Raw genomic sequence first — 144,179 nt, 5'->3', positions numbered from 1 at the left:
GACAAAGGCAGAGAGATTATAAACGAAGATTATTACATAAGAAGACATCCATTCAGCTTAACAAATGATATTTTGGTTTCATACTTAACAAACAATGTTATCATTTCTCAAGAGAACAGTGTCTGGAAAAACACTGTTTGAAGAAACATGCCATCAGAGGGAAATTCTGCCTATAACTTTCAAAAAATAGTGACTTAACTCAAGGTAGAAAACAGATTCTACTTTAGCTTAAATCAGAATATTCCACTTTTTGCAGTCATAACTACTTGTATCACTAGTAGAGCAACTTTTATTTTTACAATGAGATTTACCATCATCCTCAGTATTCATTCTGGTCACAAAATCTCTCCAAGGGGAAACCAATACACATCTCAACTTCTTTTTCCTTAAAGAGATAAAGTTATCCAATTCTCAGAGAAAGTCTCGACAGCAGTGATCTCAGAGGACTTCTCTCCTACATCATAAATGAGGAAACTGCTTAAATATTTTCTTGTAATACCTGAAACTATTTTGTACTACCAAGTAAGAACTACCAAGGTTTCCAACCAAGGGTTAGAGTGGCTGCTACTCCATAACATAATAGCAGCCTTCTCCCTGCAGAGCATGCTACACTGCAGTACTGTGCAATTCCATTTACCTGAAGCTTTGCGGTCTCAGGAGACTCTGGCAAACAAGGAAAAAGATAAGTTCTAGAGCATGTATCAGGAAAAAAAAAGAAAAAAAAAAAGCCCAAACACTTTCTAACAATTTCTGTGGTGTATTTACCACAAAGCCATACACTCCAATTCTAGTTGTTTTCTTCAGAGTAAGTGGCTTGGAGGCTCATAAATATATTCCCCAATACAGTGTTGCCTTAGACTATCAGTAGAACATGGCAGAAACTGCATTTCAGAAAAGCTGAGTTATTTAGAACACTTATCTGAAACAACTTTGAATTTTAGAGCTGAAGATGTTTTGTCCTTAAGAAATAACTATCATGCTTGTATGAATCCATCTATTTTCTACTTCCCAGGAACACTGCTGGCAAATGGTCTGGAGCACTGAGGAGCAGCTGAGGGAAATGGGGCCGTTTAGCCTGAAGGAGGCTGACGGGAGACCTTATCACTCTCTACAACTACCTGAAAGGAGGTTGCAGTGAGGTGGGTGTTGGTTTGTTCTCCCAAGTAACAAGTGATAGGACAAGAGGAAACTGCCTCAAGTTACACCATGCAAGGTTTAAACATAAGGAAATGTCACTTCATCCAAAAGGTTGTCAAGTATTGGAACTGGCTGTCCAGAGAAGTGCTGCAGTCACCATCCCGGGAGGTTTCTAAAAGAGGTGTCAGTGTGGAGTCTAGGGAAATATGTTAGTGGTGAACTTGGCAGTGTTAGGTTTACAACAGGACTTAGTGACTTTAAAGGTCTTTTCCAACCTAAACGATTCTGTGATTCTGTCACCCAGCAGAAAGAAATCGCCACCCAGCAGGCTGTCCCCGCTGTCTCCTAGGCTGCTCTGTCATTACAGCTCGCTCAAGGACTCAGATGGTCCCCAAAAAGCTGCCCGGTATTTAGCTGTCATATACTCAGCACTACTTTATACGTAAGAAATTGTAACCAGACAAGGGCCACGCGAAGGAGCCAAGGTGCTCACAAACAGCATGTTCAGAAGCACAAGAGCGAGCCCCGGCTCTCTGCAGCCACACAGATCGGCACAGAATAACTCGAGGACCGCATTCGAAAGTCCGCGCGCTGCTGCACCAATCAGGGCCAACCTGCCTCATCACGTCGCACCGAGCGAGGCCTGGAACGTTTAAACTGTCAACGCGCACCGTAGCAACTAACTGTCCGCGAGCGTACAGTTGGCGGCGGCGTTACCGGCGAGCTGGACGCATCCTCTCGTCTCTCCGCGTTCGCACCTTGTTCGCGCCTCCTTCGCGCCTCGCCTGCACCTCGCCAGCGCTTCACCACCATCCTTCTACTTCTGCTCTCCGCCCCTGGGCGCCAGTGCGCATGTCCCGACAGGGAGACCGCGCTGGGAGGAAGAGGAGGCGGAGCGAGACCCGGCAGCGGGGCTCGTATTCCTCCGCCTCCCGCTCCCCGCCTCGCACCCTCCCTCGGGTGGCCACTTATAACTTCTTCACCCCCTGCTTCCGACTTCCTGGAAGCTGCCCCCGGTACATTAGGTACCTCAGCTCACTCCGCTGCCGCGACCACGGCAAATACTTCTGCTACTGCAGGAACAAGAAAGTGAGCCTGTGGTGGCGGTGGCGGTACCGCCGCTGGTTCTGGTTCCCACCTCCCCCCGTCTTTGCCGTCTGCCCAAGGCCGGCGGCGGGGCGACCCCCGACTCCGGTTCCCCCGCCGCTTCCGACTCCATCCCTGCCACCACCCCTGCCACCACCTCTGACACCACCCCTGCCACCACCTCTGACACCACCCCTGCCACCACCTCTGACACCACGTCTGCCACCACCTTTACCACCACGTCTGCCACCACGTCTGCCACCACCTCTGCCACCACCTCTGACACCAACTGAGCTTCCTTCCACGGTGTTGCTGCCCTTCAGATGGCTCAGGTAGGTGGGCTCTGGCGGGCGGGCGGGACTCCGCGGGTCCTCACGCCGGGGGTACGGGGGTGCTCCCCGCGGGCCGCCCCGGCGCGGTGCAGGCGATGCGGGTCCCTCGTCCCTCGGCGGCGGGGCCGGGCCCCCCCGCCCCGTCCGGCGTGGCGGCTCCTCAGCCCGGCGGCCGCCGCGTCTTTTGTGTCCGGTGGCTGCATCGGAGGAAGAGGGGACGGGGGAGGGAATTAAGGCGGAATTAAGGCGCTGTGGGCGCTCGACAGCGGCTCCCTCTTTGTGTCCGCCTCGCTGCTTGGCGTTCCGGCCTCCTGGGTAAGCGCCTGGAGCGGTCCGCTTCTCCACCCTGAGCGGCCGCGGTGACCCCGTACACACGCACACACACGAGCGCGGTTTCGCTATGAGTTTTTATATTTTTGTTTTAATATCGATCTTTCTTCGAAAAGCGGCCGTTGAGGCGACTAACGGTTGCTCTCGGCGCGCGCCAGGGTCTCCCTTGCTAAGCTTGAGGGGGCGGGGGGCGGGGACAGCAGGGGGCGTCAGTCCCCGCCCCTCCGGCGTTTAGCGCGGGGGCGGGCCGCGGGTTTCCGCGGGAGTCAAAGGCGCCGGGTTAAATGGGCTCCTCTTCTTCAGGTCGGGAGGTCCCAACGCTTACTCCGAGGGTAAGGCTGGCGGCGGAGCCGAGACCTTTTCTTTCCTTCCCCAGAAAGGGCGAGGGCTGGGTCAAACTACCCGCTTGCGCGGTCTGCGCTTGTGAAAGGGCGCGGGAGCCGGCGGCCAGAGCGGCTGTCGGAGGTGACTGGCCGGTGACGCGGCGTTTTCGGGCTGCGATTTCGGCTCCCCCTAGAAGGACAGGGTGGCCGGAGCTGGTCGCCGGGCCGGGCGTGGAGCTGACGGCACGGCCCCTGACGCCGCTGCCCTCCGCCGGGCGGAAGCAAGAGCCCGGCCCACGTGACCGGCGCGGCGGCGGGGTGCCCTCTGGCGGCAGGCGCGCTCGGCGCGGGCAGGGGCGACCCCCGGGACGCGTTCATAGCCGGGAAAAGAGCGGCTTCTTAAGCGTCGGATAACAATGGCTTGACCTTTCAGTTAGCGGCCTGCGTCCCGAGTAGTGGATGAACGTAGTTAAAACCAGCATTGGCGTCTAAAGCTAGATTTAGTAAGTGGATCACCAGAGGAAGTCCGCTGAGGCTGGCAATAGCAGCGTGTTTGACGCCAAAAGCGTCATCGGGCACCGGCACGGGCTGCCCAGGGAGGTGGTTGAGTCAGCATCCCGGAAGGTATTTCAAGTACAGGTAGATGGAGGGCTCAGGGGTATGATTTAGTAGTGGACAGGTTTGCTTGGACTCGGTGTTCTCAAAGGTCTTTTCCAGCCTAGGGATTCTGTGATTCTATGATAGCATTTTGAGCTCACCTGCTTCATAAAAAGGGCAGAGGTGCGGTCTGTAGTTCTGTTTACGTAGTCATAGGCCTAAAACGGATTAAAAAACTTCTTAGGGTTCTTTGGATGAGTCACGGTTTCTTCTGGCCGTCTGTGACTGTGAAACTGTATCAGAGTCAGCGTGGAGCTGTTTTGTAGCTCTGAAAGAAAACTATACCTGGAGGGTGTTAGAAAGGCGTAAGATAATACAGCAGTGTGTACCCTGAAAATGAGGTCCTGTGACCATAAGCAGGCAAGCAGATGAGTTTTGCTTGTTTACTTTCTCCTGCTCTTGTTTTACTTTGAACGCAGAAATTCAGTTTAAGTAGACAAAGGTAGCTGTTAATTGCAATTGTCATACCAGTGGAACATAAGTTGATTATTTGCAGCATGGATTTTCTTAGCTAAAATAAGTGTTTCTCTGTAAACTGTACTGAATTTCTTTTCAGCAGTTTTGACTTCCCCCACGCATCAGCAGTCAGAGATCTCTTACTGTGTCTGTTGCTGATTTGGAAGACAGCAGTGTAGAGACTACACTAAAATGTCTCCAGGTGCTTCAACTAAGTTTAAATTTTGGGAAGACAAGTGCAATATTCTTACATGTCCTCAATTTGTAGCAAATCGGTTGATTACAGTGCGCCAGTTTTATCACCCTTGGGAATCAAGGATTTGATTGCCGTTCATTTTTTCTGACCTTGCTTTGCAGAGGTTAACCAGCAGTGAAGGTGAAGTATTTTTATTCCTAACTTCTGCATTTCATTGCAGAGAATTAGCATTGTCTGCCCTCGGGAGGCTCAGAAGTCTTACTATAACTTTATTAAGACAAAGGATTTAACTGGATTTTTTTAAAACAAGTGTGTAGGCTGTGTAATAGCACTTATTCAACAGTTTAAAGTTGTTAATTTTGTTTCTTTTGGAAGAGTAAGACCTGGTCTAAGTTTATATCAGACATGCACTTCCAAGTCTCAGTTGAAGGGCCACTTGTACACGTGTTGTTGCCAGTTAATACTTGGTATCAGTTTTCATACACAATATGAGCAGGGTTCATGGCCTTGTTTTGGAAACTTCCTCTGAAGATAGGAGTACAGACTCCAAATGACTGCTTGCAATGCTTATGGGATTTTTTTTTTGTTCTATTTGACAAACGTATGGTGAAAGCAGGTACTGCTAATAGTGGAATTAGCATCAAAATTATGCAAGATCAACATTACTAAAGAAGTGGGGTTCTCCTCCTGGATCAGAGGAAAAAATCAGCTATGTTGTTTGCCAGAACTGTTTAGTAGATATGAATTTGGTCTTCCTTGTCACGCATATCCCTGTTAGAGCTCAGAGGTTTGTAGTTAAGGACTTTTTTGGCTGTCAAATTGTGCGAGTTATGACCAAATTCATACAGCTCAGTGCCCAACAAGTACACTATTTCTTAGTATGATGGTTCTTTTTCTTCTCTTAAAAGATTTATAGCTATGTTACTTAGCAATACAATTGCAGTATTGAATGGTATATTAACATCCATATAGCCCTCTTTAAGAATGCCTTTATCACTTAGGAGGCAGGGTGAGCAGACATACTTCTAGTTCTAAAGCCTTGTAATTGATTTTGGTGGCATGCCAGCTCCTAATGGAGTTCTTTGTTTTATTTACAGAGCCATGATTGAAGAGGCAAAACAGACCTCAGGGCCTATGCTGTGTAGTACTGGATGTGGATTTTATGGAAATCCTAGGACAAATGGGATGTGTTCTGTTTGCTACAAAGAGCATCTTCAGTGGCATCAGAGTAATGGTAGAAACAGCACCATGGGTAAGAGTGTGTGGCTTTTTCTTTCCTTCTTTCTTTATTTTTTTTTTTACTTCTTTTAAAATAAAACTTACAGAGAATGACAGGAAATCCCATAACATTTTTTCAGGAGAATTTCTGAATGCTGTGTTCTTAAACAATGAATATCGAAGAGTATACTACTTTAAATTACAGTAAACATAAAAATACATTTCTGTGTAATGTGTTCTGGTCTGCTTGGCTTTCAGCCATAACTTACTTTCCCACTTGACCTTCTCTGTTAATGTATTCTTACCCAATCCCTATATTTTGATTGTTAACAGTATAGGCTGTCTTTAAATTGTAATTAATATGCAGCAGAAGTGAAGGTTGTAGGCAGGCGATTCATAGTTTTTTAAGAGACTATTTCACAACATGTATTCTGCAGTTTGTTTGCGACTAACATGTCAAATTCTTGATATAGGAGCAGCCAGTGGTTCAAATGGTCTTACCTCAGAGTCTTCATCTATACAAAGAGCAGTCACTAGCTTAAACAACTGTGAAGATGTCGCTGGTGACACATCTGGACAAACAAGGTAAGTTGCAAGTATTACTTTGAATGAACTATGAGTGTCCATCAAGTTGAAGCACTGCATCAGTCCTGCACTACTGCAGTGAGTTTCTCCAGGCATAAAACGGTCTGTATTCTTGGTAGTGCTTTATGAATCTGTGTAAGTGAGAACTCATGAAAATACTTGGTGTTGGAATGCTGTCTGTAAAAGGATGGTGTTGATTTATCTAGAGACATATTTGCTACAGGTTTGCCTGTCTTCTGGGGAAATTATGATGGAGGAAAAATTGTGTTTTGAAGGTGGCAGAAGCAGGGGTCAGGAATGTTTGTTAGTAGCAATTGAACAGGTAGTCTATTGATGGGTCTGGACAACTTTAAGCTTTTGTTACAAATGCAAAACTAATGTGTTTCACTGTACTTAAACAGAAATGTGCCTGTTGCCGTTTTGCCTGTAATGCAGCAAATGACAGAACTGAACATTGCAAGAGAGGAGACAGTAACACCAAAGCCAGAGATTGAGCCAGGTATGTTTACAGAGTAACACTGGGTACAACTAATGACTTAGTGGAATCTGGCAGCTTGTTTACTTTCTAAGTAGGCATCTCCTGTTGTGGTGATGGTCTTGAGCAACTCTTGAGGTGATTGTTAAGGGTGTTTTTTGTGTCCTTTCTCAGAATCAAGAAAAAGGTGTAGTGCCATGATAGAGCTTTAAGAAGCATGTTTGAGGTTAGCGAAGAAAATTGACACCTGCATGGGTAGTTTTGGCTCCTAAACCTTCACTTTTGAAAGTAAGGACTCTAAAATTGCGTTTGAACAAGGGAGTACACATTGAAGTCAAAATGTTGAGATTTCTGTGTATTATGTAGCAGTACAATTCCTGCTGACTCATAGCAGTCAAAATGGCTTGCTGCATTTAGAGAATGGACTTGTTAATAAATTCCATTCTACAGAGGAGTGGGGCTGTGAGGGAAGCAAATAGTGGTTTAAAACACTAACAAAAGCTGTTTAGGGTTCTTGAACTAGTTGGGTAATGAGTAAATATATGCAAAGCATTATTCCTCAGGTGTAGTGTACTTGCAGCCTTAATTGCAGGGTGTGTGTTGTCAATTTAAAAGCTTTTTTCTTGTACTGGAAGGTTTTAGCTGTAGTAGTTAAGCATTAAAATGTAAAATATTTATTGGAGAAGGTAATGGGGGCAGCTTTCTTACCTGCAACTAGTGAGTGACTGAACACTTATCTATTTATTTAAGTGGACATTGTAACGCACTTGTTACATACATGTACATATCAACGCTTTTTTATGTAACTTAATTTTTTACATTATTATTTTTATGGGATTTTAGTTCTGAAACCCTGTTAAAACAGTTCATGTTTAGTAAGAAGTCGGTTCTCTCAAGCTGAAGATAAAATTAATTTTTTCAATTTTGAAGCCAGATGTAAATCAGAAGATGCTACTCAGCACCGTATTAAAGTGATTTCTATCTAGATATATCTTTACCAGCTAAGAGTGCTCTGGCACGTGGTATTTAATTTCTCAGTATTTGTACTTACTGCTTGCAGCAAGTCATGCTGAGTCAAGATTCTGGGACATGAACTAAAGTACACTTACAACATATATTTGGGGCTTCGTTATATAAAGACTGAGAAGAGATTTTTCGAAGGATAAACTTCCTGTAACAGATGTAATCTGAAGAGCCCTTTTGGTTGTATCTTAGAAATAATCTAGTCTTTGCTGCAATATTTATGAACTAATCTTGCCTTGTTACAAACTCTTACCTGAAATATGGCAGGCCATAGGTGACTTTACTCCTATTAGAACTACTAATAGGGATTTGTCATTTTGTTGGGTGTAAAGGACAGTCTTCAGTTACTGTTGACATTTTACCTGGTTTTCAGGTACTGTGGATCAGCTGTACGACAGGTAGTGTCACACAGGACTCTGTTAGCGAGAACAGGGGAAGAACTCCAAAAGCAGCTTAAGATACTTAGCTATTGTTTTAACCTCACAAGTAAAAAAACTGTCACAGGCTTTTGTAGAGATCACTGGAAAAACTACTAGAGAACCTAAATATGTCTCAAAGACTTGTGGAACAAAACTGCCTTCATGAGTACATACCTGTAACTTCGTGAGACAGCCTCAGCTGCTGTGTTACAGTTCAGCATGAATCACAGACAACGCAGCATAATGTCCTTAAATGCTATTCTTGAGGTTTATTGGACACCTAAAATACACAGAGTGTTGGCTGTGTTTCGTGGTACATTGATCTCTTGTCTCACAGGCAAGAGAAATTGCCCTAGAGTTTATAGAAATTCCTGCCATGTCTGGACTAGTTGCATTTTTCTTCTCTTCCTTTTTCCGGTATCATCCAATGTGTTTTTCCTCTCAAGGAGGAACTGAAACAATGGTAAATATAGTTTACATCGCCTCGTAACAACAAAGCTAGTACTTTCTATGAGGTGCAATTCTTGAAGATAATGACACAGTCATGGAATCGCTAATGAAAACAGTCTTAAGCACTGACCCTAGCAACTGAATTTCATAACCGTCTTATCAGATACTAATAGATCTTGCCTTCCGTTTAATGTCTTCAACAGTATGAAGTAGCATTCTCTCTAGGGAATGAAATTTTGGATATTTCCCTTACAAGCGAGAAAGTTAAAAATGGTCAGCTGTTCTTTTTCCTGCAGTCCGTAGCATAATATTTTATTTGTATGCTTTTGCAATTAAAGCAACTGACTTGAGAGGGTAGTGAAGCTGAAAACAATGAAGCCTAACAGGTTTATTTTTCTTGGTTTTTGTTGTTGTGTTGTAATTTCTTAGTTTGTTTACTTGTTTATTTGCAAGTTTGTAAATTGAATGGTGGGATGTGTTCAGTGCATTGTGTGCCTGAATGACTTCTAAGTCAGACAAATCTGACTGCCTTTATGTCCAAACTCAAATTCATGAGTGGGCACTATTTACAGAACACTTTGTAGCATTTTGATAACCTTTTACACTTCTAAAGGATTGACTTCTAGTACAGTCTTGAAGAAAATCAGTTTATGTCCAAAGTATTTTAGAAATGTGATTCACAGTTGGTTTGATTTTTTTTGTTTGTTTGGGTTTTTTTCCTGTACTGAGTTGCAGGAGTTAAATGCAAAACTTTGTGAACTCCTCCTTTCATTGTGTCATGCTGTCAGAGCAATGTATCTATCAGGTTGGTGAGGCAGAGGAGAATCCTTCCTTTAAGAAGCTTGAAGGGTTTCTAGCAGATGCTCAAATGGCAATAAAAGATCTGCACGAGAATGAATTGCATTGTAACAGCTAAAAATAAGCTGTTTTGAAAACAAGTATGTTTAAACAATCAGTACAGCGTATTTTTGGCATTTCCTTGTGCTTTTGTAGGTTATTACCTCACTGGACAATGAGACTCCAGTCAGGTCTATCAGTGTTTTCAGATGTGTACTAGAACCCTTTTAGTGGGGGAGGGATTTTTGGTTGCTTGGTTGTTTCTAAACCGAGTAATAACTCTGGTTTAGGGGGGAATGTGATTAGCTATCATTTTGTGAAGCCACAGCTATAAACTAGTACTGCTTTTCAGGAAAGTGAACCAGAAATTTGAACTTAGCTATGGTCTGTAGAAGTCCATCCATCTTGTAGCTTACCCTTTCTGTTCCCAAGTTAATTGGCTTCAGAAGACACTTGTCTCTTGGCTTTCTACCAAGCTGGTATGATTAGCGTTATTTTACAACTGTCTTGCGTTCAGGTTGTGATGCTTGTTGTGGGTTATCCTCACCTATATTGCAGATAAAACACACTGGTTCTATCTGTGATGTGCACATTGTGTTGCAGATAATATTGTAAGTTGCTGAGTAGACAACTAGCTTATGAGAACTAGCTTATGATGGTAACTACATGATTTTTTTTAATTTTGAGTGGTAGCATTGTGAGTTAATACTTCGGGGTCTGAGATTTGTTCTCCAGTAACCTTTCTACCTGTAGGTTGATTAGCTGTCATGTATGACACGTGCCTAACTTCTCTTATCAGTGGCCTTGCTGTTCCCATATGCCTTTTGTAAAGATGCATCTTCAGACAACAGGTGAAGGAAATTTTCCAAAATTCATGGCACAATGCCTGTTGTTGTGTGGGTTTTTTCAGGCACTTCTCCAGTATTTGGTTTATATTAGTCTTCATTAGCAGATCCTAGCAGATCAGCGACAGTCTTCCTTGTACATCATGTTAATGCATCTTGCAGTGCCTATGGATAATAATTTAAGGATAACATAATAGTTAATAAAGACCTGTCTAGATCTGAAGAATCTTTACCTCAAAGTTTTTTGGCCTTGTAGTAAGAGAACTCATCTGGTAAAATTCAAGTGAAGTAAACCTGATCAGTTTGAGCCTAAGGTTGGGAAAGGAAATGACCAAGGTGATGGAGAGGGCTACGTGCCAACAGGAACTTAGTTACTATGTGATAAAAGCTGTTATAGGTGTGAGGGGATTGCTTCATCTGAACAGTGTTACTGAGGAAGCAGGTTTGCAGGTACTAATAACAACTGTTTTCAAACTTTGAGTATTTGTTCAGTTGTTCATTCCGTGGTGATCACGTAGAGCACTTTGGTTGATAACACTGTGATTTCAGGCATAAGTTTAATTTAATGTATTGAGTACTGGAATTTTACTCAGCCAGTTGGATTTGGCTTCTTGTGCCAACAAGTAGTTGTCAGGATAGTATGTGATGAATTTATATTGGCTCCATATATCATGGCAAAACAGCTATAATTTACAGTACTTTTCATCTAAGCCACAGGTTGATGAGAGATGATTTTTGTTCTGAGCTTTAAGTAAGGGACAGGGTAGTCAGCTTTGCCTCTGTCCTAGCCATTACTCAGAAGCACGTTTATGGAAATCTAACACGATAAAAGCTCATTATCAGTCTTAACTCTGCTGGTGTAAAAGAACAGGAGACTCCTTTATTCCTGGAGAATAATTAATAGACCATTTTTCATTTGGATTTAGAGGGCTGTGTCTCATTTTGTCTTGGGACCTTTTAGAGTTCACTACTGCATATTATGTACTGCTTTTCCTTCTTGGTATATGTTTGAGTTGTGAGGGAAGGATCCTGTTCAGCAGCATTTGCAGGAAATGTGCCTTCTACAGTTCCTTAGTATCATTTTAATCACTTTCCAGTTCCAGGTGTGCTAGTTCCACAGTTTCTTTATGTAAAAGACCAAGAATACCTGTAGTAGTTTGTAACATTTTCTGTCAGGTGGTTTTATTCACAGTGACTTTGCTTTGTGGTAGAATTATCTACTTAGGATTTCTTTTGCCTTGGTGATTCCTGGGAAGCTGCTGTTTCCACTTTTGCTTCCTTGTTGGCATGATAGGCAGTGATAAAGGTTTATCATCCTTGTTTTCATTTTCCCTTAGTAGATCTTTTGAGTGACTGCAGGTTACTATTGATTTGCCCCTTATACCTTGTCTTTTGTACCTATCTGAAGCTGTGTGTATGCTCTTTTGAAGCTGCCCCCGGCTACTCAAATACCACATTGCAAAGCATGTGAGCATTTCTGGTTGCCCTTTTTCATCTGCAGATGAACTGAGGATTGTATTTGTTTGCCCGGGTGATCAGTATTTTCTAGATAAAGAATAATTTTTTTTTTCTCAAAAACCCAAAATCATCAGCAGCAATTACTCCAAAAAGTTCCAATAGCAGCAGCAATGATAACACTAGTGCTGCAATAGTTTTCTTATCTCCCAGACTTGGCAAAATGACACCGACACTAAACTTCCCAAATGTTTTTGAAAAATACCTATGCGAGTTAACAAATAATAATGGTAGTCTATGGCCTTAGTTGCTTGTTAGGACTGCTGCCATAATGTATAGAAAATATTAGCAACGGTTGTTCTACTGCATGAACTTTTTTTGCTATGAGCACTGAAAATTCCCTATTATCTTTGAGAGCTTGTCACTTCTAAATCTTGTTTAGAGCATGAAGTTCTGACTGGGGGCTGTCTTACTGTACAGTGAGTTGTGAGTCTTTCTTGGTTTTAGTGGTAATAGCAAGCTGGTTTCCAGAATGCCTGTGAATGTGGTAATGCAAACACAATTTTAAAAAACAGGCATGAAGTGTAAAGTTGGAAAAATGTCAATGTAACTGTTTCTTTACGTCTGTAAAGAAGTCCACCTTTCATGGAATAAAAAGCTTACTGATCCAAAAGAATCTCTACTAACATCCTATGTGCATGAGGTTGCTTACAAATAAGTCCTTAAAGTACGTGTACTCCATTTATTCTGGAATGCATTTTGTAGTTTGTTGGGTTTTAGAACAATAGATGTCATCATACAGCTGGGGTTGTTCAGGGAAACTGTACTGGGAGCAGGTGTTAAAGTTGTGTACAGTAACACCTCTCTCAGCTTTCCTCTGTTTCAGCTTAGATATGAAGAGTATATTTAAAAAAATTATTTGATTCAAAAATATACTTTTTAAACAAAATTTACAGATTCATAAAAACACACAAAAGGACAAATTTTTGTCCTTCAGTGAACTTCACAAAAACTTGTCACCTTTTAATTAAGGTGTTCATTTGAAAAATTACTCATTTTGACTATGCCTGCTTGAACACTAATGCTAAATACACTACATAAATACTGATACTCAGTGTAAATACCGCACTTCATTCTTTAAGCTATTGAAAGGTGTTGAAAACACGAGGGCTCTTTTGAACTTCATGTGGTTTATAGCTGTGTTTTGTAACTTACAATATCAGCGACTTGCTGTCTGCTGTATTGGTGAACTGGATTAGGCACCCAACTTCACAAGTTTAGTGGCAGAGTAATCCCATACTATGATAGTAACACATTACTGAATTTGTTTCTAAAATACATTCCTAATAATTTTATTCTCTACAGGTATTCCCCTCTGTTCAGCAAATTTAGCTGTGATTAAATTGTTATTGGTTTAGATTAAATGTTACTAGATCGTATGGTTTTTTAAAAAAAATAAATGTGTGCATTTCTGGAGTGCTTCCCAAGCCCTTAACACCTGCATAAATGTAACAAATAAGTGTCTTATTTTCTAGCTGGTGGAATTGTGAGGAAGATCTTTTTGGCTTGTGTAAAGCCAGTACCTAAGAATCCCTATCTGTTTTACACTTTCATAGACTAGCTTATGTAGTACTTTAGACAACAAACATCAGGGTCTTCTCAGGGGCAGTTAATCCTTAAGGAATACATGTATGCTACTCAATAGCTAGTGAAGTCAGGAAAAAGAAGTTTATCCTTTATTTCTTTTGTTTGCTTTAACAGTTGGCACTCAACCATCCCCATCAGTTTCTCAACCTAATACTTCTCAGAGTGAGGAAAGAGCTCCTGAACTGCCCAAACCAAAGAAGAACAGATGTTTCATATGCAGAAAGAAGCTTGGCCTTTTAGGTATGTAAACACTTTGTCAGTTTTGAACAGATGTGTATCATTAGTTGCCACATGCTAGATTAAACTTAATGAAATACCCATACCATTAAATTAACTTGCTTATTCAGAATCTAAATGACTTAGTTCAACTATTCATTTTTCTTACTCTCTATGTCAGAGTTGATGAACATAGCCCCATTGTAGTGACTAAACTCTTAATTTACAGCTTAAATAAATACCAAGAGCTTCTTAGTAACGTTTCTTTTTTTCTCTATGCAGGAATTGAATGCAGATGTGGAAACGTATTTTGCGGAATACACCGTTATTCTGACAGACACAGCTGCCCATATGATTACAAGGCAGAGGCAGCAGAAAAAATCAGGAGAGAGAATCCAGTTGTGGTGGCTGAAAAAATCCAGAAACTATAGATCACCCCCCTAAATATAGATCACCCCCCTAAATATAGATCACCCCACTTGTTAAAAGACTGTCTACTGTTCATTTTTACTATATTCTAGGAGAACACAAAAGAGCAGGTGCATGGCCATTTTCCTTTGTTCTCAAAAGTTTTACTTTTAGTCTTGTCTGGTTTAATGATATTTCAGAATGTTTGTTACAGGCAGCATTGGATAGATACAGCCCTTGAAAATATGTCCTCCCCAGAATATAATTGGATGGTCAGAAACATGCAAACGTGCACAGGAATGCACATGCAAAAAGGACAGACTCTAGTTTACATGTGTATAGATGTATACTATCTGCATGTTTGCAGGAGATCTGCCTTTTGCGATGTGTTTGAGACGTATACTCCTTGACTGGTGTTGTGTATCCATTTTGGAGAAGCTGGCAGTCTACTTCTGTCATTTAAAATCTCATTCTAATTTTAGTTTCTACCATTCATTGCTTTCCAGCAGAATGTAAGCTACGTAGATGGATCTGCTCTCCCAGACGGCAGTGGACAGGTGTTAGTAAGATAGGTGTTAGCAAAATCTTAACAAATATAAAAATCTTAACAAATATAACATCAAAAGTCTAAATTTAAAATATAAAATCTAAAAAGTGTAAACAATAGTTTCATAGTAACAAACATAAGACACACTTGGGTAAATGGTAACTTGGAGGTAACTGGATGTAACGCTAACCAATTACATTCTTAAAGCAGTTGCTGGCGTTCTACAAACATAATGTTAACCTTTTCTAGCCAGCTCTTAACAAACGACACAAGCTTACTCAATATACAGGGTCCAAAAATCAATGCCAATATGATTATTATGATCAGCCCTATCAAAGCAGATATCAGGGTGGTCAGCCATGGTGAATGGTTAAACCATGATTCAAACCAATTTTGTTGTGCCTCTCGTTCCCTTTTTTGTTTTTCCAATCCCTCTTGCAATTTGGCCATAGCATCCCTCACTGCTCCGGTGTGGTCCGCATATGCACAACACTCTTCCCTTAGTGCAGTGCACACTCCCCCTTGCTGTAAGAACATCAAGTCTAACCCTCTTCAATTTTGCAGCACTACTTCAGATAGTGATCGAATTGATTGTTCTAATGCAGTGATTGATTGCTCAATTCTGGCCAGGTCCTCGTCTACTGCTACCCTCAAGGCACTAAATTCTTTATTCTGTTGCACCAAGGATGCCACCCCTGTACCTACTCCCGCACCTCCTATAATCACTAGAATAGCTACTGTCAGTGCTGTAAAGGATTCTCGTATGATCCACCTAAACAGCTGATAGAGATGGCACTCTGATCCAATCTGTCTTATAGTAACAAGCCCTAAAATCAAATTACACAAAGGCAGAGCAGCCCCTCCCCATAGAGGCTGCATCGCCATTGTTTGGATTCCGCTGGTGTGGAACTCCCAGGTGCAGAAAGGATGCTTGTTGACTTGTCGTCCTCTCCTGCCACTGGGGCATTCGGGTTACAAGGGCATCTGATAATCCAGTCCTGTGGACAAAAACTCTGAACAAAAACCATCGAAGAGTCCCTCAACCGAGGGCAGTTTGCTACAACGTGGCCCGCCTGGCCGCATGTAAAACATGCCATCACGTTGGCTATTGTGGTGCGAACAGCCATCTGGATCGGGGCTAGATGCTCTTCCTTCGTGACATGCTTAATCATGTCTGTGATACTTGACCCCACCGGCAGTGACCGCAGAATTTCTTTGGTTGCTGAATTACACTGTTGACGCATTCTGCTACGACTGGGCCTTCTGCTTTCGCGGGTAAGGTCGAAGAGTCAACCGCTGCCTGGAGACAGTCCACGAATTGTGTAAAACTCTCACTTTCATTTTGGTTTATTGTGGACCATGGCGACGGTTTGGCAATAACTCTAGAGGCTGTGCAAATAGCTTCTCTGGCCGCACGGGTAGTTGCCATAACTTCATGGGCCCGCAGGCCCTGGGCTTGCGCCTGAGGGCTAATCATTGTTGGGTCTGTTCCCATGAGCCGCTGCAGGCTGGAGCCGTGCAGTGGGTGATCTGCCCCAACTGCTTGGGCCAGTTGCTTCACACAGTTGTTTCACATGCTTCACATTCTTGTTTAAAAACAATCATCCCTGCCCCGTCAAAAATTAATTTACAAGTTTGTTTTATATCAAACGGGAGCATGTCGTCTCCCCCGAAAACACTGTCTATAAGGGTGGAAACCATGGCAGAATTAAGCCCTTTATCCGCAATTGCTTTAACAATCGCTTGTATATCCTTAGGGTTTACTGGCGAGTGGACCCTCTGTCCCCCGTCCGTCACCCGGACCGGGAACGCTAGCGCGGCCGATGGGGCCCAATCGGCACATGCTATCTTTATTTTCCGCCAATCCGTGAGAGGGATTTGTCCTCCTCTCGGCTTTTCTTTAATTCGAAGGGGGATATTTCGGCTTTTAACTCTATCCACCCCCACTTCCTCCTCCTCTGAATTTGAGTCGGTTGTGAACCACCCGCCCCGACTAGCGTCTCAGCCGGCGTCCGAACTCGACCGACCGGTTACTTCCGGGCCCCGATCTCTTTTTGTTGGGCTCCGGCCCCGCCCTCTTCCCTTGCGGGCGGGGCCGCTCCCTCCCCCTGGGCTCGCCCCGCCTTCTGCTCGGAAGCAGGCGGACGCTCTGATTGGCTCTCCGCCCCTCGCTCGCACCACCCTTCTCTTTCTCGTTCTCCTCCCCTTCACACTCGCGCGCGTTATTCAATTCTAGCACTTCCTCCCTGTCCCGCCGGGAACATTCTCCCCCCCGCCCTTCCCCTTCCCGCTCGGCGCCATCTTCGGGCGCATAAGGTGGCGGTTTCGCCGAGACTTCCTCGGGCTCCGGTTTCCCAGCGGCGCCCCTGGCCTCCTCGGCCAACCCACCCCAGAAGGATTCCGCTCGTTTCTGTCCCTCCGTAAGCGGGTCGGGGTTTGGGGACTGGGGGGACGTATCACCCTCTCGCAAATATTTAGACTCAGCATAATCATCACCACCTGGGGGGTGCAGAGTCTGCGTGGCTGCCCCGACCCCTAATTTCGGGGTGGCCAGCAAACAGTCCCTTGCTGCCCTCCAGGTCTCCTGCTCCTGCATGGCCCCCTGCAGGGCCTGTACGACTTTCCCCCACGACTTAAGGTTTTTCCCACAACCCGAGGACATCGCCTCCTCGGCCAACGCTCTGGTGCATTTATCCCACACCTCGGGGTGGAGAATATCCACCGGCTGACCCCAATCTGTAAAAGCCTGCGAGAATAAAATCTTTAGGCTTACAATCTGTACCCCACTGCCTGTGTAATTGCGATACGACCTTCACAAGGGCTTCCATCCTCCTTGATGATCCTCCCCGCCGGGCTGGTCCTGCCGCTCCGGCCGCCGTTCACCCGATTCCAGGGGACTTCCCGATTCCCGGAGTTCCTTCCCGACCCCCGGGTTTCGGCACCACTTGTTGCCTTTGGAGGCGTGGCGACCAACCCCAGGTCGCTCGGTCCATCAGCTCACAGACACCAATGTGGTGGATGGCAAATGGCGTTTGTTGATAGGTAGTATAGCCTTATATAGCTTGGGTGTAAAATGTCACTTCCGTCCGCTTACATCATGAGCTAAATGCTATTGGCTAGCCGGAGGGGGTCCTGTCTTTCTGTACAGCGCGAGATCTTCCGACCGCCAGGCCTTAGCTACCTACAGGCACTGCTCCTGAATTTCTAATTTTCATTGCATTGTTCAGTCTCAATTTTTACTTCATTATTAAAAATGTTCAGATTTTTGCTTCTCACTTTGTTGTTCTGAGTTATTAGATATTCAGATATGTATAGGTAGTTCATATTTATGTATTTTGCATAGTCATGCTACCCAGCATCTATGTTATATTGTTATTATGTAAATAATAAAAATTGTGTACAGAAAGAAAGACTTCCTTTGATTGTTCGTTGGTTTTAGTTATTGCTGTAATCAGAAGGCGACCTTGTAGAGGTTGAGGTGCAAAGTTAGTACTAAGTTCTTACCAATGTCGTGTTTATGCTTAAGCCTGCTTGTGTCCTTATTTCTTGTTTAGATACACCAACTTTTTTTAAGATAACTTGTTTAAGCAGCTGGGATACACATAACTACCTGATGGACTAACTAAAATGCCAGCAAACAACAGCATGCTAAAGCAAGCAAAGGAAAGCATTAGCAATGAATTTTAAAGGCTTCTTTCATTTGTCTCCAAAACATCTTTCCAGGGCATCTGTTACAATAGAGCCTGATATAGCCAGTACACTGACTACACCATTCTATCCACATCTTTACCAGCAGACCTGGGTAGGATTATTGTCAGGTTTGGTATCTCCCATTGAGAAGGAGAAGGACAGAGTACACAGCACATTGTCTTGGAGGAAGACATCTTCATTGTGTAAAAGTTGTTTAAATCGGGAATGGGTAATACGCATCCCACCAGTCAGCTGGTACTCGTGCAGTAGGTTACTATTGCAGCCACTGTATATACCTCCAGTTAGGGGACACACTCATGATCTGGGACTTCATTTTCCAGGATTAGTTTTATGATTTAATCACGAAACTGCTTTAAAGCATCAAGATTACCATTTTTCTACCTTTTCGTATTAATCACGTACTCCACTGCAGCATAAATATTTTTTCTCCTTCTTGCTTTTGAATTTAAGAATGCCCTGTAATTTAATATTTGAGGAAAAAGTGTCTAGGTTTGATACTGTCATGGCCAGAGTGTTTCAGGATGGGTAATAGTATTGATTCTGGTAGTTTGAGTGCCTCTGTATTCACTGGCTACTTTTTCAGCTGAGCAAAGGCTGTACTTGGGAAGGCTTGTTGAAATAATTGATACCAGCAGATCTGTGGAGGAGAGCATGGAATGAAAAATCCCTCACTGTTCTGTAAAATCATAAACTACCTGCCTTTTTGAGTCTATACTCAAAAGTAAGTCTGCAAATTCCCCTGAGCTTTGCTCTCACCATCATTTATATAGTGTCTATAATAATTCAGAAACCTTAATTCTCTTGAGGCTCACTGAACACTCAAAAGAGGGGAAGGTTGTTTAAAAAGAGCAGGTATTGAGAAAGGGTGGAAGGAAGAGCACTTAAACTTATGTGCAAACACTGTGCTACATCTTCCTTGGCCAAAAGTGAGAATGTAGGTGCAGAGTCTTCCATACTCCACTGACCGGCTTGAAGACTGGTATGTATTCCTAAAATACATGGTTGAATCCCAGAGCAATTCCTGTCACAGACAGTTTTAATACAGTGGCATTAAAGGTATTTGAGAAAGAGTCCTTCTTTTATTGTGTCTAAACACAAGGCATTCTTAAAGATGCTGTTGTTTGCTCTTTTAAAGTGACAAATAGTTAGGAGTAGTGTATCTGTGTTCCAAGAAAGAAACATAGTTGTTTCACTTGACATGTATCCTCATTTAGCATGTGGCTATTAAACTGAGAAGTTCTTAACTCATACATGAACACACCATTATAGGAATAGTCTTCACTTGTCCTGAACAAGTTTACCAGATGATGGGGACTTCTCTTTTAGTTAAGGAATAAAATGAACATACAAACAAATAAGTAAATGGGAGCAGCTAGGTGACTAAAAACTGTTTGGTAGTCTTAAATCTGATAAATATTTGCCCAGCTAGTGTCATAGCTGTGCCATACAACGATGCACAAGATTCTGTGCAAACTAAGTGACAGCTGTTACTGTTAAAACTGAAATTTGGAGAATTATGATCTTCCTGTGGTGTTTCCAATCTGTTGCTGTAAGGCTGATGAGCTGCCAGGTGACTTGGATGGTTGTGGTGCATAAGGATGCCATGGGGTGGAGAAGCCGTAACTTCTATCTGGCACCCAGCCACGTTAAGTAGCAAGGATTCAGTAAGAAAAAGGAACTGTACTCTCTGTGTAGGTGTGTGATTTTTAAGTTTGTTTTATTAAGTTTCTCAGCCAGCCGAACAATGCATTTTCTCACCAATTACCTATTAATGCAGTTAAATGCTCGGGAAATTTGATGGACTGTGCTTTGATTCAGGAGATAAAGGGCTCTGGCAGTACATCTGGAAGTATGGACTTAATAAATGAGAAACCCAAATAGCTAACTGAGGTAAACAGTTCAAAAACCTGAGATATAAAAATAATCAGTGGCTACCTGCAGATACATTAAAACTCGTTAAAATGTGAGAACAGGAGCAAAGTTCTATCTAAGTGCAGTGAGGATTAGTTATCACCACAGTGATGTAAGTATCTAACAGAAGAGGGTTTTAAATGTTATTTCACAGCCCTGAATTACTCCTTAATCTACTATAAACACTCCAACAGAATGTGCTTCAGTCCTTGAACTGCCCACTGCAGGATTAACTTAGTGATGGCCAAAGAAGAAATAATTTTTAAAAAGTTGATTATTGAAATGACTAGAGTCATGGCTTCTTGAATAAGCTGTGCCTCATTCTCACCTTTTGTACTACTAGATGATGGTAAGGTGTGGATGACTTTTTTTTATGACAGTTTCATTTTACAGAATCAGAGAATCACAGAATAGTCTAGGTTGGAGAAGACCTTTAAGATAATCATTGATTCCAACTGTAAATCTAACACTGCCATGTCCACCACTAAACAATGTCCCTAAGTGCCACATCTACACATCATTTAAATGCCTCCAGGGATGTGAACTCAACCACTTCCACAGGCAGCCTGTTCCAATGACAACCCTTTCAGTAATGTAATATTTCCTACTATCCAGTCTAAACTTTACCTGGCAAGACCTGGGGCCTTTTCCTCTCATCTTGACAGTTATTATTTGGGAGACGTACATGTGCTTCACTACAACACTCTTTCATGTAATTATAGAAGGCAATAAGGCCTCCTTTTCTCCAGACTAAACAATCACAGCTCCCTCAGGTGCTCCTCCTAACACTTATGCTCCAGACCCTTCACCAACTGTGTTTCTCTCCTGTAAGGTCATGGCCAGTACAGTAGCAATGTTGGAAGCTGGGTTTCTTATATAATCGTTACTCTGGCTCAGACTGCTTTTAAATGAGATACCTAATTTCTAAACATCCTTGTAGCCCTGGTTTTTATTTTCTGTATCTACAATCAGTTCACAGGATTCACCTCCAAGTAGCAATAAGCCTTGTTATAAAGAAATAGAAAAATGGTATCTACTTGCAATCTGAATTCAAGCATGCAGGGTAGACTATATTGTGTAATTGGTCAAGACAGGTTAAGTCTTGCACTTGACCTTGCCTATCTGGGCACCTGAGAGGTTTGTAGGGTAAAGTACCTACCTCTGCAGGTGTTTCACAGTGAAGTTAGCCACAGTCTGTGCCAAGTGATGACATTTCCAGAGCCCCGCTCTTCCAGGTTCACATGACAATGCTCATATAGCTAAATTACAACCATTGCGGCACAATGCTGTTTTTAATATATACAGAGGTGACAACATTTCTCAATTACATTAGTATGACTGTGGAACAAGTTCTTACTTTGGGGTTTTATCGTGGTGTTTGGGTTTTTTTTAGTTGTTTTGCATGTTTTGAGTTTTTTTAGATATATACAGGGAGTTGTGTGCATATTGAGGGATTTTGTATATAAAGTTCAGTCGCCTTTTTCAGTATTCTTCTAGTTAACATTCATCCTCAAAGAATTCAACAGAACATAAGCCTGATGTTTGCAATGTCGTATGTTGTGGTTATAAAATGACCCTCTCGGTGTAAGATGAGCTCAAATGTCAGCATAACATGACCTTCCTTGGCGACAGACCAGGGCTTAATGTTTGCTTAATGTACCACCAAGGCTGTGTTGCTCCTGAGAAGTACTTAAGTCCAAGGAAAGTGTTCGAGTCGCTGACTACATAGTAGTTAAATGTACTTACCTAATTGGACTTAAGACATCTTAGCTGCCTGCCACTGCACTTTCTAAGCTAAAACTACTTTAATTCAGCTGTAACTGAATTGGGTTTGCTCTCCTCTATATCCATAGCCATCCAGCCTCATCATGATTTTTTCTGCTGTTAAGGAAAAATCCACAGTTTTAAAATGCTTTGTTAATGGGTTTTGTTAGTTTTTTGATGTTGTTTTGATAGGGCTGTGAGCACTGTTAGTGGTAAATCACTTCTAACATGTTCTCCTTGGTTCATGTGTTTCCAAGTTCTTCCTATGCTTCTTCCAATGGTACAATAATGAAATCAATGTAAATGGAGGTAACATGACATAACGGATAAATTGAAGTGATGATTCAGTATGGGGCTCTGCTCACAGCATAACTTATATCTCAGTCCTTTTGTGCAGTATCTGAAAGATGTCATTAAGTTAGCCAGGAGTATTTGAAGATCTTTATTTGGACTTCTTTTTATTGGTTGATTTTATTTTCAGATTTCATTGACAGTGGTCTTAATACACAGTTAATGTATTTTGTTTTCTGAAAGCATTTTGGTGGAGATGTTTATTCATCTTTTGGTGTATTTTTTTTGTGAGAGAGATGTTAGAAGCACAAGCTACTACATGGCAAACATATGCATAGATAAATGCTCCCTACAGCTCAGACCTTTCATCTGCAGAGACTTACAGTGCCCCTCTAATATTTTTGCTTGTTTGGTGATTCTACAATACATCAAGACAGTGTTAAGTCCCACTGTGCATCTTCACTTCTAATATCACTGAGAGTATAGCACAGACCTGAAGAAATCAAAATTAATTGTTTCTCATTCCTGTTTATCTACTGTTTGCCTTTTATATTGATATTGCTTAAAACCCACACTATCTGCCTTATTTGCTGACGAGGGTTTGCTGTGAGCAGACAGCATTTGTACCATAGATTTAAAGTTTACTTTAACAGGTCAGTGAGAAGGTGCGCACGTGATTAATATGCCCTGAATTCCCAAGGGAGACTGTGAAACACCTTGGGCATACGACCATTAGACTTTGATAATGCTTCTGGAAGATCAGGCCAGACTACGTTTAAACAGGATTATTCTAAAGTAGATTTTCCTTAGTTGCATGGGGTTTATGAGGGGAAAGTAGGTTTATCATCCTGGAAAAATCTAGATTCCTTTCAGTTTCATTACAGTCTTCGGAGTGAGTATGAGATAGTTCCTTTGATTGATATACCGGCCTCACCTGATGAATGATATCCCTACAGATTTGTGTATTTCTGCGGAAGCTCACTTTCTGGCTGACATTGTAGGACCCAAGACTTAGATGTTATGCTGCCAGTTCAATCACCACAGCAGCTCATGGGAAGTTCACCAAGTACTGGATTTAGTACAAGGAGGATGCAGGGGCAGGCAGGATAGTTGAGAATGCCACACAGGATTTGCATGGGCTGCTAATGGATTTAAGTTTTGACCTTGGTGCCAAGACAAATTGGCAAATAGCTTCAAGCCTATAGTAGTGATATTGAGATTGGCATTTGCCATCATGGCTTTAAGGTTGGATACCTGAGTCTGAGCCCTTAAGCTATAGGCTTCGGAAATGCATTTACATGTGACTTAAGGTGGTGTTTTTGCTGACATTAGTAATTTAATCTGTTGCATGTAAGCACCTGACAATAATTAAAGGATCTAGATTGGGAACAGATCACTGGCTCCTCAGTAATATTTTATAGGCCAGAGTTTGGAAATCATATCATGCTAGGAAATAGCCTCAAGTTACAGGTTAATTTACTCAGGATTTCACATAAGCAGAGGTTGTTCTGTTTAGTAGTTTGTCATCTAGTTAGGGTGAATCTCAGGTCAGCACAGAGTAACTCATCAGTGTTGCCCAGCCTTCAGTAAATAGAGGCATTTAACACTTATCTGCAAATAGCTACTAGAGACCAAATGTTAATACCAGTGAATAATACCATCAGGACTTTTACAGCCCTTTTCCTCTTTGTTTTACTGAGCCTTTCAGATGGTGGGTAAGGGTGCTGTCCCCAATGAACAGAGGTGAGGATGACACGTGGAAAAGGGGTCACAAAGGACATAGAACTGGGGCCTAGGCTCCAGCTGAGCCATAGTACCAGGCTATTGCCACCAGCTACTTGACTCTCCTACAGCCGTAGTTTTTCACCCCCCCAACCTTAACATAAGCAATTACTCCCTGATTTGTTTTTATCAGTAGTCCAAGCTAAAAAGCCACATTTTAATGAACAATACCAGAGATCACAGCAAGGGTAGGTAAGTTATGCTGCCAGGAGCAGAGGCATAGCATCTGGGGATACCAAATCCATCTTTCAATGAGAGAAGACTGGGAAGGTGCAACAGCCTTTTGGCTAGGACCTGAGCAGGCACTACACAAGCCACACCTCCGTCACATTGTTCAAAACACGCAAAACCAGATGAAGCCTATAGGTAACCATTTCTGCTTTTACCTTACAGCAAACACTGCCTCAAAATATCTATGTACTCCAGTATACTTCTACAGAGGCTAAAATCTACACACCACCACACTTGGTCTTCCATCAGGCTATTGGAAATCTTCAATTCCTGGCATTTCATTTCAGGAAACAGGTGGGTCACACACACAGCCAAAAAATAAAAGCAGCAAAAGGGAGGAATATCCTTACACTTCTGCTACCAGGCCTTGGAAACTTCTTAACTGCTTAACTAACTCTCGCAGCAGCTTCAGGTTGCCTTTGTTTTCCTCTTTGCTTCCCCCTCTGCCTTCCTCTTTGCTTTCCTGCCCCTTCTCCTCCTTGTACCTCTTAAACAGTGTGAATAAAACCTATCTGTGATTTTCTTGAAGCTGTTCACATAATTTGAAAAGCTTGGGGGTTGGGAATTCTTTTTTAACTAATCATGGTAAAAGGTTGTGTCAAGAGCATAACTTTGCAGATCTTACTATTACTGGAGAAAGGAAATTAATATATGCACAGCCAGCTTCTGAGTAGAAGTAGTATGCTGGTTTGCACTACAAATACAGGGCTACTTTAAAAAATGCTGACACAAGAATGTCACTATTGACTGCAAGTTCTAAATAGGCAGGATAACTTCCACTTTTTTTTCTGCTAACTATGCCTTTCTTAGAGCATGCTTTTCTAGCATCATTTAAGTTACTGACTTCTGTTTATTTCTTTAACCAAATACAATTTAGTTTGGTGGAATATGGGCAAAAGGATTGCATGAAATTATGTTTTCCCAGACTTGGTTGTTGTATTTCTACAAACACACCTCATTGGTGCACAGCTCTGTTCTAGATGAGAAATGGATCTGGAAATCTCTCTCTCTTGGTCTCCCACCTGAGTTGCCCAAGTGCGGTCTGTAGAGAAGCTAAGCATACAGCCACAGCTGTGTATAGCTTTTTTGTTTCCTAGTTCAAAGAAAGAGCTATTCTCGCCCCACAAAAGTAGTAACACAACTAACTCAGAAGTCTGATTCAGCTAAAATAACCTGTGGCTAACCATGGGCTTCCCTGTTCTTGGGTCCCCAATTACATGTCCAAAAGTGATTGCTGGGTATGTCACAGCTCTTCACAAAAACAGCTGGAAAGAAAGTCCAGTAGGCTCTACCAGCTGCAGGTTGAATTGCCATCCCAGCTGCCACCTCTCTTGAAAGCCCAGTTGAGGCTGCCTGTGCCTCCTTCCTCAGCGTGGGGCTGGCTGGTAGGGCTGTGGCAGTTGTAGCCACATCTGCTGAAGTGAGAACTCTGGCCTGTCCTGTCCCATCCTGGCAATGCCTCCTGCAGCCACAGACACAGTGAATCAGCATCTGAATAACAGCCTTTTTTTTCCTCCCCCCTGTGTATTGACAAGGAATTTCAGTATAAGGAAATTGCACTTAGAACGAAAGTCAAATAAAAGAAACTTAACTGGCATCTTAAGATTTGCCTTTTGCAAGGGTACAAGCTAAGGACAAAGCTATTTGTTTAGTTAAAGAAAACATCAGGCACATCAGTTAGTCCCTGAACAAGGTTTCAGGGCCAAGTAAATATTTTGAGCAGTCCAGCTAGTCTTTCATGGGTTCTGCCAAAGACAGAAAATGCAACAGTGCCATGCTGATTTTCTTGCTCTCTGGTATAAAAGGGTGGATAAGTCTTTTTAGAGCACTGAAGTGATTTTTACATAGTAGTTCTTAGTAATATCTAGGACTTCAGTTTTGTAATCTTCTTCCACAAGAGAAAGCCAGCTGAAATTTTGATGGTCTTTGAGAATGTTTGGGTTGCGTGATAATCTTATTTAGAGAACAAGTTACAAACTTATCCTTGCTGCATACTAATAGAATGTATTTCATCCATCTGTTCCACATTTGTCACCACAATATCTGAATGCTTTCTTCTTTGTCCTTGGAGGACAATTTCTTGTGCTTGGAGGATTTCTTTTAAGACTAGATTTTATGTAAGTAAGGACCAGTGAAGAGAAAGGAAGTCTCCTCTTCTTTCTCTCCTCTCTTTCTACGCTCTGGCATACAGCTGCAGCTGTGTCCTTCAGAGCGCTTATCATCCCACGCTTTGTACAGGGAGGAAGAAAACATGGACACTTGATACTGTTAATCAGACTTGGATGAAGATAATGACGTTAGCAGTGCAATATTTTGTCTAAAGTCTGGTCAACCCTGAATCTGATGTTGTCCTTCAGCAATGCCCAACTCAACATGTCCATCAGCCTTGGCACAGAGATCCCACGCATTTCCATGGTGACAGGTAAATCTCAAGCTGTTTTGCCCTTTCACAACATGTACAAAATGTTCTACTGCTTCCAGGTCTATGAAATGGTCTGTTTTGTTTGGGGAATGTGTAGGAGTAACTGTTACTCTATGTTTTCTGTGAAACCAACCCAGTCTACTTCATGTGTAATTTGCTTGTCCATTCCTAAGCTTTCTCTGTTGAAACAAATAGCAAAATAAATGCACGGAAAAAAAACCTTTTTACAAATCCAAGTCAAAATAATAAGAAGCACAAAACATTCCAGCTTTTCCTTGAAACTGGCATTAAGGACAGTGACGCTAATGGAAAAGGTGACACTATATGATTTACTGCAACTTGCAGTCCAGGAAGCAGGGATGTGTCAAGGTAGTCAGTCTGAAACAAACAGAAATGATTGTGCTATCCAACACATAAAAAACAGGTACAACCCACAGTCACTGGATGTTACATCAAGCAAAAATATGGAAGTTTCAGAGAGGGATTAGACAAACCAAGGAGCTAAACCAAACATCCTCACTGCAAAGTTGTTTTTAAATGTCTTTGATTTGTTGGTTGAAAACAGGGCAGAGTCTAAAGGGGAAGGTTCCTGCTGTGTCTTGCTATCCTGCTGCAGGTCCAAGTCTATCAGTCCTACAAGAAATAGGACAGCTGTACCAGATAAACCTTTGGTCTGACCTAACTCCGTCCCTTTTACAACCATGCATAAGGAAGAGTACTCTTATCCCTGCAGAAGGATGGAAATGCCAAGCAGTGGCTAATGTGCCATTGAGGACATACCCTCTCTCCACATGAAGAACATAACACTGTCAGTAGCTCAGGGGTTCCTGACCCCATTCCATTTTGCTACAGTTTTTCTCCAATTTCATTATTTTCAATAAATGAGAAAGGGGTGTGATTTTTTTTAGTACGAAGATGGGTTATCTGTAGAGTGGCTGAAGTCCTCTGTGGATTCATGGAAGACATATTGTGTAGGAGCAAGAGTTGTTCAAGCTACCTTGATGCCTAGTTGGTTCCACAACAGCCTAATATTCCTGCAGCTCTTACTGTGCGTGTCTTCAACAGCTTAAAACTGCATCTATTTTCTTCTCACCCAGCAGCATATCTCTTTGTGGGAAAAGGTTACCAAACCAATTCCAGGCACTTAAAGTAAATCACATTTTTGCAGGAAAGACTTAGAAAATCATGGAGAGGGTCAGCTCCAAGCACAAGCACATGGGACGCTACTGCTACACGTACTGTAGGGGTGCTCTGCCACAAAGCCTGGCACAGGTGCTGCAGCCACACATGTATGATGGTGGTCGCGACCCACACACTTACGGGTTCAGCATACGTTTCATGTTTTCACAGGCTGTAGCTTTCAATATTGCAGCCTGTGTAGCATCTGCTCTTTGGACAATAGCCATCAGGTAACTCCAGAGGTCCTAGCTGGTCCATATTACTGGGCTTTGGTGTTGTTGTAATAGTGGTTTTAATCTAAGTTCAATTTTCATGGCCTAAACACCAAGGAACTGAGTGTTCCTTTGAGCAGGCTGTCCCCTCTTCTCCAGCTCAGATCTCACCACTGCAGGAAGGCTGGAGAACTGTTCAAATACGACCTACAACTGTCACGATAGTGTAGTACCTAAGACTGTCATACCTTTATCTACCCCGGCTTTCAGCTATTACTCCATCTATCTGTATGGGTCAGATTTTCAACAGAAGATCTATACGCTGCTCTGGGTGACACACTATACTTCAAAGGCGTGGAGATGCCTTTGATGGCACAATACTGTGAGGGTGCATTAACCAGGGTGTTAGGAAGGCTGCACATGCCCTGGCAGCCCAGCTTTGAGGTTTCTGCAGGGTAAGGGGCAGAGGGGCAGTGCAAGGGATTGGAGGAGATCAGCATTAGGCAGGTATCACAGACTACTTATTCCATGCCACTCCCACCCCAGGCTGCTGATCCAAAACGCCTCTGTAAGATATAGCCTTGGAAATACAGTAGGGAAAAGCAAGAGGAAAAGGCTTTTTTTCTTCCATTTTTTTCCTCTCTCACTCTTATTTCAGTATTTGTTTTGCTCTTGCTTTCCTCTCTTATTTTCTTCCCTTCCCTTTTCCCCTGCAACTCCTCAAAGGGCTTTACAAAGCAGGAGTACCAACCATTTTTTTATAGAGAGTTAAAAACTGAAGCACAGGAGTTTACGAAGGTTGCTCATGCTATGTCCCACCTCAAACTGCCTCACCTTGCCTCAGTCCCACATCAGCACCTACAGCCAGATGTGACAGCTACTATAAGGAAGCAACAGCATCCAAACCAGGCAGAGATGCCGCCAAGAGCTGTCTGTGCACATGAACTGCTTTGAGATGGCTTTTGTATTAGAAGAAGTGCAAACATAGTGATTTCAATTTAATCTTATTCTTGACAGTTTGAGATGGTGTTGAGGTGAGGATGCCTGAAATGGCATTGAAACGCAGAAGCCCTAGTGATGAGGCCACCAGCCTGGAAGTACAGGAAATTGTGCTCAGCTCCCTTGTTGTCTGACATGCCTCCAGTAAGAGTTTAGGCTGCTCATGGAGGCTGGTTGAGCGCTGAGGTGTCCAAGCAACCTCCAGAACTGTTAGCACAGAGGTCAGCACAGCACCACAGCTAAGAGAATAATAATACACCAAGATGGTGACTGCTTAGCATGTGTGTGATGTCATGCTGCTCATCTACTGTGCCTAGAACAACTCTAGCCCCCGTCACTCCAACATATTCTCTGTGTGTCCTGGCTTTCACTGAGACTTCCAGCCTCACAGCTGGGTTCATGATGAATGCACAGCTTCATGGGATGCCTTAGCAACCCTTATCTCAGCGCCTGGAGAGGCCAGAGAAGAAGAGAGTAACAGCTAATTTCTTTATAGGTTTAGGCTTAAAAAAAATTTCAGCTGCTCTTTCTGTAACAGTAACTTCTGCAGACAGTTCAAACTCTTCTCTTTTCCCTCAATTATCAATTGGTATTTGTGAATCTTCCTATGACAATGCTGGAAATGACCCCAACATTTGCAGCCCCTCCACTGAGGTAGGAAGTATCACTCAGTGCTGGCTGGTATGTGCTGCAAGATTGCACTGGTCTCATTTGGCACATCTGTTTGGTGTTTCACAAGCCATAAAACCACAACAAGCATGATTCCTTAAAAATAAAAGCTCAGGGAACAATTTTTGGCAGCACTGAAGTTAATACAAAGAGCATTAGCACTGCCCACAGCTAGCTAGAATTTATATTCTGTATAAATTATCAGACAACTTGGTTTCTTACAGCTACGAACCTTTGGCAGTGTGCGGGAGGTTGAGATTTGTTTAGGCAAAGGCCAAGAATAAAGTTTAGCTACCATTGTAATATTTCCACGTTCCAAGAGGAAAAATACCTTTTACCTTTTGAAATGGTATCTCTAGGACAAAATGTGAAATGAAGAGGCACCACTCATATTTCATCTGGATTTCATGGCATATCTGATGATATTTTGGGATTAATTCCTAAAGGACTATTTTAATTGGAATGCCATCACAAACTCATTACTTTGGAAGGAAGACAGCTAATTGCAGAGTACAAACATAGGGCAAGCAACCTTCATTTTAACTACGCGCTCAACTCATGAACTGTAAACCTATTAAGCTGTTATAAACAGTTCAGCACCTGATCCTAAATCAAGAGTCTTTTTATTCTTTTTAATAACCACAGGAGGAGACTAACAAAAATTACACTGGTAATGCGCTCATGATTATGCAATAGCTTTTTTCTAAGACTTCTTCTGTGTTCACTTGTGCACACTGTGTCTGTATCAACTCAATGTAGCGGAACAGGTAGTTGAAGCCTGACATTTATTGGCAATAGACTCAAAGGCTCTCAAATTCTCAAACTGGCCTGTAAAACCTCTATATCATAACAACTCTGCTCACAGCTGGGGTTTATAATGCTTTAAATAACTAAGTCTCAGCATAGTACTCTAGCAAAAGCTCACAGAAGTATTTCTCAATGCTACTTTCCAAAATAAAATGTTAAGTATCAGAATTCTTATGGTGAAAGCCTAAATGGTCCCTTCTATTAAGAACAGCAGTCTACAAAGAAGTTCTTTTCATTTGTTTTTTCTCAGTAGTTTGCATGACCTTTGCTGATAAGTTGACTGATGAAAATATGGAACAGCTGTATTTCTTGCACACATAATTTTGCATAAGTTGATAAAAACTTGTACATAATTCTCATAACTTCAGCATACAATTCCTCAGTATGTAATAGTGGCTCTCCTATGGGGGGCTGTTTAGTTTCTTTTAAGGAAACCCATTTCTGGTGAAGCTGCTTGGAGTGAGGACATTTATGTGCCTAAGATTTAAAAAGTAAGAAAGTGAAGAAAAACACATAAAAGGATATGTGACCGTGCTTGCTGCCAAGTATAAGAAGAAAGCATATCAGAATAGTCTACTTAGGCACAAAATAATGAAAAGATTACTGAAGCACTGCTTTTGACTTATTAAGCTAGAAAATCTAGTAATAACGATGCATTAAAAGCTGTTAAGAGTTTTGAATCTGGGAAAAGGTTCCCCTAAAATAGCATGCTAAGCAAAAGCAAACTTTGCAAACCCCTATGATGTGTGTGCCCACGTTCCCCAGAGAACAGGAAAAATCTGTGCATTTCCACCACTTTGCTGTGTATTACGGTCTTCACTGTAAATCTTCATTATTCAGCTTGCTACCTTTCTCTCCCAGGCCCAAAGTCAAACACAGAAGGAGATGAAGGTTAGTGCAAACACAAGGCCTCTTTATTTTGTTTGAACAGTACACGGGTTCCCATTTAGCATGACGAAAACCAAGCAGAAAAGTGGAAATTACAATACCTTTTTCCTAAACATTGCTCTTCCTTAAAACTGCATGAGTATAACAGGAAGGATAAATTCACAACATTAACTCCAGTTAGCCATTTTCACAAAAGAACCAAAGCCTATGCACAACAGGCAACGAGCTGACAAAATCAAGAACCAGAATCAGAAAAGCTTACTGCAATGAGGTGTAAGATCCCCTTTGGGAAAAGAAGACTTGTTTTGAAGCAAGGGCTGCAATCTTCCTCAACTAAGAAATATGTGCAACTGAGCAAAATCTGTCAAAGGAACACACAACCAAGCTCCAAAGCCACAGGGCCAGATAGAACACAGAGATCGAAGCCTTCAGTTGTCACTATCACTCATACCTTCTACTGAAGGCTTATCTCCAAGAAGTAGAGGGGTTTTTTTACCTAAATGTGCCTAGGAACACTTGGCTAAGCAAAGTCTCTGAAGATGTAAGTGCAGACTAAGGTAAAACAATTTTATGTTTTTATCAGCTCACAGGTTATGTCCTGGTTTTGGTTGGGTTTAATCATTACCAGCTTAAATCATTAAGCCTTTAAATCATTGAGCCTAAGAGCTGTACAAACAACATAGTATCTATCTGATGGGACAAATCATTTGAGTTGTAGTATTAAGTAGGCAGGTGTTAAGAATGCCTTTTAGCCTTGTTCTTCTTCAAACTCTATTCATTCAGCACTGTTATTTTCAAATAAAACCAAGTGCATGAGAAACTACAAACTAAAGCCAGAGTTAAAAAGACTACACGCTTTTGAGTCCTGACTAGGGGAGAAAGCGTGAGCCTAGGCATGACTATTGCATTCACTTCTACAGAAGTGAATGCCTTTGCACAAGCCACAGGGGACCTCATTTGTTGGAGCACACACTGATTCAGGACATTTTCCAAGAAAGGATTTCCAATGAAATTTCAAGGAAACTGCCCTCCAAAATCATTGTTCAGCCTTTCAAGAAAAACCAACAGTTCTGTTAACCTTACTCAACAGATTGTTGTTGATGTTGCTGATGTCCTTTTTGCCTCCCAAGAATTGTTTTGATTGCTGTTGTTATTGGTTTTTGAAGAGAGAGACATGAAGATATCATTTGATGGCTTCTCTGTTGAGAGAAGCACAAATTGTTGCACATGTAGCTTAAAACCATCCCCCCAGTTTTAAGCCAAAGTTCCTAGTACCTAGAAGTTCACTACTAGGTAAAATATATGTTTATGTAATTTTAAAAGTGCTGTGCTCTCTACAATGTGCTAATCTGATTTTTAAACCAGCTTATTTCCAGTTACTTCAGTCACACCAGATGAGCTCGTCTGGTCCTCAGGAAGAATCCTGAATGCCCCAAACATCATCCCTTGTCATGTGCTTGGTGGTGCAGTGGTGACTGAGTCCGACACAGGAAGACAAACATCTGGTGTGACTAAACTTAACCAATGCCAAATGTTTCATAGGACACGTGGAATTAAAGCATAATGTGGTGTTGCATTAGATTTCTTATGCAGTTGTTACAGATAATCATGAGGCAGAGGTTGAGAAGTTGAAAAGTGTTATATAATTATTCTGTTATTTGCTACAACTATTTGGACTTGTATTATTAAGCATGTAAGTTACTACTTTGCAAATCTGCTCAGTTTTTGGGCCTCAGTAACTTTCAGAAGGAATGAGGTCTGTGATTTAACAGAACATTGCCTGAAAACATATCTTCATTTCTGAGTGTTTCCTACTAAAAGTTCATTGACATATTATCTAGCTTTTATGAGTTCCTTTGATCCAGCTTCTTTCTACTTTGCATTATTTTCTACTCTGCTAGTACCCTTTTCAAATCTCTTCTCAAATTCTTTTTTCTTTCCAATCCTTTCTCAAACTTTTAAAATCCCTTGTTTGTTTTTTTAAAATACCTTCTATTTGCACATCACCATTTTAGAGATGAGTTGACAACTGCTACACACAGGGCTTCAGATAAGGCAGCACAGTTTATTCATATAAATCAAGTAAAAAGCTGCTTGTCTTATCATTTGTTATGGATTATTCATTGAAATGCTTAGAACAATATTTTTAAACAGCTTGTCCAAGCAATGTCATTAATATATTTTCCTTTTAAGCTGGGATATTGTTCAGAAGGACTCAGGCTTTGTATTTTTCAAGACTTATGCATACTATTAAAGTGTGTAGTCAGGAATACATTCTTCTTTGCTCAGTGGAACAGTAGATATTTAGCAAGAATTATCACCTTTTGCTAATCTCCATTGCATAACCATGATCAAAATTAAAAAAAAAATCTATTTCTCTGTATTTTTAAATTAAAACATTATTATTCATGTCAGCTTTCATAAAACCATTACAACTTTTTCTTTCATGAGTGTATAATCAGGCACAAACTTTTGAACCGGGTCATATTAATGTTTCTTTTTCTAACACGAAGTCCACCTACAATACTGAAAATGTTCAGTACAGTGAACAAATACACTGTTTTGTTTCTTAAAAGCTTTCTAATTGCACAAAAAGCACAGAATAAATACAAACTCTAGGCCAGGGCAACATTTTAAAGTGCAGAGCTCCACTTACCACACATGACTAATTCAAATAACACTGCGTAATGCATGGGCAATAATAACTGGCATTTCATTAATAATCAAAACTCAAAGTGACACAATGAGATCAACATTTAACAGTAATTCCAATACATTCCATCTATAATTAGTAAGTGCTCATCTGAACATAAAACACATTAAGCATATTGTCCCAACAAGCAAGTTTTCCATGAACTACCCCTTTTGAATTTGTCTGAAAGGTGTGCCGACATTAAACAGAAAGACATATCCACAATCTGGCAAGAGAACTTATCAAGAATGATACCTGGAAAGAGTAGCATGTACATTTTTCCAGAGGTTTTATCTTGTAAGTAGTGCTATGTCAGTTTATACTGACTGAAAATTGCCCCTTCTTTTCTTCCTCTTCCTCATCCCCTCTTAGTGTTTGGCTGCCTAATTTTTACTTTCTTTATTTGTTTGGGGGTTTTTTGGAAGAGAGAGGAAGAGGGAAAGAGGTAGCTTTGTATTCAGCTATTAAGTTCTGGTACAATGAGGACAGAGGAGAATAGTCCAAGTCCTAGCCCCCATAAGCATTTCAGTTTGAGACAGCAGTGCTGTTCTGAAGTGAATTATCAACCATCCTCCCTTATTGAACCTTGTTTCAGTGCACAGGGTGGTTTCGGTACATAAGGATTTAAGTTTATTTTAGAGAAAACTACACTGGAGGCTCAGATGCATGCCAAATATACGCCAGCCTTTAAAATAGACATTAAGAGGCTGAACCAGTTATGCGGCCTGCTTCAAATGGCCTGTGCAGTGGAGACATTTATCCAAGGAAAATGACCATGTGTAGTCTTAAGCTGCACATAGTGTAGATGTACGAGTCTCAGCAGTAATTGCTCTCATCTACTGATCCTCTCCTACTGCACCAAGTATCTTGGCAATTCATACATGATTAAAGAGTCCCAAGGATCATAACTTCACAGTGGGATCCTCAGTTACTTTCCCAAAAATTGTTCAGAGGAGTTTGGCTACCACATCCTTTGTATATCCTAGAACTTTAAAATTTCTGCGCAAGCCATTGTCCACTGAACCAGATTTTGGTACCACCTCAGAGAGGACCCCACTTCAACATTTTTTTCCTGGCGTTATGGTTTTCCTCCATTTGATTCTATTTAAGATGGTGCTGTTGAAAGTACCTCCCAGTTCATTTGTTATTCCTCCACTGGCTTCCTCTCACACCAAATTCAGGCTTCCTTCCTTTACCTTCTTTCCTTCCTAAGCACCTCAGCATTCAGTGTAATGCTTTCCATCTTGATCCTTGCTCCTCCAGCTACTGGGCATTGCAGGGTTGTGCAGGCAGCACACAGCACTATCTGCACATAGAGCTCCTCCTCCAGCTAAGATTCCTTAAATAAAGCTGATTATCCATCTCTAAGTTTGGGTAGTGTCTAGGTAGAAGACACCAGTAAAGCTATAATTAAAAGGCTGAGTTCCTGCTTTGTGCCTGAATTTAACAAGCATCAAACTGCTCATGACACAGCCAATATTCAGATACAAAGCTCACTAGCAGCAGTGAGGGAGTCCTATGGAGGCTCTTTATAACTGAGTCATTAGTGTAGTCTTGAACTTGTTAAATGTTTTTTGTATTCTCAGTTTGCAAATAAGCAACTGCTCCTCCCCTGCAAATCTTTTTAAAAGAAATGCTGAATACTGTTCTTAACAGCACTACAAAATTGTGGGAGAACAATGAAGTCAGAGACACTTAAGGCTACACTACAATAAAAGCGTTGGTTTAATTCATAGCTCTGAAAGTGAAGAAGTAGGGCACAAACATATATCATACACAAAGCTGTATAATCTTTCTCTGCCCCGGGACACATTCTTGCAGGAAAGCTAAAGCTGAAAAACATGCAACTCCCTAAAAATAGTTTGAAACAGAAACCGGGTGGATTAAAATATGTGTCTCACACATCTTTGGTTTTGGAAGGTGAAGTTTGGTCAATTAAGTTCATGTCAAAATTCATGAGGAAAAATGCTCCCTGAATCAGGAAACCAAATTAAAGAGCTAAAGACTGTATTTGCCAAGCAAGTGTGCTACTGTGTAGGTGATTGGGAAACAGGAAAATTCAAATTACTAAGAAAACGTCCTGATGGAATGTGGAAATATTAATCCTTAAATCTTTATTTCTAAGGCCTTAGCAATCATTGAACATAATGGATATGAAGGTGGTATCTTCACAAGCACAAAGCACAGTGCAGTGCTCTGTGAAGGCACCTGAGCTAGTTCTCAGCAAGCAAGCCACATAGCCCCACTTGGGTAGTGTCTGTAAGCGAATATCCCCTTCTGTTCAGTGGGGCTACTTGGCTTTGGCATTAAAAAAAACCAACCAAACAAACAAAAAAAACCACCGAAAAGTCTCTAATGCTTTCAGCGTCCAAGGTAGCTTTTACACTTCCACTTCAACCATAACAGTATGTAAGCTCTGAAAATGCTTTTAAAACCAGAAAGTTATCAATTACATTGGGTCAAGCACTCTCTCAGAAGTAGACATGAAGTGAGACTTTGGTGCAGCGACTTCCCTTGTTTTGTGACTAGAGGGAAGTCTTGTGCTTTTATATTATGAGGCAGTGATAAAACATGAAACAAAGTTTACTGACATCAAAGGAGTTAGAAGCAGTCCTTAAAATCATATTCAACATGTTTATAATCACTCAATATAATATTGTCTCTATTGACACTGAAATTAAAGCTTACATTCTTTGTGTTCCAAAAACATAATAAAGAAACAAGAAGCAACCCCCTCCTCTAACTAATCTCAAAAAAAAAAAAAAATCTCTGATAAAAAGTAGGAAAATAGGCTTTTTAAGACAGGAAGTTGCATAGATTTTCAAAACAAAAAGGACACATTTTTTTTTATCTGGAATTGCACAGGGCTGGAATTATGACTGGCATGTTGAATTACACAAAAGAGACTATTAAAGTTGAGCTGCTTTTACCAGCGACAATTTCCACCTCAAGGAAAAGGTGGTAATGGCCAGAAATAGCCCATTTCTCTTGTAATTTTCAAACTCACTCACTTCCCTTACAGAAAGGAGAAGGGGCATTGTATCATCCTGTCTGAACACTCAGGAGCAAATAAGCTTGGGAAGCAGAAGTCTAAACCAGATGAAGCAATCCCTCTAGCCCAGAAAAACCTCTTCATTTGTTTGCCGCTGAGTAGCCTGCTTATATGCCTAAGTGCCTCCTTCTAATTTAACATGTTTCATTCAGCTTTCACTCAGCTGACATTAATGCAACGCAGTAGGTGCAGACCACTTCTAGACTTAGGGAATAAAATCTGCAGAAATGCAAATTTATCTGACAGTATCACAGAATAATCCAGCTTTTCCACTGTCCCAGTCTGTGTCACTGTGAAAAATGTTCCGTTTCTTATTTGGTTCTTCCACCAGCTCATTTCTCTCTGACTATGAATGACAAATCTGAACTCTTAGATAATAAGGACCCTTATTTATTTATAAATACACACTTATCTAATTTCTTTAAAAAAAATAATGTTTTAAATGAAACAATTACTTTTTAAAAAAATAAACTACTAAAGAAATGTGAAAAACAATCTAAATGCCCCAAAATGTCACTGATTTTTCTGTCCTTGGTGATAATATTATGGGAATTGCGTGCTTTCAAATAAACTTACTAGCACTGGCTTTTTTAAAATTCAGATCCATTATAGACAATGAAAGTCTCATTGCTCTTCGTAATGCTTCTTACGCTATTATTAAAAGGAACAGTAGATGTCCTCTTTAATTAATTAAATTTAATTATTTAACAAATTCCTTATCAATGCACACATGCTATTTTTAGGGAGAAATCTAAATACCCACTTCCTCTAAAATGGTGACAAGTTTGGTAAAGTAATTCTTGAGCAATCTAACAAAATTTTTAGAACATTAAACAAAAATGAGGTGTTATTCCTGATCAGGCACTGTGTTTTATCCACTTTTTCCAAATCAGATGCAGAATGATCAGTAGAGTATCTTGCAACAGGGAAATGCATTTATACTGAACTTGAAAAAGGAACCACTTGCTTTCCAGCCACATACACTTCAGAAATATTCCGATCATCACCTGAAAAATCATGGTCAAAATAGAAATTTGCACATATATCTATGCACTGATTTCATTAATAAAAGCTATGCAATCCACAAAATCAGTTTTGGAATACGTAATTTGCAGTGACCATTTCCTAGGAATGAGAAAGCTTGGAGAGAATTAGTCAGGTGTACTACAAAGATCAACAGATGTTTAAACTACTTACACTTTCTTGAGTAAATAAACCTAGCATAAATACACCCATGTCAGGGGTTTTCTATGTACTTAGTAGATTCAAACCCTGAAAATATTATATATCTGTACAGAAAATACATTGTTGTGCAGTATCTCAACTACCTCAGGTACCAGGCAGCAGTCAAGCTGGTTTGCCTCAACCAACTTCTCAAAAAGGGAAACGCCTAATTAGAAAATGACACAAACATGGCCAGAGTTGACACCAGTTACTTCTACATAACAACATAATAGACAGTGCCGCTCTTGGTCCAGACAATGCCCTACAAAGAATACCTGTTTTCTTAGGGGTCGGGATTGTTTGGGTTGTGTTTTGTTTGTTTTAAAGGCCATCTTTTTTGTTTGGGAATAAAGGAAACAGTTGCAACTGGTCTGCAGAAGTTGGTCTAAGGTGAGCTGGCTCTGAACTGGTGATCAGCATGTCAGTGTTACTTTACTGTGAAATATGATTTACTTCATACTGTAGCTAAGGATAAATGTGGTGATAAATCAGACAAACTTGGTGCATCTGATCATGTTAAACTGACTCTTTAACTATGTCCCAAAGAACGGAAGTTAAGCCACTTCATTCTTAGTCAGCATTTATAAATAAATATACATTAATGTATATTTACATATAAATAATACATTTAAAAATGTAAATATACATTAATGTATATTTACTACATGTAGATAAAATCTATAGTGGTCTATTAATGTTGATATACAATGTAAAAAATCTATTTAACAATTGTAGACAAATATATATTTAATTATGCGTAAATAATTATATATGCGTAATTATAATATGCGTAAAAATTAATATCATTAACCTCCACGTTAACTTAGATATTTTTTGATGTATGAAACAACAATAGAATTTTGTGGGGGCTGAGAATCAGAACATACCTAGATAGAGAAACTTCTGGAGAGTGTCCTGTAAAGAAATGGGAGAAAGCAAAATTCAGAAAGTTGTATCTGCTATCCCAGATCATAGTTATTTGAAGCTTGAAAGAATCTTCCCAAGTATTCCTACAAACAGTAAAATCAAAACTTAATTTGCATGTTTTCTCATAAGTAACTTCCAGTAAGGAGACCGGAAGAAAACACTGCACAAGTTTGACAGCATAAACAAATATATGTCTAAAACACAATACTTCCCCACCGTCTTTTTTAGAGTTCACAAATACACTTACGTACTGAAAATGTGACAAAATTGTTTTCGCTAACATAGACAAAAAAGGTTTAACTTAAACTGGAAAATAATTTATTTTTCAGAATTATTTGAATTAGGAAGATTTACAGTTTAAATAATTTAATCCAACCTAGATTACTGTGGCTGAAACAGATTAAGGAACAACTATCCGGCCACTTATGCCCATATTTCTAAGTAAATAGAGACATTCAGAATAGAGATGGCAATGTACTGTATGAGAAAGTGTACCCATTGCGTAATGCCAATACTGCTTATATGTTTGCATGAAAACTGCGGCTTCACCTCAAATTAGTAATTTTGAGTTCATGCTTAAATTCCCAATAGCAGTGCAGTCAAGGTAACGCAGCCTTCGTCTGGGAACAGGTTGCCTTTTTTTTTTTTGAGTTTGAACTCAAAATGTTTATTAAAACTAAACTGCTTTTTCTTGCTTGCCATTTGTCGCTGCAAACAACTGACTTAAATTGTCAGCTTGGGCTCATAAGATATATATTAAGAAATGTTACATGCATTTTTGCTCATGGGGATACGGGCTGTCGCTGAGGACAGCAGGATTCTAAAGAAAGCTCTAACCACTGGTCCTCTTGGATTGAAATACAGACAGCAGTGGTGTAGTGCACCTGACTCCTATTATTGGAATAACTCCCAAGAGTCTTATTCTGGCTATATCACGGACCTTCCCCACATTATTTCTGGTCAGTATTTTAATCATTAATCCCATTCTGATTACCTCAAAATTATCAGCAGAGAACAAGTCAAATGGGCTGTCTGAAGCCTTTGTGTTGATAAGCAGTGCATCAAATTCTTTGCCGACCTCAAAGTTTCCAATTACATCATCTAGACCTAGAGCTGCAGAAGAAAATAAGCTCACAAACAGTTCTTCAATGCATGACTCTTTCCACCATGTGCTGCACCTGGCAGCTTATTTGAGACATTCATAGAAAAAACAATAAGGATTTAGATTATTACAAAGAAAAATATGAAAGGAAATTCAACAGTAAGTACGTCAGCATCTGAGCTCTTAAACAACATCCCAAGAAAAACGTATAATTGGTGAATTTCAAAAAGCATCTGTTAAAGGAAGAGAGATCTGAAAAACAATTTGAACCTCTGTTTCAATTTTTGTTCTTTGAATATTCTCCATTTTCTGTCACTGCAATCCTGATGTATAGGCTACTAACTGTTTAAAGTTGAATAATAATCATTTACATTTCAAAAACATTAAAGCTTCAAAAAGGGCAATGAAATTAAGTCATAGAAAACAAAAAGTATTTAATAATACTCACCTTGCAAAGGCAATGTTAGATTTAATTCTTCAAACCGTTTAAGCAACTTTGTCAGGTACTATAGACATATTACAATAGTACTATATAATATTAATTATAATACGATAATGAAAGAGGTGTACTGAAGTGATAACTAAGAGTAATTAGCAAAAGCAAGCAACAGAATGGTATGGAAATTAAAAATCATAGCTATATCTGAAGATCTTCAACTTACCTGTAAGGCTTGTCTTGTGATCTCTTATTTACGTTACAACCTCAGGTTCTTAGGTTTGCAAGCACTGAAAATCTAATTTTATCTTCAGTGACTGGGTGCTTGCAAGTTCTTACATCACCTTGGATATTATTTAGGGTAATTTTAAGTGATACAAAGCATCCATGTTTTAAGTCACCTTTTGTAAATAAAAGGTTAAACTAAGTTATCAAAGGGGATAACACCTGCAAATCATTTGTCCATTTGTTTTCAGATTGATTCTGTTTGGCAAAGGAACTCCAGCCTTCAGAGAAGTTTGTGAGTGGCAGGACATTCACAATACCTCAAAGGTGTTAAAACTCCTCCAAATGGTGAAATGCTTTGACCACCTACCAGTCTACCAGTTTCAACTAAAATGATCTTGTATTCCTTCAGGTTTGTGAGTAGATTGCAATTTTTAGATTAAACACAAGAGGGTGACAAGGGTTTAGGAGTCTCAGCAAAGCAAATTATTGAAACAAAGAATCACTCATATAAATTTCTGCAAACTGTACTTGTCCAGGCTACTGAAAGGTTGTATGAGTAATTTATATTTTACCTTTGGAAGTGACTCAATAAGGATAAACATCTCAAAATCAACACATAAGATAAAAATATTACTAAGTAAACATAAGAATCCAGATTTTTAAACACAAGAGTAGCTGGGAAGGGAAACTACGTATGAGTTTGGGCTTTTTGTTTTCCTTTTCACATCTTAGCTAAGCTATTCTCACCTTTCATGAGAACAGTATGTATTAAGGGGGAAAAAATTGGGTTTTGTACTCTGACCATTGTCTCTTCTCTCTGTTTCCACATCATGTCCTTCACATAGAGTCTTGAGAAATCCTGTTTGTTGACAGAGAAGAAATGTTTCCTAATGTCTAATTTGAACTTCTCCTGGCAGAACTTGAAGCCATTTTGTCTCGTCCTACCACCTATCACTTAAGAGAACAGACCAACACCCATCTCTCCTACAACCTCCTTTCAGCTAGTTGGAGACAGTGATAAGGTCTCCCCTCAGCCTCCTTTTCTCTAGGCTAAACAAGGCAGCTCACTCAGCTGCTCCTCATAAGACCTGCTCTCCAGCCCCTTCACCAGCTTTGTTGCGCTTCTCTGGACACGCTCCAGAGCCTCAACATCCTTCTTGTGGTGAGTGGCCCAGAACTGAACACAGGATTCGAAGTGCACCCTCACCAGTGCCAAGTACAGGAGCACAATCACTTCCCTGGTCCTGCCAGCCATGCTGTTTCTGATACAAGCCAAGATGCCATTGGCCCTCTTGGCCACCTGGACACACTGCTGGCTCACATTCAATCAGCTGTCAACAAACACCCCCAGGATCCCCTGCCAGGCATTTTCCAGCCACTCTTCCCCTAGTTTGTAGCACTGCACAGGGTTGTTGTGTTCCCAGTGCAGAACTCAGACCTTGGCCTTGTCAAACCTCATCCTGTTGGCAATCCAGTCTGTTCAGATCACTTTGTAGAGTTTCCCTACCCTCAAGTAGATCAACAACTCCTCTAAGCTTAGAACCTTTCGCCAACTTACTAAGGGTACATTCAAATGCCTCATCTAGGTCATTGACAAAGATATTGAACAGGACTGGACCCAGCACTGAGCCCTGAGGGACACCACTTGTGTCTGGCCTCCAGATGGATTTAGCTCCATTTACCACAACTTTTTGGGTCCAGCCATCCAGTCAGTTTTTTTACCAACAGGGTGCACCTGTCCAGGCCAGTGGCAGCCAGTTTCTCAAGCAAAATACTGTCAGAAACACTGTTAAAGGCTTTACTAAAGTCCAGGTACACTATATCAACAGCATTTCCTTCATCCGTAAAGTGGGTAACCTTGTCATAGAAGGAGATCAGGTTAGTTTGACAGGAACTGCCTTTCACAAACCCATGCTGACTGGGCCTGATCATCCAGTTGTCTTGCATGTGCTGTGTGATAGCACTCAAGAAGACCTGACCCGTGACCACCCCTGGCACTGAGGTCAGGCTGACAGGCCTATAGTTCCCTGGATCCTTCCTCCAAGCCCTTTTGTAAATGGGCATGACATTTTCCAACCTCCAGTGAAGTGGAATTTTCCCAGTCAGCCGGGACTGCTGGTAGATGGTTAAAATGGGTTTGGTGAGCACCTTCACCAGCGTCCTTAACACCCTTGGGTGGATCCCATCAGGCCCCATAGACTTGTGAATGTCTAATTGGCTGAGCAGATCTCTAACTGTTTCCTCTTGGATCACTAGAGCTTGGTTCTGCTTTTACTCCCTGTCTACTGGCTCAGGAGGCTGAGTACCCAGAGAACATCTGACCTTACTATTAAAGACTGAGGCAAAGAGGGCATTAAGTACGTCAGCCTTATCCTCATCCCTTCTCTCTATAGTTCCCCCTGCACTCAGTAAAGGATGAAGATTCTCCTTGGTCCTCCTTTTGTTGTTGATATATTCATAGGAACATTTTTTATGATCGTTCACAGAATTGGCCAAGTTAATTACTTCATCCTCACAGTCCTCCTGAGATGCCTGCCCCATCTTCCAAAGATCATTTACTTTCCTCTTTTAACCAAGATTCACCCAGCCCTCTCTCCTCAGCCAAGCTGGTTTTCTTCCCTGCCAGCTCACTTTTCAGCACAAAGGGACTGCTTGCTCTTACACCACCAGGATTACCTTCTTAAAGAGCATTCAGCCTTTTGGGCTCCTTTGCCCTTTAGAATGCCCCCCAGGGAACTTTATCAACCAGCCTCCTAAACAGTCCAAAGTCTGCCCTCCAGAAGTCCAAGATGGCCATTCTGCTGACCCTGCACCTTGCTTCTCCTAGAACAGTGAACTCTACCATCTTGTGACTGCTGTGCCACAGGCCTCCTCCAGCAGCCAATTTGCTGTTTGGTGAATCACATAAGTTCTGCTAAAACTTTGCTAACTGTATAAATCAGTTTGTGCATATTGATCACAACAAAGCATGCCAGTAAACCTGAATAATGGAATAACCATCAAATGTATTCTGCGTGTGCTATTGTGTCTTAAATAACAATGGTTCAAATCTTATCTAAACGTTGCACTTTTCTTTGACTGAGGAGCAATTTGCACCATGTTTTGATTTGCTGGAAAGACTATGACAAAAGTGCCTCATTGAGACCTCAAAAAGCAAACAAAATTAGAAACTGATGACAAACGGAACACATGATTTTACAATAATTGCATATTGCATAACTTTTCCCGCAAGTGCTGGTTGCTGAGAAAACACCATCTTTCCAGTTGGTCCAATAAGCATGCAAGTAGTAATGACTAAGAAGTGTACGGATCTTTGCTGTGAAAATGTACAACCCTGAAAAGTCATTAAGAATCTGTTATAAACTCTCAACATCAATAAGAATGCTTTTCTGTAATGAGCTTCATATGGATAGGAGAGACTGAAGGACATCTTTGCCCAGCAGATACCATTTTAGACTTCAAAAAGAGCTGTAGTTCTCTGTGTACAACCTTAAAAAATTTCTTCTTACCTTGGCTTCCTCCTAGAGTGGCTAGCTGAAAAGCTTCTCCAAGCGTTAGTCCTTTCTCATTCACTTTATTGATCTGAAGGCAATTAGATGCCATCATTGTTTTCCTGATAGCATCAAGCATAGAAGCTGAATATCCACCAGCAACATCTAGAAGGGATCAGATTCTTAGTAAAAAGGTTTGAGACTAAGTCTCTGGGTTAAATTTCTGTGTGTTTTAATTAAATGTTACAAAGTGGCAAATGTGGTAAACACGAAAAGTTAGACTGCAAAGTGCTGTCTCTGAATGTATAACACTTAATAAAGGTCCTGTCACATACAAAGTCAGGTAACTGGAACACAACACAGAACAAGAGAAACCTGAAAATTTGTTGTACAAGCCCTGTTTGCTCTCATCACAAGAATAAAACTTTCTTCATTCATTGATGGTTTTCTTTTTAAATTCTTCTAGACCAGCTTTAGATTCCAGCACACTACACTTCACTATTTTAGATGCAGTGGGAAAAAAACGTCAGGTCCATAACTTGGAGACATGCTGACATTTATATCTGAACAAGTAAGCATGTTTTTATATCTCCCAATGGTTTCCAAAAGAAATGTTTTTTACAGCAGACTACTAACCTGTGCCAAGGCCAACCTTCACGTTGTGTTTCAGGACATTTTGCACATTTAAAACACCACTGCGCAACCTGAATTGGAAGAAGAAATGCGTTCTGTGTGATACATGGAGAGGAAGTTCAGGAAGAGCAGTTTTATAACAAAGGCTCTTAGAATGTGTGTAACAGGTTGGATTTATTAAACTGAGAGTACTTGTGTTCATACACCTGAATGATGAGGTTTAATTACTAAAAATAAAGACAATTTTTCTCAGCTAAAAACTCTCATAGTTTTATATTTATCTGCTTAAAATAAGCTCTCAATATACCCGGGAATAAAATCCAAATATGCTGTAAAGTATAATACAAAAGATGGGAGGTTATTTCATGAGCTCCAGTAAGTCATCAGAAACAACATATTATGTTAAAGACAAAAGGACAAAATTCAGTACAGCATCCAGGCAGGTTCCCATGCAGTATCTCATTTCTTCTTAATAGAAAGAAGCGTATATTGCCCCATTGCCGATTCCCATTTCCCCAAATATATGCATACTCTGATACTTTGAGAGGAAGGGAGATGGCCTAAATCTGCCATTGATAGAACAGCCAAAAGAAATAAAGTTGAAAAGAAGAAATATTTTTATTTATGTGTATATATATAACTAAATATCAAAAATATATATGACTACACTGAAAGATCACAAATCAGCTGACAGCATAACTTGAAGAAGTGGAGCATGAAAGATCATGACCCTTTTCACAGAAAGGGTCATTGGGCACTGGCAGAGGCTGCCCAGGGAGGTGGCTGAGTCACCATCCCTGGAGGTATTTAAAAGAGGGGTAGATGAGGTGCTCAAGGGCATGGTTTAGCGTTTGATAGAAATGGTTGGACTCGATGATCCTGGGGTTCTTTTCCAGCCCAGTAATTCTGTGATTTTGTGATGGCAGGCTGGATTCAGGATATCATGTCAATAACAGCTTCATTTAATAGTACAACATTCTTTTTTTTTGCCTTTTGTTTTTATAACTTACGAAAAATTAGAATTGGGGCAATGTGATATTGCAGCTCCACGAAGACTAAAAAGTTTCAGCTCTTCTTCAGAAAGGTAACAGGCATGAGCCATCACTGTCTAAAGAAAAAGAGAATAAAAAATTTACTCAATATTGCACTTATTGTGCCTGTGATTTTTGCTGCATCACTTCTAATAGCCAAAAGGACACTTGTTGCCACCAAGGGTAACTTCTTGAATGAAGCTGTTGAAATCAACTGGGGAGAAACTCTCATTAACTTCAGCATGCCTAACACATCACTCCCTCATTTTTTCTGTTATTGTTGTGAGAAGATAGGGCACTAACTCTTGCAGTGACTAAGAGCTTCAAGGAACAAAAGCAAGATTCTCCCATTGCAATAGCACTGTAGTACCCTTATGACTTATATTTTGTAGCTACCACAGAGATTAAGTACTGTAGCTATAAGTATGTAAGATACAAGGGAAGACGTACGTGCTTTTAGCACGTTTCCTGCCATCTCTCTAAAGGTTTGCACCAGGTATATACATTTGGAATATTCTTTAATCAAAATAATATAATTTTAATGCAGCTGATTAATGCTTTTCTTTCTTGGCTCATAGCTGACTTTAAAATTAAACTCACAAGCACACACACAACACACAGACATATAGGATAGTATAATTTAATAGGACGTAAACCAGTTGTTCCAGAACAAATCTACTTAGAATTACCTCGTATGTCAAATGCCCACTCAAAGAGAAGAGCAAGAGCTCTGTTAGGTCTAGGAATCTGCTGATAAAAATTGGAACAGCACAGCAACTGTTTCCATTGAGCATCTCCTAATAGCACTGTACCCTTGCCATCTCTACTCATCAAGCTCAGAAGTATCTGAAAACATAGTGAGAGCAGCCCCATCTTAAACTAAGGACCTACTTATCGTAGCTGCTAGATGATATCTCTGCTGATCTGTAATTCTTTTAAAAAGAAGGAAATATTTCAGCCACAGCTCTGAAAAACATACTTCTAAAATGTTTTAAAAAATGATTTGGGGTCTTAGTTCCGGTGACTGGGGATCGAGGAAACATCTTTGTATTTTATGTTTGTATTTAATAGAACACTTGCAATACAACCAGTGGCCTAGTGCCAAAAAGCACTGGTAACCTTGATTTTCAGTGACTATTTTCAGCACAGTGCATATAAAATTCTGATAGAATTAAGACTTATGTTTTTGTAGCACTAATATTCCCTTTAGTATCCTGACACAACAAATCAGCTGTGCAAAAGCAAGAAAAGTTAGTACTGTGTACATACTTAAATAGTCTATATTGATTTCTGAAGTAAAAGGAACTGCAAATATGCAATTTACAGGGGTACATTTTCAAAGATAGAGATGGGAATTCAACAGCTAATTCCCAAGGAGTTCCCAGCTGCCTTTTCTGCCTCTGGAAATTCTTTCCTAAAATTTTATATCAATTTTAGTGATGGTTAAGCACTCTGACTTTAGTTAGGTTGTTCATATTCACACTTGCATGGGAAAGAGTGCACCTAATAAGGTTTGCCCTGGCTCTCCAACCTGTATTTAGTGTGGGCTGGTATCAGATCTGCTTACACTTATGCCACCAGCATAAAGCTTTGAAGAATTTTAACTCTTCAGGCCACTGTACCTCTCAATACTTTGTAAAATCAGGTAATGACGTGAGAGTGCTTTTGGATAGCTGGAACAGTGAAGTGTACTTGTCTGTATGTGAGGTTCACACAGAGAACAGAATAGAACAAGATTTTTTCTATAGGAAACTGTCAAAAAATGAAGTTGGCCCTACCATAACACCACAGAAATAATCTTCAGGCAGAACCAGTGCGCAATAACACTGTAAGAAGAACTTGGCACTGCCCAAGAATTATGAGTTCCTACAATACCAGCTCTAATTAGCCTCTGTCTGACTCTACTGCTCCAATTCTCTTTGGAGCTCTCAGAAAATGGATGAGGGAGCATGAAATATCTCTACTGTTAATCTCCCCTAATATGCTCAGGAAAAGTATGGTTTTGACTAAAGTTCCAGTACCTTGATGGACACCTATGCAACAAAGAACATAAAACTAATTTGCTTTACCCCAAATGTCATTGACCTTGATAAAACAGTACAAACACTTCAGGTGACTGTAGTTAACTATCATATACTCTACATGGATAAATCTAAACTATGCTACAGATTTTTTTTTATCCAGCTACCTTGCTGGTAAGCAGCTTATTTTTATCATACAATTCAGTGTAATTCTGGTAGGCAGGAAACATGTTCTCCACACGTTTGAGTTCTTCTTCATTCTCACTTACGTGACTCTGCAATAAAAAAATATATAGCAGTGAGTGCTTTGACTGGAATTAAACCTTACATTACAACCTTCCTGAGCAAGCTACTGGTGCTAAACGTATAATGACAGAAACATGTATTTGTTTCCCTTTTCATTAGAGAGATTCCTGGGACCCAAAAGAGAAGAATCATTTCTTCCTTTAGAAGTGACAGGAGATGTTGTGCCTGGGTAGTTCACCTCAGTAGTCTGGTGACATAACAGTCCACTTGGAATTTGGTAGATGTTAAAATAAAACAAATGACTGTGAGGTAGAAGAGAGAATCACCCAAACAGAAAGTGGATCAGAGCAGCACATAGGTGTCTGGTCCATGTATCTTCAGATGGGCTGATTAAGGTCTGGTCTCAGATAAAAATCTGATCCTTCTGTACTCCCACTGGAGCACATATTTTCAGAACATCCACTTTGTAGTGACAAAAAAAGTCCTAATGTAGGATAGCTTTAAAATAATATATGCTTGGAACTTTTTCACACACAGAAGCTTTATCATACTGATGTTAACCATGTCAAATAAGATATAAAGATAAGTAATAATTTTATCTGCTGAAATCCACTCTACAGAGACATCAGAAGGCTTAGAGACAGTCATAACAATTTTGTACTAGGGAGAGCAGCCTTCAGCAACTGAAGGATTGCTCTTACCTACAATACTGGATGCCGGTCTCCTAGTGACTGTGCATGTGCTAGGGCTTGCTGAATTGTGCGTCCTTCCAGCTACGAGCCTTCTCATTTCCTGTGTAGGTCACAGTGTTCTTGCAGAGCATCATTAATAATTTCAGAGGAATTTAAAGGATGCAGTCCAAGGTAAATATGTAGTTTAAGTGTTTTGTTGAAATTATGAGAAGTCCCTGATCTGTATCCTATCTATCCAAACTATTTGAATTGTATACAGAGCTCTTAGAGCTTACCTGCACATGAAGGTCACGAGCCTGTGCCAAATCGCCAAGTGCACACAGCAAATCCTCTGTGCAGGAAGGGCCAAAGCGAGGGGTTATTACAGGCTGTACCCTTGGATACTGAAAACATTAAAAAGACATGCTTGGGAATCTACATTTTACATGTCAATAACCATAATTAAGACAAGCTTTTACACAGCAACTACGTTTTGTCTCCAAGGCTTAGTGCTTACTGTATCCTTGCCAACTCAAATAAAACTGCATAGTAGTTTCCTAATTTTTATTAGAAATTTGATCACAGAAATAGAGTATCAAAGTTTTTCCCTGAAAACAGTTTTAATGAACCTTAAAGAAGTAATTTTCATTAGAACTCTTTCATCAAGTCACTGAGATTTTACCACACTCCACATATGCATTTCATATTTGTTTGCAGTCCAGTAAGCATTATGAAAAATAAGTCAGATGAATGAGCAGACATTTTTCTGAGTTCTGCTTCTGTGAATATCAAACATGTAATGATGCAAAACTGCAGAGTCCGCTGTGCTCTGGCTCCGTGAAACTGAATTTACACAGCTACAACTCCATTACTCAACAACTGATTGATGATAACTCAGATTGATGATAACTGCCTGCTATGTAGAAAGATGCATATTGATTTGTCACGCAGTTTGCCAGTAGGATTTCATATATTCACACACCATCTTCTGAATACAGAAGGGAATACAAAGAAGAAATCAACTTACTTTCTTTTCCAGTAGTTCTTTAACAAATCTGAAAAATATTAGACAAAAAAACTGTTATAAGTTTGTCATGTGTGTTATAAACTATGAAAAATAAAGAAAATATTTACTTAGACCCTATTAAGCTTTTCAGACATAGGTTAAGTTTTTACAGAAAGCTGTGCCAGATTTTCTGATTAAATAAAAAGAAGCAACACAATGAAATCAGGACAGTTACACCCAATTATGCTCCCTGTGAATTTGATCCTGAATATTCAGAATTTCTCTCATTTGCAATAATTAACATTGGCATGTGGTAATTACTCTGAGTTCTCACTGAAAACCAAACACATGTTATATTAAATTAATTGAAAACATAATTATAACTTACAGCTGTAACATCAGAGAAAAAAACCCACTTATATTAATCTGGCCATGAATTTAAATTACAGCTTTAAATATAGCCTATTATTTAAAATCCTATTTTTAAGAGATGCTGCAGAATTTCATACCTCACTTACAGTAGTTGCATATGTCCTCATTCACTTAAAATTTTCTGGAAATGCTCCTATTAATGTTAGTGTATAGATTATCTATATATAGATTATCTACCTTATGGAAAATACAGTAGAGATTTACTTAGTTTCATAAACAAAAGAAGCTGCCTCAGGGGCTTCTACAAAAAACCCCAAGCAGTCAACACGGCTTATACAGATGCATACATAAAACTTTCTCTCACTTTGCAGGGAAGAAATTCTTTGAAAACTCATATTCACAGTTTATGCAAATAATTTCCAAAAGCTAGTCTGAGATGGATTATGGACAGGATATCTGCAAATTATTGTCATAGTTTCTATTCAGAAAAAACTATAATTTTGGTCACAACATCGAATAAAATTTCTCAAATGTCTTCAGATGGAAAAGAGAATAATGCTAGAGGCTGCATTCACAACACTGAAGCTGGTACTGGATAAACATCTGGAAGCAAGAGACCTAAGCTAAACTTCTGCAATGACCAAAGCAGTTTGATCCCACCATTGTCTGTGAGAACCAAAATGCAATGCGAATTAGGTATCATCTGTCTGTCTCTCCTCTACAGAGACACCTGATAATAATAATTAATTAAATATTCACTGGAGCCAAAGCTGTAATGCAAATATAATTTTCAGGTGATAATCCAAAACCTCCAGGTGGTCGTCTTCATTCTTTTTCATATTCTCTGAAAAGCATCAACACTGTTGCAAAACTGAAATACTTTTCTCACAATACCCTACACTTTGTGGGCACTTTGCTGGCTTCCGTACGTCTCCACGAGGGAAGAAATTCAGGTTCAAACCAGTGTTTTCTGTAGCAGAAAAACAGATTTGAACATGGTTCCTCCTCTTCTCAAGTGACTACAACTATTAGGAACATATACAACATACTAGATCTCAGATCCCTTACATTTTATTCAACTGTCTTTGCAGGAGAAGGGTAGATTCAAATTCTTGACTTGCACTTATGTCTAATATGTGAAGCACTTGGAACTGCATATTACTTCCATGCACACAATATAAATGCTTCCACAGGTTAACTGTAAAGAACTGGAATCAGTGTAACTCATTATCTGACAGTGTGACAGATCCCATTTCTTAAATTCTGCCCTGTTAGGTTGCCTCTTTAAGAAAGAGTTTTCTCATTCTCCTGCAATTGTGTTGCTGCAGTTCAGGCCTGATGAGATAAGGACTCCTGATCTGTGCTGACAAGCACACAGCTCTCCTCTCTGGACGGCTCTGGAGTACTTGTGGCACACTCTCATCCAAAGCTGAGAAACATTAGTTCTTAACACAAGTACATGAGAATGGAGTTGGAGGCACAAGATATATATTTAAAAGAAAGCTATTTAGATAATTTTAAACTTTAAAAAACATCAGTACCACAAGTTCAGCCACTTTTTCAGGCCTATAAAGCAGGACTCATGCTAAATTATGAAAAGGAACACAAAGGAAAATAAATGTCATGGAATCATATAATCATAGAATAACCAGGTTGGAAGAGACCCACTGGATCATCGAGTCCAGCCATTCCTATCAAACACTAAACCATGCCCCTTAGCACCTCGTCCACCCGTCCCTTAAACACCTCCAGGGAAGGTGACTCAACCACCTCCCTGGGCAGCCTGTTCCAGCGCCCAATGACATTTTCTGTGACAATTTTTTTCCTAATGTCCGGCCTAAATCTCCCCTGGTGGAGCGTGAGGCCATTCCCTCTTGTCCTGTCCCCTGTCACTTGGGAGAAGAGGCCAGCACCCTCCTCGCAGAGAGGGTCGCAGGGAGGATCCAGGGAACTACAGGGCTGTCACTCTGACCTCAGTGCCAGGGAAAATCATGGAACAGGTGATTTTGAGTGCTACCATGAAGCACATGCAAGAGAACGAGGTGATCAGGCCCAGTCAACACAGGCTCACAAAAGGCAGCTCTTGCCAAACTAACCTGATCGCCTTCTATGACAAAGTGACTCGGCTGCTGGATGAGGGAAAGGCTGTGGATGTGGTCTTCTTGAATTTCAGTAAAGCCTTTGACACAGTTTCTCACAGCATTCTGCTTGAGAAACTGTCAGCCTCTGGCCTGGACAGGCGCACACTCTCCTGGGTGGAAAACTGGTTGGATGGCCGGGCCCAGAGAGTGGTGGGAAATGGTGTGAAATCCAGCTGGAGGCCAGGGACAAGTGAGGTTCCCCAGGGCTCAGTGCTGGGTCCAGCCCTGTTCCATGTCTTTATCAATGACCTGGATGAAGGCATTGAGTGCACCCTTAGCAAGTTTGCGGACAACACTAAGCTGGGTGGAAGTGTTTATCTGCTGGAGGGTAGGGAGGCTCCGCAAAGGGATCTGAACGGGCCGGACCACTGGGCTGAGTCCAATGGCATGAGGTTTAACAAGGGCCAAATGCCGGGTCCTGCACTTGGGGCACAACAACCCTGTGCAGTGCTACAGACTAGGAGAAGTCTGTCTAGAAAGCTGCCTGGAGGAGAGGGACCTGGGGGTGTTGGTTGACAACCGACTGAACATGAGCCAGCAGTGTGCCCAGGTGGCCAAGAAGGCCAATGGCATCTTAGCTTGGATCAGAAACGGCGTGACCAGCAGGTCCAGGGAGGTTATTCTCCCTCCGTACTCGGCACTGGTGAGACCGCTCCTCGAATCCTGTGTTCAGTTCTGGGACCCTCACCACAAGAAGGATGTTGAGGCTCTGGATTGTGTCCAGAGAAGAGCAACAAAGCTGGTGAGGCGGCTGGAGAACGGGTCTTACAAGGACTGGCTGAGAGAGCTGGGGTTGTTTAGCCTGGAGAAGAGGAGGCTGAGGGGAGACCTCATTGCTCTCTACAACTACCTGAAAGGAGGTTGTAGAGAGGAGGGTGCTGGCCTCTTCTCCCAAGTGACAGGGGACAGGACAAGAGGGAATGGCCTCAAGCTCTGCCAGGGGAGGTTTAGGCTGGACATTAGGAAAAAATTTTTCACGGAAAGGGTCACTGGGCCCTGGAACAGGCTGCCCAGGGAGGTGGTTGAGTCACCTTCCCTGGAGGTGTTTAAGGCACGGGTGGACGAGGTGCTAAGGGGCATGGTTTAGTGATTGATGGGAATGGTTGGACTCGATGATCCAGTGGGTCTCTTCCAACCTGGTTATTCTATGATTCTATGATCAGCCAGCCTCCAGTCCAGGGGAACTTCCCCAGTCTTCCAGGACTGTTGGAAGATGATGGAAAGGGGTTTGGCCAGCACATCCGCCAGCTCCTTCAATACCCTAGGGTGAATCCCATCTGGCCTCATAGACTTGTGGGTGTCTAGTCGGGCTAGCAAGGCTCTGACCACCTCCTCCTGGATCATGGGAGCCTCATTTTGCTCCTCTAGCTCCTGGGTTTGTACACAGACAGAACAACTTTCTTTACAATTAAAGACTGAGGCAAAGAAGGCATTAAGTACCTCAGCCTTTTCCTCATCCCCTGTCACTGTTGTTCCTACTGCGTCCAATAGGGACTGTATGGTCTCCCTAGTCCTCCTTTTATTATTTATATATTTATAGAAGGATTTTTTGTTATCTTTCACAGACTTTGCCAATCTGATTTCTAGCTGAGCCTTAGCCCTTCTGATTTTTTCTCTACACAATCTCACTTCCCTCCTGTAGTCCACCCAAGAGGCCTGTCCCCTCTTCCAGAGCCCATAAACATTTCTCTTCTTCTTGATATCACTCAAGATCTCTCTGTTCAACCAAGCTGGTTTTCTCCCCTGACAGCTTTTTTTCTGGAACGTGGGGATGGCTTTCTCCTGAGCTGCTAGGATTTCCTTTTTGAAGAGCTCCCAGCCCTCATGGGCTCCCTTGCCCTTGAGTACTGTCTCCCATGAGACTTTGCCAACCAGCCTTCTGAAGAGTTCAAAGTCTGCCCTCTGGAAATTTAATGCTACTGTCCTACTAACCACCCTCTTCACTCCACCTGGAACAGAAAACCCTATCATCTCATGATCACTTTGTCCTAGGCGTCCACCTACTGCCACATCCCCCACAAGGCCTTCTCTGTTCATAAACAGCAGGTCCAGGAGGGCACCCTCCCTTGTTGGTTCATTCACCAGCTGTGCAAGGAAGTTGTCTTCCACGCACTCCAGGAACCTCCTAGACTGCTTCCTTTCTGCTCTATTGTACTTCCAGCAGATATCTGGAAGATTGAAGTCTCCCACAAGAACAAGAGGCATTGATCTAGAGATTAACCCCAGCTGTTTATAGAAGAGCTCATCAGCTGCTTCTCCTTGGCTGGGTGGTCTGTAACAGACTCCTATCACAAAATCTACCTTCTGGTGGGCTCCTCTGATTTTAACCCACAGGCACTCAATCTCCTCATCATCACAATCCATCTCAACAGTGCCCAAGTCCTCCCTTACAAACAGGGCTACCCCACCTCCTTTCCTGCCCTTCCTATCCCGCCTGAAGAGTTTGTACCCCACCATAGCCGCACTCCAGTTATATGAGTCGTCCCACCACATTTCTGTGATGGCAACGACATCATAGGCTCCTTGCCCTATGACAGCTTCCAGCTCTTCCTTCTTATTCCCCATGCTGTGTGCATTGGTGTAAATGCACTTCAGCTGAGCTGACGAGCCTTCAGCCCTCTTAGAGGAAACAGAGTTCATTCCCAATTGCCTGGTAACTGGCGTAGCTAGCTCCAGAGTGCCTGTGTCTCCCTTAGCACCCCCAGGTGTGTTCTCCCCCACTTTCTGTGTGGTGAGGTACTGGTGGTCCACACCAGCACACCCTCTCTGATTCACCAGTGCCCCACATCCAGGCTCGCTCCTGTCTAGCCTGGGCTCAACCCCCTCCCCCTTCACATCTAGTTTAAAGCTCGATTTATGAGCTTAGCTAGCTTTTTAGCAAGGGCTTTAGCCCCCCTAGGAGACACGTGTCCCATCCTTAGCAACAAAGCCTGGGGGTGCGTGAGCCACCCCATGATCAAAGAAGCCAAAGCCCCTTTCCTCACACCAGGCTCAGAGCCAGGCATTAATCGAATTCTTCTTCCTGACTTCCTGCTCCTCTCTATTTAGCCTTGGGATGGAGCAGAATACTATTTGTGCCCCAGAGCCCTCCATCATTTTCCCAATGGCCCTGAAGTCTTTCTTGATGGCTTTGGTCTTTCTGCTTACTAGATCATCGTTACCAGTTTGGACTACTATCAGAGGATAGCAGTCTGTCTCGTGGACCAGGGAAGGAAGTTTTCTAGCTACCTCCTTCACTGATGCCCCCAGTAAGCAGCAGACCTCTCTGTGGAGGGGGTCTGGTCTGCAAATGGGTCCCTCCGTTCCCTTTAGGAGGGAGTCCCCTACCACAATCACCCTCCTCTTCTTCTTGATGGAGGATGTTTTTATCTTTTTCTGAGGATGGTGCGGCCTAGGTAAAGATTCTAGGCTGTGGGAGCCATCATCCTCATCCTCAGGATTGGATTCCACCTGCTGCACCTGGTACTTGTTCACCAGGGGGATCTGGGGTTTTGGTGTCTGGTTGAGGGGAGCAGGTTTCCTTTGTCTGGCAGGAACTTGCTGCCATTCCCCATCTCTTGTTCCCCCAACCTTACATTTTGCAGGTGGATGGTGTTTGGACGTACCAGCTCCAGCAGGCTGCTGAGTTAGTGAGAGGGCACTGCTCCACTGGTAGTCAGTGGAGTACAAATCACTAATACTATGTATTTTAAAAATTTCTTTAAATATAAAGATTATTAGAAATCCATGACCACTTCTAACTTCTACTGGCATCCTTCTAGCATGATTTGCAAAACTAAGGTAGTGACTTCACATAAGTGCCATAAGATGTTTCAAATATCATGCTGAAAGAGCAAATACCAAGCAGTAATATAAACACTTATACAAGTAAATAAAAAGTCCTGTGAAAAAAAGCTGTATGTCTGCTTAAGCAGTCTCCAAGTATGGATGCAAAAGACATCAGGCTGACATAGCTCAGTTTTAGGTCCCCTCTGCCATGTACATTGCCTTGATCTAATTCTCTTTCATTATCTCAGCTGGGAGTTAGAGTAATTTCACTGGTGCTATACTGGAGGAGAGGAGAATCACAGCAAGTTTAAGATGAGGTATACAAAAGCTGACTCCTACAGCTTGAATAAAGCTTCGGCCTAAAGGAGGGAAGGAAATAGATCATAAGTTAATGGGGGCAAAGGAACTGATTGTTACCCCATCATCCCATGTCAGGCCACATCACCTTCACTTTCAGAGCTGTGAAGGGAAAAGGGGAGGCAGAAAACACATATTCTTTCCAAACCCTAGAGCTCTAGTTTCTCCCTTTCTTTGGAACAGCTAGAGAGAAACTGCATGGGCTGTGCAGCAACTGAGTGCAGGAGTTGACAGAATCACAAGAAACAGTACTTTCAGAAGGAAAAAAACTGTCCCTAACGAGTTTGCACCTGTAAATTCTTAGTCAGCTTCACATTCACTTTTCAGACGCATGAGAAGTCTTATTTCTAAAGGCTGTGCCATCAATTCAATCACCTTACCTTTCTGTCTCTTGGACAGAGTGAGCAGTAGTCTCTTTGTATTGTGGCACACTGTCATTCATATCCATGCAGACTTTTCCAACAAATGCTCGTTGACCAAATTTATCTGTTGAGATGCATAAGAATATAAAACTCAGAATCATAGGTTTTTGAAAAATGCTATCAAAGCGTGTACTGAAAACCAAAATAGCAAATTCCACACAAGCCAGCTTCATTCTTATGTCTTTTTCTTATCTTTAAGTTGGAACTATCCATGTGACTTCTAAGGCTAAAAAGGAAAAAGAACAAACAAGCCAACCACACTAAAATAGGAGTTCTCCTCTTCCACAGTACTACCCAACTTCATAAATGTTATAATTGAGAATTAGATTACTGTAGCCTAACCACAATCAGAATTCATAACGGTAGTACATGAGTAAGATTGATGTCAAGTAAAGGATGAGAAACACAAGCATCAAAGTATAGTAGCTTTAGCAGATAATTACCCTGATCTGAGGACGGGCACAAACATCTCAGTAAACCATCACTCCTTAAGAGAAAGGAATAGGTTCCTAACATGTCTCCTAAGTGCAGCTGGATGGAGAAAATTACCACAGGTACTTCTAGCCTCTTTCTTGAGATTTATCCATTCCAGGCCTCATAACTTATGTGTACGGTTTAAAAGGAATGTATGTAATATTAAATTCTAAGGTTTTAAACCTGTTTCTAAGTCAGATCTCTTTTTTTCTGTTTTTACTATTCAAGCTGTTGAATACAATGGCTTCAAAGTTCTAGGTTTTCCTACAAAATCAGAAAGATTAGGGAATTTTTGATGGAAAATGAGATTCTTCTTAAATTATTCTGCTTTGGGAGCTGGATGAGCCTTGAGAAATCCTGCAAGAATCACAACACTTTCAAATAGAAGGCATTTGCAGTGGTGAAAAGAAGAGGGATAAGATCCTGTCGAAATTCTGGTTTTGGAGGGTGCATGGAGATTTTTCATGTCAATTCTCAACTGCAACTTCAGAATGTCAGGAAATCAATGCACTGACTGCACCTCTTGTCATTCAATCCTTTAAACCTCAAATAAGCAAAAGGTTAGAAAGAGCAGACACCTGCAGCTGAAAAGCAACTCCAGCAGACCTAGTTCAAGCTCAGCCAGCAGCTGATTTGGGAAAGAAGACACTAGCAGAAACAACAGTAGGAAAGAGGCAGTTAAGTGAACAAGGGTAACTAGGGTGGATTTTTGGGACACAGTATGACAGATACAATGAATAAAGAACAACTTTATAGAAAGACAAATCATAGCTAGTCTAAAAGTTCTAAGCTGTGTTTCCTTCAACTAACATAGTCTGTGCAATATCCTTCAAAATTCACTGCTAGTCTTACCTATAATTTCAGCAAGAAGAAGAGAAGTATCTGTGTAAATTGTTGCAAAGTAGCTAGCTGTAGTCGTGCCATTCTTTAAAGTTCGTCTCTCTAAAAAAAAAAATCAGTTTCAACTGCCTGGAATAAAAAGTAGTCAAGCTGCCAAAACACAGAACAAGCAATCTGATTTCAAACTGCAAGAACATTTAGTTACTGTGAAATTGTGCAATGAAGTGGTAAAGTAAAATACAGATTTTTAATTTCATAATACCTTTTGATTATAACAATGGCTAAAGCCATAGAAATCAGTCTGTATTTCCTTCACTTAAACTGAAAATAAATTCTGGAAATAAATTCAAATATTTAAAAATATAATCAAAAAGTAATTTATGTAATTTCCTAGTATTAAAAGGCTCTGCAGTTTTCTCATTGAAGCTCTGTTTAGCTCACATTAGCAAAGCAAGGCTTTTGGGAAGAAGTAGTGGTTTTCATTTGGCCACCCAAAGTGGCTGAGAAAATACCCAGGCTTTCAGGTATAAAAACCATCTGTTATGAATACTAAGTAACAAACCTCTAGGCAAAAATAATCTCAGAACAACTGCTCAGGGTCATTTATTTATTTATTTGTTTGTTTGTTTGTACCATTTGAAAGGAGAAGGTGGTTAATACCTATTCACATGACTTTTGGAGGACATAACAGTAAATGAGTGCCATTTAAAATTACACCAAGTCATGAAGAAATTTATAGCCTCACTTCATCTTGAGAATAATGCATACTATATTGATGACACAACAAAATATAGGTTTAAGTTACATTTTTGGAGTCTGGCTACAATGTAATTTGGGAATTTATTTTTATTTTATTTTCTTAATGACAGAGAAAAGGTGAGACATCCAATATAACTTTTGAGAATAGCTAGAGTTAATTATTTGACAGACATGAAGCCAAGCTCTCTCCTTTCCATACAATATTGAATAAGTTGTCTTTATGTCTTTAAGGGCTCCTAAAATGAGTCTCAAAAATAACAGCAATGTCTTTACTGACACAAACTACCTTGCCTTTCTTAGCTTTTAAAATCCAGAGTTCTCTACTTCTGGATTCCTAATATCACTGCTAAATGACATCTAAAAACATTATGTTTCCAAAACATCATCATGAAGAGCTGGTTTTCCTAAATTTGAGACATCAGAGGAGGTTCCAGCTAAAATCTCACAGATTTCACCTAACTTTTTCTTTTACCATGTAAGGAAAGTGGTTATTGGAAAGAGAATTTTAATTTGAAAACAAATACTTGTTTTCATTACAACTCCAGAAATACAAAGAAACATATGCAACAATATCTGCTCCATACAGCTTTAATCCTGTTTCTAACAGTTGAAGATAATTAACAGTCCCATCAAATACTGCAGAGCAAGTGATACAATGCAGCAGTTGCTGGTGAAGATATTTTCCTGACCTTGTCCTAGTTGAAACACATGGGGAAAGCTTAACCATTCTGTTGAAGCTCCTACAACTAACTTCCATCTCTCATTGGCAGGTTTTTTTCCAGGTGATGTTCTCAAAAATCTTTTACAGTGAGCACTTTAGCTGTGCTGATGACACCTGATCTGAATTGGTAGAGACAGTAACAGATCATTGAGGGATGCAGCTGTGAGATTACCTTTATGTTTTAAGCAGCTGAAGGCATGTGTGCTTGTAAATAGAGTTTATGGCCAAGTTGTTCCCACGTGCTTTTATTATGGCAGAAAGTTGATTTTTTTTTTTTTAAATTTGTGTGGCAAGGATAGGATAACTATTTATTTCAGAGTCACTATGTTATTATTTTGACAACACGTTGTCATAGTATTAGACAAATGCAAGCAACTTACACTGGCCAAAACACTAAATCTGTTGGAAATATTTCAGCCCACACATTGAAGGATACATTTCAGTTATAGGACAGGATCAGTACTATACAACATGACCTAGCTGCTTATCTGTCATCAAGTGGAATTCTACTTTAAAGCCTTTATATTGCACAGAAACATTCTAGCTCAAACACAATCTCTGTCCTTGTGCCACAGTATCATTGACAAACTTAATCTAAAGCCCCTGCAGTGAAAGTTATCCCTGCTACAAGGACTTCAGCTGGACAAGCTTCATCTTCCTTAATTACTCCACACCTCCCCACTGCCCCAAGATGTTTTGCCTGTGCATCTTCTCTCTTTGCAGAAGACTATTTCATAGAGGGGGTTAGGGTAACAGGAGTATAATTTTTTTTTACTGTGCTTGATTATATCTGCATTGAGGTTGTCGGCAGCTGCTGGCCATATTAGCTCTGAGAGTACACTTAAACATTGCTCATTATACTCAGATATTACAAAAGAAGAAGTTCATTGTTAATCATGTGATTAAATGAACTGTTTTATCAGCAACAGCTAGTAGAGGACAATCTTGGCTGGCAATTAGAACAGTGTGGTTTTATCTGGTTTTCATTACATTAAAACATGCTTTGCTGTTTCTGAAAACATATTTCACAAATACGAATGCTGTCAAGTAGGTAAATTACATTTGCAGTACTTACAACAACTCTGGTGTACACTTCCTCTGCAAAATCACTGTCTTTGTATTTAGCTTCTGTTGGGAATGTGTAGGTAGTTAACCACTGCAAAAGAGGTAGATCTACTCTTGTACCAGTAAATGAATACTGAGGGGCATGAATGTGTGTATCAACCATTCCTGGCATGATGAATTCACTAGGGAAAGAAGAGAAAATTACAGTAGTTCAAAATCCACACATGGTTAAGTGATTTTGCTTTAACTAGAATGGTTGAGCAAAATCCACCGGAGTATAGGGAAAGTACAGATTAACCTTCCTCTTTCAGTATCAGCCTATCAACAACTACTTTACCTCTACCCATTCTCCTTTTACAGTACAAAGTAGCTGAATGGCCTTTTACACATTTATATATAGCTAAGGGAGAGAAAAACAACGTAAGAGCACGATTAATCCAATTAGCTTTAATATTTACCCTGACTAAATACCAAAAACTAAAGCCATACTGACTTCACAGTAACTAAAATTACTTCACTGTAGAATCCACCTGAAAAGGAGAATCTTTGAGCACAGGCTTGCTTCCTAGTATGGATATATTTGGAACGCCTCTAGCTGCCAGACCATTATATTTACAAAACTGTAACTTTCTATGTCCAGGCTGGATATAAAATATCCAACTTGGATATAGAATATGGATAATATATATCCATAGATACATATTATATATGTATATTATATATGTGTATATATATAATATGTGTATCTATATATATATATTCAGTCAATGAATTTCAAGGCTTAATGGAAGAACAGCCACTCTGTCTACAAATGCAGACTCTGGTGAAAAATATTCCTTCCTCAATATCTTAACATGAAAGATATTTAAAATAGAATTGTAACATTGTTTGTTTTCATGTAGTGTTCACGCAGCAACAGGGATAACTATATCAACATTACCAGGAAGTTGCTATAATAATTTTGTTTTGTGCTGGAACTTCACATAGCATTAAATCTCTCTCATTTCTCTTCCCTTTCCCCTGACTACTGAATAAGCAGTGATTTTGTCTCCTTGTAGTTCCCCGTCGTCCTGTTTTCCTGTATGCTAAAACTGCTGAAAGATCTTTCTCAATCTCATTTCCTCAGGCTATTTCAAGCAAAGAAAACATCTGATGACTAATATATTCTGTACGATTAGCCCTCAAAAAAAAAAGGTACAGATTTTTTAACAACCAAACACTAAAACGCTGCTGCAGTGCTGAATTCTAAGTCACAAATCATTTATAGTTGGGCTACTACATAAAACACACAGTAGGTACAACACAAAACTATTTTACTTCACCAGAAAGGGAGGAGATTTTGCTGGCTGAAGGAAAAAGTAAGACTTCAGCTCTAATACAGATTGAGATCCAAGGCTCTCTGTTTAGAAGATTTAAATCTTGTAATTTTATTATATTTTAGACAGTGCGTTAAAGCCCAAGCAACTGAGTTTGATAACGGCAGTGTTAGCGTTACCTCCATTTACTATGTGTAGTTTTGAGCTAGTTAGATGCAACCCACTGCTAACAAAATGGTTATAAAATGTAATCTCAAGAAAGTATATCATTTACTTCTGTAAGCACAGAAGACGTCATGTATGAAAGCTAAATATGGCATTTTTAATGTGCAATGCAAATAAACCAGCACAAATCAGCCATGGCTGTGGCTGCAATCCCAGTCCAAGGAATGCAAAAAAGCATGGACCGCCCACTCGCTAAACCTCACCCAGGATGCAGGCAGCTCTTGGATTAAGAGCTCCCACAGTGCTGAAAGGGAGTTTTGCCCACGAGATTGGATTTAATATGCTCCCTCCAAAATCTGTTCACAGAGACTCTCACTACTTCACTCAGAGTCATTATTTCACTCAGAGTGTAAATTGCATTTGCTGAAATTAATCTAAACAAAACACATACTGGTTATTCAGTTCTCTTAGGTCAGATGTTTTGAACCCCCACTTCTTAGCAAGTTTCTCTTGCTGATCTTCTTGTTCCAAAAACACAATCTAGAAGAAAGAAAACACAGTCAGATACTTTAAACCTGTATCCCACATCAGCTTTACATGAAGGCACAGTGGCTCATTTCTTAAAACAGATTTTACATACTTACCACAAAGGTGATAGGTTTGCATTGAAATACTTGTTCTTCCTGACCATTAAGCATGATTTTGAAATACCTATTCACAATCAAGTATGTAACTGCACACACTTTGTAACTTGTAAGGAAACAATTCATTCTCAAGCAATACACAGGCAGAACCACATAATACAGGCATTCCTATAATGTACACCATAATAGCAGTAGAGTCATTTGTGGTGGAGGTTTGCAACAGCCTTACAGAAATACACTTACAGTGCTCAAAAGCAGAGAGGTCAAACTAACTGCTTTGCCTAGGACTGACTGGCACCAAGCTAAGAATTTTCTAACTTTATGCTTGTGTCGTTAATGTTGGGGGCAGGGGGGAATAGTTTTTTAACTGCCTGGAAAGACAAAAGAAATTGAAGGCAAAAATATGGATAATCTTTCCATTTTCCAGTACAGACTAAAAGCATGCCTAATATCTTTGCAGTTTTGGGGTTTTTTTAAGTAAGTAATCTGGAGCCTCACCCATCCCCATTTGACTCCCAGAAAACATTGACTCTACTGCTGCTAAGTTTCTATTGCCTAGTGAGAATTTTCACACCCTTTCCATTTATTTTTAAATTCCTTGGTATTTTAATCTAAAATATGACTCATGGCAGCTGAATTCTCAACTCCTTAATTCTCTGAACTGGCAATAATAGTCTCTATGAGAAACTAGAAGTGGGGGGTCTAGGGACTACAATGTTCTCCACAGACTCCAGGCAGGATCTGGGTTCCTGCTCACTTCACAGAGTACAAGACCATGCCACCACCCAAGACAAAGACAAACCCAGGTCTCCATGAATTCTTGCTTAACTGTAGTTTCTGCCAGAAACCAGCCCATGGTCTTCTAGCTCTCAAGAGTTCATTCCTTTAAGTTCAAGAGAGTAACCTTAACTGCTACCAGCATTCTTCTGCTCCTGTGAAGATTCCCACACCGAAGGCCTGTATCACACACATGACATAAGTTTCTAAGGCAGCAATTAAAAAACATGTAAAGTCAAGATCAAATAGCTGTAGAAATACACAGGAAGGAATTCAGGATAAAGATCAAAAAGAAGAGCATTGTTTCCCAGTTATCTGCACTTTTTAAAGTGTATGAGCTTTTGCTTTTTCTATTTTTTCTACAGAGAAAAAGAAGCAAAGATTGCTAAACTGCAGGCAAGTCATTTTTGGATGCTAGTCTTTTAAATGCACATATGACTTAGATGATTGATATTGTCTTAAGAGCAGATGTTTTAAAGCTTTTGTCAGAAAAAGATCTATTAAAATCATACCACATAAATAAACATTGCACTAGCAATAATTGCAAGAGTATTGTAGCCCATTAATACTTCACATGAAGAAGCATTTCCCTCCTTCTAAACAGGAATATAGCCAGCTTAATTACCTATACATCTGCAGAGAGCTTTGAATACAGACCTACTGAAATTTCTGATGAGCAATAAAGAAAATGTCACTCAGATGCTGAAATCAAAATGGTTGCAGAATGAGGAATGTCAGAGCTGCTGAGAGAAAAAAAAAAAAAGGAAAGAGGGAGTGAGAAACACCAGATGGCAAATTTGGAAAGAGGTGTTGCCATGGGAAAGAAGTGGCTATTCTATATTCTTAGGGTGCAGATAAATAAAACAAATCATGGAAGAATGAAGAAGAAAATATATTTCAAGGGAGCTGGACATATGAAATCAACGGTAAACAATCCATTATTGTTGAATGTGGCAATGGATAAATCATTAAGACATCTATAATTTTCAAACAAAATTCCCAAAAGAATGCCTTGGTCACTCAAAAGATGTTCCCCGTTGCTTTATGATGAATTTGCTCTGTCCAGCTTTCTAACACAGAGTGCTTTAAGGTCTTTGAGGTCCCAGGCTTGGACATTTCCTTGAGTATCTGCTTGTACATTCAAGGTAACCAGCCTGGTCTGCTGGTTCTTTAAATTGTAAAGACTGATTGTAAAGAAGCAAGTCAAGGACAACAACCAGCACTTTGGGAAAAGTGTATCACAAAACCCAGAATCAACAGCTGCTAACACTAGTGCCCAAACAGTTCTGACGTGTCACCCATGTTATAGGGCTAAGGGATCCCACAAGGAGAAGCTGAGACCTCTCTACCCCAGAGACTATCTCAGACCTATTTTATTCCAAGAGATGCTCAAAGCTCCTCTGTCAGTGCATAGCCAGTCCAATAAACTACGCGTCAACCCTGATGTGGTAAACTTTGAATGCCTCCAAGCACCACAGTGCAATTAACTTGGCTACTAGAAGAACAGAAAGTGAACATTACTATGTAAAGGTACACAGGAGGACTTTTTAACACAGCAGTGCCTGTGTTATTTTGCTTCTGGCTATGATATTCATAGATTAACCTGAATAAGGGTTCCATCCTTCTTCCTCCTCCCACAAGCCTCTCTCCCCTCCCTGTTGTCACAATGATTAGCTGACTTTTGCAATGACAGACATGATGCTTATTTCTTACCTATTTCCCAAAACTGGAATGTGAGGCTAGATGAGAGACAGGAGCACTTACTAGACCCAGGTCCTGAATGAACAGCCCAGCCTGCCAAGAAAGGCTAAGGAATAAACCCAAGATGGATGTTGGTGCCTTGGTAACTTCCTCCTTGCACAGCTAACACACGTCACTTGCTATCCCAGCTGGTTGAAATCAAGTGCATATGTTTGCCAGCACTTGAAAGTATTAACTCTTACTCCACAACTCTTGCTCTTTTCACACCTTCGACAGGAGCTTTTAGCTTAATACTTGCTCCGTCTACTTTATATTCTACCTAGCTAAGTTAATTACACCAATAATTCAATGATAACTCACATTTTGCACCTGTCTGTATTTTCTTTTGAGGAATACTGTTTAACAAGGCCAAATGCCGGGTCCTGCACTTGGAGCACAACAACCCTGTGCAGTGCTACAGACTAGGAGAAGTCTGTCTAGAAAGCTGCCTGGAGGAGAGGGACCTGGGCGTGTTGATTGACAGCCGACTGAACATGAGCCAGCAGTGTGCCCAGGTGGCCAAGAAGGCCAATGGCATCTTGGCTTGGATCAGAAACGGTGTGACCAGCAGGTCCAGGGAGGTTATTCTCCCTCCGTACTCGGCACTGGTGAGACCGCTCCTCGAATCCTGTGTTCAGTTCTGGGCCCCTCACCACAAGAAGGATGTTGAGGCTCTGGAGCGAGTCCAGAGAAGAGCAACGAAGCTGGTGAAGGGGCTGGAGAACAGGCCTTATGAGGAGCGGCTGAGAGAGCTGGGGTTGTTTAGCCTGGAGAAGAGGAGGCTGAGGGGAGACCTCATTGCGCTCTACAACTACCTGAAAGGAGGTTGTAGAGAGGAGGGTGCTGGCCTCTTCTCCCAAGTGACAGGGGACAGGACAAGAGGGAATGGCCTCAAGCTCCGCCAGGGGAGGTTTAGGCTGGACATTAGGAAAAAATTTTTCACGGAAAGGGTCATTGGGCACTGGAACAGGCTGCCCAGGGAGGTGGTTGAGTCACCTTCCCTGGAGGTGTTTAAGGCACGGGTGGACGAAGTGCTAAGGGGCATGGTTTAGTATTTGATAGGAATGGTTGGACTCGATGATCCGGTGGGTCTCTTCCAACCTGGTTATTCTATGATTCTATTCTATTTGCCTTTATTCAAGATCAGCACTGCACTACTCTGCAAACCACTCAGTTAAACACAGTCTTTATTTTGTTGCTTAGCGGTAATTTAAGTCTTCATATCTGACAGCACTGTTTTCCTTGCTAAAGCTTATTTTTCATCTACAGGCAAAGCTGAGGGAGTTGTTTCATCTGTGGCCTTTACCAGCCAAGTATCCCTACAGACAGCAGGGGTCTGGGCAGCAGCATTTTGTGTTTGATAGGAACAGTTGGACTCGATGATCTGGTGGGTCTCTTCCAACCTGGTTATTCTATGATTCTATGATTTCTGTGGCACTGATTATATGCTCCTGTCCCTTGGAGGATAGGCAGGGACTCACACTGGAGAACAGAACCTGGCTATTCACAAAAACTGATCTGTTCACCCTTTCAGTGACTGTGCAAAGTTTTTCCATGATGGAGTCAACAAAGTGAGGCAAATACCTATTTAGTTAAACTTAATTCTTTGGGAGCAATACTGAAACACTCTGGTGTAAATTTGGACAACAAAGGTAAGCAATTTTCTAACCACTATGTCCTTCTTGGAAAGTCAGTTCTTCTGTGATTCCAGTGGAAGTTCTGCACGACATTAAACTGTGTAATAAGCCAAAGGGTACTAAAACCCAATGTATCAGACCCTGGGGTAATAAAATGCCAAGAATTTCTATTAAAAAGAGAAGAAAATTAAAGTCCTTGTTACTGTACTCTAGTGGAAATTTTATTTTTGGACAACTTTGTTTTTCTGTTAAATATTTTATTTAAAACAACTGCATGGGAATGTGCCAGTTTATGTAAGGAAAACAATATCCAGTGAATCCTTGTTCACTAGAAGAATGGAAGAGAGTGACTGAGAGCATGAATTCCTAGGTCCAGCTTACAAAGGTAGCTGATTTTCAAGAAAATCACTTAAAGGTCCTGATTTCCTAAGGATGCTGAGCAGTGATCCTTTTCTGGAAACTGCTGTTAGAGAGAGCAGAATCTGGTGCGAGTTTCTGCCTCCCACACCTAAGTTATAGAAACCAAATCCTTTGTGCATTAAAGACTGCTGGTTTTGTTAATAGTTGACACCAACCAATACATAGTTATGTAAGTTTTTATTCCCCTCCCATACATCAAAGTACAGCTTCTCACAGACTTTGCTATGCCTTGCACCAGACTTCTCAAGAGCTCTGAGAGGTGTCTCTGGAAACAGGCCTTCATGGGGCTGTATGAATATAGAAAACAAATACTGTAAGGGCTTGAAATGTGCTGTGCACAGATTTCAAGTGCTACTGAAGCATGACACACTGAAGTCTCTTATTTAGCTGCAAGAAAGAAAATTATCGGTTTTTTTAATAGGGTACTTATATATGTTGTTGAGTCTGTAAGAAATTACCAGTCCACCTACACAACATGCACTGTGAAATGGAGTGATATTGTTATGGGAATGATGCAGCTTCCCTGCCAGAATCGATCCCGCGACACCTGTTTTAAACCACTCACATGCCCAATGTCACCATTTTCAGAACTCCTTACAGGTATGTGCCACTATTTTGCTTGTGATAAAAGAAAAAAAAAAAACCTGCTCGGAAGGCTACGCATAAGTACAGGGTGGGGGGACACTGCAACTGCTCACGTTCACTACTTCGGCACTTAGAGAATGAAAAACCTGCTTGCGAAACTGAAAGAAACTGAGAGAACGCCTGGTCCGGGCGCAGAGTTGCTTTGGAAACATTCAGCACGCTTCAAAAACAGACTTGGGCTACCAGCAAACCCATGCAAGGAGCCAGCGGGCCAACCCGTTTATCCCCACCTCCTGCGAGCACGAAATCCCTTCTCTGTAGCTCTTTTCTCTTGCTCGAGTGGGAGATTTTCCCCACCTTCTCCCTACACCCCGGCGCGGGCGGCCCTGACCCGTCGCTTCCCCGGACCGGGACTCGGGACCGAGACGGGTCGCTCCTGCCGCCCCCGCACCCAGCAGCCACCCCCGCCCCCACTCACCGTCCCGCCGTCGTCCACCCCCAGCACGTGTCCGTGGAGGATCTCCATGGGCTTGGAGCGGCTGGAGTGCACGAAGGTTCCCTTGAAGACGTGGGCGAGCGGCGGGCGCTGCGGGGACCCCATGCCGGCCGGGAGCTGCCACCCAGCGAGCCGCTGCCCCTCGGAGCCTCCGGGCGCCCGCGGCGGCTTCCTGGAGCTGTCACCATCTCCCCACCCCCTGGTGACTTCTCGGGGAGTGGTTTCGGCGGAGGGAGGGCGAGAGGCCGCCCCGCTCCCCCCGCGGGGGCTGCCCCCTAGCCCCCCGCCAGCCGCCCCGCGGCAGGAGGCAGAAAAGCCTTGCCCGGTGGGTTTAGGGGTCACCACTTTCCTCCCGGGAAGTGGGGAGAGATCCCACAAGGTGTCCGAAGGTGTTTCACGGGGTGTCGTCCGACATCTGACTTCTGTAGCCAGCCTGAAGGCTGTAGCTGCTTCCAAAAGCTTCTTTTACAAAAGCTTGAGTTTGTAAGCTTACTCTGCCCCAAGCTGCCGGCAGACTGCGACACGTCGTTCTGTGCCCGGAGCGTTAGGAACTTTATTGGACTTTTTCAGAAGGACGGACCTAACTTTAAAACGTTATAAACTTTAAACGTGTGTTTTGTCATGGCAGTTCCTGCTTTGCTTCACCTGTGCTGTTGCACTCAATGCACCGAGAATTATCTCTTGGACCGTCTCCTTAGCCCTTGGCCCCTGCGCTGCGTGTTAGTAGGTTATAGGGAATAGAACATAGATGCCGGCTGAGGGACCAGAACAGCTGGAAGCAGACAGCCGAGTGCCTCATTCGGTGGAGGTACTCTACAGAAGAACAGCCTCAGGAAAATTAAAGGCACAGAAAAATAAATTTTGTTAACCCAGGGAAATCACACTTTCAGAACCAGATTATGCTCCAACAACCTAAGTCAATGCATATCATGAACATGTGCTAAGAGGGTCACCTTTGAGGGTACTGGAATAAGACTTCATGGTGTCAGAACGATGTACACTAATAATAATACCATGAGTGTCCTCTGGATTCCTGAAGACACCTTTCTTCTTCAAGTTATCAAGTGATGAATGAACTGTGCACCGTGGGCAGTGACACTGTTATTCTTATAGCTGGACTGGGAAGTTTGTTGTTACATAGTTATCATTAAAAGACCTTTGCTCTTCCCACTGTGCTTTTACTTTGCAAATGCATAGGAGATTGTCTTTCCTACAAGCTCTCCAGATCAGTCATGGGAGGAGAGAAGGACACGGTGGGAAAGCACAGAAATTATTTAATTTTGGTCTGCTACGAGCATACGATCAGCCTTTATCTTGGCTTCTTTGAATAAGAATGCTTTAAGTTACTGTGAAGCAAGTTTAAAAAATAGCAGACTTACTGACTCCAACTGAAAGACTTTACCTTGACTTCACTATCAGCTTAGTCAAGCCATAAAGGGTGTCCAAAATAAAATAGGTATGTGAAAGTGAGTCTAACATGCTGATATTGGTAATTTCCTGTGAGAGGTCTCGTATTTTAGAAAGACTCCCAATGAGATAAAATGGATTTTTTAGACACAAAGTGGGGGTTTTAATTGTGTTTCTGATCTCTTTGGCATGAGAAGCTAGCAAACAAACCAAAACATAAATTGGTCTTGCAGATTTATCTTGTTCGGAGAAACTGGCGTAAGAATCTTTCGGGCATTTCAGTTTATTTACAACACAATAATACTTCCTGCTTCCTTGAACAACAAGGTGATAAATTTGAAAAAAAAATAGCACCAGAAGACTTTTAAATTAGCACTTGCAAAAGCTGCCTTACAAAGATGTTTCCGAGGATGTTACCTTTCTGTTTATTAAGACTGCAACTGAAATGAGCTGTATTTCAAACTGTGACCTCAGGTGAGGAAAATTGTCTTTTGCTGTGCAAGGATAAAGCGTAAGAGATAGGTTGTCTTCGAACTGAAAAACAAAAGTTACAGGAAGTAGAACTGAGAAATAGGGTGAACAGAGACCAAGCCCTGCAAAGATAAGCTCGATTGCTCCTCCTGTGAACAAAATAGTGAAAACACTTTTCACCAGCAATAGCTTCTGTTCTACACAACTTACCTCTGCCTGTGTGGCAGCAGCTGGCCCGATTTTTCAAGTTGGCTGGGTCCCACTGTTTTCCATCCTCTCCAGTATGCTGCCCTAGGTATCTGCTTTAACTTAACTCACCTTAGGCTACACATGGCTTTCAGCTTCCTGAGAAGCTGAATCCTGAGATCTCGTGCTGGCGGCTAACCAGACACACATTCACAGCTCTCCAAAGTAATATTCAGCAGACTTCACTATTCCTGAGAAACCCTTTTGTTGCTTTTGGTGGGCATGTGTGCTGCTCCTGAGAATGTGAGACTGCTTCAACCCTGGTTTTCCTTTAAAAATCTCAGGAATTTCCTCCAGCTACATTACCTAAAGGGTGATACATACTGCATTGATTTCAATGAGGTTTAATCCAGTCAGTATTTATGCACAAGAAGAGAACAGAAAGCACCGACAGCTCTTCCATTACCACTTTTAGTGAGAAATGTCAGTACCAAACATTGTTACAGATAAATTTATTGCTGTAAGGGGGTTCTAAACGCTCTGGAGACTAGTGGTTTCTTTTGCTTTTTCCATCTGTCTCATGGGAAAGCATGGGAGCCCCTGAAGAGGGTTTGTGGAAGAACAATTACATACTTCCCTCCTCTCAAACTTTTTTAGAATCATAGAATCACTAGGTTGGAAAGGACCCACTGGATCATCAAGTCCAACCATTCCTATCAATCACTAAACCGTGCCCCTAAGCACCTCATCTACCCGTCCTTTGAACACCTCCAGGAAAGGTGACTCAACCACCTCCCTGGGCAGCCTGTTCCAGTGCCTGATGACCCTTTCAGTGAAATATATTTTCCTAATGTCAAGCCTGAATCTCCCCTGGTTCTTAGTTTGCAAATTATACATGCATGCCCTAGATATTGAAAAGGCTTAGGATGAGATCTCAACCAGCTGTGAAAAACTGAGTCATTCTTCCAACATATGGGAGAATTATGCTGATGTGTGTTTAGTTTTGCTGGGGTACACTGAACTAGTACTTTACCTCCTTGGACAGAACTGTAATGCTCAGTTGTGATTGTTACATTCTAATTAACAAAAGAGATTGAAATAACTTTTTTGCTACATAGTTGACCGTCTGAAGAGAGGTCTAGCTTCTTACAAATTACACAATTATTTATTTGAATAGCGTATTAAAATGTAAAACTTAGCTTCAGAAATTCCTTGAATTCATCATACCTGGTTAAACACATTTACATTAAAATATATAATCACTGTTCTTCTGTCTCCTGCTGTTAAAAAAAAAAAAAAAGTCCATCTCACCATTCAGTAGCTTTTCAGATTGTGTTTTTTTCAGTCTCTCTTTGACTTCAAAATTATTGTCTTTTAGTTAGTTGTAGAAATGAGTCTTTAGTCTGTGTCCTGAAGCCAAATGACTTCAGAAATGGAAGAATAATCAATGTACTTCTAGGAGCACAGGGACAGATTTTAGCAGGATTAGTGTCTTTATTCCCATTACCACTTTCACTTTCTTATCTTTTGTTCTACTTGGTACACTATACAAAGCAAAAATTCGATGCTTCTTTCAAAATTTCAGATCACTTAAGCTGATCCTGCAACATCTGAGTAACATAAGAAAAAGGAACTTGTTTCCTCCCCGCCCCCTTTCAAAATACAGTTGATGAAGTACATGCTGCTAAACAGAAGCTCCTATTGTAAGGACTCTACTGAGATAAGTGTCTGCAGAGCCTGAGCATCAGGGTACAGTAATTACTGTTCTGATATAGAAGTGAATGTTCTTATTGCATTTTACGGTCAGTGTACCTTTTCTGTAATTTGTAACATAGCAATTAAGTCAATGGAGAGACAAAATGTAGTTGATAAATCTTTTATTGAGTGTTTCTTGTCCTTAAAAAATAGAACTGAGTATGTGGCAAATACTGCGATTACTCAGAGAAATTAAAAAGTGAAGCATGGTAAGTATCTACTCTCAAGTGTGACATTCACTTTGGAGCTAGAATTAATGCAGCATAAGCTACTTCAAGCACATTTCCCCGAAACATTCATATCTTCAACTTCTGTTTACGCTACTTAATTTTTCCAGCTCTAGGTAAAACTGAAAATTACCCCACCTCAAAAGGATAAGAATCGATGAGCATACATACAAGCTGCTTTTCTTTTACTGCCATGGTTATGCAGTCTGCAGGTCCTGGACAGAGCTTTCAGCCTTTGATTCCCTAGTCTACAAAATCTGGGGAGAGAAGACTCAGAAACCTCTCAGTGAGCTTCTGGTCTTCTCCACTTCCACAAGGGCTTAGTCCTAGCACAGTACTGTCATAAAATATCCCATCATTATAATTTAAAGACAGTATGTGTTGTTTTTTTCACTAATATGTAATTACCTGAAGCACAGATTGCCTGGTGATTGGCCTGAGCCCTTCCCCTGAGAAAACTTTGTGGCATTACATTACATGATAATATTTGTTTTCTTCAACCTTCTGAGTAATGGGAGGATACCTCTGAAGAAAGAGGCAAGCCCAGGATATAAATACTGGCTCCAGAATTGGTGAGTGTCTCATAACTTCGGGTTTTAAAGCTATGGAAGTGCCTTCAAGAGACCAGGTATGCTGGACCTAATGTAATCCACCTGTTTCAATGGGAAGACCAGGTGTTTGAATTTAAGCTGCTGATGCTGATTGAGAAAGCTTTAAACTAGAATCAGTGGGGGAAGAGGATATCAACAGGATTGCAGTAGGTAAGCCAGGGTTTGAAATGACATCACCTGAGGGTGGCAAAGCTAGTGAGAGCATTTATGCTGCTTGTGGGAGGACAGAAGGCTCAGTAGGGTACCTCAAATGCATGTACACGAAAGCATGCAGAACGAGAAACAAACAGGATGAACTGGAAGCATTGGTAACCTCACAGATCTACTGCATTGGTGGTATTAGTGAGACTTGATGGAATGAGACCCACAACTAGAATGCTGGGATGAAGAGCTACAGGCTATTCAGGAGGAATAGACAGGGCAGAGGGGGGCCATCACCAACACCAGCAGAGGTTGGGCGGTGAATGGATTGAGAACAGCCCTGCAGGGAAGGACTTGGAGATACTGGTGGATGAAAAATGTATATACGAATCAGCAACATACAACTGCAGTCTTGAAAGCCAATTGTAAAAAGAAATGTGGCCAGCTGGACAGGGGAGATGATTCTACCTCTCTATTTCACTCTTGTGCGATTCCACCCGCAGTACTGCATCCAGTTCTAGGGTCCCCAGCACAAGAAAAGAATAGGTTGAGGGGAGGGCCATAAAAATTATCTGAGAGCTTTTCTGTAATGAAAGGCTGAGAAAGTTGTCTTTGTTCAACCTGGAGAAAACTCCAAGGGAGATTTTATTTTGGCCTTTCAATATATATTCTTTCTTATATATATCTTATATAATTATTTCTTATAGGAAAGATGGAGGCTTTTTACTAGAGCTTTTAGTGGTAGGACAAGGAATAATAGTTTTAAACTGAGAGGGTGGATTGAGATTGGACATAGAAAAGAAATTCTTTAACAGTGGTGAGGCACTGGAACAGGTTGCTCAGAGAATCTGCGGATGCCCCATCATTGGATATGTTCGAGGTCAGGCTGGTGAAGACTTTAAGCAACGTGTTCTAGTGGAAGATGTTCCTGCCTGTGTTAGTGGGACTGGACTAGATGAGGTTTAAAGATAAAAAAAAAAAAAACAACCAACAAACAAAATAAATCATTCTGCGATTCCAAATATCTGCTTGCTTCTAAAGATATCAGTCTGGTTTGTTTTTTTTCAAAGGCAATAAGAGCATTCACAATATTATAATATGCTACTTCTCTTGAATCTCAAGTCGACATCTGGGAAACACAGACCCACATCCCATACTGTTGTTAACACCATCTAAAGGGAATCCTGACAGAATTCACAAAAACATGACAAAGCTTCTCCCAAAATTAATACCAAGGGAAAATTGTTCCGTTGGAAATGCGCCTGTAAAAATTATGGAGAAACCATGCTGACTGGAACATTATGAAGACATACACACACAGCATACTGCCACAAAGCAGAACACCGTGACATGGAGACAAGTTGCAGAAGCCTTGTATTAGTGGTAGGAAGCATCAGAGAAGTTATTTTAGCCAAGTGTCGTCCAAGAACTTTATTCCATCACGCTTGTCCTTCTTTATTTCTTCATTTCAATTCCTTGAATAGCATCGTTAACTCACTGCTCTTGTTCTATGTTTTTCTGAGACTCTTATTTGTGCTGCAGCCTTTCTGCTGATTATGAATACTATCAGGTTCAGGTTTGTTTTCGAATGTGTTTGTAGTCTTGCAGCATTCAGGGATGTTAAGTGAAATCCCCAGGCTTTTTTAAAAAGTGTGCTTTTAAATTTTTATTAAATTTTTTTGTTTGTTTGTCTTGAAAAGTCTCAGTCAAAGTGTGGGCTTGCATTAGAAATCTTCTTCATGCAACAGCAGTAGAAAAATACTGTTAAAATGCAAAGAAAGGCAAGGAAATCTGTTTTGGAAGACAGGTGTATATGACCATAATGTGCAAGAGGCCTCCAGTTTGCATTACATTAAGATAGTTAATAATAAATTTACCTTGGTCATCATCACTTTGTATGCATAGAATTTTTTTCCTTTTCCTTTTCCAAGAGCACCTTCAAACTTTTCCACAAAAAGCTGTGCTTCCCTGGAAAATGAGGGCAAAAGAGAGGTATATCATGCTACAGAAAAAACAATATTGTCTTTTCCACGACAATGTAAATTTTGATGTGTTCTAAATCTTCATAGAGATTTGTGTAATCTTGTTCCCTCAGTAATGCTCAGGAAAAAAAAAGCAATGAGATTTTATTTTACAGAAGACTAATCATATGTAGCGCAAACAGAACAAGTAACTGCAGTAATCTGCTCTAATCCAAATGCATTTGGAGTTCTGAGATCTGCCTACATACAGTTAATGCTATCAAATATTTTTAGTTACAGTGGCTTTCTTTTGCAGTTCACCTGTTGCCCACTTGTGTCACTTAGAAACTGTTATTCCTCCTGGTTCCATCTACTATAGAATGTTGCCTAGCTATTAAGGGAAATTTATTTTCATTTTTCATTTTGGAGATAAGTGTACACAAGACCATGGATTTCCCCTCTCTCTACCTTTCTCAAGACTAGATATAATTCAGCTTTTCAGAACTTCTGTATATATCATCTCTAACTGTATCATTTTTGGAATAAGTTCTTAAAAACATAGCTTCAGTGGTCCCAAAAAACTAAAATTTTGCTTATAAAGATATGGGAGTTAAAAAAAATCCTAGTGATACAAACATTAAAGGAAGATTTATAAATTGTTTTAAAAAGGCATAATGTTCATGGATTAAAACAATAAATAAAATAAAACAAAACAAATAAGATCAAGAGAATATTAATATATCTTCCATTCCGTTTCACCTAGTCTTCATTTCTAAGTATGACATTCATGTGTGTCTCTGTTGAGAAAATGTGCCCTCTAAGTAAAATGTCCTGATTTAAAACTCTTGAAAATCGATTAAGAATGCTCAGTTGTCAATTTGTGCACGAGACTGTATAACTATTTTATCAATTTCTACAAGGTAGACTGTTGGGAAAATGTTAATTATGATGTATGCCTCTCCAGAAGTGCTACAGATAAGTTCATTGAATGAAAATAATTATAGTGCTTGTATCTTCTGCTCGCATATTTTGTGTAATCAAGCAAAAAAATTGTCTTAGACCGAAAAATCTGACAGTGGCTTTGACAGAATAATGGAGTAGTGTGCTAAAGCAGAATTAAACTTATGTGTGAAGAGGGCTGTTAACCACATCATAAATTCTCTTAACTCACGGTTAAAAATCTCAGTATTTTTCAAAATACTGTCTATTTTTAGTAACTGCAGATGCTTAGGGTGACCTTCACACTATCATCTGGAGACTTATTAAAACCTTTCTCCACTAGATAGAGATGGCACCAGCCTCTTTAGCTCACAGTACCAAGGCTCTGAACAGCCATTTGTCTCTATGTTTCTCAAGATAGCGCAAAATTGAGTTTTCCCTCTTCAAAAGCCCTGTGACTACTTCCACATTCCAAGTGATCACACTTAACCCAGTTGGTGAAGAATCTGGACCAATGCCAGTTCATCTGACCTCCCTAGGAGTTCCGTGTATCTTTTCCCACCATCTGATACTCCATTTTCTCCTTCAAAGTCACAGGCTGGCAAAACCAAAAAGCTACAGACAACGTTACTCTTCTTTTTTGGCACCAGGCATGCACAAACGCAGACAAAGAAGATAAAATACTTGTACTCAGCAGCCACCCTAGCCACACATGACACCTAATCACCAATTCAAAGTGTTCCTCAGGGACCAAGTCAGTGCCTGTTTAAGGCTCTCAGTCCCTTATTCTCAAATCTGCACTTCTAAATCACATTTGTATTCTGGATTTTGGAGTGTGATCCTTCTGTGCTTCAGCTAATCTTAACACTGACTGAGCCTTCTTTATTTTCCTAGCCACTGTGAGTCCATCAGAGATTTTCTGATTCAGCACTCTCTCTCTCATTCTTTCATTTTGATTCTCCAAAAAATTCTGCTCTTAAATTTATACTCTTAAATAAGTCGGGGAAAACAGATTCTTTCTGCTTCAGGAAACCGGTGTCCAAGAGTGCCTTTTAAACCCATGTCCTCAGGATAGAGAATCTTAGCTGTCAGGCGATATAAGGCAGTGTCAACAGTAGATGGCAGCTTCCTCGTAAACTCTGTAGTCAGCGCTCGAGCAGTACCGCAAAAGCAGCTAGAATCTATAAACCGGATATGTACTAATCTCCAAAGTCAGTATATCATATTCTAGACTTATTAGAATAATATTTTACTACCCTTTCTGTCACTAGGTAATTCAAGCATTGGAGCTTATTCATGAAAAAATATTGAAATCAAAATCATCTGAGCTATAGAAAACCTATGCTTTCAGTCACTAATTACATTAAGTTATGCTGCAGACTATGAAGTTTTCAAATTACAAGTTGTTTGGGTTTTTTTATAGTGAAGCAGTAAATTAGAAATTTATGGAGTTAATATGTAAACAACCATTAACACATAAAAGACCCTGCATAGTAGTTATGAACATATTTTGCAACTGTTGCTGAAAACAAAACTCCACAAACATGTTTTGCTATAAAATTAAACTAAGCCAAAACAAGGAATTTTCCACAACAAAAGTTATTAAAAGTTTTATTTTTATAGTCTTAATCCAAGCCCTCTGCTGACTTGTTTGAAACATCTTTTTAGGAGGTTTACTACAAAAAATACTTCTTAACCCTGTCTGCCTCCTGAACTCTCCATCAAGCAATCTTTCAAGCTGAAGTATTGGCAGTATTTAAGTTTTTTCTCCAGGACAACTCAAAATATTGCTTTCTGTAGGTGGCAATCTGGACCTCCAAGTCTAATGCTACAGACTTTCCTGAATGCTTTCCCAGGTTTTACTTTGCCAATGGCTGAGGTTTCCTTTATCCCTGCATCCCCTCTTCTCCAGCACTGCCCAACTCCACTGTGTGCTTTTTACAGAACTGTTATAAACTATTCCTTAATGCTGATACTTTATAATCTGCTTTTCTCAGTTTTTTCACCTCACTGCCCTACACTGGACTAAGTTCATCATTGCATCATAAACAAACCAGATCCTGGTTAAAATTCTTACTGGGTGGTTCCACATGCAGTCAGCTGAGTTACATATGCAAGACCAGAGCACAAAGCCAGTTGGATCCATGCGTGCATATTTGTGAAGCTACTTTCAGATTTCATGGAAGAAGCATGGAGCAACACCTTTCATTTTTATACATATTGTTTTCCTGTTCTCACAAACCCATTGTTTAAATCTTGAAAAAAAAATAACATCAATCCAAATGGTGGACTTACAGTATTACTTTAGTTTTCAATTTACACTGCATTTGCATTCTAGTCTAGTTAAAATACACTGGGATTTTTTAATTAACAGGACTTCTGGCATTAATGCATATTTCACACTGATCATGACAAGAAGGTATTTCAGATGTGCATTAAAAACTGTGGCTGTGATATTTTCCATTCTTGTGAACTAAGAGCCAAAATCATTATGCAGTCAATAATCACCACACAGTCAGCTAAACAGCACGTGCTATATGGGCCAAAGAATTGTGGTGAATGGAGTTAAATCCAGTTGGCAACCAGTCACAAGTGGTGTTGCCCAGGGCTCAGTTCTGAGGCTGATTCATTTTAATATCTTTATCAATGATCACGAGGAAGAGATCGAGTGCATCTTCGTTAAGTTTGCAGATGACACCAAGTTGGGTGGGAGTGTTGATCTCCTGAGGGAAGGAAAACTTTATAGGTCCGGCTAGACTGATGGGCTGAGATTGTATGAGATTCAAGAAGGCCAACCAACAGGTCCTGAACTTGCATCATAGCAACCCCATTCAACACTACAGGCCTGGGGAAGAAGAGCTGGAAAGCCGCCCAGCTGAAAAGGACATTAGCGTGTTTAACATGAGCCAACAGTATGCTCAAGTGGCCAAGGCCACTGGCATCCTGGCTTGTAGTAGAAATCCTCTGGCCAGCAGGACTATAGAAGCAATTGTCCCCTTGTACTTGAGGCTGCACCTTGAATACTAGGTTCAGTTTTGGGCCTCCCTCTACAAGTAGGACATTGAGGTGCTGGAGTGTGTCCAAATAAGAGGAATGAAGCTGATGAAGAGTCTAGAAAATAAGCATTATGAAGGGCCCCTGAGGGAACAGGGATGTTCAGTCTGAAAAAAAGGAGGCTAAAGGGAGACCTTATCACCCTTTACAACTCTCCGAAAGGAGGTTATAGCAAGGTATGTGTTGGCCTCTTCTCCCAGGCAGCAAGCGATAACACAAGAGGAAACAGCATCAAATTGTACCAAGGGAGGTTTGGATCAGATATTAGGAAAAATTTCTTCACCAAGAGAGTTGTCCAGCAGTGGAATAGGCTGCCCAGGGAAGTGGTGGAGTCTCCGCCCCTAGAGATATTTAAAAGACATGTAGATGTAGTGCTTAGGGACATGGTTTAGTGGTGGACTTGGCAATGTTATGTCAACAGTTGGACTTTATGATCTTAAGGGTGCTTTCCATCCTAAATAATTCTATGATTATCATGCAGTTGAAATATTTTTTTTTTTCCTAAGCAAGCTACCTTTGTTGTTCTACAAGCATGTCTTTCCTTTTGGTGTGTGGTGGATTTTACCAATAATATTCTAAATAGCATTTTCATACCACTTATTTAGAGAGACTACATCTTACAAGGGAACCCCACCACATGCCAGTATACAGAGGAGTTATTAAGTGCCCCATAGCAGCCTATTTGTTAACTGCACTCCTGAACACTTGCATGACTTAAAGATCTTACTTAATTGGTAGTTAAATGCAAATCTCAATAACAACTTGATCCTATGAAAAATTCCCAGCAGACTTTTACTGAAATATCTGAAATCAAATTTAGTGCAGAAGCAGAGCTTGAAAGAATGCCTACAGGTGACAAGGCAGGAATATATATGCAGTTATGTTCAAAGAAATAATACAGGAACCATAACTATCAGATGATGCTAGAGCCATCAAAGAGAGCTTGTTTTCTTTTTCCTCCACAGCTTTTCTTCCCTCATCAGCTCTGCAGCATGTAAGTCCTGACCCCTGTGATTTGCAGGTTAAGGAGGACTTGCCCTGACTTCCACTTAAGCTTCCTAGCTTTTAAAGTTCAGCAATGACTTGGCACCATTCAGTCAGGGCACAGCCTTGCAATGTCCTGTCTGCACCTGTGACATGTGTTCTTTTGTTAAATATAATCCAATATGTTACTTTATCCAGGTTTCTACCTTGATGTCTAAACCATCGCACTAAAAAACATCTATTAGTACATCCATGCAGACCTTTGCCACATTTTGTCTTTTCCTCCATTTCTTTTGTGCTAATAATAAAATGTGAGAAAAAGCAATCGAGCTATAAAAAGTAGTCCTAAACCCACAGAACTTTTTCAGAAACCAAAATGAGAACCAAACACACATACAAATGTATGCACACCTACTTGGAAGTAATGCAACTTTACCAACATGAGGACGTGTCAAAAACAACGCAGAGCGACAAAACTGAGCTTTGTAATCACTGGTATCATGTGTTATAGGTAATTTATCTATATCACAAGGTAGGCCAAAGTGTGCCCCGTTAGCTAACTGTGAATTTAAAGAAGCTTCAGAGAAACCTTATTAATTGAATTACAGACACAAGGAACTAATAAATATTGCATAGGGCTGGGCATTATTGTCCCAGAGAAGACTGAGTTAATTATTAATACTAGGTGTGGAGTTACAGCTTCCAAAGTGCTAGGTGTACGGTGCTTCAGCCACTTTGTTATTGCACAGAAAGGATGAATTACAGCTCTTAGAGGATGCTGCTAATGAATAGGATTCAGATGGATTGCTCACATTTTTCAGTAACAGTTCAGGAAGGCTTCAGTCTCCAAGATCTAAAACCTCATTAAAAAGAAATGTATTAATGTTGATCATGCAGGACTTCTCCAAGTCATAAACAGTTTGGGCTAAAACTGACAACACAGTAACAGCTGTCAGGCGCAACTTACTTGAAAATTAGACCAGCAGTAATAATGGGCAAATTATAGTGTTATTTAATACACAGCTGGCCTCAAGGATACCCAGACTGGCCCCCAGGAATGCCAGTATGTCCACAGTAAGAGAGTTTAAATACTGATTCATCAGAGTACAAAGAATGCATCCATGGAGGATTTATTTCCACCATCTCCCACATACACTTTATGTATCTTTGAGTTTTGTATACTTATGAGACATTTTATTTCCAGTACATCTATCTTGATGGTGATCTAAGTCCTGTAATAAAATAAATTATGCTAAATTATACTGAAAAATCATTACACTATGTTCTGTCCCCAGCAGATGAAGAGACTTCACTGTTCTGTTTTTCTTAGAAAAAACAGGAAGTTCTCATGCCCCTCTTTATGTTCTGTATTTAACTAGAAGCTCTTTAAAAATCTTAAGCTTGACATTTGATTGCTTTTTGGGTTTTATATTGCCATTTCACTTTTTTTGATGGTTTGCCAATAGGCTTGTGGTACAGCTTATAAGTGAGACCACTGTCAGCACATTTCCGGATTCTTGTGCTTAATTCTATAATTATACATCACCGTAATAGACTTTGTTGGTGGATACAAACTGCATGACTGTTAATAGTCTTTGCTATTTTATAGCACAAATCCTTGACTATGTAAAATGTTATGTGCACTAGCAAGGGGAGAGATTACTATACCAAAGCCAAACACAGTAGCACACATTTCAAGCCCTCCCTTTTCCTTCATACCTGTGCAAAACCCAGCCTGGAGAATGCACAGACAGGGATGCAGTCCCAAAAAGCAGATGCTCAGAAGTAAACTGGGATAGCTTTCCCTGGAGGTTTTCCAATCTGCAACAGCTGAAGCTGTGATTCATTAATTCCCCAAAGTTTAGTGGAAATTAAATCTTTCCCCTTGTTCTGGAAAATTAACGCTTCTTTAAAAAAAAAAATATTTAGAATGAAAAGTCCTAAACAACCCTAATATTCACTTTCCAAAATAATATGAAAAATGTATGGTTTGGTCTTATTTTATGTTACAAATATTAGCAAAAACTTGAGCGTTCTTGGGGATATCTTTTTCATTCTCAGAAAAAAAAAAACAGCTGCTAATGCAGAGCAAACATGGAAGTGGGGTTTGGTTCACAGAAAAGAACATTTCTCATAATGCTGAGAAGAAATCTTCAATGAAGTAACTCATCACTGTAGAAGCTGGAAGAGAAACAGGGAAATTTCTTCTATCTCTAAGCAGATAGACTTTTTTTTATCACACATCCCATAATACTCTAAAATTTTCACAGAGCAAGAAGTAGATGATGTGGGGAAATAATTGCTAATAATAACTATTGACCGAAAGTCTCAATGATAAGAGATGTGAATACAAGAGTATTCAAAAGTCACTTGTTATTGATTTACAGGTTTAAGGCACTTAAAGTCACTGTGTATATATTTTACACATGCTCAAGAATAATGTCAGTCTATCAGGCTGCAGGTTCTGGTGTAAATTTAAATAACTTGCTAAAATACAAACCAAATACATAGATACCATAAAATGTGTTGATATAGACACTTCTGTATTGTTATAACTACAGTCATAATAGAGCATCCACTGATAAAATATTACTATACTTCTTATTTTAAGTAGCATAACACCAGATCTTCCACTGCAACTCAGGTGAACTTAAGGCTCTGAAAAGCCAACCATAACAACAGGACTCTAGAAAACTTAGCCTATTTTCCAAAGTACTGAGTACTTCCAGATTCTGTGATTTTCATTTAAGATGCAAAATGCAGACTTAAATGCCTAATTCTCAGCTCATACACTTAAAAATGTGATTGATTTAGTTTTCAAATTATTATTAATATTCCAGATGTTTGCTGAATTTATGTATTTTTTGTCTACTGAATTATGCGTGACTGTACAGAACTGTGACAAGCCAAATGCGATTACCTGGAATTAAAGGTGACTATTTTGGGAATCTTGCTTGACAATGAAACATAGTAATCAATGTAATTCTTAAGTTAATGAAAACAGATTCAAAATATACGAGCTAATCTGAAGAACTATTATTTCATCTTGTAATATACATTGTTCTATGTCAAGTAAGCTGATAACATGCTTTGGAGATTAATTCAGAGAGTTGTAGCAAAGCATAGGAAAAAAAAACAGTGCAGCTAACTGCCCTAAGAGAAAATTGATGCATATTTTTCACTAAAACAAGCCTTCTGATGTCAGCAAATAAAACTGAATGCATGTCTAATCTACCAGTCTACATTTTATAAATTTAAGAATTGAATTAAATCTTAAATTTTGTAAATTTAAGAATTGAAAAATTAATAAACTAATGGACTCTTAGGCAGAATTGCTGCCCATGTTGAATTTAGAAGGAACACTTCAGTCTGAATATTAATAAAGAAATTGTTAAAATAAAAATGCACATAACAAGGGGGGGATTTTGAAAACTCACTATTGCCTTAATTGAGAAAGCTCACCTCTGACAATGATAAAAGTATAGTAGTTTAGCATTCGCTGAGGATGGCTAAAAGCACTGATCCAAGTACAAACATTTCACAATAAAATAGATTTCAGAGGCCAGAAAAGACTGATACTACCACACCTTCTGACTTGGAAAGGATGATACAGTCTGCAGGTCTTCATTGAGGAGATCCTGATTCAAAACCATAATCAGTAGCTGAACTAAAATACATTGTGTAAAAAATTACACATCTGATTTACAAGCTTCTGTCTGTAGTTGATCAGCATTTACTCTCACTGCAAATATGTTTGCCAGTTGTCCTCAAAAGTATCTTTTTTACAATGTTGTGTAATCAGACTGAGAGAACCAGCTGATTTTAATCATAAAATCATAGAATGGTTTGGGAAGGAAGAGACTTTTAAAGGTCATCTAGTCTACCCCCACTGCAATAAGCAGGGACATCTTCAACTCAATAAAGTTGCTCAATACAACCTGACCTTGAATATGTCCAGGAATGGGGCACCTACCACCTTTTTGAGCAACCTGTTCCAGTGCTTCACCACTCTTTATGTCAAAAAAATCTTCCTTATATCTAGTCTAGATCTACCCTCCTTTACTTTACCTCTTGTCCTATCACTAGAGGTCCTGCTAAAAAGACTGTCCCCATCTTGTAAGAATATAAGCCCCTTTAAGTATCAAAAGACCACAATAAGATTGTCTCAAAGCCTTCTCTTCTCCAGGCTGAACAACATCAACTCTCTCAGCCTTTCTTCATAGGAGGTGCTCTAGACCACTGATCATTTTTGTTGCCCTCCTCTGGACATGCTTTAATAGGTCCCTGTCTTTCTTGCACTGAGGACTCCAGAGCTGGATGTGATAGCCAGTTGAGCGGAGCAGAGGGGCAGAATCGTATCTCTAAATCTGTCATGTTTCTTTTGATGCAGCCCAGGATGCCGTTGACTTTCAAGTGCGCTTGTTGGCTTATGTCCAGTTATTCATCCACAAGTACCCACAAGTATGTCTGGGCAGAACTACTCCAAATCCCCTTATCCTCTATCCTATATTGATACTAGGATTGCCCAAACCCACGTGCAGAACCAAGCACTTGGCCTTGTCAAACCTCACGAGGTTCACATGCATGCACTTCTCAAGCTTGCCCAGATCCACCTGAATGTCATCCTGTCCCTCAGGTGGTGTCCCTCACCACTCAGTTTGATATCATCTGCAAATTTGCTTAGGGTGCACTTGATCTCACTCTCTGAGTCATTTATGAAGATATTAACAGTACTGGTCCCAATACAGACTCCTGAGGAACACCATTCATGACTCTCCTATGGATTTTGAGCCATTGACAACTATCTATCTGGATGCAGTCAACTGGCCAATTCCTTATCCACCAAACAGTCCACCCTTCAAATTCGTAAATCACAAGTCTTACGGAAGTCCGTCCAGACGGATTACACCCCTAGCTCTTCCTTTGCTCACTTATGTATTTATTCCTTCATAGAAGGCCACTAGGTTGGTCAGGAAAGACTTTGCTTTAGAAGAGTTTTGCAAGCCATCTCAAATCACTTCCCTGTCATGCACAGCCCTTAACATAATTTCTGGGAGGATCTGTTCCAAGATCTGTTCCAAGGTGAGACTGACAGGTCAGTAGTTCCCAGGGTCAGTCTTTCTACGCTTTTCAAAAACAGATGCAGTATTTCCCTTTTTTCCAGTCACAAGGGACTTCGTCTGACTGCCATGACTTTTCAAATACCACAGAGTGCGACTCTGCAATTGCATCAGTCAGTTCCTTCATGACCCTGGGATGCATCCCATCAGGTCCCATAAACTATGTATATTCAGGTTCCTCGTGTGAATCTGATCTTTTCTTAAAGCAAGAGGGACTTTTCTCCTCTAGTCCCTTGCCTTGAGGTTCATCCACTCAAGAGTTATGGGAAGAAAGACCAGTGAAGACTGACAAAGATGTTGTTGAGTCTCTTTATCCATTGTTACCGGTTTTCATATTCATCCTGGTGGTACACTTTCTTTGACTTCCTTTTTCTGGCTTACATCACCGCAGAAGACCTTATTATTCCTTGCATCCCTTGCCAAGCTCAGCTCCAGCTGACCCCATCCCTACATAACCAGGCAACATCCCTATGCTCTTGCCACGATACCTGTCCCTGCTTCCACTGCCTGCACATTTAATTTTTGCCCTTTAGTTTGACCAGCAGGTCTTGACTCAGGCGTGCCGATCTCTTTTCCCTTTGAGACAGAAGAACTGTGTCCACCACCAGCAGGCCTGGTGCTGTGTAGACCATTTTGTTATCAAGAAGTTCAAAATTCTGCCAGAGATATCAGAGACAGAATCATATATTAATAGACTGGATCCATCTGTTTCTTCAAGTATTTCTGCCCATAACTGGAAGGATGGAGGAAAAACATAACACTGCTCAGCTTCCATTACCAACCATCCCAAGATCTTGAAGTGTCTTTTGATGGCCCTTGGACTACATGTTGCAGATTTATAGGATCATATAATCATAGAATAGTTTGGGTTGGAAGGGACCTAAAAGATCATCCAGTTTCAACCCTTCCTCCCATGGGCAGGGACACCTCCCACCTGACCAGGCTGCTCAAGGCCCCATCCAACATGGCCTTGAACACTTTCATGGAGGGGGCATCCACAAATTTCCTGGGCAACTTGTTCTAGGGTGTCACCACCTTCATCATTTAGAATTTCTTCCTAATGTCCAGTCTAAACTTTCCCCTCTCCAACTTATAGCCATTTCCTCTCATCCTATCACTACATCTCTTTGTAAACTATTCCTCCCCAGCTTTCTTGCTCACCCCCTACAGGTAAAAGAAGGCCACTACAAGGTCTTAGAGCCTTCTCTTCTCCAGGCTGAACAACACCAACTCTCTCAGCCCGTCCTCACAGTAGAAGTGCTCCAGCTCCCTGATCATCTTTGTAGCCCTCCTCTGGACCTGTTCCAACAGTTCCATATTCTTCTTAGGTTGGAAGTTCCAGAACTGGACACAATACTCACAAGAGTGGAATAGAGGGGCAGAATCACCTCGCTCGACCTACTGGCTGTGTTTCTTTTGATGCAGCCCAGGATATGGTTGGCTGCCTGGGTTGTGAGCGTGCATTGCCAGCTCATGTTGAGCTTCTCATCTATCAGCACCCCAAAGCCTCATTGCCACCCACATGGAAAAGCAATAATGGATAATAGTCCAAGGGTTGTACCAAGACAGGAAGCTTCCTAGGAACAAGGAATTGCTAAGAATGCTGGGTTAGAAGAATGGCTATAAAAATAGAAGGTCTGTTCACAGTAAGTATACAGTAAATCATAACTTTATGTACAAGGACACTCTTCAATTATATGCTATGCAAACCAAAGTAATTTCAACCTGATTACCTCACCTACTCATCTTTTTTTTTTCTATTTCCCTTACCTCCACAATGCTTCCAGTTTACATCTCCTATGTACTCAGATGTCTTTTATCCTCTTCCATCTCACCTTCTTTGACAATATACATTCCCCTTCCTATTTGCAACTGTATTCTTCACAAAATTACCTTACCTTCTAGAAGGAAAAATCTGTAGACCTTCCACACAGTATTTCATATGTGCCCTCCTGCCATTGTCTGTTTTCACATATCAGAAACTGCAGAAGAGAGACCATCTTTTCTATGTTAGATGTGTCTAAAAAAACTCAACCATGAGTTTTGTAGGTGGTTGGGCACTACTGTAGTAAATTAGTTATTCAAAACAGAGGAGCATAACAGTTTTGGCAGAAGAATCAAGTTCTCTGTGTTTACCTGGTTTCCTGTGCTTGTGGAAATTTAACTGTAAATGAAAACTTAATTTTTAGCCTTAATGAAAATCTATTGAGAAGTTTGCTAGGGCAAAATACAGTTTTATGTATGACATATCTAAAAATACATTAAAATGTGAGCTCAATTTACATTCAGTTTGCTTTTTGACAAGTTAAAAAAAAATTTCTTCCCAAAAAGTTAGACTAGAAAAATAAATTCTTTCTTCCCACCCCAGCAATCTTAAGGTATTCCAGAAACTGCATAATTTTTCTTAAATGAGATGTTAAACTTGTCAAGTGAAGATTTTCCCAACATCAACCTAACTGAAGAAAATTAACTACTTTGCAGGAGAGTGTAATTGAAACTCAAAAAAGATATGAGTTTTTCATATTTGATTTCAGGACTACAGAGACAAAAAAGCTATAACCTGCAATACCATTTACCTCCACTTTCTGTGAAAGGACGTCCTGTGAAAGAGAGATTTGAGGTGGTTTGAAGTTAATTGTGTCAGTAGGTCTAGAAATAAAGAGGCTGTTCAGAAAAACAGTACAAAGTGAAAGTAGGATGGCAGATATTAACTATGGAAATTAAACCATACTTCAAGACAGACAACTTCTTTTTCATCTTCCATGGCTTGTTTCGTAGAGTGGCGATCAGTTTCTTTTTCTCTTCTACCTCTTCTTTCAGCTTGGCCAATTCCTCCTCTGTAATCATCTCCTCCTCAGAGTCAGAATCAGAGCTTCAAACAAAAGCAGGAACAAAAACCATCACCAGAACACAGAAGAGACTGAAGTTTTCACTGAAGCACATACTTGGTGTTAATTCTCATTAAATTTTAGCCCTAGATAAATGTTGCACGAAAGGGAAGACACAGTTCATATGACTTGCTATAAATTTTAGTATGAAAGGCAAAGCCTGCACACAAAGCTCAGAGCTGCAGCAGAGCCAGCACTGCACCCATAGCATCCCTTGGAGAGTGGCTAGTGCTCTTGAAGAAGGATCTGGCAGTCTCTGATTGTTCCTGCAGGACTAACCAACCTCCTAACTAACCAAAGTCCAGTTCAAACTCACAATGAACAAGTGAGAACACTGTAATTGCAGTCATAAAAATGATCTTGTTCACCTCACTTCAGTGTGTCCCAGGAAAGAGAAGAGATACCACAGCCACAGTAAAGGCAAGTTTAAAAAGTATATGACAGCCCATCCACTGATAAAGAAGTAACATTTCAGAGATGGGCAAAAATTCAAAGCCACATTGCAGCAAGGCTGTGATATTTCTTAGCATTTAGAGTAAGCATATACAGTAGTAATAGCATCACCAGATATGTTGTCATTGTAATCTGAAATTCTTTTCCATGCATTGGATTGCAGTATCTTCGGAAACCACTGCTGATTAAGGGAAGATCCACTTTCCTAAAACCTACTAAGATATCCTTTTCAGTGATAAATCATATATCTCACATAATAGCATCTAGGAAATCATTAGAAACAGGCATCTCTTCTTCTTATGCCAGTAAACAGGAAAATGACAATAATAAAAAAAATTAGACTCTGACATCCTGCCCTAAAAACCTGGCAGTGATGAATACCACTAAGTGAGCCCTTAGTAAAAGCAGTTTCATGCATTTGTTTGTATTTGTTTCTTATTATATTTTCTTGTGCTTTTCTTTTTGCCACAATGATGGCAGCAAATGCAACATTATCGCTCTGTGGAATAATAGCATATTTAATTTTATTTTTATTTTTTATTTAGGGATTTTTCATTATTTTCTTTCTCAACTCCTTATTTTAGTCTTTTCATGCTTTTTCCTGCTGAATTTTCTCAGCAATTAAAAAACTACATTTTTATTTATTACATGGCAAGATGTACTCTTCAACAGTACGCAGCACTTGTTTTGATAATTCCTCATGGATTTGCTAGACAGGCTATATTTTTATGCTGCCACGCTTCTCTCACAATCATAGAATTGTTAAGGTTGGAAAAGACCTCTAAAATCACCAAGTCAAACTGACAGCCCAACACCACCATGGCTTCTAAACCATGCCCCAAAGCTCCACATCTATACATTTTTTAACTCCTCTGGGGATGGTGATTCCATCACCTCCCTGGCCAGCCTCTTTCAATGCTTCACCTTTCAGTAAAGAAATGTTTCCTAATATCCAGTCCTAATCTAATCTAATGTAATCTAATGTAATCTAATCTAATGTAATCTAATCTAATCTAATCTAATCTAATCTAATCTAATCTAATCTAATCTTCTATCCTGAAAGTGCACAAAACCTTTATCTGAATCACAGCTGAACTGATCACCAGCCTATTTTCCTTTTTTCCTACAATGTTTCTCGTTTTCTTTTTAAAGTCTCTTAAAATCTTCTACTATTATTACTTACAAACTTGTCAACTGGTATCCTAAAAGCCTAAAAATATAATGTTCTTGAGGTATCTTCCAGATCACCCGCAGTTTTTCCTCGAGTGTTATGATTATTACTTCAAGAACAAAGTCTTGATCCAGGGTAGCAGTTTCTAATTATTTAGCTCAAACACAAATTTTAATGTTAAGAACTTTGGAAGACAAGCAAAAACTTTGTGGCCTCATTCAATATTATTCAATTATTATTTTCTGGTCTGTTGGTAATTAATGCTCAGTAATAGTTTACAATGGAAGAAAATAACAAGCAAAGGAAAATGGATTGACATATTGAGGCTTGTTGCTGCAACAGGAAATTGCACAGGGGGTATAATTGTCACTGCAGTGAAGAGCCAGCACAAAGAAAGATTTTAGGCATTCTGGTAGGAGAGGTAAATGAAGTAACATATATTGAAATGGGATCATGGACAAATAAATGCAACAGCAGGACTCACTATATTTTTTGGTTTGGCTCCTCCTTCAGTTAAGCCTTTGGGATCACAAACCACTGTAGCGGTTACTGAATGGGGGAAGTAGAATCTCTCTCTCTCTCTCTCTACTGATAAGCATGCCTAGCTCGATTTGCTCCTTTGTATGCCATTCTTAGGACAGAAAGGAGCAAGAGATTGCCAGAATGGCAGAAAAATACAAAATCATTTTCTGAAGAACTCTAGGTCAGTGAGGTCTTCAAAGACTCCAGGCTGAATTAAATGCTTTGGAAAAGTGAACAGTAATATTTCAGAGGGTCTGAGTGGAAGACAGATCAGAAAATCTCATCCCAGTCCTTGGTTCAGGGTTCTTGAAATTTTGGCACCGATCTTTTATAAAAATTTAGCTCAAACTTGGCTGGGAAACAACAACTTGATCTTGTGAAAATTGTCAAGATTTTAGTTCTGCACTGGAAATAAAGCTATGACTTCGGGGTTTTGGAGGGTTACCAGCTTAGAGTTTGGGGGATTTTAGTTTTGGGGAAAGAAAGAAGCAGGAGACATCTCACCTGTTACCACCTTTCTCTGTCATTTTCTCCCCTCCTCTGTCATTTTCATTCTTTTTTTCAGAAAATGGCTCATAAACATATGAAATTTACCTACAATAAGGGTTACCCTGGCTTGAGTTCCCATTCTATCTGACAAGATTTGATCTTTAGGGTATCAGCAGTCCCAGAAAGGCTTGGCTGGTCAGATCCCAAGGTCCTATGCTTGATTTGTGGCAAATCCCTGACTTCCTTCTACCAAAGAGGATATGACTTTGTGGAACGTCTCCATTTCACTCCACTAGCAGTCCTTCTCTGCAGAAAAAAATACATCTGTCTAGTTCTAATTGGGCTGTAATAAATAAAGGAGTCATACTGACTTTTGGTATTTCACAGCTATAAAAGAAAGAAGGTTTTCTGTAAAATAACCATGACTTTATGTTAAAAGAATAGTTTACTAAATTACCCAGATGCTGATTTCTTTTTGTCTTTTTTCTTCTTGTTGGCCTTCTCTTTTTTCCCTTTCTTATCAGGCTTTTTGTCCTGTTTCTTCTCATTTTTGCCTTTCCCACTTTTACCTCCTTTCTCATCTTCCTCATCTCCATCATCTTCCTTGGATTTCTGATTTGTCTGGTTCTTCCTGGCTTTTTCAGCATCTGCATCAGACTCATTGCCCTCATTTTCAGCTGCTCGTCCCCGTCCTCTGCGGTTTCTGTTCCTGCGATGCCCAGCTCTCCTTGCCCCATCTTCATCATCTTCATCCTCCTCATCACCATGCCTGGCTCTCCCTCTGCCATGCCCCCTTCTGGTTCTCGGTGCTGCCCTCTTCCCCCCTCTACCTGTGGTAGAGAGAAATTAAAAACAACACATGAGAGAAGGCAGTATCTTCGAGGGAGAACTTTTCTCTTGCTTCATTCATACAGATAATCAGAAAACATTTGTGTCTGACCTCAGAGTAATCCATACTACTGACCTTTTCCTTTAACATTTTCTTCATTCTCAGCTGCACTGCTTTCCTCATTGTCAACATCACTGCCATCTGTGGAGTGAAAACGAAGGCGAATACACGTGAAGTGTGTGAAGTATGGAACAGCCGCATTCCAAAAGGAATGCAGGGCATTTAAGAAATTCTTGGCAATTACTGCATTGTACTCCCTTATATCATTTCTTAAACCCACCTTTTTTGAATATGGCAAATAATTTTCAAGAAATAAGATGAAGACAGAAAAAATAGTTACCCTTCCCTTCAGCACTCAAATAAGTAAGACCCTCAGTGATGCCATGAAGAACTGTCTCTTATGGAAGAACTATGGAGGACAAGGAGAATCCTCGAGAAGAGACACAATAGCAATATCCTACAATTAGAGGAAAAGAACAAAAGAACAATTTTCCAATTTGACTGACTGGAGGGCATTAATCTTCACAGGTGCAGCAGGGCTGAAGAGCGCAGTCCCAGAAGAAGGGCAAGATGTGCTCTCAGTTCCAACATCCAGATCTCTAAATATAGTTACAAAAGTTGACCTAGCTTGCTCATATGCTATATGGCTGTCTTTTTCTACCACTCATGACATGATAAAAACACTGGAGATTCTAGAGAGAACCTATTGACATAAGCAAGAAGTATTTCTGCTCAGAAACGTCTTTGGTTTGGGTTGGATCTCTTACTTAAGTCTTTCAGTCTCAATAAGCTCAATAAGAGGTGCCATCTCTCCTACCAATCAATAATCAGGAAAGTATCCAATTCATTTACATTGTAGACTTTCAAATTTGGTCGTGCACATACTGAGAAGAAATACAAATACTCCTCTCTCTCATATGTATTTTACTATCATAATTAATTATGTATATATTGTTATGAATGTATTATTTAACATGTCCTTTCTAAAACTGCTGGTATTCACCAGCAATGTTTCTTCAAAAGCATTTCAACAAGTACCTGAGAAGCCAGGAGCCAATAGGTTCTCTTGAGGTATCTTTGAGCTTGTACATGCAGGATAGCACTTCAGACATATCAGTGGAATATATAGAAATACATTGTAGTAGGAAATTAATGAGAAGACAAAGAAATATTAGAAATAGAAATAGAAATCGACAGCTGTCATTCCACTCGCATATTCCATTAAGTTGTCTAATTTCCCCGCTATGCAGACAGGACAGGTGACATGTCATGATCACGTCATGGTTGCATTTTTCAGGCAAGAAGAAACTACAGTTCTCTTCCTTCTTCGCTCACCTGTAATACTTCCGAATTTTAATTTATGTTCTGCCTTTCTCCACCCATTCTCTAGTTCCCTAGTTTCTTTTATAAATTTTATTAAGCCAACAGTGAACCAATCATTGAAAATGTATACACAAGCTGATCTACCTGTGGACTGCTGTAGCTAACTATCTGGTATGACTTCTCAGCTTTAACCAGTATCAAAGAATAGTGTTAAAATATGTAAGGCTTCAAACAAGAAGGAATCTAGGGTCTTGTTTCACTGTGTGCAATAACAGGGAAGGGGTTATTATGTAGAATTTTACAGGCGTTTTTAATCTGGAATATATGTAGGGAGTCCATGTTCTCTCCGCAAAATATTCCATTGTAATTACTTTTTCTATCATTTCCACAGCATCTGTACAACATTTTTTTAAGATAACAAAAATGTTATCATTCAATGTCATCAGTGGAACGTGAAAATATGTGCTCTATTGTTTGTTTAGATATATACCTTCTGTTGCTGACAGTAACACGATCTCCATTTGACAAAGTACATTTCTTTGCTATTGAAAGCTTGCAAAGATAAACAGAGACATTTCTAAAGAGATACTTTGCATTTAACAATAGGGCATAGTCCTTCATTGAAACTAATGCTTTTGGTGATCTCTTCCAGCCAAACAGAAATTCCCAGTGAAGCACTTTAATGGTGCAAGATTGGACGCACTGCAGATTCTGATGAATGCATACAACAAGAAAACAGATGGGGGTTTATCATGTATATTGAAACATGCATTAGTAATGAAAGCACGTGATGCTCAAGTTGGCATCATATCGACGTAGTAGTGAAAGTGGCAATGGACTGTGCCACATAGAGGCTTAAACAGGGCAGAAAATAGCTATTAGGGTTTAATTAACTCTAGTAGTATAAAGAGAACAAATATGATAGTCTGACTCCAACATTTCAGGTAAAATAAAGTGTTAAACTAATTAGAGGTTTTAGGCTGCTTAAAGAAAATACTGGGAACTGCTAGAGGGGACAGTATCTGAATAATTATCTCTGACTGTTTATGTCCTATTATCATCTAAATGCTAAAGCATATGAATGGTTAAGAAAAGATTTTGAAGAAATTAAGAAAAAAACATTAAATCAAACAGAACTATATATTGTTATAAACAATTCTAGAAAAAAGAATCAGTAGAATCATAGAATCATAGAATAACCAGGTTGGAAGAGACCCACTGGATCATCGAGTCCAACCATTCCTATCAAACACTAAACCGTGCCCCTTAGTACCTTGTCCACCTGTGCCTTAAACACCTCCAGGGAAGGTGACTCAGCCACCTCCCTGGGCAGCCTGTTCCAGTGCCCAATGACCCTTTCCGTGAAAAATTTTTTCCTAATGTCCAGCCTAAATCTCCCCTGGTGGAGCTTGAGGTCATTCCCTCTCATCCTGTCCTCTGTCACTTGGGAGAAGCCAGCACCCTCCTCTCTACAACCTCCTTTCAGGTAGTTATAGAGAGCAATGAGGTCTCCCCTCAGCCTCCTCTTCTCCAGGCTAAATAACCCCAGCTCTCTCAGCCGCTCCTCGTAAGACTTGTTCTCCAGCCCCTTCACCAGCTTTGTTGCTCTTCTCTGGACTCACTCCAGAGCCTCAACATCCTTCTTGTGGTGAGGGGCCCAGAACTGAACACAGTATTCGAAGAGTGGTCTCACCAGTGCAGAGTACAGAGGAAGAATAGCCTCCCTGGACCTGCTTGTCACACCATTTCTGATCCAAGCCAAGATGCCATTGGCCTTCTTGGCCACCTGGGCACACTGCTGGCTCATGTTCAGTCGGCTGTCAACCAACACCCCCAGGTCCCTCTCCTCCAGGCAGCTTTCTAGACAGACTTCTCCTTGTCTGTAGCACTGCACAGGGTTGTTGTGCCGCAAGGGCAGGACCCGTCATTTGGCCTTGTTAAACCTCATGCCATTGGACTCAGCCCAGCGGTCCAGCCTGTTCAGATCCCTTTGCAGAGCCTCCCTACCCTCCAGCAGATCAACACTTCCACCCAGCTTAGTGTCATCTGCAAACTTGCTAAGGGTGCCCTCGATGCCTTCATCCAGGTCATTGATAAAGACATTGAACAGGGCTGGACCCAGCACTGAGCCCTGGGGAAAAACACTTGTCCCTGGCCTCCAGCTGGATTTCACACCATTTCCCACCACTCTCTGGGCCTGGCCATCCAACCAGTTTTCCACCCAGGAGAGTGTGCGCCTGTCCAGGCCAGAGGCTGACAGTTTCTCAAGCAGAATGCTGTGAGAAACTGTGTCAAAGGCTTTACTGAAGTCCAGGAAGACCACATCCACAGCCTTTCCCTCATCCAGCAGCCGCGTCACTTTGTCGTAGAAGGCAATCAGGTTAGTTTGGCAAGACCTGCCTTTTGTGAACCCGTGTTGACTGGGCCTGATCACCCGGTTCTCTTGGTAATTACATGGAATCATGCAGCAAGAAGAGTAGTGTGTATTACAGGCACACCCAAGACCACAAAAGTTATTTCAAGTTATTTCTGTAAAAATTTAAAACTATAGCTCCAAACCGAACTTCAGAACATTCCTGCCTCCACAGTGTCATGCTCATATAGAGATGAAATGTGTTGATATGAAGAACGTTAGAGGCTTGTCTTTTTTCATTCTTGTTTATCCACAGAATGTGAGTTCTCTTCCAGTTCTTAGGGTATGATGTGCAAAGCATTGTACTAGGACTTATTTTTTAAAAAGTCTTTAAGCCAAGGAGAGTTCTCTGATCCTCTGGTTTCCTTGCACTCTGATTTATGTAGTTTTGTCACTAGCATAAAAGCTGAAGCTCAGGCTAGACCTAGAAGTTACTCATGTCAATCTGTCCTGGACAGCATATATGCATGAATTCATGTAAGTTGCATAGCCACCCAACACTGCACCCACAGTATTATAGCTGTCCCTGGAGACTTTTAATTTAGACACTATGTATTAAAGATTGTCTTTTTGTGTTTGGAGATTTTGCCCATGCCATTAAAAGAACAGTGTTGTTAGTTGGTTGCGTATTTGAGGAACAATAGAAATAAATAACCATTACTGTGTTTAACATTATTATCAGAAAGTTATTTAAGGTATATTAACCCTGAAGTGCTTCTCAAAGAGGAAAGCAGGAGGCTAGGCGGCACATAACTCAGCACTTCAGATGCTTGTGGCAAACCCTGTCTTATTGAATTATTGGAGAAGTATTTGAAAGATATACAAATTACATTTCATGGTGACGCTAAATCTAAGTGCAAGTTAGCATTTAATTTAAATGTTCTATAAACCACAACACAGAGAAACAGTAAAGTGCAATCCTCAGGCACTGTATTATCATACTGTAGGAAATCTGAAGAGCATTATTGATGCTCTGGTTTATTAAAATAGATAGTCTTTGATGCAAACCTAATGTCATCACTATGTGGGGTCGTTTTAGGTCTATATAATTGTCTTCTGCTTTTTTAAACAGATCTACATGTGACCCTATTTATCAGAAGTTCAGTGAATCCTCCACTAAAATCAACTAAGTCTCACTAAAGCACTATCTAGAATTATTCGTTGTTCCAGAAAAAGACTTTATAGGACCTCATCTCTTCACAGCATTAATATTCATAGGGCTAATACCAGGTTATCAGGCTTTGAATCAGCTAACTTGAGTTTACATGACCCAGAGCAAACTATTGCTCAGCCCTTAGACCTTCCAGGATACATCATGATGTATCCCTTCCCGATGGAACTTAACATCATTAGGAATATTTGGAGCTACAGTCCATAGCTCCTTACACTCTATGAAACCAAGCAATTTTCTTTTTTTTTTTCACTGTATAAGGGAAACTTTCTCATCTTTCTAAACTAAGGATAGGGAAGTGTAATCTGAGAAAGCTATCATTTTACTTGAGGTCTTACTTATGTTTTAGACTCTAGCCACAAATGAGCTGAGAAGACTAAAGGAGGGCATCCTGAGCATGGGCTCAGGCTAACCTGCAGGTGAGACACTGCAGTGAAAAAAGAACATCAAACAGCTCAGAAGAGAGCTCAAAATGTTGATGTGTTGGCTGGCAATGAAATTAAGGACAGAAAACGACACATATAACCATAGAAGTCTATGCTACCTGACATGGCCATTTAGGAGATCATGGAGGCTATTACATCCTTACCTTATTTTCCCAAGTTATTTGTATATCACTTATCAGAGGGTACTATTCATATTTCAAGTTTTTCAGGTATTTAAAACTTGTTTTATACTGACAAAGTTTTTAGATTTTTCACTGTGAAAGGGATAATGATTCTTGAAACTACCCCATAAAGTATAGCCCACTGTTGCAATATTACTGCTCACATTACTACTGTGTAAAACTGACTGCTGCTGAGGAATTCTGTGTGCTGTTACCACAAAAAAAAATCAGTAGTATGCAACGTAATATGTAATTCAAAAAATGTTATCAGATTTTATGTATATGTTAGAAATTTCTAGTTTATTAATTAATGCCAAGCCAAGGAAAGAGTCTGAGAATTATAGATTGTGACCACAGGGAAAAAAAGGAATACATTCAATTTGCATGCATGAATTATCTGTTTGTTTTCCATGGATAAGTATAAATTACAAATATCCTACTAAAATGACAGAGACTGAGCTTGCATAGATCAAGCTGGAACTGTAGCACATCATCTGATTACAGTCTTCTCTTTCCAGTTCCTTCTGGGCTGTACTTACACAACATGAGCTTTGAGTGTTGCCTCTGTGCATTAGGACTTCTCTTAAGGAAAAGTTCCCCTTCAGTGATAAATAAGTTTATTATACAATTTCAGTGCAAGAATTTTAGGCCAAATCTGATTGTGCTATTATAAAATCTACAGAAGGCAGAGGAGGAAGCTAATTCCCTGAGAAACCTGGCAGTATTTCCTGATCTTCAGTAAGGCATGAATAAAAGTTTCCAGGCCACTGTGTCTTACACTGGGAATAAACCCTCATTTCCCTACCCATGCCAAATAAAGACCTAACCATCTAGGGCTATGTCCTACCCAAGACTAGAAATCTGACCAGCTTGCAGGACCCATTGTGATACAAGAAGTAGTTAACTACTGAAAAAAGTGGAATATTCTGATTTAAGCTAAAATAGAATTAATTTTCTCTAGAGTTAGTCTCCTAACATGTTAAGTCTCATTTAAGTAACTTTAATTTTTGAAAGATACACAGAATGTCCCTCTGATAACATGCTTTTTTGATAGCACTTTTTAAAAATGGTGTTCTCCCAGACATTGATGCCTTCTGTTAAGCATGATATGTACTGAACAGATGTGTTTTATTCTGTAATCAACTCTGTTTGCAGTCATTCTCCACCTAAAAAATGCAAAGTCAGGCAGACAACTGGCTCTAATCAGCAGAGATTTGGCTGTTGTGGAGTTCATAATAACATTAAAATTAGTCCTTGGAAAGTAATAGTTATGCATAAGATTTCTGGGAAAATTTATACATATGCATGATATGCATGTAGGTGGGAAATACATTCTGTAACAAGCTCATCTTACTACACAATTGATGGAATTTTATTACTGTTCCACTGTGTGTGCATTAAATATAAAAAGCACTGTTCAGTAGTTCCAGCCCTGGTACTTAGCAAGACCTAAGAGATTCATTCAGGAATCAGTCTACAATAAAGTCCCTGGAAATTTTCTTCCATGCTGAAGATTGCAAATGTCATGCCTGTTCTATTCAAAAAAAACCCAGTATTTTGGAAAGAGTAGTATAGCCCATGAGAACTGAAAGCACTTCCCATATCAAATATTTGCCTTGCACTTTTGTCAGAAAAAGATATCAGGTGTTACCATCCTACTAAAACGTTTCTTACATCCAGAATAGTGCTGTATGAGTAGAGAAATCTCGCTAAACTTAATATGAAGAATGTTGGACATTTCATACCAAACACAGAAAGCAATAAGAAGAGGAGGCACTGCCTTTCTGCAGTTTCTAGAAGCCACAAAACACTCTTGTTTTCTTAATCTTCCCTGTAAACTACATACAAAAGTAAGACAAGTAACAGAGCTGTCATTGTACTCTTTCAATTTACTAACCAGTGGGAAGCCACACTGCTATGTGACAACTCTCCAACTTACACCCCAAAATTCCTTTCAAAATTACATTAAAATACATTTCTGAACAAAAGATAATGAATTGTGACAAAGGAGATTTTCTATATAGAAAGAATAAGAAGAAAACAAAACTTGCTCACTGTTGAGCTGCATGCACAAAGTGAATATGTGCTTAAGATGCACAATGATAGTTGTAATTACCAGTTCCTTCAATGGCGGTTGACTTTTCATGTTTAGTCATCGTGACTGTATTTCACAGGGCTGCTCAAGCTGCTACCTATATAAGAGGTTGTCTGAATGTTGAGTGGTTCAAGATGAAGTGTACCACATCAACATCATCCCGTCTGTCACTGAACAGATGGCAGTGGTGAAGTTTCACTGACTGAAATACAAGAAGATACTAATTTCCTAGGTGATTAAACTTTCATGAGTGTTTAGTTTACTATTTAGGGTTGGCATGCTAGGGTCAAAAGAACAAAAGAAACTGTTCACCTTCCTTATTATTATTATTACTAAAAAAACTAAGTCTCTCCTGCAACGCACATACTTATGACTAACAACATTTAACTGCCTAAGTGCTTTACTGTGCAAGGATGTTTCACATTGTTCACGTGGGCACACTCTGACGCTGTATATAGGTCTACCCTTCAGCATGTGGGGGGTATTACATGGGTATTTTTTTCTTGTGAAACACAGCTTTTACATTAGACATATTTAGACGTATTTAAATTGCATAGTGATTTAAAACATCTTAGCAAAAGGAGAAGGATGTTGATATATGTGCTGGTTTATATTTGCATTTCCTTGCAGTTCCATTAAGACTCCTTGCTTCTGCCTTTATGCAGATATCACAGAATCCTAGAATCTTAGAATCCTAGAATCCTAGAATAGTTAGGGTTGGAAGGGACCTTAAAGATCACCTAGTTCCAACACCCCTGCCATGGGCAGCGACATTCCACTAGAACACGTTACCCAAGGCTCCATCCAACCTGGCCTTGCACAATTCCAGAGAGGGAGCATCCACAACTTCACTGGGCAATTTGTTCCCATGCCTCACCACTCTCATGGTGAAGAAATTCTTCCTAATGTCTAGTCTAAATCTGCCCCTCTCCAGTTTATACCCATTCCCTCTCAATCACTATAAGCCTTTATGAACAGTCCCTCCCAAGCTTTCCTGTAGGCTGCTTTCGGATACTGGAAGGTTGCTACAAGATCTCCTCGGAGCCTTCTCTTCTCCAGGCTGAACAACCCCAACTCTCTAAGCCTGTCCTCATACGGGACAGCCTCCAGCCTTCTGATCAATTTTGTAGCCCTCCTCTGGACCTGTTCCAACACTGCCATATCCTTCTTACATTGAGGATTCCAGAACAGGACACAGTACTCCAGATGAGGTCTCACTAGAGAGGAATAGAGGGGCAGAACCTCCTCCCTCGACCTGCTGGCCATGCTTCTTTTAATGCAGCCCAGGATATGGTTGACCTTCTGGGCTGCGAGTGCACGCTGCCAGCTCATGTCAAGCTTCTCATTGACCAGCACCCCAAAGTCCTTCTCCACAGGGCAGCTCTCAATCTCATCATCCCCCATCCTGTACTGAAACCAGGGATTGCCCTGACCCAGGTGCAGCACCTTGCACTTGGCCTTGTTGAACCTCATGAGGTTCTCACAGGCCCAATTCTCCAGTCCCTCTGGATGATATTCAATCCTTCTGGTGTGGCAACCGCATCACTCAGCTTGGTTTCGTCTACAAACTTGCATCCTAAGTTTACCAGTTTTACCCTGATTCACCTTGTAGTTACAAAACTATACAAGCTTAATGGTGGAATAATGCAAAGATTTAATTCACAAGACATGTCAGGCTTGGAAGTAAAAGATTTGAAACCACTTGCTACAAATAAAATCACATTACAAAGAAAATAAAATGCAATTCTCAATCTGTGTTTAACTAGATAATTTTATCATAGCTTCCCTAGTATTCCTCATCTGGAATTCTTTCAATATGACCCACCCTGAAAAAAGGAGTAAGTGTCTGCAGACATCCTACATTTTCAGATGCTTCTGAGTGGTACTTGGATCTTCTTATCCACATGACTATGAAAGACATTCGTATTTCTTTGGAGCTGTCATTCAGATATCTGAAGGCAGTTTATCTGATAGTTTATCCAGTCATGCTGGCTATCTTACCTTTCCATTTTCAAATTTTAGCATCACAACTTTTTTAAAAATACTGAAAATGTTTTTGGGTGTTGTTTGGACTGACTTGAAATTCAGGTTACAGACAAAACACATCCACGAGTTTAGTCCTATTTCTGTTAGAATATTATGATTCTTTGTTTCAAATATTCCCAAAGAGATTAAGTCTACATACACAATCAGAAAACGCCCGACAACTTTGTTTCATAAAACACGTTTTCTGCATTATTCTTATTATTTCCTTTACAGTATTCTCATAGTGGCCATTATATAACATCCTGGCTTCTGTGCTTTTATATACTTGGGAAAGACTTGTGATGCAAAAAAGAGATTGAAGAAATCATTTAATTCAACTCTGACAATCCATAGCTAGATCATCTCTGCTAGACATAGATTGACGAACTCAGAAAAATAATTGCATTCTAAGAATTCGGTTGGTAGACTTCCATGCTTCTTTAATAACAGAAAGAGAAACATCTTGGGACAAATGAAGAGCATGGCATTTGAGTCAATGATTCTGCAAGTGCTTGCAAAAAGAAGCAGTGAAAGCGAGTACCAAGGCATTTTGCAGCTGTAGTCAAAGCAGGACCATAATCTTCATGGGACTGCATGACTCCATCAGAAATTTAATATTAATAATTCCTCACTTTCATTTATTAGCAACATTATAAAATATTTGGCTGGATATATGAAGAGGAAAGGGACACACATTGAGAGCTGACGTTACTATTACTAACAAAAACGGCATTACATGAATATCAAAGATGCAAAGGTAGCATTAAAGAAAGGTAGATAAATACAAGAATTAAACATCATATATAGAGACTGGGTGTGACCTCTGGGTGAATGTTTGCTATAATATAGATGAACTGCACACTCCATTTCATTTCTGTCTCAAGGTATCCTGACTCAGACAGTGAACAGATTTAGTTAAATATTTTTCCCACAGTGCAATGTTTTAGTATAGACAAGCCTGATCCAGTCAGGTTTGTGGTTTACTTTTGTGACTGCTGGAGCTAGCTGTGTCCATGAGTTCCACCACTTACTGCCCTCACCAGTGTACCACTAAAACTGTCCATGGTACTGCCCTATAAACTGTGTCACTAATCAAAGCAAATAATAATTTTCTTAACTCAGCTTAGTGCAGTGATCCCATCCACAGCACAGTCCCACCAACAATTGTATTAGCACAGAAGATGTGACATGATGTGGGAAAGGGTAGCTAGGGAAAAAAAGGGTGGCAAGAGGCAGAAAAAGGTTGCAAGCCTTTGAAGACAGACTTGCCACTGGAGATAATGTAGCATAGAACTACATCCTGTGTTTCCGTTCAGTCTTGGGGACCAAGTATTAGGCAGAGATTTAGGACAAACTGTGCTAATTTAACTTCATAACATCCTGTTGCTTCTTTAGCACAAATACAAATGACTGCATGTGGACAGTTTTCATTCACACAAGGATCTATTTACAGCACATTAGGTTTGCAAAAAAAGGGCTTCTGGTTTAATTTAGCTTTATTTAATAGCAATACAATCAGAACAGCAGAGAGTGTTTTTAATATATAACAAATGATGAAAATGGCCCTAGTGCAGATAGGTTCAGAGAGGCTTATTCAAAAATACATTTGTTGAACACTGCAAATATTTCTGTTGTTAGCAAATATGCCACACCTTTGTTTCTTTGTTCAAATACATATCTCCCTGTCAGAGGCATTTGCTATACACGCAAAGTGCTGAAGCAATTTAGGGACGCAGAAGATCGGTATGGAAACATACAATTATCCTTTTACCACAGCCGAAACTCATGGAAAAATCTGTAATGAAGGAGAAGTGGAAAGTATTCGTCCATGCACCCCACCTTATACTGCTACGCTGATACCCTGTTTGATAGCCTTCTGCCAACCAGACAAATCTATCTACAGGAAAGAGAGATGACTTCAAGGGACAGTGATATAACTATGTTTGGTACAAATATTACTGCCTCAGTAAATCTGCAAGCATCAAACTTTGCCAGCAATCAGCATTTACATTACAGTGCCACAACTTATTCACGAAGAAATAACCACTGTAATTTCTTTCCTGTTGCTTCGGCACATCACCTGCAAACCCTTTCTACCACAATGAAATGCTCTGAATGATTTTCCCATGTTTCTAGATACATTTTACATCAGTTTCTGAACATACTGCAGAATTTAGGGCAATAAACTATTTTCTGTCAGACTTTGTTACTAAAGGTGACTCTTCTCAGGACAGGATTTCAAAATGTCATTTTGTTTTGAGGCACAAAAAATGTATATTCTGGCCTGTTGAAGCACATGGTAAAATCAGGCATTTCTAAAAGTAGATAGGAAGCAAGCTGAAGTCATGGCACTATAACTGTGGGAGTCAAAATGCCTTTTTCTATGTAATGTAATACTTAACGTTGATCGTTCCCTAACCTGATGCATCCAAATGAGTCAGATGAGCCTGAACAGCATTAACTGGCACGCCTGTGCCTACTGTCCTCATTATCCCACATCTTTCCAAGATGAGTGGATGATTATGCCAATCATATCTGAGAGCAGTTGGGGGCTAGGGAAGGAGGGGACTGAGGTATGATGGGGGTTCAAAAACTCCTTGAGGGGCATCATCCTGCAGCAGTGCAGGCAGAGCAAGGCGGACAGTGGTGCTGGGGGAACCCTGGCAAGGGTGGGTAGGCACAGTCAGATGACAAATCAGATATTGATTAATTTCATGCAAGAAATCCTCTCCAAAAGCCAACTCACCTCCTTTAGAAATGTTAGCTTCCAAACCAATGTGTTCAGCTCTTGGACACAGATTAGAGAATGTTGTGCAACCAAAACACAAGTAACTGTATTCTGATGCTGCACTGATATTCAAAGAAAAAACAGCTTAAACCTACTTGCAGACAAAACCTTATTTAGGTAGAAGTCTCTGAGCAGCTCATGAAAAGGAAATCTAGCAGCTAAGTCAAAAAACTGCAAAAAATTCCAACAGACTTCTGCAATTATTGTTTCTGAAGCCATTTGTAGCTTTTTCTGACATTTTTGAAATATTATATTTCAATTTTCTCTGAAAAACTGGAGGTTAAGCCAAAAGAAGAGCAATATGTATTTTTCATTATATTACACATGATCCTCAGGTTCAGAAGAGAAGCATCAGAAGTCTCATGAAGAAGCTATTTTTTTAAAATTCTCTAGACAATAAATGTGGATCTCAAGAATTTAGGGTGATATATATGATTTAGAGGAATCTATTCAAATCACTCTTGATTACTGAATCTATTCAGCTCTTTTGTTAGTCAGATTGATTTATTAAAAGCTCAAAACCAGCTTTACGTTCCTAAACATGCATTAAAATTCTGCCAAATGAAATTTTTATTAGAAACAGAAATATTTAACAGAGTTTCTACATATCCATATGCTCTGGTCTTTAGAGCACTGCTGAAGATTTGCAGCTGCAAGCATTTGGAAAGTTCATCTAAAGATACATGTATATACATATTTGCTGTAATGATTATGATATTTAGAATTAGATAGATCTAATGAGAATCATATTCTAGTCTTCATTCTATCAAAAATTAGTGGCTGACTGAATAGTCGTTAATACAGCTGCTTTACTTAATAACACTCAATATCAACTCACCACCAGTTACACCTGACTGCTTGCAGCACCTGCTATGCTGACAAGTGGGAACACTGCTTAGATAATTGCATTTGCTTAGTAACTGTGGCTGCAATCAACGGAGGGAATCCAGATTTACTTCTTGGTGCAACTATTTATTGCTTTTTTTTTTCCTAAAATGAGATTTTTTTAAAAAAACAATGATTGTTACATATCTCTAAGTATTTATTTGTACAGTGAGTTCAGCTGGACCAGCTGAAAAGTACATATTCCTTAGCTAGCATCTGCACCCCACTGTTCCTCTGTTGTCACGGCAAGTGGAAAATGCTTTGAAGGTCTAATGACTCCCCTTTTTTTTTTTCTTTTTGTTTATTTCCCAGGGAAATTATAAAGCAAAGAGCACCAGAACCATGTTGCACCATGGTTAGAAGTCAGAAAATAAAATCTTCAGTGTGAGGTTTCAGAAAAATTAAAAAACCCTGTGGCAAAAAAGCAAATTCTGCAGAAGAACTGAGGGCATGGTGCCTTCAGCCAGAGGAATCAATCTAGTCATACACCTCTGTTCCATCCTGCCTGTAAAATCAAGTGAGTATAATAAAAATGAAAGGGAGGAATCTAGGGAAGAATAGTGCAACAAGTAGTTGATTCAGTGACAAATTCTTCAACCACTGAATGAAAGATTATTACTAACACCGCCTATTGCCCTCTAATAGACTCAGTCAGTGCACGCTTCTAGCAGCTAACAAGTATCCTAGAAGGACAACTTCAGATAAGCTAAGCACACTAGCAGTCTTTTAATGTAGTACTGGATAAATATAGAACTAAAATAATGGAAAGAAAATTGTTTTCAGTAAGGGCACAAAACCAACACAATAGTACTTAGAATCTTCTCAACTACTCATATGACAAACTTTCCATAAAAACCATTTGCTTCTGGGTCGTTACAAGAATATGAATGTATGACTGAAAAGTTATTTTCTAATTCCCATATACACTCAGTCTTAGTTTTGTGAGCTAATGTGCCAAGATGCAATGCCAATCAGTGTCAGTGATAATATCAGCCTTTAATACAGGCACATGCCTTCATTAGGACACACTTTGAAAATATTAACTAATTCTCTACTGACTTCTTGAACAACTGCTAGACCCTGGTAAGTTTTATTATTTAGCAGCCCTGGACAATCTATAGGTTAATGTTTTACCAAGTCAACTGCAGGCTAATGGTTTCCTAAACTATTGAAAATCACTTGAGACACAAATCCAGCAGTTCACCTGATGAGAGAAATAAATGTATCAAGTGAACACAGAGCAAACCAAGGATAAAACAAAATAAAACGTTTTGAAAACAAAACATGAAGGCCTACAAAAAATACAATAGGTACAAGCAACAATAGCTGAAAAAATACTAGTATGTTCCCTTTAGACATACAAAGTGAGGCTTGAAATACATACTTGAAACCATAAAATCAAATTCTCATTGAACCAAAGCTATAAAGTTAAGCACCCTTGGAAGAATGATTTGCAACATAAAAGATCCTTTGAAAAAAGCCTCTATAAATATAACAGAGACTAAAGCATGTCTTAAAATTAATATGATTTGCACAAAATGCAAATCATCAGCTACTGAACAAATGACAGAAAACAAAACTATTATGCTTGCCAGTGAGCTTTTCTTTGCATCAGGTTTGGTAATTACTGAAACACAAAGGCAATTTTATAAAAGCATTTTCAGAATACTCTACACATTGTTCCTCAACATGGCATCATTGTGTCATCATTTATCAACAGAAAATCCTTGAGAGAAACACACCCTCACATTCTAGAGCAGAGATAACTCGAGCTCTGCCATGACAGGATGCCACATTCAAAGTGATGGTCCTGGTATTCCACAACTTGGATCAGGCTTCCAGCCATCTGCAGGAGGAGGTGAGGAAGCCAAGCATGAGGCACGGGGAAAGTTTTCTTTCTTTTCCTCCTGTGTTTCTTAATACCTTAACGGTTTCAGTATCCACTTTCTGCCCCCAAAATCCAGTGTTGCACTGTCCTGGCCAAGGTCACTAGGCTAAATTCTGGGAAAGACTGTGACAGTTTCATTAGCACATGCCTGTTCTCATTATATGATCTAATACCTACCCGTTGATTTCGGCTCTTCATGTTATAACACATATATGTGTCAAATTATATTAATCAATAACCCTAACTTCTGCAGAAGTAGAGAAAAATCAGAAAAATCATCAGTTTATTATTTCTGTAATTCTTTGACTATCACAATAATGTGATCAAAAGTGTCAGGAAAGAGCTTTCATGCATCTTGAAAACACACCACTCAGTTTGTAAAAATATGCAAAGCTAGAAACATGGGCAGCGTTGATGAATGATATGTCATATCTCTAGATTCTAGGTAGACAGATGTAGATAGACAGACAGATAGATAGATAGAGATTTGTTAAACTATTTGTATTACAATTTGCTGTGAGAAACTCCATGCCATGAAGACGTCTTCTGAGAAGCTGCAGTTTCAGCTGTTGTCAGCAGACGGCAATGCGAGTCACTCGCAAACTAAAGCAAGGGCTCCAACAAAACCTGCAGTCAAAGTCATGGACTTAGTACTTAAGAAAGCAGTGGATCTTCCAGTAGAGGTTTTGCTTAGAAGCAGCACAAGACAGAGACCAAAACTAAACCACGCTATTCCTTCACCACATCAGTTATGCCCCTACTTTCCGCCATCTGTCACATTTAAATTGATCAGCCATTAGGATGGCTGAGATAAAATACAACTCCTGGTTAATTTGGCAATGGTATAAAAACTATGTTTGCTTCTGTTTCAGTGTGGTCATATGGCTTAAGCAAAATAAGTTCAGAATGGCCCCAAACCATGGCTAACTACAGGAGATAAAGGCCCTGAAGACAGTCCACTTTTGGTGTCATACACAAACCTTATTTCTGTCATTGTTGTTCCTAACAGTAATTAGATGCTGATGTGCACAATATGCATCACTCACAATGTGAACTAGAAAAAATGGGAGAAAAAGCAAGTTTAGAAACTTAATTCTACCTCCATATAGTCAGAGAGCAGAACCTAAATGTGACTGTAAGACTGAAACATCTACAAATAATTCTGTGGACCTATCCTTACAGGAAAAAATATGTAGCAACAATCTGGTACAGACAAGACGGACAGACATACAGATGTAGGCAAGTGAACATAAGTTTTTTCAAATATAAAAAATTTACTGCCATTCATTAGTCCCTTCTTCTTAAGTCCAGTTTTCCTCTAAGAATCAGTCAAATAAATTTATCTGTATCATCCCTCCAAATCTATGATCATTACTTTAATTCTCACGACACATTTGAAGATTTCTATTCAAATATATAAAGCTATATAAGGATTAAGTAAGAGGAGCTAGAAGATTTGGCCCAGTCCCAGAGTTAAGGCATAGCTGGCATAAGCAAAACCTGGTGGGATGAGTTCTGTGACTGGGATGCTGTGATAAGTGGTTATAAACTTTTCAGGAGTTATAGGCAGAGCAGACAAGGTGGTGGGATGGTACTGGATGTAAGGGATGGGCTGGATTGTATGGTGCTTGCAGCTGGCAATGACATAGTTGGATGCCTCCAGCTGACGACAAAAGGGAAAGTAAATAAAGAAAATGCTGTTGGTTGCAGGAGTCTACTATGGGCCAGCCAGCCACATTGATGACAACATAAATTGATTATACTTGAGTTTCAAGATACCTTCAAAAGCAACAGATAGGATAAGGAGAGGGAAGAACCATTGCAAGTAAAGAACTAGGATGCTGAGGTATGCACAGTGTTTGCCTGAGGATCAACATGATGACTTTATAGGTCTAGGTGCAGGCCTCTTGGGATTTGGGTCCTGGATGCAATCAGAAATGCAAGGTCCTTCTTGGGATGCATGGTGAGGAATTTACTCTACAGTCCTGGATAAAGAAACCCTCACCACCAAAGCTAGCAGTGAAAGTTATTCTGCAAGAGTTAATAAGAAAGTGCTTGTGAAAAAAAAGTATGACATAGGAAACATACCAGTATGTGGCACTCGAGAATATGTAGCACTCTTCCTGGGATAGTGAAGGACAAATAAATCTTGCTGGTTTACATGCCCACAGATTGTTGTGTTCTGCATTCGACATCTAGGGGGAAATCTGAATCTCTTAGGAATGTTGCAAATGCAGGCACAGGAATGAGGCATCTCCATACCAGTCCAGATGAGTCTGTTCCTGCAGGCCTCCGTGTTCTCCAAGGTGCCAGAACAACCTTGCAGGCTCTAATCTGAATCACTGAAGTTTCACTGCTCAGCTGGACAAGCTGCAAAAGTCAGTTAGTCAAAGTCAACCTGTAAATCACAGTAGGTGTTAACAGAAAAAAGTGTTTTATAAAAATAACCAGCAGAGAACAGCTGTGCTTTGAATGCACAGATCCTTTTGTCTTCTGGCAGGATCTAACTCTTGGTAGTGTTTCTTTAAAGGATGTTCCTTTAATACAAAAAATAATTTTAAAATTACAACCAATCATGCCCTAGAGGCAGCACTGGCTGGGCTGCACAAAAATAGCTGAATGGGTAGAAGCAACATACTGAGGATGCAGACTGCAGTGCCTGGACACACATCTACCTGGAGGTGTACAGTAGCACTGAAGCAGCCCCAGGCTTCACTAAGTCCTTCCAATAAATTCTGATACCTTTAATGACAAAATTTACTTTAAAATGCTCATAAAATCAAGTATTTCTTTAATTTTGTGCTTCACGTAGCTGCTAAATAAAAATAATGGGAAGGAGATGAGTTTTTCTGTCAAGTATCAGGCTTCCTCCATAAGCTCCTTTATAAAATGCTTTGTGTTTTATCCTTCTATTTTTTAAAAAATAATAAGATCTGGTACTAATCTCCATTACATTATCATTTTGTTGTAATTGTGAAGAATATTTTTCAGTGTCTTCATGTAAACACAATACATTAATTAAAGATGGAGAAGCTGGGGTGTGGAGCTGGTAGTGTGGAGATAAAACTTTTTTGTGGAGCTTTCTGGAAATGTTCTGCAAGTAAAGCAGACTTAAACTGTCTAAAAATTGTCATTCAAATGAGTCTATGTTTGAAACACAGATGAAATCTTCCAGAGAGGCAACGTATTAGATCTAGGGAACTTAATTCATTTCTACTGGTGTAAATCCTACATAGTGCTTTACTTATAAGGTTTACAGCACTTGCTTAGGCAGGACAATGGATGTAAACAGACAAATAACCAAAAAAACAATATCAGTACATCAAATGATTTTCACAGCTAGACTTTTAAACTGAGCTAGAGCAATATAAAAACTACTTTTGAATAAGCATGCCATTTTTAAATGAGATTTCAATTTTAAAGTCAAAACTCATTGATATAATTATATGATGCAGAAAAGAAAAAATCATACAAAATTCTATTTTTGTGGTTGACACTGTTTATATACCATTGGTACATATTTTATTAATGAACTAACATGACGAATTGACCTCCCTATCTTCTTTCTGGTGGAGAGAGAACAAAAATGGTCCTCCATAAGCAGAAGCCTAACTGATGTGCTCTATATATGTCAGATTTAGTATAACTGTTGAGGATTGGTTTTTAGTTCTACATTAACCACTTGTATTGCGTTTGCATGGCAAGGTTTTAGTAGAAGGGGAGCTACAAGGGTGGCGTCTCTAAGAAGCTGTTAGAAGCTTCTCTTATGTCCAACAGAGCCAATGCCAGCTGGACCCACATTGGAACAGTTTGTGAAGAAGTACAGCCCTTGGGAAAAAATAACGTTATAGAAGTTCATGGACAACTGTTTCCAGTGGGAGGGACTTCGCGCTGGAGCCGGGAAATAGTGGGGGGAGTCCTCCCCCTGAGGAGGAAGTACCAAAGACAATGTGTGATGAACTGACTGCAACCCTCCCTCATTCCACATCTCACTGTGCTGCTGGAAGAGAAGGTAGAAAACTCGGGAATAAACTTAAAGCCAGGAAGAAGGGAGGAGGTGGATGAAAGGTGTTCAAAGATCTAGGGTTTATTTTCTCATTATCCTACTCTGATTTGATTGGTAATAAGTTAAACTAATTTCCCCAAGTAGAGTCTCTTTTGCCTGTGACAGTAATTGGTGAATGATCTCTCCCTGCCCTTATATAAACCCACAAGCCTTTCACTGTATTTTTTCTTCCCTGGCCGGCTGAAGAGGAGAACTGATAGAGCATCTTCTGTTGCACCAGGTGTCCAGCCAGGGTCAATCCACTACACCATTACAAAGGAACTTATTCATATACCCAGACCACTTGCAAGGGTGTGCACCTGTATTCTGTACCTCTCAGAGTAATTATAACAAATCACTACTGTCAGTAAGAAAGTAAAACCAGTGCAGCACAGAGATGGTGAGATATTGCCATAGGTGACATTATACCAACTCTCAGGAATGACTTCCAAATTGGTAGAAAGCCATAGAACAAATTCATATCCAGAAGTCATCATTTGTGCTCTGCCTCCAGTTCCTTACAATTTAGACAGCAAACAACCCAGCATGAGTTTTGTTTTGTTGCAGCAAAAAAATAGGAATTTTATGCTATGTGTCTCTCATTATTTGTTCTGATGTATCGTGAGTCAATATAAAAAGCACAACCATGGTAAAATGTGCTTCAGGCTAATTACCAGCTTGTGACATTATACCAGTTACATTAATTAACTGCACTAATCAGTGATGGCTATAAAAATCTCACAGGTGCTACTGTTTATACAGCATCCCATGATTTAAAATGGAAGTCATCCTTCCTGGTTTTAACCACACTGGTTTGTCATGCGAGAGCTGTGCAACTCTTGTAGACAATGCCAAGTCTAGCTAGGTTATTCATTGACTCATGACCTAAGAAAACATTGTGCTGGACTACCAACGCCCTCTCAAAGACCTCTGCTAAACCATTTTTTGATGAGCAAAGGTTATGGTGGTCTTCTCAGGACAGTATCTTCTCAGGACAGCAGAGGCATAAGTGAGGACAAGTCAAATCCTCTAGACACCTTTCTCCCCAGGACAGAACTTAGAGCACAAAGGAAGATATTCAATATAATGCAAAAGAATAGCCAGTGAGATTCACAAAGGATGTTTATGTAGCTGGGCACATAATACCCACTGAAGCTTCTGGGAATTTGTCAGTTAGAGGAAGTTCCTGATGACATCTTCATTTGAGCACCCAAACACTGAGCCACAATACATCCATAGGCTCACATAAAAGCACTGTCTATAACAATTAATATCACCCTCACAGGTATTAAAACATGTATGGGAATGCTTGTTGCAAAGGCAGAGAGTGCCTCTGGAAACCATTCCACCTACATTTAGCATGGTAATTTCCTTCTAACCTATGGAATTCAGAACAAATGAAAAAAATGCACGGCTATAACTTATGACATGCTAAAAGCCTATACAAAAAGTTTAAATATTCCCCCTCAACAAAGGCCCATCCCTATTCATGACAGTGTCCCCCAGCAATGTCATTATTCCCCATCCATATACGAACATTTTAGAAAAATATTAGAAGAGTGAGCAAGAGAACAATATTTTAAATGATCATCAGTAAAATTAAGATCCTCTATATTTTTTGTCATCTTCAAAAATATTTCTAGGTCATTTTTCAAAGTAACACTTCATTCTTTTAAGGGCTTGCTATTTCAAAATAGGTTGTGTACTTTTCATATATTAATGAGATATATATATCATTATATATATATGTACTTTTTTATATATAAATAAGAACAGCTTTTCTGGACCACACTGAAGGTCCATCCCACCTGTAACAGTGGCCATAAGCACAGCTTGTGGACAACAGACACCTCTGACTCATTCCTCTAGTGTCCCAATCACAGCCTCTAAACCTCTTCAATTCAAAGACCTCACATGGCTCCTGTGCATTAACCAGTGCTGAGGAGACTTCTCTTCCATGAATTTGTCCCTCAACTCATCCATTATTTTTGCACCCTTCCACACCCTGACCCGTATCAGCCTGCTGAACCACCATGTCTGCTCATGCCAAATACAGCCCCACTTTTTTTCCCCCCAACATTCGTATTAGAAGAGACCACAGTTTTCTGTCCTCTTCACAACTACCAGTTTTCTGAGTACCTATTATTTCCTAAGCAGCCTATTTAATTCACAAGCAGAACTGGTAAAAGCTAAGTAGTAGCCATTAGTGTAGATGTGCAAGAATTTAAAACATTTTATTTTATGAAGATTCAAATTGAGCTAATTTTGTGTGCTGAGCAGTGAGTCAACAAAATTATTTAATATCAGTAGAAGAAATATTCTGAATCCAGACCTTTGGTGGGACTGATAGCATTGATATAGTGGCAAGATATGAGAAGAGAGGAGGTACTGCTAGTTTTTGCTGAAGCATTAACAACAAGATCCCATGGGGACACACTGGATAAGTCACCATGCATTACAGTCAGAGATGCCTACTGAAAAGTGCAGCGGAGATGATTTAGGCCCTTAGGTTCTTTGTATGCAGGCAAGCATGATTCCCAGGGCAAAAGTCACACATCACCACTGCAAATTTAGAGGTTGGCTCTTGGTTGGTTGCTTGCTTGGTTCATGTATTCACTCTTGCTGCTGTTTTTTGCTTCCACTGACTTAAAAAGAAAAAAACCCAAAACAACTAACATCTACTGACGCTAATGAACAATGTTCTTTTCTTCTACAAGGGGTGAGGAGGAGTCTGGCTTTTTACATGCCAGGAAAAAGACTAAAGCAGTATGTTTCACACCGTGACGTTCATGTGTGCTGGCAATGTAATTTTTCAAAGCTCACTTCCAACACCCTGAGTCGGAGCATGCATGCTGGAAAATCTCCTGCTGCCAGGGCTTCTGTCTGCAGTCCCCTTCCTCTCTCTTGATTTTGGTTGGTCTCCCTGGCTGAGACCCAGTGGCGCAGATACAGAGGCTCAGGATTAGTTAAGTATTTTCTGAAGTCTCCAAGGAATTAGACATGTGTCCTCAGCTAAGACTCACTGGGTGGGGCTGAGCACTTCCCATCCCTGCAAGGCTGTATTGCAACACTCCCGAGTATGATATAACGGCGCTCATGATAAAAATATTGCAGCATGGGGATAGAAATTAATGTCCTTCCACAAGGGCTGTTACTGAAACAGAGCCTCATCCTATATCTCCTCTTGGTCTTGACTCCTCCCCTTTCTCAACTACACTGTAACACATGGGTAAATCTTTACCTACCCTTTTCCCCTCTTTTCCCCCTCTTCAGGTCTTCTCTCCTTTCCTTACCTTGCAATAAGCAACTCCTCTACCACAGAGCACTGATCTGCACGTCTCTCCTCCATGTCCAGCGAGTCTTTGCCATGCTTTTGTACTCATGTGTGCAGCATTTTTTTGGGTAACTGTCACAGGTCCACGCAGGGAAAGAGGCAGGAAACAAAGGAATTGCTCAGTGCACTCAGGGAACGTCTTTAGGCAGCCCCTTTGGTACAGATGAATTCTTCAGTCCAGAGCTGTGTTTCAGAAAATTTATAAATTATTTGTTAGCAAATTTTGAAACCTTTCAAGACACAGATCTGCAAGCAGAACAGTGCAATTTTAAGCAGAAACCCTATGTCCTTTAAACACATTCACACATTCATGATATATGTAGCCAGGAGCAGCAAAGCCTACGAATCATGATGTTGCACCAGATTGGTTCACCTTCCAAAAGGAAGATATAGCTACTGATTGGAGTAATTAGAAACCACCAATTCACTGCAAGACAAATACAGGCAAAGCCACACCTGTGACTACTTTGTTCTTGGCGGGTCAGCCAGATTCCACCAACCTGGCAGAAATGGTGTTACCACATGAGCCTCCATCTGTTTGTGGGCAGTCTATGAAACCACATCCAAGTCTGCCTTCTGAACAGCCACCCTTCAGCAGGAAGAAGTAGGACCCATACATTTTTCAACACAATAAACACTCTTGTGTTAGTAACGGTCACAGACACCTGCCTTTCCTCTAAGTCCCTTCACTCAGGCTGCCAGGATTTGTTTCAGTGCACTGAAAAGAGAATGGTGGCAGTTGCCCCCACCCCCCATTCCTCAGGTCCACATGGGGAAGCATGACATAGATGCCAAACAGCTGCCAGGGTTGTCCTGAGCGGGACAGGTCAGCTGCTAGCATCCTGTGACATCTATCATCTCCTATCACCTGCTTGTAATGCAGGCAGGGAGGAGAGAGAGGGTAAGTAATCTGAGCTGGAGTAGTCAGCTTAGAGAAAGCTCAGAAGACAGGGAGAAAAAGGCTGGCCCACACCTCTAGACTTCCAAACCATCTTTCAGTGGGTGCAGCTCCATTTTTATAATGGCCTTTGTGCACAGTAGGTTGAACTCTATTCCTTTTCCTGCTATGTAAAAGGTGGGTAGCCCTGAGGACTTGGGGTGCAAAACTTCACAAGCCTTCCAAACTCATTTGCTGATGCCTAGCTATTTTAAGAGAAGGCTTATTGCAAGTGCATAAGTAGGTACAAGGAGGTGTACAAAAATAAGCTCCCTGCCTGTTTGTAGGCATGGATTCCGTATCCCTGTGTGCCTGGAGGCTGCAAAAAGCTTCCTTTTGAGACACCAGCCAGAGCATCACTCCAGTGTATGCTGCACCACACACAACAGAATGCGGGTGGTCCCAGAGACTAACCCTACTCTACTAGCAGAATAGAATCATAGAATCATAGAATCATAGAATAACCAGGTTGGAAGAGACCCACCGGATCATCGAGTCCAACCATTCCTATCAAACACTAAACCATGTCCCTCAGCACCTCGTTCACCCGTGCCTTAAACGCCTCCAGGGAAGGTGAATCAACTACCTCCCTGGGCAGCCTGTTCCAGTGGCCAATGACCCTTTCTGTGAAGAATTTTTTCCTAATGTCCAGCCTAAACCTCCCCTGGTGGAGCTTGAGGCCATTCCCTCTTGTCCTGTCCCCTGTCACTTGGGAGAAGAGGCCAGCACCCTCCTCTCTACAACCTCCTTTCAGGTAGTTGTAAAGAGCAATGAGGTCACCCCTCAGCCTCCTCTTCTCCAGGCTAAACAACCCCAGCTCTCTCAGCCGTTCCTCATAAGGCCTGTTCTCCAGCCCCTTCACCAGCTTTGTTGCTCTTCTCTGGACTCGCTCCAGAGCCTCAACATCCTTCTTGTGGTGAGGGGCCCAGAACTGAACACAGTACTCGAGGAGCGGTACTCGAGGAGCAGCTTAGTGTCATCCGCAAACTTGCTAAGGGTGCACTCAATGCCTTCATCCAGGTCATTGATAAAGACATTGAACAGGGCTGGACCCAGCACTGAGCCCTGGGGAAAAACACTTGTCCCTGGCCTCCAGCTGGATTTCACACCATTTCCCACCACTCTCTGGGCCCGGCCATCCAACCAGTTTTCCACCCAGGAGAGTGTGCGCCTGTCCAGGCCGGAGGCTGACAGTTTCTCAAGCAGAATGCTGTGAGAAACTGTATCAAAGGCTTTACTGAAGTCCAGGAAGGTACATCCACAGCCTTTCCCTCGTCCAGCAGCCGAGTCACTTTGTCATAGAAGGCGATCAGGTTAGTCAGAGAAGCAGTGCATATCTAGCTGTGTACAGCACACCTGAAGAAGCTGAACTCACTGTGCCACAAATGCACAACACAAGAAAGAAAGCCTTTAACACCTTCATAGTATGGATTACTTAGTATCAAGGCACCTTACCTCTTTGAGATCATGGTCCCGTTGCCAAAGCAGTCACACCAAATGGGACAACTATGCATTTCATCAAACTGTATTTAAAAAAAATGAAAGTAGTACAGAATGCAAAAGGAATAGATCATAACCATTGTTTAGCAAAGACCTACACTGGACAAAGATCTATACACTTAGCTATTCTTTTAAGACAGCAGAGGAGAATAGCTAGAACCAAAGGCATTCTGTAAAATAGAAAGCCCAACAAATTTCCCATCTTCCGTTGTCAATTGCCATCTGAAATGCCTTTTTATGAATATAGCTTCCAGAAAGAACACATTTAGAAAGCTTTTGTTTCAAGAACAGGATCAACCGAGTCAGTGAACTGGTTTTGAACTGCTCTAAAGGTTTTAGAATTGCTACATATTTGTGAGTGTAAGAATCTTTTCACAGTTTCTTAATTGAGGAAACCATGATTCAGACTGCTTGTATAGCTAGAAGTTTATAAGTTTTCATCTTAGAAAAGGCTCCCTCATTCACATGTTTCGAAACACCAGACATCACATTTCTAGCTGAATTTCTTTCATCAAGCAAATATATCTGCTGAGGAGTGAAGTAAAATTCATTTAAAGTGGAAACATAAATATTGGATAAATACTGTCCAAGCAGACTATAGAAAGAAAACCATCAGAGCAAGTGACCTATTACAAGATAAAGATGCAACTTCTGAATATTAAATATTACTGAGTATTAGCTATGAAAAAAAAATACAAACCAAACAAAAACTCTCTCAAAAGGCTGTTCATTCAGGTTTGTTCTCACAAACACTGGTAGTTCCCATCACTTTTTTTCTCATTCCCAGACACCAGGCTGGGGGTTTTCATGTAGCCAGTTCCCACACTTTGTGAATCCTGCCCAAAACCCATAGTAGTCAAGCCAGGGACAAAAAAGAGACCACTGCAATCCAGACTGAAATCTGTCTTGAACAACTTCACATACCAAGCTGCAAACAGTTATTTACCACGTTTCTGTTTTAGCTAACAGAAACTGTGTACTCTGATTTGCAGCCTGAGAGAAGAGGTGAGCGCTACTCACTTATGTGCCTACACAGAAAGGAAGGATTGCTGTCCCCTATAGGAGCAAAACTTTCTGGACCTGTTGCCTCTAATGCCAGTAAGAGCAAGGCAGAGCTACAAACTGCTTCAGCACCTCATCTCCACATACTTCTATAATTTCTACACAGTAGTTAAGGTGAAAATTCATAGGACACTCTGCTCCATGAGTGCCTTCAAAATCTATGTTGAACAGCTGCAGAGATGATAATTTATGTCCAAAGCCACATGGCCGTGGTGGCTAGAGCACAGGGAGATGGGAAGCAGAGTAAGAAGCTTTTCTTTTGAACCTAGGTGTTACTCAGCAAACCCCTATTTCCTGCTGTGTCTGGAGGTTTCACCATGTGCCACTGTGGTATGATTCTCAGATGGCAGTTTGAGGGACATCAACTAGATCAGATTGCTCAGATCCCCATCCAACCAGACCTTGAGTGTCTCCAGGGATGGGGCACCTACAACTTCTTTGTGCAGTCATTGTCATGACTTCCATTGCAAGTGGGTACTCTTTGGTGTAAACAGCAGCAGCAGCACCATTTGGCCCATAGCCATATATCTATGGCCTAGCAAAGTAAATGTGTTACTTGAAGTTCTTTTGTCTTTGTGACCTTGGCACCTCATTTTTCCTATGGCTTTTTTTCTTCCTCTTTATACTAAAATGGGACGAGCTGGTTTTGCTCAGATTCCAGACAGGGCAACAAAGAGCAAAAGCAGTAGTTGCCCCTAAACCAGCCATTCTGAGTTTGACCTTGGGGCCCTTTCTATTGACTTCGCTATTCTGGTCACTGCTGGCAGGTAGATACATTGCCTAATGCCCTGATAAACTGGCTATCATCAGCAGGAGGTGGTATTGGAAGTATGAGTAAAAATAAGGAAGATAAAGATGATTCATCTAGAACAGGAAAGGCAGTGTGGCTGGTGGCTGTCACCACTACACTTCCACTGCACAGCATGTTGCTCTGGACAAAGCATGAACTTTTGTTACCAATATTAGCCTGTTTCATTCTCCTTAGATCTGATGGAGTTTTTCTACACTGCTGCTGATTTTTGTTATGATTGTAAAATTTTCCTTAAAACATTGAGGAAAAATGAAGTCCCATAATCGTAACTGTCACAGTCCAGTACCACACAAAAACATTAGCTACCTCACAAAGGAGAAAGAAGGGTTAGTTGTTGCATCTCTCTCTGTACAGTGTTAACCTTCTCTCAGAAGCCAGTTGCTGTTTGCTAAGTTCTTCTTGGGAGAATGTCTTTATTTTAATAGAGTAACTTGGGAAAAAACAGGTGTAAGACACAAGGGCATTTTTAACTACTGTAAATGATTTCACTGTCACCAGATAACAGCAAAACAATTTTTTAACATTGTTATATTTTCTGGGTTACTAGCTATAAGAAGCACTCATTTTCTCTAGGGTACAACATTAGATTTAGTTTCTGAACTGCAGGTAGACAGTAACTGAGATCAGACTCTGAATCTGTAGTGCCAGTTTGTGTGGCTTTTTTCTTCTCTAAGGTGCTAGTCGTTGCTTTATTGCTTTCCTACTGCGATCACGCTTTTTCTTTAATAGTCCTCTTTCCTGTGGAGGAAACAGATAGTAGGTAATTTGGAGATTATGTGTAATATTTAGAAGAAGGTTGAACATCTTAATAACGTCACAATTTTTTTCAACTTGAAAACAATCTGTGTTTTCAGAGAGGCATTTACTGGAAATCCTTGAAGATAGTCAGTCTTGACCATGGAAAAAACATGTACACATCTTCAGAAGACACGTAGAACGATTTCCAGGGTTGTTGACTGGAACTGATTGTAACTGCAGTTGTTTTAAGATATGTAAGGATGTTATAAGTTTTGTACTTATTTTCTATACTACCTGTTAGAGACTCCGCGTAAACAATAGAAAAAACAATGCAGTTCTTTAGCCAGTTGATCATGACTACATTTCCATAGCAAAAAAAAATTCATAAATAGTCCTTGGAAAGAAAGGAAAAAACATTATTTAATGAAATGTAGTTTTCATAAGGAAACTCAAACTGTGATTTGATGAGCATTTCTTTTAGCTGTGGTGCTGTTGTTAGAGGCTCTTACCCCCGGATTAATTTTTATCCTGGTATACCTGAACGACCTGGTATATATATCCTGGTATACTCTGCCCTTCTTTGTCACAAATGAAATGAGCACCCAACTCAAAAGCACCTTTATGAATGGGTTTAGTTCGCTATACTTACATACAGTCCCTGTTGTAAAAAGACAAACTGTTCATGAGGCCATACTGTAGGCTGGATTAGAGAGTTCATCTGGTACAAAGCCTGAAGAAAGAAAAATAATATTTCACAGGAAGATCAGCTGCATGGGCTGGAACAACTGAACTGTTGAATCAAGCATGCTTCAAAAAAGTGTTATTTTTTAAGGTCCTTCAGCAGGTTTATTTCACTGTGTCTGAATTTTACCTTAATACTTTAGTAAGGCAGTTTAAGTGCATCTGTGGTGAATATGGTAAGAGTACCTAATGGGTATAAGATACCACATGGACCCTTAATGTGTTTCTGTTGAAATAGTAATTGGCAATGTTTTTGCTTCTCTGCCCAGTGAAGGCAGTAGACAGCACACACTTAACAAGATTTCAGCAGACCATTCTGGTGTGAACAGGAGTGAATTGGACTTTGACAAAATCCTGTCCCAATGTGTCCCACTGCGTCCATGCTGTCATTGGAAGGGCAATGTTCTTCACAGGGGCTCGAGTACTTCTGTGTCAATCAGGAAAGAACAGAGAGACCACGGAGTCCTACCTTCAGGGATAGCTCCTGTTCTTTCCCCCTTTTCAGGTTTGGTTGTGACTGCATTCTCCTGAAGCTGTTTTAGGCCAAGAAAAATTATGTTACTTCTTGATGCCACAAGCATGGGCAAATAGTATTCTAGACTAGCATTCTGTAATGTCCCTCTATAACTTGCCTTTCCCTTAGCAAGGAAAAATAAAGCCTAAAAAAAGTTGCATCCATTGTAATATATGCTCAGCGAGCTACAAAATGGGACTTGCTCTGCCAGAAGTCCTGTAGCAGGTTTGTTTCACCCCATCCTCTGCCACTTCTGTCTATCATGTAACATACTAAAGGAATGATTAACATATCTCAATAGTGCTGCTGTTGTCCAGGATTTTTGCCCTTCCATGAATTAATAACTCATTCTAATAAACTTCTGAAGTAGCTTTGACACTCTGCCAAGAACTCTTCCATGATTAGTAAGCCTATTTTAGCAAGCATACTATGCCACGCAGCATTGCATTTGGGCTGGATTTATTCAGATTTGATCATAAGACCATTGTATATCACAGTGTACAAGTCCTTGGGAAACTTTTCTCTCATTTTGCTGCATGCTGAGAGAGACACACAAAACTCTGTGTTTTTAATAACTGGGATTGCTAAGTGATTCCAGCCATTATAACCAGAAATCATTCTGAAGTTCAGAAAGCATCCTGAGGGATGCAGGGGTAGGTGTGGACCAGATGACATTCATGGTCCCTTTCTACCTAAACCATTCTATGATTCTACAAATGCATGTAGAATAAAGTACCAGGACTAATAGGACAGAAACAAACTCTCTTCCAGCAGCTATGTAGTCCACAGGGAATGTGACCACTTCAGTTGAACACTGAAGTGGTTCATACTCCATCCAGACTGCACTTCACTCCAGATCAACTAAGATTTACTTCAAAGAGAAATAAACAAAATGCAAAATTTAAGGAGGAAAAACTAGACTGGAGACATTCTAAGTGTACATTTAATGGACTCAGCTTTTAGAACAGATTAAGAACCTTATCCCTAGTTGTTTAACTGTAGCATCTTTCCCGTGTACGGAAGGTCTTCACATCATTGGTAAAGATGAGGAAGATAAAGGCGATTCGTCTAGAAGGTATCACTCAGTGTTCCCAGTGAGTCACATATTTGTCTTTATAACTTCCTGCCACTTTTTCACTCCAAGGCCTCTGTGGATCCTCTCATCAGACCATCCACTACTTCTTATGCCTGGGTACCTCATCTGAAGACAATTTGCTTCAGATAACAAGCAAGAATTTGGGGGCAATTTTGGTGGTATGAGGTTATCACTATTGCTGTTACTGGTGGGACAGGACTGCAGAAATGGAAATGTCTAAGGCACACAGGAAGTGAACAAGTAGACTCTGCATGGTAGGTTTTATTTGCTATTTATCCTTCCAGTGTGCTACTCTTCCTTGCCTGGCTTCTCTCTCCTTCCTGAAATTACGGGATAGCTTGGTTTGGGTTTTTTTTTTCCACTTTCAAGACTCTGTAAACGTGTCTCTCTACTTTCATTGTCTTCCATGCCACACCACTCCACTAAGCAATTGCCCATGTTTCTGTGACAGTTTCTCACATAGGCATTCCTATGTCTGCATTGATAGCCTTCCTCCAGCCCATGCATGAATTTCTTCACAGGCCATTATTATTTCCACTTTTAATTTTGTCTTCAGACCCCATCACAAACATACTCCTGGCGTGCTTGGGTTTCTTTTTGGTCTGGGGTATTTTTGTGGAGAATCTTGTTTCTTTCAGTAGCAAATAGCTTTTATTGTTGTATAATACTTACCTCTTCCTTTCACTTTGCCTTCCTCTTAGATGATGACCCCTTACACTAGAAACCCTGATGGTGTGTTTGGAAAGTACCTAGCATGGACACACATAAAGAACAAACTACATGTGTAACAAGCTTAGTCACAGTCAAATAAAAATCTTATCATCAAGACATCATCAAGATTCTACTCTTTAATACTTCACTTTCAAGTTCACAGTATTCAAACAGAAAGACTACTAAGAAACAGCAATATTTCTATTGGGACATGCCCTGGTCTTTCATCTTCAATTTTATACAGATTTATACACAAATAAGATCCAAAACACAGTGACTGTTTCATTAGTGAAAATAGAATGAGTTCCTATCAGAGTTGAGTTAACTGAAGAATTTTGTCTTACATTTAGGAGGATCTTGTGGGCCCTCAGTTTCCCTGGGACAAAAAAGCTTTCCCATAGCCAATGACTTGGATCATCCTTGGTATAAACAGCTCCTGCTAATAATGGACAGTAACAGCCCAAGTCCCCATTCCCTTACACCATAGTATTCTCCTACAGGAATGGTTTTTAGAAGAAATTCATTGAAGAGTCACCTGGTTTTTTGCCAACTTTTTTGTGTCTGTCTTGTCAGGTGTTTGAGCTACTTGTCCCTACAGCAGGAAACGTGAAAGTTTCTGACTTTGCCAGTCTTTGATTTTTTTCTCTTTGGCTAGTGATGTCTGCTTAGCTGGCATATCTGTGCAATTTGCTTTTCCCTTTGGGTGTTTGCAACCAGACAAGAATTCCCTCTGGCTACTCACACCTTAAGTGGTTCAACCAGGAGAGACAAGATATTTTGAGAAAGGGAATCCTCAAACAATAAAAAATCTGCACTCATCACTTTTCACTTAAACTCCTACTGGCAGCGACCTTGCAGGAACATGGGACAGAACTCAGGGAAAAGCCACTGGACTGAAATTTGAGAAATCTTTGATTGAAATCCAGGTGTCCTCTCCTGCCTTAGTGCTGTTCTCTAAAACCAAACAAACCTTGCTAAGAAACCCAGCAAAAGCTTCTCACCACATGGGTACCTTACTAAAGACCTACTACTAAAAAGAATAGGAGTCCTTTCACTGCTTGTGTCCCCTACTCCTGACAGTTCCTCAGCTCTTTCCTGCTGGACTGAAAAGGCAACAAGTGCTGAGCAGGAGGTCAAGCTGGACTCTTAGCAGCCAGCAGCTCTGGAGCAGACTACAGTGCCCATGCAGTGCCTCCTATTAGGTAATTTATTACCTATTCTTTTTTCTAAACAGCTCCCACTTTATTTGGAAAATACTGAGGGGATTGTGTTAGAGTCCCAGGGTGAAGAATCTGTCTGCCTGGAGGTCACTCACTCCTCATACACCTACTGCTGAAGATTCACTGAAGAGTTCTGCAAGAGGTTACACATGGGTGACTCCAACTGACTTGACCATACTCATATTTGATGGGATTTGGGAAGTGTTTGAAGGAAGAGCACTTCATCTTTCCATGTGCAAATGAATGCTATTCAAAGGAAGAACGCATTGGATAAGGATACAGGCTTAAACTGATGAGCTCATTGAGTTCAGAACAGGTTCATCTTATCCTTGTCAGAAATCTTAAACGTCACCATGACTGGTTAAGTCTTATTGGTTTTTTGGTCTTTTTTTTTCCTTTTTTTCTTGTTTGTTAAAATAATAGTTGGGAATAGAAAAAGTAAAAAAATTCCTGAACAATTTCTTCTCTCATTCTCATCCAGGTCTTCAGCAGCAGCATGTACTAGTTTTAGTTTAGCACATGGCAGAATATGTCCTTCCTGTGCTGCTAAACATGTTCATGTCAACAGAGGAAGTATTTAAGAAAAAAGATGAGGTTGTAAATGCCTTTTGAAACACACAAACAAGTAGCAAAATTATTTTCCCTGACAAGAGGAATGCTACAAAAACAACTACCTCCAAATTAATCCAAACCAAAGAATTATCAAAAGCACTATACAGACTTGAAACTATCAGTGGGATGGCTTTCAAATATCTATGTCACCTAATTAATATCAAGCAAAGTATCTAGTGTACTTTTTGTTCTAAGAAACTATCAGCATCTGAAGTACAAGCTCAGTTAGATGTGGTGAAGACTTCTCTATAATTCCCTTTTTGTGAACACTGACTTCCAATATATTTTTTTGAGATCTTACAATATGTGGCATATTTTGAAACTTCATGAAGTGGAATGTTGATGCTTGGGGTGGTAGATTGTTAATGGGAGCAGAAGGTTTCTGTGCAATAGCAGAGTGAACAAGAAGTAAACAGGGAGAAGTTATAGCAGCTCCTTTATGTGAGTCTGTGGGAAAGCAGAACTGGTGATTTATTACAAAGTCTCCATTTCCTATTTCTAATACTGATCTGAAATTAGCAGCTGGAAATCATAGAAACAATTCAAATCAGACAGCTAGTGTTTTTGAGAGAATGATTAAAGCACAAGGCTCTCACTGGAAAGACTTTAGGACAATTATGCAAGTATTGTTCGATGATTCATGAAGCAGGTATCAGGACCTTTACAGGGAACAGTGACAATTGTTTCCAAGGAGCTGAGGCATCAGACTTGGGAAAGTTATTGTATGTTACTTGAGTGGCATACAAAAATAGGGAGAGAAAAAGAGATTAACAGCAGGCCTAGAAGGGAGCACTCATGGAAAAAGAGTATATAGGGAGGATACAGGGGAAAGGACTAAAGCCAGAGCTCCTTTCCACAGAAAGTCTGGGTACAGCCAGGAGAAAATCAGTGTGCTTAATGTAAACAGAAGGGGCACTGGAAGCAGGAATGCCCTCTTTTTAATTAAGGTACCCTTCCAAATCCCCTGTTCTCTATAGAAAAATATTAAAGGAGAATGGAGGAATTTTCTGCAGAACCGCTGGTTAATATCAAGCTAGGGGAAGAGAAAATTTTATTTCTTGTGGATTCCAGGGCTGTGTATTCTGTATTGAATATTTTGAAATTATAATGATAATACCATATGTAATATAGTATTAAGATAAATATAATAAAACATAAGCATTATTGGTATGATGGGAGCCAAGGAAAGCTGGCCATTTTCTAAATCTTTGAAATTTAAATTAGGAAAACAGTGGGTAACTCATCAGTTTTTGCACTTGCCAGGCTCCTCAAAGCCATTGGTAGGAAAGGATTTCCTTGAAAAATTAGAAGCTCAAATAAGATTTGGAGAAGGTGAAGTTGAAGTTTATATGACAGAAATTAATATATTGAAGCAACAGCTTTATTATTACAGGATGTCAGCATTCAAAGAAAATAATCCCTTGAGAGTCTGGAGATGCTGTGGTCCTGACAGTGTGGGCTGAAGAGATACCTCTGAGGTCCAAGTGAGCAGGACATGTTACAGGAGATCTGTAACCAGGATTGTTTTTGGTGAGAATTAAACAATATCCTTTAAATTAGAAGCTAAGATTGGGTTAATATCAGTAATTCAGAAATTCTCAAAATATAAGTTGTTAGTGAAACACAAGTCAAAGTATAATATCCTGGTTTTACCAGTTAAAAGGCAAATGGGTTACTATCTAGCACAGTATCTTAGAGCAATGAATCAAATTGTTCAGGATATACATCCAGTAGTTGCAAATCCCTATAATCTTTTAAGAGCTTTAACTGAAAGAACAGGGTTGGTTTACAGTGCTAGACTTATAAGATGCCTTTTTCTGCCTTCCTCTTGAAAAGCTGTTTTTCCTTTTGAATGGGGAAGTCCTGAAACTGGCAGAAAAACTCACTACACACAGACTGTTCTACCACAAGGATTTAAAAACAGTCCAATAATTTTGGGGAATCAATTAGCCAAAAAACTAGTACTATGGAAAAAGAAAATTATGAGGGAACAATATTACAGTATGTGGATTATATCCTCATTGCTACAACTGTGACTGAAGATTGTTTGCGACTGACTACAAATATTTTCATACTTTTTGGGACTGAGTGGATACACAGTTTCCAGAGAGAAGGCTTGAAGAACTGTGACTTCGATTTCAGATATGACAAGGACAGTGACAACTGGGAATGGAAAGAAAAGAAACTATTTGCCAACTACCCTGGACAGTTATTGAGTTAAGAGCTTTTCTTGGGATGGTGTCAGCTCTGGATTTCAAATTATGGACTGTTAGTCACACCTTTGTATAAGGTATTGAAGACATCTAGACATCTACCTCTCAGCACTTGGATTGGACTGAAAATAGCAGGGCAGCCTACAAATATTTGAAATTGTCTTTAATAGAAGCACCAGCACTCAGGCTTCCCGACTTATCAAAATATTTTGGTGAGAAGCATGGGACAACGTGGGAGCACTATTGCAATTTCTGGGAGAGCAGATACTCACAGTGGCTTATCTCTCAAAACAACTGGATAATGTCAGCCAAGGATGTCCGAGCTCCCTGAAAGCAGTTGCTGCCACAGTAATATTGAATCAGGAAGCTAACAGGTTTACAATGGGTCAGAAGTTGACAGTATATGTACCATATTTATCACATATGGTCATCACTGTCTTAGAACAAAAGAAGGACGTTGTCTCTCTCCTAGTCCAATGTTAAAGTACCAGGTGGTACTATTAGAGTGAGATGGTGTCCTCTTTAGGACCACCTCAGTTGTTAACCCAGCAGTGTTTCTTTCTACTGGCCATGTGGAAGGGACTCCTGAGTATGATTATTTGCCTTTGGAGATGTGCGCGGCCATGGAGCCATGTGGAAGAAGAGGGAGCTTTCAACAGCACAGGGAACTGGAATCAAACATACAGAACAAATTCAAATTCACTATTCCAAAACCTACAGAAGTGGCTATTATACATTGTAAGGCATATCAGTCAGAGTCGTCTAATATTGGACTGGGAAATCAATTGGCTGATGAAGCTGCTAAAGAGGCTGCTGAAACAGACATCAAACCTTTTTTTTTTCCAGAGAAAGAGTTGAAATTGCCAGAAACAGTTCCTAGATAGGGTAATAAGGACCTTAGATTGATTAAAGCATTGCAGGCAAAAGAACATTGCAAAAGAACACCCACACCATTGTGGGTGGTTTGTGACACCCACTGGGCGCATAAAACTCTCTAAGACTCATTTTGGAGTTTTAGAAAGCAAGCATCCTTTATCAGCCTTGGACAAGATGCAGGAGTGATCTCCATCGATCATGAGCAATGAGACAAAGGCTAGTTACAGAATATATTTCCCACTTACATGCATACGTATAAATTTTCCCAGAAATCCTATGCATATTCTATTGATTTCCAAGGTCTAATTTTAATGTTATGAAACTTTGAAACAGTCAAAACTATTGCTAATTTGGAGCTGGCTCCAGCTCTCTGCTTGACCTTGCCTTGTCAGATAAGATGAAAGTTCCAAACAGAGGCGATTACAGAAGAAGAGATGTCTGTTCAGCACAGGTTGTATTGAACACAGGGCATTATCATCCTCAAGGAACAAACAATGTCTAGAAAACACCATTTTAAAGAAAACATGCTATCAGAGAGACATTCTGTTTAACTTTCAAAAAAACACAGCTGCTTAGATGAAACCTCCAAACTTTAGCTTAAATCAAAATATTCCACCTTGTGAAGTTTCAAAATATTCCACATATTGTATCAGAGAAAGAAACTGAAGTTTCACTTGCAGTGTTCTTTACTTATCAGTTCCATGATGTCTGCAAAACAGCAGCTGAGAAGTTTAGCTGATAAGGACTTGTCAGTTGCAATGTAAAAGTTGGAAGGAATTTGCCTGCTCGTATCTGGGAATGATAACTGGTAAAACAGCACCTGCAATAAAGGAGGTAGAATGGTAAATACTCTTAGTGTAGTTGCTTTCTGACCTTTTTGGCTCTCAGCAAGAGCAAGTGTACTTTTTGTTAATTACATGGGTTACTGCAGTCCTTAAAACAAGTTTGAATTTATAAATCTTTATGGGAACAGCTCTTACTCACAACCAATTTGTGGCCTTAAATCCAATGAAGTTCTAGGACATCACTAGATAACCACTCATGCTGTAATCATCAGCCTGCATGCGCTAGGCTGTGAGAGTACTATTGCATCTTCCTGTATGGGAAATGGCATCCCATACAGGAATTGAATCCTCCTTGGAGAACTGCATATCTCTACACTGTGAGATTAAAGAGAAGCTCTGCAAAAGTCCGGTTAGGAGATTTATGCCCACATCATTTCTCCTTGAGTCTCACTGTAATAAAGCTGTAACAATGGTAGATCTACTGATAAATGCTGACCTACAGAAGTCTAAATGAAACAAAAAAAAAGTGTTTGCAATTGTTCTGATGATCGATTTGCATGCACAGACAGAAGGGTAAAATCTTTCACTTTAACACTTAATATTACCATAATTTGATTTCATTCAGTGCTTATGTAATTGAGCTCTTATCTTGATGCCCATCACCAAAGCATCTGATATCTCACAAGGATTAAATTAACAACAATGAATTTCTCATTTTTCCTATCACGTAGGAGCTGGAACTTGATTAGGAGTAATTTAAGCCATTGTTACTCCTCATTCCCACCAAGCAGCAAACAACTCTTGTTGACTGAAACATTAGTAAACAGGAGTAAGATGAAACAAATTATGGCAATAAAAGAGTTGAGTTGTGAAGCCCAAAGCACTTATAGCAATGCATTAGTCATACCTTGGAAATCAATCAAGTATTCATGAAGAGAGGGGGCAGAAGGCTAGAGAGGGTAAGAGGTAGGCAGAACTAGCTGTAAATAACTTCCCTCAAGACAACTGACTAACATGTAGTACATGAGCTGAAACCTGTTTATTTGAACTTTGTGAGTCCCATAGGAGTTTCTACTGGTCAGATGTTTTGGAGCTGGCAGCGGAGACAAGTGGGGAAGCTTACTCCCTCATTACCACCACTGATAAAACAACATGCTCTCCTTCACCTTACCACCTAGGGCTGGCACAGGGCCCACCAACCACAGACATGTCCCTTAGCCCCTGAGAAACACATGGTTGGCAGGTGGGAACAGTCCAGGAGAACAACCTGCATATCCCCTTCAGGTCATATTTACACACTAGACATTTGGTACAGCATAGGAGAAAGACAAGGAGAGGAGGGTGGGACAGGTTGTTCTGGGGTTTCTTATTTATTTACTCATTTCCTTCAAATACACAGCTACTGAAGGGGAAAGAAATAAGAGGAACTGGAAGACTGCTTGTTTCCTCTGCTGCTCTAGCATCTGCCCACCCTCCTTTGTGTTCTTTCTCTGCCCACCTCACTTTATCACCATGGTACTCATGTCTTTGTTGCTGGAAATGGGTACTTCAGCAAAAACTGCGGAAAAAAATAGCACCGCTGTGTCCAGTGAAACTGCCTGAATGGTGGGGACTCAAGCATTTCATCCTCTGCAGATATTACCTCTCTTCTAACATGTCTTCATTATGAATTTTAAGGATGGAAACTTTAGGAGTGGGCACAAGCAGAAAATTATTTCCAAGTATTAATAAACCTCTAACAGCCTGATACTAGAGGTGAGCTGTGGTGAACATATCAAATCACTTAAAACTCCTGTAATGCTCCAGTCTAGCCTTGTGGTCTGCTCCTGCTGCAGCACAGGTCACCTAGAATCAGTGTGTTGATGTCTGCCCCACTTCACCACTGAACTCAGAAGATAATTCAAGTTAAAAGCTGAATGAATTTCAATTCAGCTACAGCAGACAGGTCTCGTTGTCCTGAAACCAGAACATCTCAACACACCCATGTTCCACTGAGAGTGGAAATGTCTATTCATGCAGGCAAAACTATGACCCAAATTTTAATGGGAGGAAGACAAAAGCTGTACTTAATTGTCAGGTGAAGTGAGAATAGTTTTTGAGCTCAGTGCACAGCAAGGTCAACACAAAACCACATTTTCACTCCTTTCTTTACTCTTAAGTACACCACTGGAAGCAAATAAATGCCCATTTCTTACTGAAAGGGAAAGAGAAAAACAATAATTTTGTCATTTTTACAGCTGGTCTGAATTTCCTGCTGAAAACTTCCCAGATTAGTATTTAAATTCAGTGAAAATGGTATTTTCTCCAAAAAAAAAAAACCAAACAAAAAAACCCCGAACCAACTAGTGTCTGATCTTTCCAGAAGAAATGTCAAAATTACATTATTCTGTTTGAATTGCTGTTTTGTCATGAAATCTCATTTGAGTATATCCAAACAGCAACTCAAAGGAGTTTCAGTACAGCAAAAGCAATAAAACCAGCTATGAAAAAAATAAGCTGTTTTGGACTGTGGACTGGTCCTTCAACAACATCAGCTGCAAATTAGCATTCATCACAAGACTGGAACTTTGTTATTGTTATTTCAAGTGATGATTTGAGTATTAAAGAAATAACAGATTTATATCTATAGTGCAGGCTAATTCAGTGGGATGCTCCCAGAGCATATGATAAAAAAGTTTTGACTAATTATTAACAATGTTAACATGACATAGTGTGCAAGTGTGTTTGTTGGATGGAAATATTACTCTTATGAAGTATTATGAATGTGTCGTATCTTCAATAGTGATCACTCACCTCTGCTTGCAGATAGACTGAAAGTACTTGCTAGTAACTATATGTACTGATTTAGTCACTGCACCCTAATGGATTAAGTGGAGACTATATTCATACAGGGCATTGGTGATTCAAATATTTCAAGTCAGTGAATGAATTCTGTTTGGGGCTTTTAATCACCTTCAGTTTCCTTGTGTTACAGCAGCTTCATCATCCTCAGAAACTAGAGCATGACCTCGAAAACCACATTCACAACTTAGCTAGTATTAGCCCAACATTACACCACTAGAGTCCTAAGCTTAAATCCACTGCTTTTGTCCAAAGTTTGCAGAATAAATGGCCTTGGGAATTTTCTGTCCCCACAATAGTTCCTGCACTTGTAATTTCTAGTGGTTATACCACAAAGATCAAGTGACATCATGTGGCTGCACTTGTCTATGCCATCCTCTCCAGCAGTTACTAAGCTAAACCTAAACCCCACATGCAGCACCACCGTGCTCCCCCCAGTCATATCCTGATGGTAGGACAGACCTGCATGGTACCACTATCAGTCAGAAGCTACAACTGGATACAGACCACTGGATACACTCAAAATTTTAAAAATTATTTCCACTTAACTTCCACTACTAGCGCGAGGAAACACAGCAGCAGGTTAGTAGGATGTTTTCCTATTTCCTGTTGCAAACATCCACACACCTATAATACTATTTCAAAACAACTGGAGCATTTAGTTTAGAGAAATTCTGCTCAAAATTAAAGCAGCAACCTTAAGGATCCTCACAGCTGTAGGTGCCAGAATCTGTTGTCTTTTGTCTTCCTGACAGCCTTATAGGAACGAAAAAGAGCCAGATGTTTAAAAATACTGGTAGCAACGCATGAATTAAAAGTCTAAAAGTTTTGAGGGCCTCCAATTTATACCTGCAAACCAAAAGTCAGAGAGCTGAGCCAAAGACACCATTCCTAGGGCTTCCCCTTCTTCTGCAGAGTTTCTAAGTCCTGAGAGCTGCCAGAATCAGGTTTTGGGAAAATCATTTTCCTACCTCCTGCTGATGCCTTGCACTTGGCTGAGGCAAGCCATGACAAGAAGCTGAAGTGTCCCACCGCCAGTCAAGTGGAACATCCCCAGTCAGCCAGGACTGCTGGTAGATATAAAAAGGGGTATGGTGAGCCAACTACCTCCCTTGGGTGGATCCCATCAGATCCCATAGATTTGTGAATGTCTAATTAGCCAACCAGGTCTCTAACCATTTCCTCTTGCATCATTGGAGCTTTATTTGGTTATTCCTTCCTGGTTTGTGAGGCTGCGTACTCAGAGATTTGAACTTACTATTAAAGACTGAGGCAAAGAGGGCATTAAGCACCTCCGCCTTATCCTCATCCTTTCTCACTATTGCTCCCCCTGCATGCAGTAAACAATACTCAACACGGTCAACCTGCAATCTAGATCATCATTTTTATTGCATCTACTTAAATAGGAAAACTTCTGGTCTAACTAGCTAAGGGTGGCAAATATTTCCTTTCAAGCAGTAAACTCTCTTGATGGTTCGCAAGGTTATTTTAAAGGGGTACAACCTTGCCTTTATTTCCAATAGAAAAGCTCTGGATTTGAGATTTCCAAAATATTCAGGACCTTAGGACTTACTTAAACTGATTGAAAATTACATCTGAAAACCCAAGCTTTTGTTGTGGAAGTATTCCAAAAGAAGTTCTCCAAATTTAAGGATGGGAAGTGTAGTTTTCTTGCCAATTTTATCACGCTCAATGTAGACAAAATGCTGCAAAAAAATAGATGCTGACCTAATATTTTGCTTTTCCACATCCTGTCAGGGTCCAGTAATGATCAGGATATAATTTTTTTAATAAAAAAAAACTTCTTTCAAATTTTCAAGGGGATACAGCTGTGATTTTATCAGGATTAAATTGCCTTGTGCTTCATTCTAAACAAAACCTGTTCAGAGCACGACTTAAGACTGCACATCTGCATAGCCCATGCCAAACAGCACAGTCTGTAGACAGTATCATGAGTTTACTTTATTCGTGCAAGTTATCCCATTAACATCAATGGGACAATTCATTTTCCAGCTTGATCTGTATTCTCAAGTGTTTGCAGAGTTTATGTTAAAAATAGCAACCAAGGAAGAAACAAATTATTAATGAATAATCAGCCTCGATATGCCTTCCATGTTCCACAAGGAGTGCTAGGTTTAAAGATTCAGCCTTCTACTCTGCTTATGGATAAAGTATATCTAGGACAGCCTTTCACAGAAGGATAGGATGGGGAGAGAAAAAATAATCTTCCTTGCAAAAATAAAAAAACCAAAACCAAAACATAACATTCCTAGTAATTTAATGAGATGTTTTCTACCTTGCACAATACCGTTTCCTTGTGCAATTGTTTCCTATTATTGTCTTTCTCCAGAAGAATTTAATGACAAGATTGTAATTTTAAATGCCTGGAATGTATACCTAATATTCAGATCAAATAAGCCTGGAATTAGTATACACAGGAAATGGGAAACTTTTGACACATGTATCTACACCAAGATGAAAAGAAGAGATAATCCATGGACATTGGGGCTAACAGAAGAGTCCATAAACCCAAAAAGCAGGTAGCTTGATGGGAGATTAGGACAGGAGCCAGCTACATCTTAGTGATCCAGATGGCTTTCCTTACTTCTTTGCCTGCTATTTGTCCATTTAAACATTATTTTGCAGCACATGGTACCTGCTGAGAAACATACACATTTCCTGAATATTAACAGACCAACATTTTCAGACATGAGTGAGAGGCACTGCACATAGTCAATGATTTTACCACACTTTTCCATGTATTCTTTTGTCTCAAAAGATACAACATTACCTGTCTGTCTAGCAACTCATGTTAATATACATTTGATATACAGCTGAAAAGCAAGCTGTTGATGCTGTGCATAGGATTTAGCCATCCAGGCAGACAGGACCCCAGCCATGTCACATAGTGTCTCTTACAACAGGAGCACATCCCAAAGTGACCATAAGGAGTCTTTTTAACAGGTAGTTAGACTCACAATCCCAAATGGTATCATGCAGATTACTGTGCGGTGACAATGTCTCTTCTTCTTTGAAATGTAGGTACCAGATGTACAAATGCACCAACTATTTACACACTTGCGAACTCTCATCCCATTCTGTTACTTGCTTCTTTCTTCCCCGCTCCCAGATCAGCTTCAGTGATCCAAAACAAAGCTGTCCCCTGTCGTCAGCGCAGATTAAAATACCAAGTCTGAACTGGTTGCCAGCAGCCCACGATCAAAACCACACTTCTTATCTTGCATTTCCAAATCACGTAAAAATCTACATAGAGATCTAGTTTGACCTCTAAGTATCACTTCTGTGCATGCAGGTACCTGTACGTCCAGAATCATGCCCAGTTTTACAATGTATATTTAGTTCCTCATATATGCATTTAATATGAGGATTTTTGCTACTTCTAGAAGAGTTTAGACTTTGATGTCCCTGAAAAAAAACCAACAAACCACTGTGAACACTAGAAGTTTAAAGCTAGAATGAACCTTCTAAGATGCCCAAGTATGCTACAGTTGTGCAACTGCTTAGAGGTCCTGTGATTTTGAGTGCAAGGAGTCAATACTACAGAGCTGGTAAAATCACTTTGCTTACAAAGTGCAGCACCGCCCTTCAGGGAGGAGAACCAGAGTTCTTGAAAAGGTCAATTGCTTTTTCCTTTGGACTGGCAATGCCAGAATGTGCCTGTGTTGGATAGGTTAAGGACTTCATGCAATTGGTTCTTGGCAGACACAAACTAACTGCTGAAAACAATTCCAATCTGTAAAACTGCGCCAGTTTGGCAGGCACCGAGTTTCCTCTCCTTTTAACATGTGCTGACTGATGGAGTACAAATCACAAGAACTAAAGATATAAAAGATCTATTAGCTCATCTGTTCTTCTACTGCCAGGCCAGTTTTGATTCCTGCCATATATTCAGCACTGCTTTCAAGTGCTTTTATAAAAATTGCACACAAGACTTCCACCAATTCTCCGGCAATGCACAAGCCTAATGGCTCCCAAATTAGAAAATCTTTCTTAATATGTAGCTTTTGCCTCCTTGCCACGACCTTGGCAACTTCTCTATGTGCTTAATTCTTTATCCACTTGTTTCTACTTCTGCCATATCATTCCTGTCAATCACAAAGCAAAGGAGGAGATTCACAAAGGTGGCAGCTTCTAGATCCTCAATTTTTTTGAAACAATTCTATATAGAACAGAACAGCTGCTGGGGTGGATGGTGAGTAGCTATTAAAAGGAAAGGCAGAATTATGCAGTATTACAGGGACAGACTTCTGCTAGTGGATTGATGACTAAAACACTACTGAGGAGCACCAGGCTTTCCTCAACATTGCTACATCTCATGCAGTCTGTTTAGGAAACATTAACAGGAATCTACAAAGAAAATAATTTAAGTCAAAATTTGAGGTTTCCTCTTGCTGTTTAAACTTTCCTGAAAGATTTCTCTGACTGGGTAATTTTTCTGCATTCTTATAATGTCACGTTCATCCATGGGTAATCTTACACGTTCATTACAAGTACAAAGGTAGCTTCCAGACGCAGCCTTTCTGCATTTTCTAGAATGATTCCTATCTATTCTTCAGGCTGAAGTTGCAGGTCCTGCAATAAACATCCCGGTTTTGACCATGCCAGTTGCTCAGAATGCCAGAAGCCTCATTTAAAAGATCAGACTCTAGACGGTGTACTTGTATTCACTTTATATCTTTCCTCCCCCTATAAAGGTGATGATGCCAGAGAAATCAGAAGCAGTTGTATGACATCGTTTTCCCTGAGGTGACTCAGTGTTTGACTTAACTGAAATTTTTAGTCACCTCCATCCTCTTTCTTCAGGAAAACGTTACCTTACGCGGCATACAGTAAGGTGAGAAAAGAAAATCTTAGTACTATAGTAGTTATGCCTATGGTGGCCTCAGAGGAAGTCTCAGAATGGTGGTTTATCATCTTCTGATGGTGTCAGATCACAGCACACCCACTACTGCCAGGCAGCAGTCTGAGCATGATTCGTTTTGCTATTACTGGCTGTAAGGCTGGAAATCAATGGTAAGTGCTCAAAGCTTATTTTAATGGGTTAACAGCAGATAGTACAGGGTCACAGAATCAGAAATGTAAAAGACAGGAAAGCCATTTTAGTTCATCTAGTCTCATGCTAGCTTGTTCCCTAAAATATATTTTTCACTTTGCAGCTGTCTCAAATCACTTTATTCTACTTTCTTTGGAGTGTTACGTACAACCTATTAACACCACCTACGCTCTGTCAATACACCAGTCATCAGTAGTACTAGGCAGTGCCAGGAATTAAGTTTTATGAAGGACTTTCACTTCTTACCCCTTTGCACAGCCAACATCCTAAAACTTCAAACTTCTTCAGGAAGGGAATTCCAGGACCTGACGAGAAAAGAGAAGTGGTGGAATAGTCAAAACATCTTAAAATCATCCTGCTTTAATGTCATTGTTTTCAACTTTTATATTGTATTATACATATAAGGCATATTGTAAACATACTTAATAGTTGAAATGAAAAGTCATTTATTAAAAACTGCAGATTTTCAGCTTAAATATCGATTGAGAAATCTTCATATGGTTCAAATATTTTCCTGCTCACTTTTATTAAGAGAAGTTCCAGCCAGAAAAATGAGTCTGATTTCTTCAGAATTTTGGAATTTACACACTTTTTCTGCACATTTTTCAACAGAAAGCTTATCAGAAGTGTAGTCTTGCACATTTTACTTTTGTTTTGTTCATCCACAGAAAACACCAGTAAAGATATATGGTAAATACATTCCTATTTTGTTCATGTATACCAAAGTACATACAGTGTACAACCCTGAGTGAAATCCAACATGTTCCGAATAAATATTTTCCAATTCAGGATATGCATAAACCTGTTGCACACACCTCCTTAAAATAAATTTTATTCAAGAGAGAGAAAAATACATTGTGTTCTACAGTAAAAGCAGGAAGATGTGTGGGAGGGAGTTTCCTAATCAGTTCAGGATGGAAGAAAGAGGGGTGTTTTGCTGTCATTGAAAATGTCTGTAATTTTATAGTTCCACAGAGACCTATGACAGTTCTAGGTATTAAGCAACACTTACATTTTAATAACAGTTCCCCAAGGGAATGTGGCAACTGCTGGGGTTAACAGAAGAACTGCACTGTCAGCCATAAGAAAAGTTCAGCATTAGCAAGGAGTCAGACGTTGCTGATGTGATATGTTAGGCTCCACCTTTAATTGTTTATACTTATAGTATTATTTTTAAGAGAGTCCAAGCAAATTATGTGATCCAGAGAAAACAGAGGCTACAGTAGCCTTGGAGAAGGAAAATTTCCCAGTGTTTTCTTATATTGTCAGTTCAAGGAGAAAAGGGCTCTGAACTTTGAAAATGCATTCAGATATAAATAATGAACAAGTATTTTCAGAGTTAGAGTGAACAGTGAATATTAACCAGACACTTTAAGTTCCTAGTTGCTGTATTTCCCTCCACTCCTCCAACAGAACTACTCATTATTGCAAGACTCTAGTCGTTATACCTCCTCCTTCTCACCTAGAGAAATACAAGTGGAAGATACAAGATGTCTTTCTATTTTGCAAAATTAAATAACAAGGCATCAGCACACAACATGGCTTACAGAAAGTTTTGTGTCAAGACACTGCAGAACAAAGTTTTAAAGCTGCTAAGCTGCACCAATATGATCTGCATGACCATCCTATAAACACGAAAAATGGATTTTTGTATATTGTGTTTTATTCATTTGTATTTGGTAATGATGACAATGTGCTTGGCATGCCTTCACCACACACAAAGAGAAAAGGCAGTTCAAATACACACACAAACTCATGCACACAAGCGTAGTCTTCTTTCATGCAATTTGGGAGAAGACCAAAATTGTGATTTTATGTAATGAACAGAAAATTGGCAACTGTTAGACAAAATGTAATTCTATCTCACAACAGTCAAACTCATCAAAAGTGGCTTCTCTTTATTGAATTTTGGTGTTCAGTGCAACAAAAAATGGACAATGAAATGAAGGCGAAAAATTTGTGAACACAAGAAAGAAGTTTGCTGCATTGTTACTCTCACCTCAGCACTGTCTCTACCAGTGTTTAGTCTGGTTTTATTTTCATGCACATAAATTTTTATTTTCCTCACAAAACTGCAAAGGAAAAACAATTGTGACATTTGTGCAGCAGTAATAAAGCACTGAAATAAATGTCCTGCACTTTCCAGCTGTTTGCTGACACGCTTTCTGAATTAGTGTTAAGGGAACTTGCAACCTCCTGGACCAGAAGCATCTTTGAGTACTGCAATGGTGTTCAGCAGGCCTGGCAGCTCAGCCTTCAGTCCTGACATGGTCATAACTCTGGTCTGTAGCATTCAGTGACGATACACAAATCTCACATTCTGTATTTAGGCCACAACTTGGAACTAAAATGGGAAGACAGCATAACTTTTATTTAGCATAATTAGTCTGGGATTGGTAGCTAATTCTAGGTAGTTTGGTTTTCCACATATTGTGGTAATGAAATAATGTTGTTAGATTTCATCACCAGCTTATAGCTGGAGTAATGGTACAGAAAGGCAGGAGTACTCCCAGACTGTTGCATATCTATATAATTTTATTTGCTAAAGAGAAGCTAAATTTTGATATCACAGCCAGAATTATTCTAGCAAACAAGTCAACACCTCTCTAAAAAGCAGTCTAGATGAATAAATATAGCTCAACTGTGGAAGCCCATTTATTTCAGTGATATCAATCCAAGCCAAGCCAAAACAGAAAAGGGTCTTGAGCTTTTCTGCTTTCTTCAGGTTACATCAAGAGCATGTACTCCGTTTAAAGCGTAACAACTGAGTAGGCATGCAGCGGTGACATCCTAATAGCTTTCATTTTACAGAGTTAGTGCTTTCAGACAAGGAAGGTTTCCTTTGGTGGTTTCACTTGCTCATAACAGTGCTGACTTCCATTCACGGTGACATTTTCTAGCAGTTGGATAAGGGCCATGAAACAACTAAAAACTGCTGTGCCCCACCTCAGGATCACATAAGAAAAACCCTGGGAAGTTCTCCTGCCATCTCATGATCTGACTTTTGAACAGCAAGCACCAGTGAACACCCATAACCACCAGAGAGGCAGCTTGCAGTTCAGTCATATAGACAGACAGGTGCCACACACACACAGCATGTGTACATTTGATGGGACGCTGACCACTGTAAGCTGGCCACAAGCCAAGCACTGTGCTAGTCAACAGCTGTGATAGTGGCTTTAGAAGCCACAATCACAGGTTCCTTTGTCTCATCTGCAGCTGCACAATAAAGAGCGCAAGAATAAGGCTAGGGAAAGAGAAGAAGCCTGGGTAACTGCTTCAGCAAGGACAAAACAGACTACCTTCCATTATCACATTATTATTCTGGGAGCAATAAAAAGGCATTGTTGGTGCTGCAGACCTAGAGCAAGCCACAGCTACAGAAGATCCATGCACTTCAGCAACAGGACACACACGCACAGGAGATGTAGTGCAAGCACCTAGAGCACCTCAAAGTTCATGATGCTCCATTGCTGCGTGCAGGTGCTAATTAATACAGTGCTGGCAGCCTGGCAAGTGAAGTTCTAGTGATGAAGGACAGAAGATCCCTTGAATTAAAGATATTGCCACTGTCTTGCCCTCAGCAGTCCCAGGACTGCTACTGTCTGTTTGGATTCATGCACATTACTGTGTGTTTTTCTGTCTCCTTCTGAGTCTTCCTGTCAAGACTTGCTTGTACTGTCTAACAGTTACCAAAGCAGTGGCACGGTAACTACAATGTATGCCTTTAGGAAACAGTGATCCCTTGTGTCCAGCATCAACTTCAGAATCCATGCTGACATGTTGGGGGCAATATTGTCTGGAGTAGTATAGAAACCATTGCAGAAAGACACCAATTTTCCAAGCAGTCTGACCACATTAACAAATGCCACTTCTTGAGGGAGACTTGGTAAGGATACTGTATGAGCAATATCTCACATAGACGTAAACATTCATTTCGAAAAAGAGGCTTTGGCGAACATATTGGGTCACTTGTCCTAGCTCGTAGGGTACGACAACGCTAGCCAAGGCCCAAAGCCTCCTGGACCTACACTTTTGCTGCACATGCAGTGTGCCTTATTGAGTGTACACCAGTATGAGATACACTTTCTGACAAGAAGGAGATAAGTATGCTTTTCCTATGTGATCTATTTAAGCATTTTGGTCTATTGGCCAAAAGAATCACTGTCTGCTCTCTGTGGAGCACCTCCTCAAATGCTTTGTAAAACAAAGAGCTCTCTCTGATCAGGAGCATTTGGTTTAACAGGAAAAAAAAAAGAAAATCAAATCACACTTGAACAAACAATGTCTCTGTTTTCCTTAAACTATAACTGCTTACATGCTGTGCATACAGTGAGGGTTTGAACTGTAGAATCAGAGAGGTCTTTAATCTCTGGATTCAAGGTTCCGTGCTGCCTCTTGGAGCTTCCTCAGGAACTCCAGAGCATAAAGTAGTTCACAAAGAACCAGCATCACCTGCAGAGGAATCAAATACTGAGGTCCCATGGGCCACTGTTTTTGTTAAAGAAGGAACCACTAGCTGAAGGGTAACGACACTTCAACCTATGTTCCTCGCAGGTGGCAGTCACTCATGCTTCTCCAAGGGAAATCCTCATCAAAACTCACTGCCTTGGAGCACCAGCCCCTGTACTGATCCTTTGCAGAGCAGCTGGAAATCTCTTGCCAGCACCTAAATTTGCTGAACGTTTCCTGGCACCCAGGTCTGTGAAGACCACCTGGATACACCTCTGATTTGCTATTTTCTTTGAAGCACTGCACCATAGTTTCACCATGATACCCTTTGCTTTTCTACTTTCTCATTGCTTGCCCTCCCTCACATTTCATGGTATTAAGAAGGAAGGGTAGTTTGGCAGAACAATGACATGTACAAGATAAAGTTCTAATTAAAAAAAATGCAAACCTGATGCATATTTAGCAACAGGGATGTTTCTTAGCTACCTTAGTACTCTTTGCCTATAACCTATCAGCCCATCCTAGATGTCAAAGCAGCGTCCGTACATGCTCTAACTGTATCATAGGGCCTTAGACCCTTTGCAGGAGCCTAGGCAAACAATTGCATGGCAATGCCATGTCAGGATAAAATACAGCCCCCACTGCTTACCACCCAAGAGAAACGCAAGCACAGACACCAAAATGAAATCACAGTGCTGTCAAAGAACTTCACTGATCTAGCTGATCATAGGGCCAGTACCTGGGAGGCAGACACCAAACGACATTTGATCTGTGTGGTAAAAATAACCTCTATCACACTGACTCTTGCCTAGTGTCCTCAGTTCAGAATAGTGTCCCTTCCACCCAGACTATTAACTCCATAGTCTCTGCACCTAGGTGAGATATCTCCTACACTTACCACTGAGCTTATACGCTCTGGAGCAGCATCAGCTGCCTAAAGTGATCATAAATAATATATTATTAATACAGATGAAAGAAATTAGTTTCCTTGCTTGAAAATGTCTCCTCTTTTTCCTAGCTATTATTGGAGTTTGAAAGTCACAGGTTCCTCGTGCACAGGGCTTTCAGAGCTTGCTGCTGATGGCACCTCAGGTTAATGTAAAAGCAGTCAGTCACCAAAGAGGAAGAAGTATAAGAGCAACAAGAAAGCACGCTTTGTTAGTTCATTCATTCACAAGATCTGCTTCTGCAACACCTTTCAGTTGCTTATGATAGCAATTGTCCTTCTTCAGCTGTTCTTAGGTTAAACTTAAGCCTCTCTCCTTCATTTCATTGTGCTCACATAGGTTACCAAATACTTTTTTTCCAGATGTTGTATAGCATTTAGTAGTAATGTTCCAGGAAAGCTCTGATACACTTTGAATGCAAAGTTTCTGTTGCTCATCATTCAGGTTTTATAACAGCAAAGCCAAGTACGAAAACCAGGAATACAGCAATTGGGACTTATGTTAAAGGAGGGGAATATGCTGCCTATATGCATATCTCTCTATATTAATGCAACTTGATTTACTACTAAGAAAATTCAAGGTACACATAAGTCCCCAGGTGCAATCAATACCGATCCACAAAGTTCATCTTTATTGTTGTGCTGCACATGCTGCTAGGACTGGGCCATTTAACACTGCAATAATCCAGAAGTAATAATGAACACCAAATTCTATCACAAAATTGTTCTTGTGAAATAGAAAGGGAGGTCAAATGTAAATGCAGGTCTACAAATCCACTTGAAACTAACTATGATTTTGCATATAAATCAGCGATCATGCTATTAGTGCATACCACTATAGTAACTATCCAGCCTACAGCAGTACCATCCACAGTTTCTTAAGCAATACATATCAAATATACATTGCTTGTGTCATTGCTAATGTCCCTGGCCTACAGAAAGCCCTGAAAAGTCCACTTCTCTCTTCCAGACTAAATTAAGTACAGATGTCTTCCAATTTTTTTTGCTCAGTGAACACCATACATTGTGAGGAGGAAAATTACCGTATTGGACACATAAGATAAAGCGTATATATTATTTCACTGATGAAGAGCCTTCCTTGATATTGAGAAACTTTAATGGCTCAGCAGAGGAATTGGTAGATATGTGGAAGAAAAGGGGAGTTAGTTAAGCTACTCTCCAGAACTCCACTGCAGACAACTTCAACTCCTGCTGTACATTGGGTATGTCTCTGAGCCAGGCATTTATGCTAAGCATTTTATCTCCATGGAGAAATTTATGGGTCAGACAATTATAATTATCTCACTACGCCTACATCAGCATAAATCCTTGTATGAACACTCTCCTTCCTAACATTGCTCACATGTGAGTTTATCCAGCATAACCATAGCATTCTAATTAGATAAGTATAGTTACACTGATAAAAAAATCCTATCTAGAAAGTGGGTTTACAATTACCAGAAGAAACAATGCAAATTCACCTTCATTTTTTCAGCCACATTTCTTCACTGTTGTTTTAAAATATAGAGAAAGGAAAATAAATTCATTCACCATATAATGCAAAAGGGAGAATTTTTTTACGTTGTCTGGTATTAGACCCCTTTCTGTGCCAAAAGTAATTGCTACAAAATTTCCTACCAAGCATATCATAGCATAACGTAACTCAGAACTCAGAGAATCAAAAGGCAACACAGACACCCCCCCCAAAAAAAACCCAATAGAGCTCAGTGAGCTATGATTAAGGGGAAAATGGAAAACTTGCCATTTGCACTAATTAAATGTAATCACAGCTGACAAGTAACACTTTCCCCAGAGGGCTTACCAGATCTGTTTGAAAGTTCTAATTCCAGATTAAATCGAAGTACAACAGTTCCAAAAGGCATCGGAGATAGCATGGTCACTACTGGAATATTAAAATATGCCATTATCCATCTGACACAAAACAAATGATACCTTACCTGGCCAGTTCTTGTTGCAGTGAAAACCCCTGTTCATCTCAGTTTGATACCATTTTTCTCCTCTGCCTGCACTCGATAATTTGCTCCTTTATCCACAGCCAGTAGCAAACTGTGGAGGTGGAACAATCAATTCTTTCATGGCAAGAAAGAGGAGAAAATAAAACCCCTTTCACTGGACATATTTTGCTCTTAGTCTCTCTGTTTTCCTGAGACAATGGCTACCCGAGCATTTTGCAAAAGAAGAGATGGCTAAAGGAGATATTTTAAAGTAAAACAGTCAAAG

At 40.2% G+C, this 144,179-nt stretch overlaps 3 protein-coding genes across 6 annotated transcripts; 1 reads left to right on the top strand and 2 right to left on the bottom strand.

Annotated features, from left to right (window-relative positions):
- The first annotated feature begins 2,122 nt into the window (after window positions 1–2,122).
- On the top strand, window positions 2,123–14,175 carry LOC138733200 (AN1-type zinc finger protein 5-like). Of its 4 annotated transcripts, none has more exons than XM_069880195.1 (6): window positions 2,123–2,555; window positions 5,615–5,769; window positions 6,209–6,320; window positions 6,722–6,819; window positions 13,586–13,711; window positions 13,970–14,175. In XM_069880195.1, exons 2-6 carry the CDS (start codon window positions 5,619–5,621, stop codon window positions 14,116–14,118), a joined length of 636 nt encoding a protein of 211 aa, XP_069736296.1. In that variant the 5' UTR covers window positions 2,123–2,555; window positions 5,615–5,618; the 3' UTR covers window positions 14,119–14,175. The 4 variants fall into 4 exon arrangements, with proteins under 4 accessions (XP_069736296.1, XP_069736295.1, XP_069736297.1 ...); XM_069880194.1 differs by lacking the exon at window positions 2,123–2,555 and adding an exon at window positions 3,100–3,217; XM_069880196.1 differs by lacking the exon at window positions 2,123–2,555 and adding an exon at window positions 3,581–3,711.
- Window positions 14,176–37,466: 23,291 nt separating this feature from the next.
- LOC138733549 (guanine deaminase-like) lies at window positions 37,467–69,155 on the bottom strand. Its single transcript, XM_069880825.1, is given in 15 exon segments — window positions 37,467–38,259; window positions 39,364–39,391; window positions 40,398–40,516; window positions 44,679–44,825; window positions 45,297–45,364; window positions 46,304–46,401; window positions 48,513–48,620; window positions 49,559–49,666; window positions 50,290–50,317; window positions 57,287–57,392; window positions 58,655–58,742; window positions 61,198–61,369; window positions 63,120–63,208; window positions 68,950–69,074; window positions 69,077–69,155. Coding segments are annotated over 15 exon segments (1,434 nt in total). The 3' UTR covers window positions 37,467–38,188.
- Window positions 69,156–69,456: 301 nt separating this feature from the next.
- LOC138733696 (transmembrane channel-like protein 2-A) lies at window positions 69,457–99,905 on the bottom strand. Its single transcript, XM_069881162.1, has 7 exons — window positions 99,866–99,905; window positions 92,311–92,376; window positions 91,804–92,176; window positions 88,555–88,695; window positions 75,643–75,733; window positions 70,792–70,908; window positions 69,457–69,528 (listed from the first exon to the last, which is right to left on the bottom strand). Exons 1-7 carry the CDS (start codon window positions 99,903–99,905, stop codon window positions 69,457–69,459), a joined length of 900 nt encoding a protein of 299 aa, XP_069737263.1.
- Between the last annotated feature and the right edge of the window lie 44,274 nt (window positions 99,906–144,179).

This window comes from Phaenicophaeus curvirostris, chromosome Z (genome assembly GCF_032191515.1).
Source record: "Phaenicophaeus curvirostris isolate KB17595 chromosome Z, BPBGC_Pcur_1.0, whole genome shotgun sequence".
In the NCBI taxonomy this organism is placed as follows: Eukaryota; Metazoa; Chordata; class Aves; order Cuculiformes; family Cuculidae; genus Phaenicophaeus; species Phaenicophaeus curvirostris.
This window is presented reverse-complemented; position numbering and strand designations above follow the sequence as displayed.

What these genes read in the sequence shown, in the direction of transcription:
- LOC138733200 (XM_069880193.1), top strand. Translation starts at nt 5,577, where the DNA reads ATGCCAGCTCCTAATGGAGTTCTTTGTTTTATTTACAGAGCCATGATT. An exon ending in GACACATCTGGACAAACAAG is followed by an intron (nt 6,321 to 6,721) that starts GTAAGTTGCAAG and finishes GTACTTAAACAG; the next exon opens with AAATGTGCCTGTTGCCGTTT. An exon ending in AAAGAAGCTTGGCCTTTTAG is followed by an intron (nt 13,712 to 13,969) that starts GTATGTAAACAC and finishes TTCTCTATGCAG; the next exon opens with GAATTGAATGCAGATGTGGA.
- LOC138733696 (XM_069881162.1), bottom strand. Translation starts at nt 99,905, where the DNA reads ATGACTAAACATGAAAAGTCAACCGCCATTGAAGGAACTG. An exon ending in AAGAAGTTGTCTGTCTTGAA is followed by an intron (nt 75,734 to 88,554) that starts GTATGGTTTAAT and finishes CTCATTTTCCAG; the next exon opens with GGAAGCACAGCTTTTTGTGG. An exon ending in CAGTCTTAATAAACAGAAAG is followed by an intron (nt 69,529 to 70,791) that starts GTAACATCCTCG and finishes CTTCTGAAAAAG; the next exon opens with TCCAATAAAGTTCCTAACGC.